The sequence below is a fragment of the Postia placenta genome (assembly GCF_002117355.1).
Source record: "Postia placenta MAD-698-R-SB12 unplaced genomic scaffold POSPLAscaffold_6, whole genome shotgun sequence".
Taxonomy (NCBI): Eukaryota; Fungi; Basidiomycota; class Agaricomycetes; order Polyporales; family Adustoporiaceae; genus Rhodonia; species Rhodonia placenta.
In genome coordinates, this window is record NW_020169837.1 from 889,343 (window position 1) to 1,019,395 (window position 130,053).

The window sequence follows — 130,053 nt, forward strand, 5'->3', positions numbered from 1 at the left end:
GACACACAGAAAGCCCATTGTTCGCAACACTTTGCCTCTTGGAAGCCACATTATCAGTGCAAAAGTCGAGAACCTGGGTCGCAGGTGCATGGAGAGTGCTGAACTTGAAGTGCCAGCCAGGCCGAGGATGGGTTATTCAATGAAGGGGTGTTGCATGAGGCCTTCACCAGTCAGAAGGATAAAAATTAACCTCGGCAGGGATGCACGCATCTGTGTCAAAGCCAGGTATAAAATTTTTATTAGAGGGGTGAAGGCCATGGTCACAAAGTTGCACTGAGGACGACGAGACTCGACACTGGGACACATAAACACTACTGTAATACACGGGACCATAACAATTATGTAATTATGGGCCAGTATCCTGCCTTTCTAACCTAGGTGACATGTGCTGCTCCTCCGCTGTTTGTAGATGTTTTGTGCCAGCTGCTGTAGGGAGTTATGGGGGTTTAAGGTTGGGAATCGGAGTTTGATCTTGCCTCGGATGTAGCCAGATTGTGGCGCAAGTGTGGCGGATGGGTTTGTAGAACTTAGCTTGCATCAAATTTGTCAGATTGAGCCCCTATAACTCCCACAGCGGTGGGAAGGAGCCTGCTATTACCCCTGCTCTCGCCATAGTGCTTTATACATAGCTCGACTACGCGACTCACTGCTCGTTGACAGCTAATGCCGGCATGCATCTGTCAAAGGTGTCATCAGCGTCTGACTCAGGGTGGCTTGGTTAGATTTCTTGCAGGGGTCAAGACTGAGACCAAAGACAGGTAACATTACAGCAAAACCAATATTGATAGACCTTTCTCACAAAAAGTACACATAGGCAGCATGGAACAGAGTGGCGCTCGGCACCTCGGGGTGATGTGCTCTCATCCCCCAGAGATTTTACTATCCTTGGTGGATAGTAATCCATGCTGACGTCTCAATGTTTGTGCATGTGTTCAGAGGTCTACCCCATCGCTATCTGCTCCCGCAAGCAATATTACAACAGTTTCCGAAATTTATGTCCGAAGCCCGCATTGCGGGCTTTAAAATTCAAACAATTCAGAAAATTAAGAAAATTGAGTACAGCAGCTGGTACCTCATGCTGCTGTGTCTAAAAAAATACAGAAGCCTTATAGACCTTCGTAAGATCCCCAGAGACATGAAAAAGGCAGATTCACTTGTACAAACTCGCGCTGAGGGAGATGGCTGAAGTGCTGTGTCTCCTGCATGACGTGTCATGAGGTGGACGCCCTGTGCAGGTATCCTGCAAGTATTAACACCAGTTAATCTTATGGTTAATCTTATGCTCAAGAACTTCTCTCTACTCAGCTCCAGAAGATGGCGTCAATTGTTGACTGTCTTTACGTTGCAGCAGGGCTGTATAGCAGATGTATGTGCAATCATTGTTAAGCACCCAATGAGCTATGTACATGCACTAAAGTATGCGAGCTCCATGCATGAACCAAAGGCCTTGGGCTCCATGCAAATCAGTGTTGTGCGAGTCATCCAATGATCGTGCGACTGGCATTTAGTCGCATGATGCCAGTTGAAACGACTACAAACGATGGCAACTTTTTCCACACTGGCGACTATTCCCATGCTGGAGACTGTTCAGCCACAGGGTGTGCGCAACAAGACATGATGCAGATGTTGAAGGAGATTCAGCGACAAGATAATAGGGAATGTAGTAGAGTGCAGCACTAGTATGTACAGCAGTATGAGAATATATGTTTTATTCTGTGAGCAGTAACTCAGCACTCACATCTAAGTCAGTGTTGTGCGAGTTGTCCTCCTTGAGCGCCTGCATACCAGAATTGTGCACATGAATATCGGGCTGTGTCTGCCCAAGCCGTGGGAAACATCGCTGTGACTTTTCGACTGTTATACAGTCATTGACTAATTGCCTCAGTCACGGGAATGACTGGGGTGACTGGCAGACAACTGGCCCAACACTGATGCAAATGCATGAGATAAGATTCTGATAGCATTGTGACACAGAGTATATACCAAGTTAGGTGTGACAAATGCACAACAGTGCGTGATCAGCCATCTCATGGTGTGGTACTATCGAGGCATATTATTCTCTCTATAATTTGATTGATGACAGCCACTGGTCTTCATGCGGAAGAGTTTAGCAGAACACGGTGCCTGCTGGCTTTTGCCCGACAAAATATGTTTTTATGTCGAATAGATTCTATCTAGACTGCAGTGTATGGCTATGTGAAAGAAGGAAGGGTGCAGACGGTAGGTAGTGCAAAACACTCTGTTCAGTCAGCATGGAAAACGTCATGCGAGCTGCATGTCCCCACTGTTCAACACACAGGCTGAGCAGGTGACATTGCATGTGTTGCGAATGCGTGCGCTCGACGCAGCGGGCAGTGCCTTGCTAGGGCTCGCACTGAAGAGAACTGCATAGAAGGTTTTTAGTCCCAAGTAGAAAATGATCAGCAAAGCTGCATTCAGGAGAAGATGCTGGGCTGAGAATCCCGCAATGTGGTGAACCTAGCAAGAACAAACTCCATGTTGATGGGATTCGCCTAGTTCGTGACACAGCTATATCTTAGCTTTGAATGGCCAACTGAAGACTGAGGAACGACCTCAGCTTCAGCCTGCTTATATATTGAACAAACTGCATGAGTCACTACATATTACATGAGAGGGTGTATCTGTGAAAGGGAAAGCATATCTGTGACATAGGTAAGGTCCGAGGATAGGCATGGGAGAACATAGGATATATATAGTAACTAAATAGAGATAGGGTTCCATGGTCTGAAGTAATGCATCCGAAATGAAAGAACCGTAACATTACCCCCCTTTTTAGAATGACACATCCTCACGACATGGATTCGACAAGGTTCTATTGCTTGGGTTATGGATGTAGATGGGTGGTGGGATCCGTGGTTCGACGTTCTGATTTATGATGATGGATGTGTAGCCGTGTTCAGGGTGGGGGGCAAGTTCGATCTGCTCCATCCCATATTATGGTTGGTACCACTTGGCCAGTATGATGGACGTCCCAGTCATGCATCCGCATGCAATGACTCCAAATAAAATCCATAAGGCAATTGTTGTTGACATCTACCAGAGTGCAATGATGAGCAGTAAGTTATTCGAATGTTCGTATAGCTGCACTTCCGGGTGTGTACATACAATATTTTTGCAGGTTTTGAGGACAGATTGTATAGGGTAGGCAAATTTGTTGCTGTGGAGAGATGGGCTATTTACAACCGCGATATAGCGAACTCAATGAAGAGAGTCGCAGAACCAGATGTGGCTGATATTCAAACACGTTGGTAGGATCATGTGCTCAGCATCTGGTTCAAGGTTTGTGTGTAATAGTAAAGAGTGCAATTTCTTGCGCTCTTGCCATCTTTGGTATATGTTGCCCCATTTTTCCCATTCTTGATCATCTGGTCCCTCCACTACTTCTATCGTTTCCGAGAAGCATACTCATTGTGGTATACAAATAATCAGTGCTTTCAGCACGTTTGGATGGTCCCTGTGAAATCTATCTAAAAGGTCCTTTGAGGTACGTAATAGTCCGCTATGTGGTTCCCAAGTGTTTTCAGAACGGGGCTTGCCCGTCCAATGCACAAGGTACTGTAGTTTGTTTTTTTGTTCTCGAGAGTCCAGAATCTCATCTACAGTGTTTGGTTGGTCTACAAGTGGCGGCACGGTGTAGGAAGTTTCCTGATTAGGGAATGTGGGTTCAACATAGGGGTAAAGGAGTGACACGTTGAATACAGGGTGGATACCCTTCCACAACACCAGTAGTTTTAATTTAAAGGCGCTTGCACCTATACTTTTCTCAATACGGAAAGGACTGTATCGCTTGCCGTCCATCTTTTTGTTCAGCTTTTCTGTTCTGATATTGGTCCCTTCGACCCATACCAGATCTCCTTCTTTATACTCCTACACATCCTTCTTCTTGCAGTCATAGTATTTTTTCATTGACTCCTTGCTAAGCTCTAGCACCTAGCCAGCTTCTTTCTGCAATTGAGCCATTTTCTCAGCCCACTGTGAAGCAGACTCATTTTTCATCTCCTTCCTCATCTCTACACCTGTGAAGGCATCATGTCTGTGTGTTAAATAAAAGGGTGAGAAGCCGGTAGACAAATGTTTGCAGTTTCGATGAGCGAATTCCACCATTGGGAGCCAGTCTAGCCAATCATCTTGTCGGTATGAGACAAAGATCTGAAGATACGTCTCGAGTTCCTGATTGACTCGTTCTGTCTGCCCATCCATCTGCGGGTGATACGCGGTACTAGGATTTCCCGTGATCCCGAGCTTCTTGTAAATGTCCTGTATAAAGTTAGAAACGAATTGTGGGCCGCGATCAGAAAAGATCCGGCATGATAGTCCATGCTTTGAGAAGTCGTGCTTCAGGTAGAGGTTTGCAAAACCTTCTGAAGACAACATGTCGGAAGTGGCTACCAAAATATAGTCCTTCAATTTCAAATTGACGAAGTTAATTATGGTGTTGTGTCCATGGACTTCCAGAAGGTGCATGATCAGGTCAACTGATATGTACTCCCAGTTGTTCTCCGGCACAGGATTAGGGTTTAGTGGAGTGGCACGTGCTTGTCTATGGGCCTTGGCCTTCTGACACACTTTACATCCAATAATGTAATTGTGTATGTCCTTTTTCCTGGTGGGCCACCAGTACGAGTGATCTACCAACTCTATGGTTTTTTCAATGCTGGGATGACCCGCGCTGGGCGTCTCATGATGTGCAGCAATGACGTCACTGATTAGAGATCAGTTCGTGGGTATAACAAGTCTCCCCTGTCTATAGATTAGTCTGTCCTCGGACATCACGTGAATGGGTCCATGTCGGTAGGTATACTGAGAACCAGGGTGTTGGTCATGGTATCTTTGAGCTTCTTGAACACCATCTTAGTGTCAGCCCCCCAGATCCAATCGACATTGCCAGTCAGCCAGTTCAAAGGCGTCGCAATTCGGGCAAAGTCCTTCACAAATCTACAGTAAAAGTTTGCAAATCCTAGGAAACTCTGTAAGTCCTTCTTACAGGTGGGCTCGGGCCAGTCTGCAACCGCAGCCACTTTGCCTGGGTCCATTCGTATCGTGCCATAAGAGATAAGATGTCCGAGATATTCTACTTCCAACTTTTCAAATTCGCATTTTTCTGGCTTACACATGAGTTTATTCTGCCTGAGACTTTCTAAGACATGTCTGGTGTCCTCACGATGTGTTTGCAAATCATCAGAGAATATCAAGATATCGTCTAATTAAATGATGACCTTCCCTTGCATGATCATCTCATAGAATAAGTTGTTCATCATCATTTGGAAGGTGGATGGGGAGTTCATAAGGCCAAAGAACATGACCAGGGGTTCGTAAAGGCCACGGTTCATGATGAATGCACCTTTTTCTTCATCACCCTTTTTCATACAAACATTGTTGTATCTCCAACGTATGTCCAGCTTTGAGAAATAATGACAGTTTTTTAACTTGTTCAATAGTTCTAAGATGAGTGGTAAAGGGTATTTGTTTTTCTTTGTCATCTCGTTTAATTTACAATAGTCCTGCACAGGTCGCAATTTCCCATCCTTTTTCTTCACAAAGAAGAATGGAGCCCCCCATGGTGACTTCGAGGGTCTCATTTGTCCGGTTTTGAGATTTTCTTCTAGAAATTCATCTAGCACCTTTTGCTCATGGAGAGCCATGGGGTAGACCTTTTCACAATAGGGTTTAGCTCCTGGAAGGAGTTTTATTGCATGGTCCCATGGCTTCCTGTCTGGTAAAGCGTTAAACATGTCTTTTGAGAACACATTAGCAAAATCTCAGTAATGTTCCGGGGCTACTTCCTCCATCTTTTTAGCTTTGTATTTTCCCTCTGCTATCGCTATGTCCGTAGTGTTGGCACGAAGGTACTCTTTACGATCATGGATGGTTCTAAGCCATGCATTGCTATCCATCATAAATATACAATCCTTGCATTCGACTAGGTTTTCACTGAAAACAGAGCATGATTCTGGGCATCAATCAAATTTTAACAGTTTTCACTGCCAATCAATGGTTGGATTATGGTGCTGAATCCAATCAAAGCCCAGGAATATATCCACACTCTGTAATTCAGTCACAAGGAATTGATGTTTTTCCTTGTGCTTCCCAGTGCCTACTACGAGTTTGACAAAGTCTGTGATCCTTCCCCCAGAATTTGTTGTCCCATCTGTGTTATAGACTTTGATAGGGTTGGTGATTTTGTGTACTTCAATACCATGTTGTACCACAAAATTCCTATCAATGCATGATCCCATGCTTCCTGAGTCTAATAACGCCTATGTGTCGATCACCTTTTCTGTTTCCAGAATGATGACTGCGATAGGCAACTCCATCTGTCGACCACAACCTACTCCCTTCACTACTACTGTCCCTCGGAGCTTTTTGCTGGTGCTACCAAAACCGGATGATCCTCTAGAAGTGTTCTGGATTGCAGTGGCAATGTCTATTTCCGGAACCTCGGCACACTCCATAATCAACTGCGCGATTCTCATGCTGTATTCGACATGGAATTCCTTGTCCGAATTGTTGATGAGGAGAACCTTAAGTCGTCCAGTGTAATCAGGATCAATTACACCAGCACCTATGTCTAGACCTTTGACTGTGAGTCCAGATCATGGGGCAATTTGACTGTATATGCCTTTCAGCATCTCTATTCGGATTCCAGTGTCTACTAGCATACGAGAATGTGCAGCTATACATAAATCTTCTGCCGCATAAAGATCATATCTGATGGAGCCCTCCATTTGTCGCTTTGGAGCTATGGCCCTTGGGTCATCAAGATAGATCTTTAGTACGGGGTTTGGTTTCGATGCACTCAAATTCTTTTTCGATGTTTTTGTATTTTTATTGGAGGAATTAAGCACAGTTGAAGCACTGCCACACTCATTGTGAGACACCTCTGCTTTGTAGGTAGGTTGTCACGACTTGGGGTCAAGTGACAAGGACAAACAAACATAAAGGCTGGGGGCGTTCGACTGGGTCTCACCAAAGCGATGGTGAGCAATGCTCAAACCTAAGGCTAGGGACAAGTTAAGTTAGCATAAGAAAGTAAGTAGGTACAGGGGCTTACTGACCTAGGGACAAGAGGTCAAAACTGAGGCCCCTAGGGCAGCAGAGGCCGGCTTATATACAGAGGGAGATAAGGGCAGGCTGTGCACGTTGGTCCGTGCGCAGCTGGTCCATGCGCAGCATGCTGATGCGGCCCCGGGGGCCAGTGAGTCAGAGCAGCTGTGTCAGCAGGGCCTGAGCTGTGCCGTGCACTGCCGCCCATCTAATCTAATCGTACAGTAGATAACGAGGTGTCCATATCATGATACAACGGTCTATACTCCTATATCGATGCCTGACTCGTAGACGACGAGCGAGGACTTATGGACAGTGTGTCGTCCTGAAGATCGAGCGAGGAAGTCGAGAATGACCACTACCCCAAGCGAAGAGGAGCAGAGACTTGAATGAATAACCAGGTCGAACTTAGGGTTCGACCGACTAATGGTACAACTACTTATACAAGTACTGACTGCGCACGGACCATCGTGTCTATGTGGTCGTGTTTGTAAAGGAAGAAACGTAGTGGTACGATACCAGGCACGAAGTGCGCACGGACCCCATTATGTAAGCTACATAATGTTCAACCTGCGGGTGAGCACTAAGACAGGCGCCAGTATGGGCGCTAGTAATACAAGAAATAGAACGGAAAGACAAATGTTTCATTACCCCCCTGCCAGAGTCGAAGTCCCATTCGACTACTTACTGCTCACCATCTCCATACAACTCCCAATCTACGCCGTCGCCCTCTTCTTCGTCAAACCACTCCTTGCGCGCGTTCCTTCCTACGTTCGTCCATTCCTCACCAGAGAGGTGCTTCTGATTCGGCCAGGAGCTGTCCCACGTCCATTGAGTGGTGTTGGGTGTCCAGTCGGGGTCGACTTTGCGAAAGACGACAGGTGTATCGGGGCGAGGGCGCGAAGGTCCCGCAACGGGACTGGTCGGGGGTTCGGGGTTAGTGCTGCGCGGTGGAGGGATAGGTACCGCTTTCGTCTGCCTTTCTTTCTCCTTCCTCTCCTTCGCCTCGTTGATGATTCCTTCGAGAAACACGTTGTCGACGACCACCCCCATGCGTCGCGCAGGTTCTTCAGGTGGTGCGGATACGTGTCGCTTCATCGGCCTGGTTCCGCACTCTCGCTCCAGGTGTCCAGGGGCTTCTTTTCCGCATCCTGCGCATTGTACGTCTGGACAGTCCCGTACCCAGTGTCGAGACGATCCGCATCATCTGCAGCTTCCCTTCGGGGCCCAACCAGGGTTGGGTTGCCAGTCAGCCGGAATGGTAGTGCTCCGCTGATAGGCGCCAAGCCCCTCTGGGCCCCAATACACCTCTTTTCGGCAGTCGCATCCCGCCCGGCACTTCGACTCAGTCACCCAACACTTCAATTTCGCCTTCGACGCTCTTCGACATCTTCGACGGTGCGCGACGCTTACTCGAAGCTCAGCACGGTCGTTCCGATGCCTCGCGCGTAGATCTCGGGACATCTCCCGCATTCGGCGGACAATAGGGCCACTTGACGCCGCTCGTCCAAGCGCGCGCATCGCTCCGTGCCACACCGACGTAGCCGGTCTTTCCCGATTAGGTATCAAACCTCGCGGCATGCCTTCAACGACGGATACCAGTCCGAAGTGTCCATATGTTTCTCTTCATCTCCGCGTTCGGCATGACGTCACTCTACCGATGGACTTGATACGTGCCACTCGGTGAGGCAGCTTCGTGCGGGACAATGCAAAGCCCCTTGTACTAGTGTGCCACTCTCGATAGTCGTAGCGTCCTATGCGTAGTATAAAACTTGTCATACTTCTCTCCAAAAATACAAGATCCGGTTCCCCCCTCGAGTTCAGAGCTCATAAGTCGAGTTCGCCCTGCGTCTAAGCCCTCAACTGCGTCACTTCGTTCCTCGCTGCGTAACCTCGAAACCTCGTCTACTGTGTTTACTCGTCGATACCGTCTCGATGAACCTTTCGACTTCGGCTATTGTCGAAGAACTGCGTTGCACCTCGAACCGCGTACTAGCTAAGTCCACCCTATCGAATCGTGTCTCTTCCCTCTACGATACATCGAAGAGCTCTGCCGAGCTTCGATCGTCTCCACTAACCACCCACAGCCTCCGAGTAGCTTCGACGACGTGTCGAGCCACCTCGTACTTTCCCTAGCGTTCGTAGCCTTTTCCGAGGGTGTTTCTCGTGTTCACTCGAACCGCGGGACACCTTGCTGCTAACTCCCCTCTCACTAAGATAATAACCCGCCTCTAGTCCACCTAGGTCGTACCCAGGTTAGGGGTTAGGGTTTCGTAGATCGCATCAACGGCTACTTCCGAGATGCTTCCATCCTTGTTGAGTGTTCCATCGATATTGTAGAGCAGAATTGGTTCCTTTAATTTCCGTGTTCATACTCGATTCTCCTGGATGAATTGCTTGTTGATAAACTTCGTGGTGGCTCTGCTGTCCACCATTGCAACTATGTCCTTGTGCCGTCTTTCTCCTTTGAGGCACACCGGAATGTGAAAATGCTGAGACCCGTGGTCTAATTCGTACACATTCGCAGTTGCCAATACATTGTACAGATTATTGTTACGAGGTTCAACGCATGCAGCACGAAGCGTGGACCGGATCAAAAAGACTCCTCCTTCATCGCCCGATAGTGCTCCAACTCTTCGCGCATTGACTTCACCTGTGCCATTAAGGCCGCCAGCGTCTCAGATTTCTCTGGACTCGCTGAAGCGGCACTTATAGTTGCCGAGGGTGATGTTGTGACGGGGGCGCTTGTCGTGGCCTGGGTAGAGCCCGAGGCAACTGTAGCCCGCGCATCAGCGCGCTTGGTGTAAGGCTTGTCCTTACAATTGGGGCACTCGAAGCGACGGTACCCTTGCTTCTTGCAGCCAAAGCAACTGCCGGGGAAGTCTCCTTTTCCGACGGCTGCGTTGATGCTGGCCGAAGCTCCGTGTGATCGGGGTGCACCACCGCGCGCTCCTCCTCATCCTCCTCCTCGAGCTGAGAAGAAACTGTTCAACTCAGGCTGACGGGCCCGGCTGATGTTGAGTATTTGTTCGACCTCCATGGCGCGCTTGTCAGTGTCTTCCCACATGGTGAATGTTTCAAGCTCGATTTTGCGGTAGACACGGGAGGGGATGCCGCTCAGGTACTTGTCACGGAGTTCCAGGTCTCCATACCCTTGAACAGCGCAGAGAATTCCGCAGCGGTGCATTTTTCGCGGACCGACTTGTCCACACAGAGCTTTGCCAGCTCCACCTGGGCAGCAGCTTCGTCATCGAGGTTACCAAAGTGGGCTTTGAGTGCGGTAGCAAAGGCCGCCTCATTGGCGAAGGGGGTCATGACTCCTTGAGCTTTTAACTGTACTGCTACGAGCTGGGCGAAGAAGGGGGTCACCCAGGTGCAAGTGTCGTCATCAAGGAGGCTCAAAGCGACCTGCACCTTGAGCTCGGTGGTAGTCAACGACATATTGACCAGCCAGTATATGCGGAGTTGGGATAAGAACTGGTCGCACTCAATGACGGTCTTTCCATCGTATCGGAGGGGGAGCAGGAGCCTCAGTGTCTCCTTATTGGGAGGGGATGCTGGGGATGACATTACCAGCGATGAGGGGGACGGAGGACTGCCCGCGGGCGGAGACGGCTGTTGTGACTGTCCGCCAGGCGAACTTCGAGAGGAGCGAGTGCTCGAGCGGCCTCGTGGCAGCGACGGCGGTGGAGGCGACGGAGGAAGTCCAGAGGCAGGGTGACGTACGACAGGGACTGGAGTTGAGGACGAGATTGCTGATGACGAGCTGGCCCAAGTAACCGCTGGACTGTCGCTGGGCTCAGGCTTTGGGTTCCTTTCCAACCGCGGCCCCAAGGAGGGCTGGGGGATCGCTTGAGGGGTCGCTGTAGGCTGTGCGACTGCCTCAGTTCCTCAAGGGAGATTGGGATCTCCTCGTGCTTGACCTATACTGATGACAGGTTGGGGAATGCGGGTGCCTGGGGATGCAGGACAGGACGGGACGGGAGTGACATGGTGAGAAGTAGATCTCGATGTGCCGGCGTACCAGAGTGCGGGGCCGCTGGGGTGCTGGACTCATCTGATTGGTACGTAGCATCCTTCCTCAGTAGTGATGGACCGTGGAGTGCAATTAGGGCATGGCTGTTGATCACAAATGAAGAACAGAGCTTTGGATCTGTCGCTCTCTGGGTCGTCGCGGGAGACGTCGATTTGTTCTTGTGTGTCGAACACGTGCTCAAGTCGAGAGCAGTCGAAGAATTCATCAGCCACGGTGATGGGGGGAAGGAAGGGGAGGTGCGCATGCTATGAAAGGCCGTGCTAGCTAGCTTACACCTATGGCGCCCAAGATAACACTAAGGTTTGCAGTTCACGTGGGACCCAGTACTGCTTTTGGCTAGTATGCAGCAGGAGCCTAAGCCACGCGTCCGTGAGGACAAGCATCGCCCACTGAAGTGCAGATACTGAAGAGTTCATTCCTTAAGTGTTGGTGATGTATCGTAGGCTATCTAAGTATAGTAAGGGTGCGCACCACCCAACCTATAGGAAGTGAAGTGAGTGAAGGAGTTCGGAAGAATGCCGGCAGCGATGAGGAGTTTCGACCTAATGTCGCAACTTGAGGTCAAGTGACAGGGGAAAACCAAACAAGGACGCTGGGGGCATTCGACTGGGTCTCACCGAAGCGATGGTGAGCAATGCTCAAACCTAAGGCTAGGGACAAGATAGTGTATTTAGTTAGTGAAGTAGGGAAAAGATACAAAGGGAGCTTACTGACCTAGGGACAAGAGGTCAAAACTGAGGCCCCTAGGGCAGCAGAGGCCGGCTTATATACAGGGGAAGATAAGGGCAGGCGGTGCGCATTGGTCCGTGCGCAGCTGGTCCGTGCGCAGCATGCTGACGCGGCCCCGGGGGCCGGTGAGTCAGAGCGGCTGTGTCAGTGGAGCCTGAGCTGTGCCGTGCACTGCCGCCCATCTAATCTGATCGTACAGTAGATAAGGAAATGTCCGTTTCAGGCATATAGTACAGAGGTCGCGGGTTCGAGCCTGCAAAAAGGAAAAATTAAAAAACGGCTAGACGCCGTGTCAACTCATGACATATATAGACAGGTGCTTGGGCACTGAGCTAGCACTAGATGACTGTACCCATGTTCTATCCATAACGAGCCATCAAGTCATGCATGTACAAGAGGATACCGGACATCAAGCTTGTCGGGAGTGAAGAGGCAAGCGAGTTGAACAAGAGGTGCCGATACTGGCATTGACTAGTAGGGTACAGAGAGCACAGGCGCCATTTTAAAAGAACAAGCCGGTAAGTAATCTGATATCCATAGAGTGCCTGTATGATGGCATATATTGTTTAAAAATCTTGGCAGGGACGAGCGGGAAATGGATAGCACCTCATGATACAAATGAACTTGTATCTACGAGAGGCCGTTGATACTAAGTAATATTCTGTTAGTATGTACAATGGCCGCCAATTGGTCAAGACTGCTACATCCTTACATTCTTGGTGGGTAAATGCTTAATAAAATACTAGCTTTCTGTTTATTCTTGTCTTGTACCTGCCAGAAATTGAACATAAGGATGTGGAACAGGAGTACACTGCAAAATGAGTGCACTTGTGCTTACCATTTTCTGGCCCATGTGGTTCCACATGGGCGCTATCAACGGATGGTCTTTTGAAAAACAAATGAGTGTTGAGTCGTGACATGTCCACATGGCAGCCCATACTACTCACATCAACCTGACCAATGCAATGAAGCATCACTGAAGTCTTGCAGACGGTTTGAGTGCGCAAAGGGACAAACTGTCATGATAGCCAATGTCTCCGGGCTCAAAGTAAGCACTCTCGGAATCGGCCACGCTGGACTCAGATACCAGATCAAACACATAGTCAGGTACAATGACTGATGCTGTCTCGTGAAAGGGGTTTTCTTCTATGGATGTAATATCCATAGAGGAAGTGTTATCATCTAAAGAACGTAAGTAAACGCAAGTGAGAGGTCGGACAGACAATCCCATACCGTCGACATACTCCGCAGTATCCCTCACTGATCATGAAGATACTGTGAGAAAGCAGGCAAGAAAGCAAAAGAAAGAATTCACAATGGTTGATAGCAGCATCCAGCGACGGTCCATCCAGTGTTCTCTTTCTTGTCCACAGATGCTTACTCCGAGCCTCTTGTGAGGAGGTCTGAACAGGGGTTTGGAGAGTAAGGAAAATATATGTCTAGGAATAGGATCACATGGACATACTATGGTGCTTTCGTTTAGCTCTGCGGCCTCTTTGGCATAGGCACAGAACTTCTTGCGTCACATGAGAGCCTGCATCCGTCCCAATTTGACTAGATCTGTCCTGGAGGACTGGACACTGTCAGATGAGGATTAGCACCATTGATCTGTCTTTGCCAAGTTTGATCATACCAATCATAATACTCCTGCAACATATCGTGAGTGTGCCAATCCATGATTTCAGCTGTTTCTTCCAGGGTTTTAGAGTTGCCGCTTGAGCCTTGTCCCCCTGCTTAAGCTGGTTGCACAGTGCGAGGGTGGTGAAGTACTTAACATCCAGCTTGCTGGCCGGTACAAGGGCTGGTGTAGTAATCGTGACAACATTAGCAGAAGCATCTAAGATCTTCAAAATGGTCTCTGTGGTTGATGGCATGTCGAACCCGAAGATATTTGTAACAGGCAAAGGTAGGGAGGTCGATAGGATGGGTTCTGGTTGATGTGGGGCCAGGTATGGACTATATCATGCAGTGGACAATGGACAGGATTTGACAGATGATCATTTAAAGTAGGAAGGCAGGCAGGGCATAGGAATGTTCAGGTCTGGATGTAATGACACAACATGTGTCCTTGACTTGGAGATCATCACTGCATTGGCCCATCCGTGTGGCGGAAGCATGGGTTGCCAAATAACGCATAGCCAACATGGTGTATCCATCGCCTAGTACATGAACAAGGATGGCTTTCGTGAACTGGTCAATTTGATACGGCCAGGATGCATTCTTGTCATGTAGAGCGCAAAGATGTGTCTTGAAACACTTAGAGATCTGCTTGCGCTGCAGGCATCATTGAAACTGCTCTGTGCTGAGTCAATGACATCAGATCATGCTAGATATGCATGCTTGGAAGGTGTGGCTATGCATGAGGCTGCAATGCGGTAGTGGTTATGTTCATTGTCCGCAAATGATGCAGACATCACTGGGACCCTGGCGCCTGCATGCGGGCATGCGCCCCCCAGCCCTCACCCAACACCTGTATACCACCTCTTCACGATACGCCGAATACTAGCTACATTCAAAATTGCTGCTTAAATCTCGCTGGAAAACAAGCGACTTTTCGCTGCTTTTGAGCGCCCAAATGTGGCTGAAGGTCGCTGAAAGGTCGCTGAAAGTGTCACAGATGACTAAGCGTGATGCAGCCGTGATTTGATCACGTTTTCGGTTCGCGAAGGGCTGACCAGCCTATCAGGTTGGCGAATCATGTGACATGGCTGTAAGCCAGAATCCGCGAGCGCTTGCGCCAAGCAGTCGCTTATTTGTCGCTGTTCAAGGAGGGGAGCTCAGATTCTGCTCGCTGCTTTTGGACGCTTAAATGCCGCTTGTTTTCCAGCGAGATTTAAGCGGCAATTTTGAACGTACCTACTAGCGTATGCCTCTCGATGACGAGCAATATTCAAAGCCTACCGACTGTTGAAACGCGCAGCCCCGCGTGGTCAGGAACGAGTTCAAAAGCTCGGGCGCGCGAGTAGCCGGGGGCCGGAGGCCCCTATCGTAGTATAAAACGACCCCGCGCGATGTACATACCGCACGCGATTGTCCCTTACGGGCATCGCTACGCCCGTGGACAAACGCGCCCCGCGCTGTTCGCACCGTTGTTCCAACACCGACAACCACTCTCCCTCATACAGAAGGCGGCCTTGGAATTGCGGAATTCTACTGGCGTGATCACCAGTTATGGTTGCAGGAATGTGGCTACATGCTTCGACCTCGATATAAACCTGATTGGGTCCCCTCCTGGCTGGGCACCAAGAAACATTTCTCCGATTGCGAGGATGGGTTTATGTCGCAAGTACGTTGATAAATCTTTTATCACGGCAGGTACTAACGCAGAACAGCATCCGTACATTTTAGACGCGACTAGGATATCGGACGGTGCTATGGTATCGCTCAAGAAAGTCTCTACTGCTGTCCACCCCCATGAGGCCGATATTGGGTCATATCTTTGTTCCAACGAGCTGAGATCTGACCCGGACAATCCCTGCGTACCGCTATACGATGTTCTCAAGGACCCTCTTGAAGAGGATATAGTCATTCTGGTCATGCCTTTGCTCAGGAAATGTAACGACCCCGAGTTCGGAACCGTCGGGGGAGTAGTGGGGCTCATACGGCAGCTCGTTAACGTACGTGTGCTACTGACGCACATCCGCCTGAATTGAACATCTTACTTGTCTAGGGCTTGAAATTCATGCACGTACATCACGTCGCCCATCGGTATGCCCTCACTCGGTAATGCATTGTAGGACGTCCCTGACGCGGTTCAAGGGGCATAATGTTGCCGAACGTTATGCTTGATCCCAGAGCGATGTACCCGAAGATGTATCATCCTCGTTGTAGGGATATGAACCGAGATTTCACCGGTACGGCTAGACATTATTCCCGTACAGAGCGTCCGACAAAATACTACTATGTGGACTTCGGTCTATCGCGCAAGTACAGCCCCGACGAGTACCCGCCTCGCAAACTACCTATCCTGGGAGGGGACAAGAGCGTGCCCGAGTTTCAAGGCGAGGGTTACGACGAAGCTGTAGACCCATTCCCAACAGATATATACTACCTCGGGAACCTTATCCGAATGGCGTTCACGATGGTACGTTGAAAGTCCGGTTCTGTCATTCCATCTGCATTGACCGGAGGTGCTATAGCGCTACGAAAATTTCCGTTTCATGGATGCGCTCATTGCAGATATGGTGCAGAACGATCCTCAGAAACGCCCGCCTATCGAGGAAGTTTCCTCTCGATTTATTGAGGCCACGTCTAAGTTGTCCTCTCGAATCCTTCGTGGTCGTCTCGTAGAGAGAGATGAACCACCCGTCATCCGTTTTCTCTTCGGTCTCGGACATTTGTTTAGGACGGCGAAGTACGTTGTGAAACGATGTCCCCCAGTGCCTATCCCTCCCACGTAGGTGTCATTGGTGACACAGCTCGATGCTTTGAATACTACCGATACCCCATCGCTACCGTGTCTGGACATGCTTTTGGTTCTGTCACTCATTCTACGCTCCATTGCTTGCTCCCGCGTGCGATCAAAACATTCACGGAAGCGAACATCTACCAGATATCGTACGTCGACTGCGCCATCCGCGACATGAACAAATTTACAACAGTGAGTTCTACAGCCCACGTCGCCTTGAAATTACATCGACGAATACTGAAGCTGGCTAGAGATTCATGAATGCCTTATGATGAGATATCTTCATTCCAATAGTCAGCATAGAGCCAGGTTACCCAGCCTTGGACGTACCACGACGCTCTTAGGCAGCAACGACTTCAGCAGCCTCGGTGCGACGCCAGTATGCTGTATCGAGCGCGCCAGCAGATACTTCTTCCCCGCGACGCCAGTACGCTGTGTCGAGCGCACCAGCGGAAACTTCCTCATCGCGACGCCAATAAGCCGTGTCGAGAGCGCCGGCCGACACATCTTCGTCGCGGCGCCAGTACGCTGTGTCAAGCGCACCAGCCGAGACGTCCTCGGCACGACGCTCGACTTCCCCGACGTTTGCACGATTCTCTGCCGAGCAGGCTATGGTTCAGCATGAAGCCTAGGTGCAAGTATATTGGTACTGACCGCTTCCGGGAGCAGGGAGAGCTATCGCCTCCAAAGCGATGAGGGGAAGCAGAGCAGCGATCGCGGCCAGGACTTTGAACTGCATGCTGAGTGACAAGGGCTTTCTGTAGAGCAAGCTCGGTCGGCGAGTCACTGTGACCAGCAGTGTGGTTCCTGTGGGCCTTATATATGTTCGAGAAGTAGACCGAAACACTGACAAATATGCTACGTGCATGGGGCATTTGTCCTATCGAGTCGGCGCATGTTTACAGACAAATAACCCCGGTTCGTCGGACGTTGTTCGAGCGTTACGCAACACAAGTCCAACTGGCGAATATTTTGTATTTTCACTTCAAATTAAGGGATGGGCGGACGATCCCCAGGGGCAGCAGACCTGGAACCGTGCCCGATCTCACTACCACTTTCTTTGGTGAGAAGCATTTCCTCAACATGCAGCAATCATCTTCAAGCACACTGAGTATGTTCGCTGTGTAAGGGCAGCATCGTGCGCTGCTATCGTCACCTGTGTTAGGCTCATTTTCACGTTTCCAAGTATCAGCTGGAAAACGAGGGGTTGATTCGACATACCAAATTTCGATATTGAACGGGAAGGATCCCGCGCGGAACACCTGCGATTTCACCATTGAACGCCTCCGTTTCGCGATCCCGTACTGTATATCCATTGGACAAGGCTTTGCACGGGCGCCTTCTGATGTGAGTGGGCTCGATCTCCTTCAGGAGACGGCGGAAGATCTACCGTCAAGTCGCCAGCGGGCGCTGGCAGAATTGATGGTGGTACTCCACACCTGATTCGCTGAAATACGTGCGGAATCTGCGTGGATCGCCGAAGTTGGCCGCATGCGGCCACAAATGCTTTTGTGGTGGCTGACAGTCAGGCGGCATCTGTTCTCTCAACTTGCGGCGCCCGTCTAGAAAGAATCTCGTAGAGCTGCAGTATTGAACAAAAAAATTGAGAACTGAGCCCAATCGTATGATCTTCGGGGAAGAGAACGCTGCGATATCTGAGGCTCCGGCGCGTGGGTTAAAGTTGCGCCAAAGGATCCCGTCTGCCTGCATTTGCATCGTTCCCGGTATCTGCTGCGAGAGGTTCCGTACGTCTGGCCCGCTGCAAGCGCACACTTGTTCTGTAATCCTCGGGCATCAGATGTGAAGTGTGTCATACGCTGATTGTGCTCACCGTGGGCACTCTGGACAAAACGACTGACGCGGAGCGAGCCACGACCGACTCTCTTGCCATGTCAGACCTTCGCTTTGAGTACTCGCCAGCTGGGCATGACGTGGACGGGTCGACCGACGACCTGCTCCTCAAAGACAGGTCTTCCACGTCTACAAGACTCACCCCAGACTGGCAAACTTTCCGTCGAGCGATCCCATGGATAGCCCATGGCGTCCTTATTTTCGTCTCGGTCTCGCTGTTCCTGCTGTCGGTCCGGCTCAACGACACCCGATGTGCGAAGAAGCTGTCAGTGTACTGTAAGCCTTTGCATTGCATGTCATCCAGGGAGATGGTCACAGTACACCACAGCTCCTGCGATAGACGCCGTGGAATACCACAACGTCAGGTTCAACGGTACCCTCACATGGCCCTCCGAGTTTCGCGGCACCCCCAGCCCGGAGCTCGATGCCGCCTGGAAGAGGATCGCAGCAAACAGTGAGGCTTTCCCCCGCGTCAGTGTGCCTTCCGCCCTGAGCGCCCGCAGTGAGGCCGTTCAGGATCACCGGGGACATCTTGCGCAAGATAGGCAAGAAAGAGCGGCCTTCGCTCGTCAAATTCCTCGACGAAGACGGCGGGGGCTACATGGCGACGCTCGAGGTGACCCATCAGCTGCACTGTCTCGTATAAGTCCGGCATGGTCCTGCAACCCCGTTCAGCGCGACTGAGACACGCACTGCAGAACATGCTGCGGAAGCGGACTTACTACGAGCATTACGCGGCGGACGACGTGTCGATCCTGGCCGGCCCCGAGGCTTATCGGACCCACCTAGGTAGCGCACCGTCTTCACGAGCGGGGCGGCGGGATGCTGACGCACACTGACAGATCACTGCATCGAGATGCTGCGGCAGGTCGTCCTTTGCACCGCGGACGTCGGACTCGTGACCTACGACTGGGTCGAGGGCTACCGCCACCCCTATCCCGACTTCAACACCTGGCACAAGTGCAGGAACGTCGACAAGGTCGTCGAATGGAGCAACGAGCACGAGCTGCATGTTCCGTTTGATCGCATGCTGCGCTTCGGGAACGAGGACGATCTCGTAGAGGCGCCGTAGACCACACCATACAAACTTGAACCACGAGTAGATCAGCAGCCGGAACAGTAATGATGCCAAGTGAAGAGACCGACCGACAGAGATGGCACAGCGCTATGTTGTTTGAAATAATGAGCGAGGTGCAATCTCGGACAACATACGACAAGCTCACCGTGCTGCTGTGATCGCCATCAATGCGAGAGAATAGCCCAATGGTGAGACACAAGTATGCATTTACACTGTGCAGTGCGCGAAGTGCTATCACTCGAGCGCCAAGCTCAGTCGTGTTTGTGACATCGACGAAAGGAGCGAATTGCAGCCAATATGGACTATGCTCTGGAAGAAGCGGAGTGAAAACATAAAACTATCTCCTAGATAGACCACACAACCCATAACCCGCGCCGTGGAATCTGCCCCCATCTCTAGACCTCACGTGAGATTGTTTCTCGGTCTCTATCAGAGACATCTACGCGCCGGGGGGACGTATCCGAGGGCGAATGCGACGGCAGGCAGATCCAGCGCCAGAATATCCACCGGGGGTGCCGGCGTCGGCCACGGTCTGCGATCCTGTCCTGTACCGGGGATCAAATAGACTACGTTGTGGCCCCTCCAGACGAGGCATGAGAAGCATTTGAGGATCGACCGCGAAGGCATGCTACCATTTGGAAGTCGCGGTGGCGGCAAATTCGAGAGTTTCATAAAACCATCTGACATTTATTGCAGCGCCGGCAGCGCGTCATGAGCATCTCGCGCCGCCGGCTAAAATATGGGAACAATATTACGGTGGTGTGTAGCATGGTGCTATTAGTTAGAACTAGCTGGAGGAGAACAATATGTGGATAATCGTGCAACAGCGCTAGGGCAATTGCCCTCGCCCAGTATGACACCACCAACACCGCTAGCTACAGGAAGACATTGTGTGCAGCCCATTACGAGCTCTAACCCGGGCGACCCGGAGTTGGCTCAAATCCCAGCGCAGAGGACGTCAGATGCAGCGTATAGCCATCGTTTCGGCGTAACCAAGTATACCACAGACGCGCCCACCGGGCATCAAATATCAATGCATCGCACACTCTTCTCGAGAACTCTCTGCACGCACCGGCGACTCAACTCGTCCAGATCGCAGGATCATCGATCGGTACTCAGTGCGGAGTACGAGTGTCGGCCGAGCGGGAGAACCGTGCGGACTCGGGGTGGCGGGGATTCGCGCAGCCTGCGCGGGACTGGGCAGGCTTCGTGCGCGACCCAGAGCAAGCCTCTGCACGGCACCGGCGCCGCAGCTCGATTCCTCGTGCGGCGATGACGGCGGGCGGCGGACGGCGGATAGCGGGCAGAACGAGAAGTCAGATATACCGTCTCCGGTGAGTCTCCGAGAGCAGATTATGTGGATGGGTGGACGACGTGTTTTCGCACCCGCAGCCAAAGGAAGAGCGGAGCAGCTGAGCGTCTAGGATGTCGTCGCTTGTGCTCCCTCTCAGGCTCGGTGTGCATGACAAGATGTGTCCCTGACAAAGCTCTACAGAAAAAGGACGAATGAGGAAATACACATCCTGCACGCACCATCACGTAGCCTCTTCGCTGGCGCAATTTGCAGAGCAGACACGGGCAAGAACGCGTAGAACCACGAGAAGACGCGTCGGAGGAAGGCTTCTAAACGCACCGCTGTCGCGCCGCCGCAATGAATCTGACAGGCGCTGACCAATGCGCATTGCCGGCCACTCGGAGTGTTTATATTATGCCTCGTGTACGCACCCAAGTGAACAGGAGGCTTGAATTTAAGACATCGCTGCGCGCCCGAAAGTTGCTAGGAGTAGTTACCTAAAAAGGCTAGGTGAATCAACGGAATGATGCGATATCAAAATCTGTGACCATTACATGGGCGCTACGTGGGCGCTAAACGGAAGGGGGGACTGAACTGCCCCAGACCCCCTTTTCGCGGTGGTGGGGTGCGGATACGGGGGGATGGGTACGAGACCACTTTTCGCGGTGGTGCCACGGGTGCGGATACGGGGAGATGGGTTCCGAATGGCCTGGTGTATGTGCCATACGCGGTCATGTGATCTACTACCCTGTATCGAGTCTCGACTGTACTTCTGGCAACAGGATCCCTCTGAGTCTACTTTCGCGGCTGCGAGTGACTGAGAAAAGCAGGAATCGGAATCGTCATCATACTTGAACTCAAGCTTATGGAACATACGTCCTATTACGGCAATGTATGGGAGATGTTTGTCCACGGGTGTAAATTGCGTGCAGTATGTACATCGCGAGTGATCTATTTATACTACGAGGGGCCCGGCGACTATCGCACCCAAGCCTGCGAGCTCGTTCCTGACCGCACGCCTCAACAGGAGAATCACAGTATCCTTCGCTACCAAACGTATTGAAAAGTTAAGTCAACTTCAGTCACTCCCAGCGGCATGATCCTGACGATGAGGAAGCATAGCATTGCGGTGGTAGCCTGCTGCTACAGGAGTCCTGGACGATTGGCCAGACACAAAATCGTGGTTGCTTTCGTTTGAGTTCTGGTAAGTGGACAGTGCCATGGTCGAATACACTCTGCATGCATCATCCGTTACTAAGTCAGCGGGGGACACGAAGATGATCAGCTACCTCCGCGAACAGAGATGCAGTCTAGACTGTTTTGGTCGCAGTTCTTGTTGCAGTGGATACGGTGGATAAGACCAACTGTGAAGAGTATCATGAGGCCAAACGCGACGGCGTCGAAAATAGGTCAGGGACAAATCGCAGCGCGCCTGGCTTGCCATGCTCTTAGGAGATTGGCTCTCGGTTTCGGTACCATGACAAGATGGTAATTCCTGTCGGAATCAGCATCCTGAACGGGATGTCACTCGATTTCAATATGCTTTGCTTCCGGTGTCATGACTTACGTTCAAAATGGGCGAGGTGTTTGCCGCTGGTCATACTTATCAAATATCCATAATTAGCGTATCTGCAAAAATATGCGTCTTGTGCGTACCGCCAGCGTAAACATCTCTGACATCTGACACCAGTCAGTGTTAGTCTTGACCCGTGGCAAGTGTATCACTCAGCTGTCCGCCCAGGTGTGTTTGCTGTTTCCAGTTACACGGTAGGGTGACTGAACCTCACCAGTTCGGGGTCGCGGGTTTGCGTCGTTTTCTAGCTGCGTCGGCAGCAGGCTCAATATATGTTTAACGACAGGATTGTCTCTGCTCGGCTACCCGGGTCTTAATGACCTCGATCCTGTATATTGCATGCCCGCAAGTCTCATCGAGCGCATGGGGCTCAAGAAAGGGTGGCAGGCTCTTCCAAGGCGAACGAACTGACGATGTATCTCATGATGCATATGAATTGCTTGAGGTGCATGTTACTGAGTGGCCTGTACCGTGTACGTAACGCCCTCCCATTACGCAGACCTTTAGGCATTCAATGCCGAGAAGAAGACAGTTGCTCGGAATGCAATGCACTTTTGTATGGTTGTACGACCCAAGGTGCTGTAATATCCAGAACACCATCACGCACCAAGCTTCACGCCCAGATAGGTCATCCCTGCGGTCGATGGCTTCAAATGATTGCACGTCTGTTTGTGCTTTGGCCAGTCGGCCTTCTGGCATGCTCTCGGAGCTGCGCAGTACGACGCCTTCCTGCATCGCGAGCACTGCGGTAGCGACTTGTCGCCCTCAGGGACCCTCCCGCAGAACGCACAAATCTTCATCCCAAGTCGCTTCCTCCGTTCATCCTCCCTGTCAACCACATACCATGTCGGGAGCGCCCTGCGCAGACCCCTGGCGCGCGTAGCATCGACGCAAGTCCGCACGGTCTGCCCGTCGTTGTCCTTGATGTCAATGTTCCCACCGTGTGCAAAGAACCATGCGAGCCCGTCCGCCGCGCGCTGCGCAGGCTCCTTCTTCGTGTAGTCCCAGATGAGCGCCATCTCGTGGGCCGCAGTGCCGCCGTACCGGTTGCGGTGGTTCACGTTCGCCCCCGCGTCGTATAGCAGCTGCCCGTACTCTGGGTCGAATGTCGGCTTTGTTGAGATGGTGTGGTAGATCGCTTGTGACCCAGACAGATCGGTGCCGTCCACGGGCACCTTGGCGTCCGCGATGAGCCAGCGTGCGATAGCCAGGTGCCCGGCCCGCGAGCGGGGCTCAATTAAGGTGCAGAGGAGGATCAGGTTGAATATGGGCACCCGCGTAGGGCCCCAGCGAAGGCTGTATAGCTCCTGCGCTGCATCTGCTCGAGCGGCCTCCGTCGTGTCGGCCTCTGCCATGTGCTGCGACTCTCGGCGGGCAAAGTCGTCTTGAACGCTAGCAAGATCACCCATCATGATTCTGCGACCATACTCGTCGAGGTCACGGTCGGGCTCCATCCAATTTGAGGTAAAATACGACCTCAGTCTCTGTGACTCGGGACCTTGGAGTGGATCATTGCTAGGGACGCGATTGAGCAAACGATTTCGAATGATTAAACTTAGACTCTGGTTCAACCGACCTGTTAAGCAGTTCCGACAAAGACCTGGGAGAAAAGATGACATTCAAAACTGCGCAATGGACTAGACGTCATCAGGACGTACCTGCCCTGCCCAGTGTCTGCCCAGGCTGCCAGAGTGCGTAGGAAATTTGGATCACTAAGATCCATATTGTGAGAGTTCCGCCGCAAGTCTGCTGGAGCCGGTGTATAGGTAAGCGCGTCACGTATGCTAGATATTTAACGAAGCCACCGTGCGCTGGCAATCAACCGCTGTTGATGGACGAATGTAAACTCCTCGTGATCGACCGACGATCAACGTCGAACATTAAATCGATCAGAACTGATGGGATAAATTAAAGGTTCTCACACCCAGGTATTTGCAACTGGATGGACGAAAGACACCGACGTACACTCTAGCTCATCAAGTCATTCTACTCGTTCTCAGGGATACACACATATTCGCAAACAGGGCACATTACCATTTGCTCAGAAATGACATATCCCCAAGTTTAGGGAATGGGCAGAATCAGACGGCACCTACATTGATCATTCCCCCTTCATGATACTCTCAATGCGAGCAGCCTGGGCCTGATGGCGGAGCTCTCCAAGAATGGGAAATCCCAACGTAAGAGCACCCAGTGTGTAAAACAGCTACCCAAAGCATCCGATGAGCATGTCGTACCAGGCGATCAGTCGAGGACCTACCCCGATACCGAATGGCGTGCGATACTTCCTGCAAAGGGTGAAGGTGTACAACGCCTCCAAGGAGTGCGCAGGCAGCATGATCCACCACGACGCGGCGACGGCCCACGGCGGTAGGGCCGTGCGTATCGCATGAGCGGGCCAGAAGAGGTCTGAACGGTAGTGCAGCGAGGACGGGCTAGGTGCCCATGTCACGTAAAACAGCAGGAGCATCAGCCCTCCTGTGAGTAATCCCAGAGACGGTAGACGGATAGTGGTGACCTGGGGTGCGCGTGCCTGCAGCGGGACAGTTAATGCATAGTGAAATACACGACTCGTGCAACGTACCATGCCGAGGGCCTCTTCGGCGTCCACCTTCATGCTCAGGAGGCGTGGCTTTACTTCTTCGTAGCCAGCCAACGGAGGGTCGAACGGGACGCGAACCTGCTTCCCTGCTCCTCCGCCCTTAACTTTGTACGACAGCGTCATTCCCTACAAGACACACATGTCATTCTAGCCCGCATCGACACAGAAAGAACGTACTTTCGTGTCAATGACAGTCATCTGTGCGCTCTCTACGCTCTCCTTGACGTTCCCATGGTGTTTTACATATCCCACCAAGGTGTCCGGATGGTTCGACATGTACATGCAAAGGAAACCGGATTTCGCAGCGACGGGGTCAGCCATGTCGAAGGGCTAGCTCGTCGGTGATATTCGACGGTTCGCGATGGAGGTCGAGAGGAGACCAGATTCCGTGGACAACCGTCGTCAGTATTCAGGTATAAAAGCGCGCAGCGTCATTGCAGGATGATACGCGGAGCCCGTATCGGCGAGAACGGCGAAGACAAGGGCCATCACCATGCTATATGCGCGTAAGCCCGAGCAACTCGGTGATGCATATACTTAGGCGTGATGAACAACAGCCGTGCTAGCAAACACCTTAAGGTAAGGGCAAACGGTGTGCTCGTCAAGTTGATCCACCGAATCGCGAACGGATCTCCGTATGTCTCAAATATTGTACACGGCTATATCGGGAGCATGAGACCAAGGTACACTTCAACATATTGTATTTGAACAGTGTAATGACGAGTCGTACAACCGCCGAGCGCAACAGCAAAATCCGGGATAGAAGAAAATGGAAATAGCAATGACCCTCTAATACCTGTAGCGGGTGGAGTAATCTATACAAGCAGTCAATACGAATGGCGAACACCGATATGGCACTACGGACCTTTGGGCGAAACAACGAGACCGCGGCCCTTCGACGCACCACGGTATACAGTCTCAATGATGTCAATTAACTGGTTCAAGCGTCAGTCGCTGGCCAAGCGTATCAAATGATGTTCGGGCTCACCTCTTGTTTATTATCCATCGCCCAATTTCTAACACCAGTAGGTATTAGGTCAGTCAAAGTTGAAGAATGTAGAACACGGACATACATTTTGTTATTATTACCAGTACCAAGATCAATCATAATATGCTTGTTGCTGGTATACGCAGTGTTAGGAAGAGATGCCAGCAGGGCTAATCATCATAGAACTCACCGATAGAAGAACATGACCGTGCACGGGTCGTACAACTCGTACATCTGGGGTGAGGTTGAAGTCGAAAACTGTAGTACAGCCACAACGCAGAATTACGCACCTTGTTGAAGTCCGGCACCTCCGTGATGTCAACAAGGTAGATCACAGCAAAATTTTGCACTTTCTCTGCAACAGAGTACAGCGTCTCGTCCATCGTCATACACTGGCTGTCCCAGTCATGGCCGAAACGGATCACCACGACGCGATCCTCTTCAGATTTGATCGCCTCGTCAACGTGCCATCCAGAGGGCAGGTGGGGAAGGAAGTAAGACATTGCTTGTGATATTTATAGGTGGCAGAAAGAGCGATTACAGGGCTTGAGGTGAAGTCTGAAGACCAGCCCGCAATGAGGTCCTGAGTTTGTCCCTGTTTGAGCCAATTGCCATTTTTGAACTACTGCCTCGGCGGCTGCATTAGATGCTCTCGTGAAACTCGACAAACACAAGGATCTTGCTTCGAATTTTCTGGCTTGCTCTGAATATTCACAACTCGCAATGTCTTCTCAACGGCCAATCGTGTTTATGGACGTCAACATTGGTGAGACGCCTGCTGGCCGTCTGAAGATGGAGCTTTTCAGCGACATCGTACCCAAGTACGCTCGTTTTCTGTTCTATGGATCCAATTCTGACGTATGTGCAGAACAGCGGAGAACTTTAGGCAGTTGTGTACCGGAGAGTACAGGTGATTTGCCTTCCTTTGCGAGGTTTGTCCGACCTGTCTTAGATCAGTGGTAACTGAACGCAATGGTATTCGCAGAGTAAACTCTCGGCCACAAGGGTACAAGGGAGCGACGTTTCACAGGTGAGTATGCAGACCATGGGGCTCTATAGAGAGCTAATTCATGTTCTCATAGAGTGTAAGTCTACAGTGCTCCTGTTCGATTGTGGTGTTTGATTGGAATACCGTAGTGTTCCAAACTTCATGTGCCAAGGTATACTCTCGTTTGAAATCCCTTTTGCGTGTGTTTTGGTATTGAACCTGAGGATTAGGCGGTGACTTCATGAAGGGAGATGGTACAGGGTCCTTCTCAATCTATGGCGACAAGTTTCCGGTGCGTTGTCGTGTGCTGACGCTTAAGAGGTATTCACTGACGTCTGTCACGAAGGACGAGAACTTTCAAGAGAAGCACACCGGGCCAGGCCTGTTGTCGATGGTGAGTCTGGCCCCTGGGCCATTTTCTCGTCTCTAGTTCGAGTCTGAAGCCTACTTTGCTTGGGACTAGGCCAACTCAGGGCCCAACACGAATGGTTGTCAGGTGGGTTTTGTTGACATCTACCTCCCGTTCCATGCTGACCCTGCACCGAAGTTCTTCGTCACCACAGCAAAGTGCGACTTCCTTGACGGCAAACATGTGGTGTTCGGCAAGGTGATAGATGGTATGCTCACACTACGCAAGATCGAGAACGTCCCTACGGGTCCAAACAACCGGCCCAAGCTTGCTGTAAAGATAGTTGGTGAGGACATTCCATTCCCCTATTGTTATATACTGCTGATATTTTACCTTTTCGAACATGATTTGTTCAGAATGTGGCGAGATGTGAACTTGCTCTAATCTGGACTAATTCAACCTGTATTTTGCCCTCTATTACTCGATGCCATGTTGTTCTGTGATGTCTTGAGACGTGCAATTCCGCCTCCCGTCCACAAGTGCTATTCACGCGTATCTCGGCATTGAGTACATGGTGATCCGGAGCCTGCGTAGGCTGAAGGAAGTGTATTTTGTTCTGCTCACAGGAGACTACATTGAGTGGCTCTAATCGCGAAGGTCTTCTGATACTCTGCTTGTCTTCAACCATGTACAAACCGCTATATCGTCATGGGGCAGGCGACTTTGCTAAAATCTGCGCCACCCACTAATAGTGACTTCATTTTGCAAACTCACCATACGGGCATGCTTCCTTCCGCTCGCCATCGCCTCGCCCAATCATTTTGAAGATCTTCTCTCTATAGTTTGTTGTAGTACGCATCAAATGGCTGCCGACAATAGGGGTGCAACCCGAGCTTTCCAATGAGCATAACTCCAAAATTATCTGGCAAGCGGTGTGGCTTTTGGCAGAAACGAGAGACGAGCCCGTTACGGCCATACTTATTTCGTACTCCCTCGGCACCTCACGGCCGTTCAAGCTCAAGTTCGGGGACGAGGATCTGGGCGGTTGCACGACATTCAAGTTCGTGATTTTCATTTTCATTCGGCCCGAATGGTCGGCGTGCAGACCTCACGTCACCGGCGCAGTATCATTTCGGACTCCTCTGCCTACATACACCTCACTGCGGCGAGCTCGCACGTTGCGCGCAAACCCCCTGCTTGATGGCCAGCCATGAGGACAAACCCCTGCCGGAGCTCCCGCAACGACCCAGTCCCACGAACTTGACCATCGAGAGTCGCGCGCATCTCCAGCGATTCATACTGCGCGCCCTCGACGACCAAGGCAGCTCCACGGACCACGAGCAATGGGCCGACGCACTGCATAACGCGCTGCAGGAGCTGGGCGATAGCATTACCCGCGGCGGGTGGTTGCCCGGACTGAGACGCGCTCGGAGCCTCAGGTCGAGACGAAGACACGAGGAGCGTGTGCAGCGGTTACGCGAGAGGGAGGAAAAGGGGAGAGAGGAAGGCGAAAGGGAAAGGACAAAGGGCAAGTCGAAGGAAGGCGTTGGGGACAGCGAGCAGGCGGCCAAACTATCCTCGTCCGAACGCGGTTCCCCTCGTCTTGACAACTCCGAGGACTCTCGCGACGTGAAGCTTGGCCAGCTGCGTGCACTTGTCGGGGGGCATCTGCGGCCTCTTGTTCCGAAGCCGTCCGCGAAGCACCTTCTCCTAACGGTCGATGCATTTGGGACTGCGGACCTACGTCTTGACGGCAGTATCGACGGCCGTGTCGCGGAATGCACATTCATGACGAACGTATTCTCTATTAATGGCCCTAGCGGGGAAGACGCGTCTGAACAGGTGCTATATGGGTTGGACGAATGGGACGGTAAGCTGCTCCGACTTGTACCATCGGCGGACTCTGGTCGCTCAGGGTCACACAGCACATCTGAACGACTCTTCCAATGACTCTTCCGTGCAGGTCGTTGGAGGCGCCTTTCACTTTGGCGGTGTCACTCATGCAGAACAACACGATGCGCTCTGCAGAGTCCTCCGTCTTGGTCTCTACGTCTACCTCTCGCTCGTGCTCGAGCAGCACCTGCTCTCTAACTCACACATCCAGTTGCACTTTCCCCGGCCGGCGACCAAACCGAAACTCTCGTTGCCGCTTGTGCCGTCGTTCAGTCTGGACCGGGGCCCGACGCAGGACGAGAAGCAGGGACAGAAGCGCGAGGGCGCGGTGGCGGGCGGGCTGTGGAACTTCTTCTCGAAGAAGACGGAGACGCTGCTGCACCGTGCAGCCAGCGTCGGGCCGTCATTGGTGCATCGAGGCTCGGCTGAGCTCCCGTTGACGCGTTCACAAGGCGAGCCGCGCACGTCTGTAGACGAATTGGGCCAGCAAGGGGGTAGAATATCGCTCGACGCACACGGCAGTGACGGGGTGGCCCGCGAGCGCCCCTTCACTGCGACGCTACGCCAACTTGAAGGCTCGAAAGACCTGCTGACGACGAGCCCAGGGATGGCTATGCCATTGCCGGACGTGCTTGTCGGTATTGCAGGGCGCGAGAAACGGGATCCACTGCGCAAGCTGTCGGGCGATGACAAGGCGGCCCTATCGAGCGTCCTCGGATGGGAAGGCAAGGACGTGTTGGGCAGAGGGATGACGGGCACGGCTGGGTTTGTGCGTCATCAGGGCTTGTCCGTGTTGTTCTCGACACATGTGCCTACGCCGCTGGTCGCACCGCAGGCTGCGGCACCATCTGGCTCGGTATTGTCAGTGCCAAGCACCATAGCGCCTATACAGATGACTTCTTGCGGGACCCGGCGCAAGTGCGTTACCTTTCGGTACTACCAACGGGATGGCGAGGCAGACGAGACACTCGGTGAGATGGTCATGAACGCATGTGCGCGCGCCGACGAGTTGTGTGACAAGCCGGGCTGCCCGTTCATGCGCGGCGATCATGACAGCAGGTGGATCCACGCAGGCATCCGCGTCGTCGCGACTGTAGGCTTGCCCTCGTCAGGCGCGGGCGACGACGACGGGATCATTATGTGGGAGCAATGCGCGATCTGCGGACGGCAGACACGTAGGGAGCGCATGCATGACGGAACCTAGTGAGTGCTTGTACACGCATGACGGTGTCTGACTGGTACTCATGCACGTTCGCGTTGAGGCAGCCTGTTCTCGTTTGCAAAGTATCTCGAGTTGCTGATATACTCGCCGGTGATATACACGATCGCGCCGCCGCTGTGCGAGCACACACGGCTGCCCGCGCGCCCCTGGTCCGCGGAAGACACGCCTGTCCCGCGCAGTCGGTTCAATGTACACCGCAAGTTTGCGTATAGGTCACGCGTTGTGACATTTTCGCTGTCCCCTGTCGATGATATCTTCGAGCTGCGAGCCCCACGCTTGCAGATTGTACGGCGGAGAGCACCGGAAAAAGCTGCGGAGAAGGACGCACAACCCGCCGCGGCGGGAGTCCCACTAGTATTCACAGAAGATGACCGACGGTCGTTGCGACTGGAGATCAGGGGCTGGTGGCAAGGGCTCTCTGAACATATCGACGAACTTGTGAGTAGTCTGGTTCCTGCAGGCCAAAGGTAAACTCAAGTTGACGATTGAAAGGAAGCGAATTTCGTCAGTGATAAGGGGAGCACACGGACGAAGACGCTGCCTCGCCTGCCGTCCGAAGACGACGCGTATAACGTTTCCGATGAGGCAGGCCTTGCTACCCCGAAGCCCTCTATGTCGCGCCTTCCGTCGTCAGCATCGTCAGCGTCATCCGCACCTACTGTTACGCCCACTACTCACGACGCGGCTGCGTCCACCAGCAGGCCGACCCTTACTGCTGTCACCACCTCCGAGTCGGTGTTTTCCACCAGGTCATCCAGTTCCTGCGAACTTGATTCGATGTCGCTGCTCTCCAGCCTGCGGCATGCCTTTCAACGAGCAGAACAGACACTGTACACTGAGCTATCACGAACACCGACAGCTTCGTTGAACGATGTCCGCCGTTCGTTCGTGACGGCCGCCCGAGGCGCGTCCAAGCGACTGTCAGCATGGGAGGCCAAGCATTCGTCGCAGTTCCCGAAAGGGTTCAAGGCGTCTGGCATGCCTTCCCTTGTGGAGCCCGAATGGTGGAAGGCCGGCTGCCACGCCGTGCCGGGCGGTAATGTGATAGTCAGGGAGGACGATTGGGGATCCATCATTGCTTTCACATTGAGGTGGGTCGTAATGTTTTTTTTGCGGCGAAGTGTGTGAGTCTAAGGTTATTTTCCAGCTCGGTGGACTATCAGGGCGAGTTGGCGGGGATGTCGAGCCCCAGTCCGCATCCAATGTCTGTCCCTCAGCCCCCTCCTCCCACTCCACTCGAGCCTCGGCCGTCATACTTCACGAGAGGATCCTCGTTCAGGCATCTCTTTCTAGGCAACTCCGCCCAGCTAGATCCTGACCAGGATAACGTGGTGTGGCAGGAGCCAGAAACGTACTCTGCAGTGATTAGTCGGAAGGAACACCCTCGCGAGCTAACCTCGCTGATGCCTTTCAGGGAGGTCCTTCGACATAAACCAAGCTCCGACGCATCCGTCACCCCAACGCCCTCTAAGCTGGCCACCTCTGGGTCTCCCAATCCAAAAGCCACGAAGGAAGTGCCGCCGTCCGCGAGGGCAAAACCCGCGGTTGAGCTATCCATGCAGGCAGCGGACGGCCGGCTCAGTGGGGGACCAGAGACCGCCGACAAGATTCTTCACGATCTGGAGGCAAATTCAAGCATGACGGACTCGTGGCGTCATTCCGGCTCGAACGCTCCTAGCTCTAGTTCCGGATTTGTTGAGACGCATATCCGCCGAGGAAAAACCGCATCTATCATCTCGACTGACAGCGATGTTACCACCGGGGCAGACAGCAGCTGGAGCCAAGATGCTACGCCACCGCCACCGCCCCCGAAGGATGGCAACGACTCCTTGACCAATTCTTTAGAGATACATTCTCAGCCTGCAGTGGATCCTGGCGTTGGCGCGCCTTCTTCGATCACTGTAACGCTGACCAGCACCATAGCCAGTGCTATGCGATACATGTTGAAGCCTGGTGAGATCCCGCGCGCTCTACCATCTGCGCCACATCATGGGCTGCTGTCGGCGGACTCGCCTGCGATTGACGAGCGGCCGCACATCAAATATGACTGGACGATCGGTAAGAGACTGAAGTTCAGCTGTACGGTATACTACGCCAAGCAGTTCGACGCGCTGCGCCGCCGGTGCGGTATCGAGACTGTCTTCCTGCGGAGCTTAGCGAAGAGCGAGAACTGGGCGGCCGACGGTGGCAAGAGTCGGTCGAACTTCTGGAAGACGTCAGACGACCAGTTTATCATCAAGACGCTAGTGAACGCGTGGAATGTGGCAGATCTGTAAGTGCGCGCGATGTCGAAACCGTGAGCCAGACTCATTTATTTGTCTTCTTTCGCAGCCAGGTGCTCATTGAGTTTGGTCCATCTTACTTCCGCTATATGGACGCGACCGCAGCCAAGCCCTCCGTGCTCGCCAAGTTGCTGGGCTTCTACACGGTCGAGATCCGCAATCTCGAGACAGGGGCAACGCAAGCGAAGGCAGATTTGCTAGTCATGGAGAACTTGTTCTACAACCAGAAGATCAATAAGACGTTCGATCTTAAGGGTATTCAGGGCCGGAAAGTGAAGGCATCGAATTCCACATCGAAGACACTTTTTGATGGCGAATGGATTGAAGGTATATCATTAGTCCCTCGAAATATCGAAAATTTTGACGAACCTGTCCGAAAGACCAGAGGAGGGCGTTGACGCTCGTGCGTCCACATTCCAAGGTCGTCTTTCAGGAAGCCATCAAAGCAGATTGTGATTTCCTTGCTCGTAGCAATATCATGGACTACTCGTGCGTCGCACCCGCACGATGAGAGTCAGCTTGATAACAATATTTGTAGTCTGCTTTTGGGTATCAACGACGAGAGCAAACACATCGCTTGTGGTCTGGTAGACACGATCGGTATGACCCGTTCTCCTTTCTTCAGCCAGTGCAGCGAGCTTATGTTTGCCCTCAGGCAGCTATACCTTCGCTAAGACACTTGAGTACAAGGCGAAACAAGGCCTCAATGCTGGCAAAGAGGTAACAGTTGTGCCACCGCACGAGTATCAGGAGAGGTTTGTGGGCGCTATGGATGACTACTTCCTAGCATGTCCAGGTGCGCAGCTTCTCTATGGTGCACTATTGCCCATCCTCATGTTGAATGTGACAATTCGTAGACAAGTGGTCGCGACCTCTTGACGACACCAACGTCCCTCACGATTGCAGGCAATTACCCAGTGTGCTGTGATGTCATACTTCTGTATGCGTAGACGTGCGTGCGATTCCTCATTGTGCTACCAGCTTGCCTGACCTAGGCCACTTCCGTGAATAGTATTCAGATGTACCCGTTCGGTTATGGACATCGGACTTCTCACTCGCATATGTATATCTTTGCCGCAATTGCACCTGTATAGCGATCGCGTTCCGGTAGACATTGTACTGCATTGCACATGTACAGTACATCAACGCATTCTTTATCATTCATACTTGGCTGCCCGTCTTCTTTGGTCAGCGGCTTACATTGCATGATGTCGCAATACGAATCGGCATGTAGGAAGGCGAGTGAGGCCTGCTGACCGAGTCGGAGCGCGGGTAGGATGGCGCACCAGTTGACCGAGCTGACCAATCGCCGAACCAAGCTTCAAAGCAATGACGATGTCTTGCGTCTTCACCCGTTCACAGGCAAATAAATAGACAGAATGCCTCGCCATTCCTTCTGGCAAACTTTCTTCCATCTACACTCACTCCTCCACTATAACATTTGATAACATGTCCGCCCGACCTGTAATTGTCGTCGCAGGCATTGGGAATGGCTCAGGTAAGACCGTCCATGTTCCGTCGAGGATGATTATACTAAAATGTATAATTGCGATTTCGTACTACTACAGGCACTGGTGCCGCTACCGCGTATGTGATTTCCGCTCCGATGACGATCTTCCACAGCTGAACAATATACCCATAACCTAGGCGCGTATTCGCCAAAGCGGGATACCGCGTCGCACTGATCGCCCGGAACGCCGACCATCTGAACAAGCTCGCATCGGAAGTCAACCAATCCGGGGGAGAGGTGAGCACAGCCGAAACACTAGCCAATGCAAACCAAGCTACCCTTATGGTCGTGACAGGCTGCTGCATTCCCCGTTGCTTCATACTCGTACGAAGCCGTTAGCGGCGTCTTCACTACCATCAAGCAGCACAAATGGGCGTCGCCCGAGAAAGCGGAAATCCGTGTCGCTCTGTGGAACGCGGGCGCAGGCGTATGGAAGGGGTTCCTCGACGTCACGGAGCAGGAACTGCAGACGGTCGTGGACACGAACATCACAGCACCATTCGCGTTCTCGCGCCAGGTGCTCCTCGCTTTCAAAGAGAACGAGATCGACCAGCTGGGCAAGCGGGGCACGCTCCTGTTCACGGGCGCGACGGCGAGCTGGAGGGGCAATGTGACAACGAGCGCGTTCGCTGCGGGCAAGTTCGCGCTGCGTGCCTTGAGCCAGAGCCTCAACAAGGAGTTCGGCAAGCAGAACATTCACGTAAGTGGCTAGCGGCCTCATGTGAACTTCAGTTGACACTTTGGGATTGACGATAGGTCGCCCATGTGAGTCTTCCTTCATAGTGTAAGTAGCGAACTGAGTTCTGACGATGCTTCGGTTATCGAGGCCATCATTGACGGAGGTCAGTGTTACTCCGAATACACTGTTTGCGCATCTATTCACATCTCTTTCCAGGAATTTTGACGGACCTGTCCCTCTCGCGCCGTTCGGACCCGAGTGCAAGCAAGGCGTGGAAGGAAGACGCGAACATCCGCCTGGACCCGGAGAGTATTGGCAAGGTAATATACTGTGTTTTCTATGGTTACCATTCTCCTCACATCTTCCTCAGTCCTACCTTTATCTCGCCAACCAGGATAGCTCTGCGTTGACATGGGAGTTGGATTGTAAGTTCTTCGTTGAGGCGTCCAAGACAGAGTGCCTGATGCTTACCCGCTTACTTTGCAGTGCGCCCTGCGCACGAAAAGTGGTGAATGAGAGGCTCGCAAACAATGTCAGCGATCATGGAAGTGTAGGAGTATTGGAGTTCAATCGATGTAATAGCATCGTATTCCCTTGTCGCACCATGCAAGCAATGTTTTGAGTCTTTTGTGAGTGCAATGAACGGATAGTAAATATGCGCGAGCGGTACGGTCTCTGTTTGGCTCTGTTTGGTGCTACCACAGGCTCCCGAAACAGTAATTGCCGACTGCATGAAATACCAGCTCTGCTCATATGGGAGAGACTATCGGAGAGACCCGTCCTGAATGAAACATCCGGATAGCATTTCATTTGACGGCGTTCATGACTTCTTCGAGACGACGTTTGGACGTCTTGGACGGTACGCAGAAATCTGAATCCCCACAACAGTGGTGCACGGTTCTTCATAGCTAGTATTTGCAGGTCCTCCACTATACCGCATGGTACTCTGCCCTAATGCCAAGAGGTTGATTATTATGATTTACAGCCACAAAGAAAGTCCGATTGTGAATTTCCTAGGGTCCCCAGTATTTCCCGCGCTTTGTGTTCCGCAGGAACTCACAGCTCCAGGTATGGCTTGATTTGATCGACAATATATACTTTGTCTTACAGTTGCTTCTCTTCTCGTTGTTCCTGAAGAAGTCCATGTCGGATTTTGACTTCCCCGACCGGGACGCTTGACGTCCGCGGTCGAAATCCACACTCCCTACGTCAATCCGATAGTTTAGCTTTTTCTCTGTCTCGCTACACGTGATACCTACACTCCCTACTTATACCTCGCTCACTCGCTCCCCACTTCTCTCCTCAGTCGCTGTACCACTATGGCTGAGGTATGTCTGTCTCGTACTGATCCCCCGTACCAGTACTGATTCGATGTATAGCTGTAGACTTGCGAGAATCGGTACAGGTATATATAGTCGTCGTACCACTACGGCTGAGTTGCAGACTTACGAAAATCGGTACAGTTACTAAGGTCCAGTATCAATGGCCAACGACCAAGAGTTTTCATTGAGTATGACATCCCTCGAGGAGTTTTTGTGGCGACCGCGAACATTGGCCTGTTTGTCGATCGCGCGCCGTCAATGCAGATCATGCACGTCCCCACCTTGGGCACTCAAAGTGAGCCGTCTGGCGCTGCGGTCTTGAATCTGTTCGAGGTATGTCTGTAGAGGCTCGCGACGCCACACATTGACGTGCTTCTAGTGCATACCCACAGTATGGTGACCCCGTTCGAAACGACGAGAGCGATGTGCGGAGATCGACAGCGCGATTCATCTTCGCACGAATCCGGTACTCACCTTCGTCCCGCCTAGAAGTTCGCGTGACTCGCACTCAAAGATGGCTTCATAATATCGAGAGGAACCAGGTTGCGCCATCATGCGTCTATGTATGTGAGCTCGGTGCGTGTCATTATTGTTACACGGTCACTATCCTAGCTGGCTCAACTGTGAAGAGATTGAGATGCCAACCAACAAGAATACGGCTTGTTGAGAAGCAATGTATATATTGACTATCCCCGCTCGGTTACAGGTACGTTCTGATATCTCTCGCCAATATGTCCATTCATTCACGTACCAAGTTTAGATTAGAAGCAAGGTAATTACCAGCGTCCATGATTCCCTCATTCATGCCACTGTGTGGACTTCGAGTTCGCTGTCCTCCGTGCGCAGACGATCTTCCGATTAAGACGCCAACTGTTACCACTTGTGAGATCAACACATCTCTTGACCACGGTATTGCAGCCCGCTCGAATCAGCCCTATGGCATTCGCACTGCCAACCCTGGTACCATGGAGCTCCACTACGCGAATGCAGCTTGTCCCATCAGACTTCGGCCACCTTGCGCGCGGTAGAAGGATTCTCGACGTGTGGAAATGAGCTCGTGGCTATGCCAGGCTATTTGCGGCCGCAGTGCTATAAATGAAGCATCGTCATCAAGCATCCTCACCGTTATAGTGTCATCACCGTTCGCCGGGCCTTCATACACAGCAAATTTCAGTCAGCCTTCAGTTTATGTGGGATGCCGTTGTCATCGGACGGATCGCTGTCAAAATAATGCGGTCACGTCCCGCTCTTGCCCCGGCCGAACTCTCAGACACTTGGCCGTCTATCGAAACCCCAAGCTCCTCCTTTATCTTACCTTCCGCAGGGTCAAAGAGCAAGGCGGGAGGCGACGGTCTTGAGTGTGTGGTAGTTTGCCGCCATCGGGAGTTCGAAGAGCTGCTCCGATATAATGCCTGGCCTTGACCCGGAACATGCAAGGACGCGTCTATATTGCCGGGAGAAGCTATACCTTTGGTAATTACGAGCGTCTTCGGTTGCGCTTCTCAGCCGCACGCTGCGTTGTTCTGGTCTCGATTGTGGAGATGAGGCCGCATAAGGCTGATCGATGCCACAATACGTCCGGACCTGCGCCCGGATATCCATTTGCTGCACATTCGCAGAAAGACAAGCGGCTTTCTGCTCGCGGTACCGGTGACGGGCTTTTCGCCACAACCTGGCTCGCGGGTGTCCCGATCTTTCGGCCAGTCATGGAAGAACAAGGTTCTCTAGACACTGTGCCTTGCAGCTTCATGTTATTGGAATTCTGATCAAGTGTAGCATCCTCCGAGGCTAATGTACCTCTGCGTTCGTCAGGTCGTTGGCTACAGCTCTGCGTCAGCGTCATCGCTGTGTAAACAAGCGATCACTTCGCCGCACTCTACATTTTGCTTTTCGGATGGGTATTTGACAGCGACCTACTCTTCGGTTGCGGCTAAACGTGCGTGAGTTATTATCTTATGCTACGGTCGTGCCTTCTGCCGTCTTGTTGCCCGACGGGCGTCCCCTGGCGGGAGGAGCAGTTCGTTTTGATGCTCCACGTCCGGAGTTCTATCGGGTGCGCCCTGTCGCCGCCCGCTCGTTTAGAGTGCCATCATGCATCGCGGGCAGAAACGTGCGCCGTGTCACGCGGGGTCAGCGACTGGAATTGTGGACACAACTCACCTCGCATGGCGAGACAGCCTGTCTCGGGGATGGCAAGACAACCAGGAACGGCGCAGGCCTCTTGCATGGGAAGTGGCATGGAACGCAGTCGCTGGCAATGTCTGCACAGCTGGTCTGTGAGCATTAGACGTTGGATTAGACATTGGTTGTCCGCATACGCGGCAGTGGGCGCGCCTTGTGCGCATTCTTTCCATCTCACCTGCCGTTGGTCTTCCCTAGGCAGCCTACAATAGAGCGCCCGTTTTGATGGTTGGAAAAAATACTGCATCAGCATGCGCAGGATTTCAGCCACGCGACGGTCCTGCCAGTGCAGAACGGTACCTTGAACTGCGGGATTCTCGCATGCATCATTTGTGCAAGTCGCGCATCTCGCATCAATTCCTAATGCGATGACTGTTTCGCATTAGCCTAGGCATACCTCATAGACTAACTTATGCCTAATTCTGAGTCCCAAACGTAGTGGCGTGGTATTTCAATCCTTGCGAGGTGGAGGTTTCGGTGAGTCACGGTCACGTGACCGTGACTTACCGCGCACCCCCTCAGGTTTCAGAACACGATGTTGGTGACAGTACTCTCCGGTAAGTTCAGTGGTGAGGCCCGCGACTGTCGGCGTAGCGCATGATCTAGGCCACTTATTTGATGGACATGGTCCACACGGGCGACAATATGCAACGTTGCGCTGGCGTCGCTTGGAAGGCGGCGACATGGGCGCTGTGGCGTGCCTCCTGGCGGTGAAGTAGAACGTAAGTGCGCCCCTGGACGTGAGCTTGATCAGCGGTGCGGCTCACACAGCGCCGCGCGATGATCGACATGGACTCCAATCGCCAAGTGCATTCCTGCTTCAAACGTGAGGTCTCGGGCAGCGTTCAGTGTACCCCCCCCACAACGCTGCGCGATGATCGACAGGGACAATTGCCAAGTACATTCTTGCTTCAAATGTGGGGCCTCGGGGATCGTTCAGCTCGCGTCGCGTCGCGTGTCTACGCCATATAATGCAGCGCTTCAGCCGCCACGGCTGAAGCGCTGCATTCTTTATATATTATTAGTGCCACCGAAATACGAAAAACGAATACGCAGGCCCCCTATCGAGATCGCATCCGGGTACGGCCAGTCGTGGGTGAATCAGCGCTGCCGTCGTGCTGGCACATCCATGCGCGTAGAGCGCAGTTGGTCAGTGGGGTTGTCGAAAGCAGCAGCATTCGAAACACCGAGTCATTGTCGGTGGCGGGTCTGCGCTTTCCTGGGCCTTGTGACAGGCTTTGTGGGACAAAAATACACTGGGATCTAGACGCGATTGTTAAAGAGATTGCATTGAATGGAAGCGCCCCCTGTGTGGATATCGATGCAGGTTTAGCTGCATCTCTTTATAGCACTTTGCATGACATCTACCAGTCGTTTGTTACAACGTCTTGGCCGGTCAGAATCGGAGTTGGAGTGTAAGAGACGAGCGCGCTTCAGCAAATGCTGCCGGCGGTTATAAGGGCGGAACCAGAACGACGGGTCGAGTTCTCAACAGTTCCGGGTAAAAGGAGGAAGCGCCGTCTATGATTAGCAGCAGCGTCGTGCCACTTCATCGAGGCATCGTCGACGGCGACCGTGGAAGGCCATCATCTTTCACATAGAATAGATTCATGTGTTCCCACTGACCCCGTCCGCAGCTTCGACGCGGCGTGCTTGCCGATATTATTAACAGAGAAAACGCAGGACGAGGTTCCGTCCCCTCCTCGTTCCCTGGCGAGATACTGGCGCATTCAAGCGAGCGCTTTCAGCACACTGGCCGCTACGTCCATCAAACCCGTCATCAGGCATCGCCCCCGCCCTGATATGCCTGCACCAGGCAACCGGCACAGCCGACCGCGCGGAGAGCAGGGCGCTGATGCACATCCGACCATTTCGACCGCTTTCTCTGCTGCCCCCAACTCCTACTCTCATTCCCTTCTAATGGCCCTAGCATCCCTTCTCAGCACTAGAAAAGGCGACGACGACGGAGACGCAATTGAGTTGCTGCCTTCGCCCGGCCACGTTCCTGCTGAGCCTTCCAGTCACCGTCGACCTGCGCGACAAAGCGGGGAGATGTCGTGCTCTGCAACCACCGAGTCCACCATTGCTCCGGGAGATGCGGACTACGACTTTGCCGTCTCATTACAAGATGTCGTGGACAAGTGCGTCATCCATCGTCGCCCCCCTGCCGCTCCTTTACCTCATCTCAGCTGCCATGCTAGGATTGATTGGTCGGACGTCAAGCGCAGGGAGCTTGGTGTCGTGTTCGACAACTTGCGAGTCGTTGGCCTTGGTACATCGGCAGCTCAACAGCCCACCATGGGTTCGATCCTGAATCCTGTCAACTGGCTCTCTGGGATACAGCACATCCGACATCCAGCCACCCGGGACATCGTCAATGGTTTCGAGGGGGTCGTCAAGCCGGGAGAGATGCTGCGTAAGGCTATTGCACGTGCTGCTCAGCACTCAGCCGGGTCATGCTGACCGTCTCGTAGTGGTTCTAGGGCGCCCGGGCGCTGGGTGCAGCACGCTGCTGCGTACTCTCGCCAATCAACGCGCAGACTTCCATGCCGTCCTGGGAGACGTGCACTACGACTCGTTGACGCCACTTGACATTTGGAGCCACTGCCGCGGAGATGTGCAATACTGTCCTGAGGACGACGTGCACTTCCCGACGCTCACGGTCGAGCAGACCCTGGCGTTCGCGGCACTCACACGCACGCCGAATGCGCCAAGAGAGTCGATGTCCAGGGAGAAGAACGTGCAGGTGATGACCGATGTGCTCAAGTCTGTCTTTGGCCTGCGGCACGTGAAGGACACCCTGGTGGGCGACGCCTCCATCCGAGGAGTCTCCGGCGGCGAGAAAAAGCGTGTCTCGATCAGCGAGACCCTTGCAACTCGGGGTCTCTTGACGTGCTGGGACAAGTGCGTTGCGCTATCCTGTCTGGTATCTAATTTAGTCTTCCAATGCTGATCGTCGCTCATCTCTATAGCTCCACGCGTGGGCTCGAGTACGTCGCGTTCCCATCCCCTGTCTTGCTCGGAATCTGATCGTCCCCGCAGTTCCTCGACCGCGCTCGAGTTCGTCCGCGCGCTGCGGCGGATCACCGACCAGACGCGGCTGACGACCGTCGTGTCGATCTACCAGGCCGGCGAGCCGCTGTACGAGCTGTTCGACAAGGTCTGCGTCATATACGAGGGCCGGATGGCCTACTTCGGCCCGGCGAATCGCGCACGGCAGTATTTCGTCGACATGAGATACACGCCGGCGCACCGCCAAACCACCGCGGACTTCCTCGTTGCGGGTGAGTGGCTCCTCCGGCCCTGGCCTGCTGACACTGACATATACGTTGCGTATACGCAGTCACGGACCCCAACGGGCGCACGCCACGCCCCGACTCTATGCTCTCTGTGCCACGATCGGCGGCCGAGTTCGCGGAGTATTTCCGCCACTCGGAGTTTGCGGCCCTGAACCGTGCGGACATGGCTGCGTACCGCACGGCGTGCGTCGGCAAGCCCGAGCGCGCGCGTGCGTACCTGGACAGCGTGCGTGCGGAGCACGTCGGCACCACGAGCTCGGGCAGTCCCTATCTGCTCTCGATCCCTGCGCAGGTGAAGACGCTCATGGTCCGTCGAGTGCAGATCATGCGCGGCAACATGACTGCGGTGTTCATTGAGCTTGCGTGCGTCCCGATGCCTGAGACAGAGAATCAGGCCACATACTGACAACGTGCCCTGCAGGTCGTTCATCATCCTCGCGCTGATTGTCGGGACGATCTACCTGCGCATGCGGATGAACACCAGCACGTTCTTCTCGCGCGCGAGTGTGATCTTCTTGTATGTCCAGACATTTGGATCTTGCGTTCGAGTCGCTGACTGGATCTCGCAGCGCGTACGTCTGGTCTGGGCTGTCCACCATGGCTGAGATCCCCACCCTGTTTGCACAACGGGCCATTATCCTGCGGCAATACAAGGCGTCGATGTACCACCCCTTTGTCGAGGCGCTCTCCCTTACGCTGGTAGATATACCCATAACACTCGCTACGATGATGCTCTTCTCGGTAATATTGTACTTCCTTTCCGGCCTCCAAGAATCAGCGGGACAGTTTTTGTGAGCCGTTATTGCATAAAGTCTATGCGCCACTGCCCACTGACATCTCGCCACAGCATTTTCATGCTTTTTGTTTGCCTTATGACTATCACGTTGAAAGCGTTCTTCCGGACTATCACGGCTGCATTCACGGACCCTGCGCCAGCGACTGCGGCCGCTGGTATATTCATGCTTTTCTTGGTACTGTACACAGGCTACCCTATTCCTCTGCCCTCGATGATCCGCGCGCTGCGGTGGATCACGTACATCAACGTGGGTGGCCCATCTCGCCGCTGACCATGCTATATCCTGCTGACGTTCCCTGTGCAGCCGCTGAAGTACGGGTTTGAAGCGCTCATGGTAAACGAGTTCTCGACGATTGAGGCGGAGTGCGAGGAGCTCGTGCCCTCAGGTCTGGGCTACGAGAACATCGCCCTGGCGCATCAGGGCTGTGCTGTGGTGGGCTCGACCCCGGGCTCTGCCACTGTCTCGGGCACAGCGTATGTGGAGCTGGCCTACGGTTTCGCGTACCGCCACCTGTGGCCGGTAAGTGTCGGCTACCTACTGTGAGATGCAGCACATGATGCATCATCTGTTGCAGAACTTCGGTATCCTGTGCATGTTCTGTATCATCTTCATCGTGAGCCTTGTCTTCCTGACGGAAATCAACACCGGCACGAGCGAAGAGTCGTCGGTCGTCCTCTACAAGCAGGGGACGGCGCCGGAGGACATCCGGCGCGCTTCTTCGGGCGACGATGTTGAGAAGGCGGGGACGTACGAGGCCAAGTCTCCGTCTCCGACGGTCAGCGAGATGAAGAAGCCGCGCGAGCCATACGTGGACGGCGTTGTCAAGGGGAATGTGTTCTCCTGGCACAGCCTGTGCTACTCGGTCCCCGTCGCGACTGGATATCGACAGCTCCTGGACAACGTCTCTGGGTACGTCGCGCCTGGCAAGCTGACCGCGCTGATGGGCGAGTCCGGTGCTGGCAAGGTGCGATCGACATAGATGGTGGTTAGCTGTGGGATGACTGATGTCCCCTCCCCTCGTAGACAACGTTGCTGAACGTGCTGTCAAGTCGTGTCGCCCAGGGTGCTGTGAGCGGGGACCGTTTTATGAACGGCCAGAACCTGCCATTGGACTTCCAGGCGCAAACGTAAGCACGGGTAACCAATCGTCTGGATAGAGTCCAACTGAGTTTATCTCGTCAGTGGCTACTGTCAGCAGATGGACACACATGTGGCATCCGCGACCGTCCGCGAAGCCCTTCTCTTCTCTGCCAAGCTGCGCCAGCCTCAGTCGGTTCCTCTGGCCGAGAAGGAAGCCTAGTGAGTGCCCGCGCTATTTGACTGATCGGGTTGTTAAGTCGGACTCATTCCCCGCAGTGTTGAGAAGTGCTTACAGATGTGTGGTCTCGAGGCGTATGCCGATGCTATCGTGGGCACACTCGGCGTAGAACAGCGTAAACGCACCACAGTGGGCGTGGAGCTTGTCGCGAAGGTACGTTAATGCTAACGTATGGCCTGGTCTTCGTATTGACTTTGGTCTCCAAGCCATCCCTCATCTTCCTCGATGAGCCAACGTCTGGGCTTGACTCGCAGAGCGCCTGGGCGATTGTGAGCTTCCTCCGAAAGCTTGCCGACAGCGGACAGTCCATCGTGTGCACGTGAGTAGATGTGAATTCTCTTCAATCTATGAGTCGAATAACATGCATTCATTTTTTTTCAGCATCCACCAGCCTTCTGCTGAACTGTTCCAGGTCTTTGACAAGCTCCTTCTCCTCCGCAAGGGCGGCCAGACTGTATATTTCGGCGATCTCGGCCCGCAGTCTTCCACCGTCATCAACTACTTCGAGAGGAACGGCGCACGACCATGCGAAAACACTGAGAACCCGTGAGCTCGGGTCGTGTGGCTTCTACCGCGTAGCGTGCTGACAGTACATGACAGTGCGGAGTTCATGCTCGATGTCGTCGGTGCAGGCGCGACGGCGACGTCGGAGATTGACTGGAGTGATGCTTGGAAGCAGTCGCGCGAGGCAATGGAGCTGCAGAATGAGCTCGACATGATCTACGCACAGGGGCGTTCGCTACCACCCGTCAAAGAAGCGTTTCAGACCGAGTTCGCGACGTCGTGGTGGTACCAGCTGACTACACTGTTCCAGCGGGATGCACGCAGTCTCTGGCGCGATCCGACATACCTCATCGCAAAAATGGCGGTCAACATTCTGTGCGCGCTGATCATCGGCTTCACGTACTTCAAGTCGAAGAACACCGTGCAGGGGACCCAAAACCAGCTCTTCGTAAGTCGCGTCCTCATCGCTGCATCCACGTTGCTGTGTGCTGACCGATCGCCTAGTCCATCTACATCTCGACGTTCCTCGCTGCACCGCTTGTCGAGCAACTGCAAGTGCCCTTCCTCGACATGCGCAGCATTTATGAGATCCGTGAACGGCACAGTCGTATGTACCGTTGGTCTGCGCTCATCACGTCGCAGCTACTGGTTGAGATTCCATGGAACATCCTTGGCTCTACACTGTTTTTTGTCTGTTGGTACTGGACGGCTGGATTCCCTACACATCGCGCGGGATACACGTACTTGCTATTCGGCATCATCTATCCTCTCTACTACACGTCATTCGGCCAGGTATGATTGACCTACAGTGCGGCAAGTCTCTGTTTGCTAATTGTGAGTTCGTTCCAGGCAACCGCGGCAATGGCATCCAACGCAGAAATCGCAGCGCTGATTTTCAACGCGCTATTCGCCATCATGATTGTCTTGTACGTGTGTTCACGTTTCCTTATTGAACGCGCTTTAATACTATTTGTTGTAGCGACGGTGTCCTGCAACCATTCCGCGAGCTAGGCAAGTGGACATGGATGAACCGTGTATCACCATCCACGTACTTCGTTGAGGGATTCCTAGGTCAAGGTGCGTCTCGCTGCTCACGATCAGAGCCGCAATCTCCAAATCTGACACATCTTTATCACTAGCTGTTGGCAGGTCGGAGATTAAATGCTCGTCTGTGGAGTTCGTCAAGATCAACCCGCCTTCGGGGGAAACATGCATGCAGTACTTGTCACAATACATCACGCTCAACGGTGGGTATCTGTCAAATCCCAACGCCACCAACATGTGCGAGTACTGCCAATATCGCACCACCGACGAGTTCCTCAAGGGCCGGAATATCTACTACTCGAATCATTGGAAGAACCTGATCATCTTCCTCGGGTTCACCGTTTTCAACGTGAGTGTGACTAACCGAATGTGGTTCCCTGGCATTGTTGACTAAGCACGAATTATCAGGTCGTTGCGATCTATGTTTTGACTTATTTCTGTCGGGTACGGTCAGGCTCCCTGACAGAGGGACTGCGGCGGCTTGTCTTGGCGCGTTGGCGAAAGCTGCCCAATCGCCTATGACTTATTTATTGTTCTCATAAATTGTGTGGACGGCCAGGAATTACCCAATACAGTGGTATCGAGCAATTGTACAACACTAGCATTGCACTGTTTCAGTATAATCTCTTTTAAATGTATCATCCCGTAATGCTTCGCGTTTGGTCATGTTCGCATGCGCGAACAATTGGCCAGTCGCGATGATCATGAAAGATCGGAAGGTTGCCGCTGACAGCTCTCAATCAATACATATGCGGGTATTCGTAGAGTACTAAGTACCATACAGGTCCAGGTTATATAGACACATCATTCCAGGCATCCTCATCCTCATTCGCGTGAGCTGCCTTCCCAGTGTCCTTGATATCCCGCTGCTTCGGTTGTGCTCCTGCCGCTCCCTTGAAACCTTGGGTCAGCAGACCCGCGCCACTGGTCGTCAAAGCCACATCACCCACCGCCGTGCCCACATTACCCGCGCTGGAACCCGTGTTGTCAAGGACTTTCCGCGCCTGGGTTCCGTATGTATTCTCCACGCGCTTCCCTGCGGCATCGGCGAGCGCGCCGCCCACTTCCGCGGAGCCAGCGTCGTAGCCGTCTGCCATGCTGTCGTGAGCATTCGAGAGCGAGTTCAGCGTTTGCGATGCAGGCGTTGTAGTGGTGACGAGGTGCTCTGTAACCCAGGTACCTGCCTGCCCGGCAACGGTGCCAACGGCGATCGACATGCGGCGGGCGGCGGAGGCAAGCGACTTGGAGCCATTTGCGTCACTGTCTGAGGCCGTGTGAATTGCCGTGGGGACCTCGACGGGAGACTCCGTCAGCGCATTCTCTGATAAGTGGCTGGTAGCAGGTAAGTTCTTTGTGGGGCCCTGAAGATGAGTTGACTACCACTGCTTACCTCTCCGTCGAACCCCTGACCCGTTGTGCGAGTTTGGCGGACTCTTCCCGCATGCTCATGCCGATCTCGTCAGCGGCAGCCTCGATACCCTCCTTCAGCAATCCGTGGTGGATGAGGGCCTGCTCAAACTTGGTCTGAAGCTTCTCAAAGGGAGAGTCGACTACGGTTACGCCCTCTGGTAGGAGAATTTTGACATATCTACATGACGCTCAGCCATTAGCAGGCAACAGCAGAATCAGTACAAGCACAACTCGCCCTCCCACTTCGCCACCGATTTCAGGTACAAACACATAAGCCCTCATGTCGTCCGCCAGAGTGCCAAACATGGTCGTCTTGAATAGTGGGAATGCTGCTTTGCCGATAGTCAGAGTCAGTACCGGCGCATGATAGCTTGAACTGCGCGTAGGAGACGAGGGTGCGACAACATGTGCCGACTCAGTTAGAATCAGCGTGAGATCTCCCCGTCCAAGCTCCGCATTGGAGTCGCCGAGGACGTGGGTTGCCACGACATCCGGTATGGAGACCAAGAAGTTGGGCAGTGCTCCATTCACCGAAGACATAGTAATGAGATGAGAAGGTCGCAGGTTGGTGGGTGTTAACAGCAAGGAATGGTTGAGTTGAACGGAGGAATGCAAGTCTGGGATTGGATCCACTACTGCCTGGCGGTGGCGTCATTAGAACCTAACCCCAGAATATGGTTACACGGGCACACAAGCAATATAAATACCGTCATTAGCACGGTTGTATCTCCTGGCAATTAATGTACAAATGATGTCTACTCAAACAGATCGTGTCGGCTCGAGCATGTAGCAGATGTCAGATGGATCACTTACATCTCATCACCTCGTGCTATGGCCAGACAATGGCTCGTCCGCCTCATAAAGTGTATACGTCGACATCACTCATATCGCCTTCAGCAAACGCCATTGACTGGGTATAAGTGACGATTCAATGTTGGTAAACATACGCCTCGTGAGCCAACGCGCTCACCTTCATACCCACAATCCTTTCGTCATCGATCATGAAACCCGAGTATTCAAAGTCTCCCGTACGGACCAACAGAGCGTAAGGCAGATATGTCACAACGTCATTCTGGAATATGAGACCCGAGGAGATCTTCGACGGCTCTGTCACGAGCTGGTATGAACCCGTCGTCCCTCCCGCAGGACAGATGTTCCCTCCGACAGGGCGAATCGGAACAGGGTCGTCTACACGTTGAGGGTGAACATTGAAGTCGAGTACTTGTAACGTGCAGTGGGGGATGACTGAGGCTGTCGACAAGGACGGTGGTAGCGCAACCCGCTGGCCATGTACATATCTACTCGGAAGAACATCAGTCTTGTCCTTCACCAGCTTCTATTACACGCGGAACGCACCGGAGCCACTGGAATTGATGAATATGCTGTATGAACCTGGTATTTGCTGGGCCCCATGCGTCCCACGGGATTTGAGATGCAAACATGGTGTCGAGATCGGAAGCGCGCTCAACAGGAGCAGCATTGGATTGTCCTTTAGCAGGAATGAAGGACAGCAAGAACCGGTGGTGTACGAAAAGGTGATAGCGCGGGCCATGATCGTCATACACGAGGGCCATGAGATGCACGCGCGCGGTGCGGTCAGCCTCAAACGGCTTCCCTGGCATGGGTTTGTGTATGTACGGCCCCGAATGGGTAGCAAAGCTATGAGGTCCTTTGCCATCCTTCACTGGGGGAAGGCACAGTGTTTTAACATGACGCGCTCGGCAGCCATGATCGGACTGCCGTCCGTCAAAAGCATATAGGTGTATTGAACCTGGTCCATGCATGGACGTGATCATGAATGCGCGGTTAGAGAGGAACCCGAAGTCCCACACATTAAGCGGAAGCTGGAGCCCTGCGAGGTTCTGGCGAATATAAGCACGTGTATATGGTTCTGAACACCGGGAGGAAACTTACAATTAGCAGCTCAGCATGGTGCCAGTTCCAGATGAAGAGCGCCGGGCCATGTACCCAGCAGAACATGCCCACGACGTCGTCCACTATCTGGATGAAGCAATTCGAGTGGATCCATGAAATAGGCACGGAAAACCCAGCCTGCTTGGCCAAGGGGTGGGGTGCGTTAGTACTAATTGTCCGCAGATGGAGTTTGATCGCGAAGTCTGCCGGGTTACTGCTGAGTGTCATGTCAGAACTGCTCACCCTGCGAGATGTAACGGGAGCACTCCAAGCTTAAATGCTTACCTGTCGTCTCTGGATACGATGACGATCAGATCTTGAGACGGATCAATAGCGAAGTCTCGAGTAGGCACGCCTAAATCTTCTCGGATGAGACTTCGAGCAGGCTGCGTGCGAGAAGGAAGCCATGTCGCATTGAGGTGATACGAGCCTCCCATGTGCAGACCGCCCATGGTCTTGGCAAACACGCCCCCGACAAGCTCATAAGCCTGGCATGCCCCTGGCATGGTCACTGGGATCTTCTCAATCCAGTCAAGCTCGCGCCATCGCCGGCGGCGATCAAGCAGAAGGGCGAGGCGGTCGGCGGTGTTCATAGGGACTGAAGGAACGTCTACCATGCCGTCTGCTGCGAGCTCGATGATATATCGCAGCTCGAGCGATTCTTTGACGACAGCACGGAGCGATTTGCATACCTGGGAAGCCGATAACTTGTTCAATGTGCTGTGGCAGACCAAGACTTGTGTGGCTTACTGCAGAGCACGACAACAGATCCTGACACCCAAGGTACGAGAGAATCTCCACCGCAACCTCAACCGGGAGACCAAGTAGCTGAGGAGGGGTCATGGTGGAGGGAAACATGGCAGGACGGTCGTCCGATGTCGGCTCGGAACATGAAGGCTGGCGAGTGAGAGGCAAATACTTTGTGCGGGAAAACAACAGTGATATAAAGTAATGTAAGCAGCGCGTAAGTAACGATTCTACTTATTCTATCACGCGCCAGTAAGGAAGTCCCGAATGTGATATAGACTCGATAAGAGAGGAGCGTAATCGGGGACTGAATTATAACAATGCACCGTTTCATTTGAATAGACCCTCGTGTATACTGCCTACCGTCATTTCAACCGAAGCTCTTCTTACTACCACCAACATAAGTACTCCAAGCCTAACGATTCAGGTAATGCTATACTTCTGCTGAATTACTAGGTCATAATCGTGTTCCTCTCTGGTCTGCGCGTGGTCATGTTGTCAAAAGGTCTGGCGCTGCTGGCATGGGTTTTCTTCGTACATCTCGCTGGAATCTACTTGTACACACGGGGCTTCCTCCTTACTCGTCTTTCGCTCTCGGACACTACATCGTGCGACGACGGCTCATGCACACTGAAAGCTACTCACAGAAGAGCCGTCCTACTCGTTATTGACGCGCTGCGCTTCGACTTCGTCACTCCCGACTCGCCTTCGCCGCCTTCGCCGCACCACCATGGTGTCCTGACCTTGCCGCAAGAGCTCACTGCGATGCAGCCAGCGCAGTCCTTCCTGTTTGACTCGTTTGCGGATCCGCCAACCACCACTTTGCAGCGAATCAAAGGAATTACGACCGGCTCGCTACCCACATTTATTGACATGGGTTCCAACTTTGGTGGCGCGTCCGTAGTCGAGGACTCCCTTATTAGCCAGCTTCGCAGCGCGGGCAAGAGTGTACGTGTGCATCCTCTTACTGTCGTGTGCACGTCTTACAACAGTGCAGCGATAGATAGCGTTCATGGGCGACGACACGTGGACGACCGTGTTTTCCGACGCGTTTGCATCCGACATGTGCTTTCCTTATGACTCATTTAACGTCGAAGACCTGCACACCGTCGACGAAGGTGTGATACGGCATCTTTTCCCGCTCATGAACAATGCCTCTGCTCCATGGGACGTCATAATCGGGCATTTCCTCGGTGTTGACCATGTCGGACACCGCGTGGGTCCTGACCACCTAAAAATGCGCGCAAAGCTCGCACAGATGGATGAGGTACTGCGACGCACGATCGAAGCGTTGGAGGAAGATACGCTGCTTGTGGTGCTCGGCGATCATGGAATGGACCGACGGGGGGACCACGGAGGAGACGGTGCGCTCGAGACGTCAGCGGCGTTGTGGGTGTACAGCAAGATTCCGCTTTCTTCTCGGCCGACCACATCCCCTGCGTCTCTCCTCCCCGCTCGCACGTTCCCTGGCGCTACAGTACCTCACCGGTATGTACAGCAGATCGACCTTGTTCCCTCTCTTGCCCTCCTTTTGGGACTACCCATCCCGTATAACAACCTAGGGACGGTGATTCCTGAGCTCTTCTCACATGAGACTTTCGATCGAGCATTGGAATTGAACGCAGAGCAAGTGAAACGCTATCTCGACACGTACCGCGCGACTGCACACGGAGGAGAGCTCGATAATGCCTGGACCAAATTGCACTGGCATTGGACCTCCATCAAGACGGCGGAAGATCTTGAAGGACGCTGGGAGGCAATGGGGGCGTTTACGCGGACTGCACTTGATGCGTGCCGCATTCTGTGGGCGCAGTTTAACGTGACCCACATCGGTCTTGGACTCATACTGCAGGTCATGGGCATCATCGCGGGTTTCGCACTCTACCTGAAGTTCGGCGAGTTAAAAGACGACTGGGTTGATTGGGCAGGAAACGTCAAGCAGGGGTGTGTGCGCGGCATGGCAATCGGCGCCGTCTCTGGCCTCGTGTGCTCCGTACCGCTCAAGCACTTCGTCAAAGGCATTGATACGCTCGACTATGTCCTCTTTGCCGCCCCTTTGGTGTCTTCACTCTCGGTCATCAGATCATGCTGGCCAACGCGAGTTGAGTTCAAGTTGACATCCCTTCCCCTTCCTCTCATCCTGCACGCCCTCGCATTCGCCTCAAATTCGTTCACTATCTGGGAGGATCGCGTGATCACGTACCTCATTCTCTCGTCCATCGTGCCCGCCGCGCTCACCGGCTTCACAGCGCCCACAGCGCGCCTGCGTGCACGCATCCTGGGTTTCTCCGCGCTATTCGCGCTTTGCGTACGCCTGATGGCCGTAAGCACAGTCTGCCGCGAGGAGCAACACCCGTGCTGTCATGTCACATTCTTCGCGTCATCTTCGCTTCCTGTCCCGCCGCGCGCCGTCCTCGCGCTTGCACTGCCCACATCCCTTCTGTTGCCCTTCGTGATTCGGTGGTTCCTTCGCATCTCGAAATCCGACAATGGCATCGCCGCAATCGTTTTGACACTGCTCCTGCCTGTGGTGTTACTCCAGGGCTCCGCGCACTGGTTGCTCGAGTGGCTTGACACGGCGGAGGTCGTCGGATCCGAGTGGCGCTGGATTCTGCGCCCAGGGCGTACGCTGCTCGCGCAGTGTGCCATGGGTGCTATTGTCTTCTTCGGCATGGCGCTCTGGTGGCTCATACCGCTGTGCTTAGAAATCAGCACGAGTCAGGCAGGCAAGGACAATGTAGAGGAGACCGGCGCGGAGAAGGCTGTGCCGGAGAAGCCGAAGACGCAAGTAACAGTATTGGGCTTTGCGAACGCATTCGGCGCGTCCTACCTAGTGATGTGGTGCACCGTGCTGGGTCTTCTGTACACAGTCACCCAGTTGACGGGACAGCTGGTACTGGCGCTCGCGGCCATTGCGGTGCTCGCGTACATCGAAGTTGTGGACAGCGTCCGGGACGTCAAGGAGCTTGAAGCGGCTTTCGCGTCGTCTTCTCCGTCAGCGATCCTTGACGGCAGCGCACGCCGGACGCCGCAAGTCACTTTTGCGGAGGTGGTCCCGCTTGCTCTGCTCGCGCTGCACACCTTCCACGGAACAGGTCACCAGTCCACGATCCCGTCCATCCAATGGAAGGCCGCGTTCGTCCTCACGCCCACACTGAGCTATCCCTTCTCGCCGGCGCTGGTGATCCTGAACACGTTCGGTCCGCAGTTCCTCATTGCGCTCGCTGTGCCTCTCTTGGCCCTCTGGAACGTCGAGCCGCTCCCGCAGCCCGATGCGAGCGTAGGCGCCAGTGGCAGCGCCGTGCGTGCCGCGCTAGGCGCCATGTTATATTTCGCGGGGCTTCTGCTCGGGAGCGCAATCAGCTCGGCGTGGCTCCGGCGGCATCTGATGGTATGGAAGGTGTTCGCGCCGCGCTTCATGAGTGCCGCGGCTAGTTTGGTGGCGGTCGATGTGGCAGTGCTGCTCGGAGTGGGTGTCGGGGTGTGGAGGATTACCGGGCAGGTGACTAAGGTGTTTGGTGGTATGGGTCCACAACGGGAGACTTCCGAGCCCTCTAAAAGTGCATAGAATTGAATGTGTCCATGTAGAGTGTATTTACCGTTGGCGCTGTTTCAGGCGAATTGACCCTGAACGAGCAGACCAATTCGCGAGCCCGAGCGGCGCCTCCGGAGACCGGCGGCGCCTTCAGGAACTCCGGCCATTCCTCTTCCCTGTCTGCAATGCGAGAACAAAAGCGTCGGATCAGCCCTGGACAGGCAGTGACGGCGAGCCTCACCCTCGCCGCATTTCTGCCGCCAGGATAAGTTCGGCCCAGTGGTCTTCTTGATCCATCTGTCACCTGGCAGCACCACTCAACAATAGACCGCATTCAGGCATAATTATTTCACTCCAACTTCACGTCGTTCTTTCCATGCCTACAACAAACCTCCAACTCCCGCATCTCCTCTCGTTTTGCAAGGCCTTCGAGCTGCGAACCAGCCGCTATTGTCGCGACGTCAACGTAGCTTCCAAAAAATGGGCGCTACAGAGCGGCTTCATTGACGAAGACGAGCGTCGCAGAATCCCAGGCCTCCAACTAGCCCTTCTAGCGTCGCTGAGCAACCCTACGTGCGACATGGCACAGCTCTTGCTGGTCACCCAATTTCTAATTCTACACGTGCATTGGATCGACAAGACGCCGGAGTCGGGCGACGCAGCCTTCAACGAGTTCGTACGATCCATCGTATTGGTCCCGCATATGTTCTCACGCATCCACCCAGGATCTGGTCGAAGCTGGTACGGACAACAACAACCAGCTGGCACGCGAGGTTTCAGCATCACCTATCCGCGTTTCGTTCTGCTCGGGCCCTCGTCGTAGTGGACAACGAACATGCGGTCGTGCCAGACTTGGAGTCTTATGTTGCGCTCCGCCAAGATTCGGCTGGCGTAAAGATGCTCTTTGACCTGATCGAGTACGCTGAAGGCCTGCGTATACCTGACAAAGAATACTCGTTGCCAGTCCTCCGGCAGCTGAGGCACGGTGCATGCAACATCGTGGCGTGGCTAACCGTGAGTGCAACCTATGTTCGACGCTGTGAATGCATGAAGGCCACACTAATCGCGCGCGAAGGATATTGCCTCGTTCGCATATAAACACGCGCGAGGCGACAGCCATAACCTCGTTGTCGTGCTCATGGCGGAGCGACGCCTACCCATGCAGAGTGCGATGCACGCTGCCGGCACGCTTGTTAAGGAAACCGTGGATACCTTCCTCGCAAACGAGCGCCTACTGTCCGCGGAGCCTGTGAGCGCGGATGTACGACGCTACGTGCAGGGCCTACGCGATTGGATCGTCGGCACGACACACTGGCTCTACGAGACAAACCGGTTCTTCGGGGACAATGGCGACGACGTGCGCGATTTGGGCTGGGTCTTCTTGTCGAGCTGAGTCTGGTGGGATCGGATGCTGAGCGCAGGGAGGAAGTAATGGGACAATTGCCCTGTACAAAGTGCTTCGGGATTCGGAAGGAGGTGTCGTTGCTTTTGGACATTCGTTCGCTATTACCTATACTAGTATATTTGGAGTGGTCGACTACATATTATTACATTTGGACTCATACTGTGTTCTACTTTTTGAGGAATGCCCACAGAACTCTTTACAACCAGGGCAACCACATGTTCGATGATTGGTGCAGGAGAGCTAAGAGTTTCGGACCCCGTGTATTTGTGAATGTAATCATGGGTAAAGACGCCACATAACAGGAATAGAAAGATTATTAAGGCGCATGCTTGTTTCGCCGCCCGCCACAGCCAGCGGCGGTGGCGGTCGGGTACTCGTCCCGGGGACCACGTAGAGGTCTGCGCCAGGACGGACGAGGAGCGTCCGCCCTCCCCCGGGTTACGCACCTGATTTGGGAAGCGAGCCTTCAGCTCACTTGAACGTCTGGTGCGCGCTCTTGGTCTGAAACAACTGACAGTGGCACCGAGAGAAACCTTAAATAGGCTATAAGTTAGTGAGATAGATAGATATAAGTTAGTACGAATGAGACAAGGGATAAGTTAGGGATAAGTTAGTGACAGCTGAGAGAGACTCTAGGTAATATTAGATATAAGTTAGTAGAGCCAGGCAAAGAGAGAGAGAGAGAGAGAGAGAGAGAGAGAGAGAGAGATCGAATCTGCTGTATGTTAGTAAAGCTACAAAGGAGAGCATAGGTGAGAGCATAGACATAGTAGGAACAGGCATAGAAATGGAGAAACATATGAGCGCACGAGACGTATCAACTTCCCAAATCAGAAAACCAAGAGCTTGAAGAGGATTCGTGAAGAAAGGGAAGGGTATTTGAGATGGCTGGGTATACCGCTATGCGGGGCAGAGTATGTCGGCTGGAGGTCGTGGTCGTGGTCGTGGTCGTGGTTGAGGAAGGATGAACCAAAGCGCACATTATATACGCACGAGGTTAGGCGCCCGAAAACCAGTTGATGCCGCGCACGCCTCCAACTTGTGGCCAGTTACCATTGTTCTTCTAAAACGGTCAATACAAGACCGTTATGTAAGAAAGGACGATATACTATACACGTCTCACACGGAGCCCTTACTACTATTCTGCTTCTCTATTTCTGCTGGGTTCATCACATCTATTCCCATTTCCTCCGCTGTACGCATTACCGTCAGTGGCGTTACACAAAAGCTCTGTACTCCGTGGCTCACCTGCAATCTGCTTGACAGGGCCGGTAAACCATTTCCGTGCGCTGATCACCCAGAAGCCGAGGCTGTAAGTCACCACAATCCCCACAGCAACGATCGCGTAGTTCAATGTCTGCGAGTTCACTGGGTTCTCCTCCGGCAGGATAAATGCGATAAAGATAAAACATATCCACAGGACTGCGCCCGTGGCAATGGGGCTGGAGAACGCTCCTAGATGAAAGGGCCCGCGGACGAACCGCGACCGGTAGATGACTCGTAGAGCGATGGGGATACCTGGAGGATGTAAGTGACTGAATGTCAGAGATCGGGAAGTGCTGACCATATGACACGTAAAGCCCGATTGTGGCTATACTCGTCGCGGCAGAAAATGCTACTGAGCTCCCTAGACTGGGCAGACCCAGGATAAAGCTGAGCGTGCATGCCAACCATACTAGGAGAGGCGTCAATGAACGTCCCTAGCTTATGTGTGGTGCTAGCGTACCTGTTCTGATGGGCGACTTTCGCTTCACGTCGACCTTTTGGAAGAATTTGTGGCCAGGTATGCCACCATCCCGCGCAAAGGCGTACATCATTCTACTATTTGAGGTGACGGAGAACGTTCCACACCAGAACATTGAGCCAATAACAATTACCTAAATATTGTGTGAGTGATTATTGGAAAAGTGTGCGTGAGGCTATTCATACCATGAGCACAATGGCGCCTTTCTCCCCTACAGTATCTAGGAAGATTTGCGCCACAGGCTCGCCCGTTGGGGAGGAAATGGTGTTGTCCAGATCCTGAATGGAGAACAGCAAGCCCAGTAGCAGGAACCATCCGAGAACGGCAGAGACTCCAATGGCCATCACAATACCGACAGGGCCTGACATCGCAGCGTTGCGTGTTTCCTCTGTCATCTGTCAGGCTAGTGTCAGCTGGGCTCCACCAGCGGTTGCAGCTGCGCTCACATGTGCGCTAGCGTCAAAGCCTGCGACTGTCAGCGTCGTCCTGTGTGCAGTTCAAGCAACCTAAAAACTCACCAGTCAGCGTGTATTGCGCCATAAGAATACCAACAATCACGACGTATGCAGGACTAGCTCGCTCGCTCCATCCTACACCGTTAACACCAGTGCCGTCGATGAACGTCTGGAACACAAAGTGCCCCGTCTGATGCGTTGGCGCCTTCGCTAGGACGGCGATAACGAGCGCTGTCGTCCCGAGCGCGTGCCACCACACGGATATGTTATTCAGATAACGGAGTAAGTGAACGCCAAACGTATTGATTAGGCCCTGCATGATGAGCACGGCAGCATAGATTCCAATCGTCGTTTTGGCAGTGGGGACGAAGTCGGTGTTGAAGGTCGCCAACGTCGAGATGAAGGTCGCACAAGCGAAGCTATGACAGATGAGACTCACTTTGCCGTAACATTACAGGCTTCATACCTGATACCAGTCGTCACAGCTACCTGTCCCAGGAGATTGAACCAGCCGGTTATCCAGGATGCAAATGCAGCGTGTTCGGGTTTACACATCATCGCCGCCCAGAAATAGGGCCCACCGCTAGTTGGATGAGCACTGCAAACCTCTTGAATAATAGTTCAGCCGAGTTATATTCCGGCGATCATCCCCTGCACTGACCGGCCATAGCTAGTCCTACAAGCATTGTGAAGCAAGCTGTGAATAGAGAATACATTTCAGTCCATATCCCTTATGAGTAGAAAGCCCGCACTGCGACTTGCCCACGACTATCCATCCCCAAACCATGACCGCAGGTCCCCCCGTTGTCTATAAAGTAGAATCAACGTGTATACAGTGATGTCAAACCAAGGCCTCTTACCAGACCATACAGAAAGAGGGAGCTAACCCCGGTTATGACGCTGATGATCGAGAACGACACACCAAAATTCTAAACCAGATATTCAGAGTTAGTTTGATATGAACAACTCTCAGCTTACTTGCAGTAGACCGAGCTCCCGCCTGGGAAAACTTCAACATACGCCGACATTACGTATCACGCTTCTCACCTCAATTCCTGCTTATAACCCATCCTGGCGAGCTCGACCTCATCCACGTTCTCTTTCACGATTGTGCTGACAACTGGTTCGTCTTTCGAGCCCATCGTGCTGGCCATGGTAGAAGGAAAGGCAGGCGGGGTGAAATATCGTTGCGCCGTGCGATACCTATATCAGCTCTGGGAAGCGGTTCTCCATGATTTGATACATAGGGCGCCTCGAGATCTCATCTACGAATGAGATAACGCTCGCTGAGTTCTGAAGCTTCCGCTAACTTTGCACGATCGTCGCCTGCAGGTCCGGGCGTTCTGGGTCCGAAATGCCTCGATAGTCGCCCGTAAACTGCCTATATAAGGTTGTCAGTAACACGGCCTAACTCATGAAACTCTGAATACCTTGCCCTGCCGTCGAGACGGCGTTTCCACTATCAGCTATAGCAATATTATGCCTTATCGTAGTACGCCAAGCATGTGATACGGATCTGCCACGATCATTTAAGAGGTAATTCGAGATATCATCGACTACGCAGTGGCTACGGAACAAAACTGATTTGACCAGCTAAATCAAGACACTCAGCCGCCGTCAACATTGTCCCGCTATGTATGTGGAGACACGCAACGTACCGTATATGGGCATTGGACGTCAATATCACAGCCTCGAACATCTGCTCAGATTCTCCTGTCATCGTCATGGATAACGGCAGAACATGAACGTGCACTTCGGGATCCAGGAACGCGAGCATAAAGTGCTGCTATTTCTGTTCGTCTCTCGTTGTTCACCCCCGCACTGTCGCCGCATTCTCACACCGATGTCGTGAATGGTGCCCATATAAATATCTAGGGTAGGTGGGTCTTCATGTTTTCTTGGAGGATGGAGGCATCATTGATGGGTTGTGAGACTACGTCCCTGCGATATTTTATCACCAGTCTTTGTTTTGTGTTTTGCATGGTTTGAGGGTATATAGGGTCGACTGACGTCGAAGCAGGCTCATACAATCTTGTACGGAATCCAGTTCCCATAGAAGAACAGAGGTCCTGTCAAACAAACAGCAGGACATATCAGCCACACTACACCGGCAGTATCGTGGAAGATAAGTGGTACAGCATCCCATAAATTTCGTAGCGCAAGTAAGCGAAGGGTGGTCAAAAGGCAAAGTCCTTGACGAACAACACTTGAGTCTTGACAAAAAGTACGCGTGTTGACTGAAATACGACGTCGACCGGATAGAAGAGCAATGCGACCAAGTCTTCTGTAATCGCTGATCAGCACACGTTCGCCAAAGTGAAGCGCAGACATACATGGACAAGGTCTTTGTTTTTAGCTTTTTTGAATTGTAGCAGCATGGCACACAGTCAGTCATGAAAAGGATGTCGTACAAAAAGCTAAATATCATGGGATCTAACTATACATACAACAATGCAGTACATGAAACGGTTTAGCCAGAAGAGGGGAAAGCACGCAGGTCCGTGAAATCGATGCAGCAACCACGACGAGTCCATGAGGTGTGTTATACTCACCTTCACGCATCATCACCATCTTCCAGCCCTCGAGCATCTCGCCGGAGTTCCTCATCCTCAACGGTAATGGGATCCCCTGGTTGTTCGTCTCCCTCCCCTTCGTCTTCTTCGTCCTCTTCTTCCACGTCCTCTTCTGCTCCATCCTCTGGCTCTAACATTTCCTCGTCCTCCTCAAGTGCATGTTCTTCGTCGCCTTCTTCATCGTCTGGCTCCGCTTCTGGCTCTGACTGGGGCGCCGACTCGGGACGCGTTGCTGATTGCGCACGACTAATCGTGATGCTGGGCACTTGGGCTCTTTCCTTGTTCTTGCCACTCGACCGTGCTGAGATAGAGGTCGAGACAGACGCAGATTCTGCTTGTGACTCGCGTGCCTTTCCTTTCGAGGCACTGCTGCTCTTGCGGTTCTTGTCCGCTTTTTGTATGTCGCGGTAGACTGAGACAGACGCGATACGTTCAGTCAGAGGTTCTGCGCTCAACATTAGACGACGCACCATCAAGCTCCTGCTGGATCATCTGCACCATGTCGCCCATCTCGACCATCTCCAGAGCTTTCAACACATCAGACGCAGATATGCTCTTGTGCTGTTTCGATGCAGCAACCTCGTGTGCGGTGGCAGCTAAGCATCGCGTCAACTAAGATGATGGGTGCATAGTAAGTGGTCGGTAGCGCACCTAGGTAGTTTATAAACACAGTGGCTGACTTCTGGTAAGACAACACCACATCTTTTTGCATTTTGGCGTCCTCGGACATCTGTTTAACCACCCACAGCATCAGATGAGTTCTTACACATTTCTGCCACACAGAAACGCGAAAAATATACCCCAGACCGCGCGAGCTTGGTGATAAGGCTCCGTGGTAGTTGAAAGTTCTCAATGCCTTCTGAAACTGCATCCTGCTGCGCCTGGGCAGATACAGCGGATGTAGAAATAGTCGGAGTGCGTCCCATTTCGTCGCAAAGACACAAGTATGTCAACTTGGTCGACAATTGGTTAATTCGAGGACTCAGGGGTGATGGCAATTAGGCGCTTATGATGGTGGCTCGCACGTGATACGTATCTGAAGTTCATTTGAATTGCTTTCGAATCTTGATTGATTCTCTTACACAACCTGCGACGTTTGAAACACCAACTAGAACTTATGTGGAAAGGGCTGCTCTGCTTATGAATAAGGTCGGTGATGCGTCACGGGCACCTTCTGAAAATCACAGAACTCTAGCCCTCGGTTTCGATTTCGGCTCACGGCGGATATGCAAAATTAAGGAAACGAGATCGCGAGTTATTGATCGCTTCGGGGTGAGCATTCACCCGCATGCGTCGTCGTCATGCTTAGATGTCTCCTGCATAGAGGGATCGTCTGTAATAAATAATGCGCATATATGCTCTCTGTACTGCCGCATACACGGCGCAACGCGGTGTTCGTGACCGCGAAACACCTGACTTTGACGCGCGGTCAGGCGCGCAACGCTGACAAAACAGATCATGCGGATCTTGTCGTGCGCGCAGCTTCGGGCACATTCCGGGCATGAGTCGGGGTTTCCAGCCGCGGGCAATCTCACTATCTGCCTCCCCCCACCGACCGCCCCCCAAGTCATCCGGCGATCCCTCGCATGCCGAAGGCACCTTCAAGCACGTTCTCGCATGTCCATGGCGCGGGCTCGCCTCATAATGCTCATGTATTGAGGCGGAACCAGGTATGGTAAACGCATTCCATACAGGACTGCGTTTGACGTGGTCTCTATTTCAGGCCTGTCACCAGTGTCGCAAACGGAAATTGGTGAGCGATCATCCTGTTGTTGACTCATGTAGGTCTCATCGGGCGTCGTCACTTCACAGAAATGGTTGGTTTGGTCGGCTAAATGTTACAATGTATCGCTGATGGGGTATACTGTGACCCTCCCGTAGCGACGCAAGACGGCCATGCTCGACCTGCATCCGTTCGCATGCGTATGCTGTTGCGCATGCGCCCGCAGGAGCGAAGATGCCGCCCCATCCGGATTGCACGTACGATGTCGGTGAGTAGGGAGCGGATGACTACAGAAGAAGGGTGCGCTGAAGTACCTCAGTACCTGAGATACCTGCGCTTGAGCAACGGGACCCACCAAGGAGCCGCCTGGAGAAGCTAGAGAACCGTATCAGTAAAGCACATCTTTCATCGAGTGCGCGCACATGCCAACACATCTACAGACGAGCTTGAGGCCTTGCTATCAGAGCAAAACAAGGGCGATGGTCAGTCCGTGTTGTCGCCAGACACCGCTACCCCCAGCCGCACAGGCTCGAGCCTGTCGAATGGACGCACCTTCGTCGACTCGCCGCCATCCTCGATTGGCCCTTCGAGCATCGAGCAGTCCATCCCCGAGCCTGTTATTGATCCTATTCTCTCTTTGCCTTTCCCACCGTCGCACTACAACGGGTCACTGGATAGCCTTGCAGATGCTGCGATTCTCATTGAGAACCCCGCCGCGTCCGCTCCCTCGATGAACCAACATCATGCGTCCAACACGCCTGCTACCGGGGAAGCTGTCAACGCGGTATTCAATACACTAGTTAGTGACCCCATAATGGATGCGGTTTCCACTACTTGGCGGCGGAATTTGCCCAGCCCGGATCTAGTCCGACATCTGTATGTTACCTGCCACAGTTGGTCTGTTAACACTATGAAGCTTATGACACGTCTGCAGGGTCGACGCATTTTTCTCGTGGGACGCTGATGCGAACCGACTTTTACACCGGGCGACGTTCATGGCCTCGCTTTTGTTCCCGCCGACGCATCCAAGGTTCCCGCTCAGCGGGCTCTTGCATGCCATCTGCGCAGTTGGGAGCTTGTATACAGCTGCGGTGGATCCTACGCCAAACCCCACGGTATCTGCCTTCCCAATGGGTACGTATCACGATGATATTGTTTTAGACGAATAGAAGAATGGCTGATATCTTGTAGACAATATCTTCGATGGAAGGCATAGACAGAGTGAGCAGCGGCCGTTCTCCTTTGCCGAAGTGCAGGCAGAACACGCTCGCCGGGAGATCGAGATGTCCGTCGAGATGGGCGAAGGGCTTTTCCAGGGCTTACAAGGTTTGCATGTTATGCTCATGGCTCATGAATTTTCGTTTCATATTATCTCCCTGCAGCGGAAGTTCTGCTCAGTTCGTGGTATTGGGCTTCAGCCAAGTGAGTATTGCCGCTCGATACTATTGTTGCCGCGATTGACGGTCCTTCGTTTCTTTGTAGATGGTCTGAGGTGTGTCTGATGCAGATGGCCGTTTGTGTATGCGTCCTAAAAATCCGGATAGGCCTTTATGTCTGCCTCCCGGTCATTACGGTGTTCGATCCCTCTTGGGCTGAACATTGGGACCCCTTTCCACGCTCAGGATGGTATGCGTCCTCCCTCCATCATCATTCAAGCCAAGACAATCATGGAAGAGGAAATGCGTCGTAATACGTTTTGGCTAGGTCGGTCTAGAGTCTTGTTACTCAGATTCTCGACTCATTGGCTCACGGCTCGCTCTTCAAAATCAGCGTATGCCCTCGAGCGAACAATGGGCTGCGGGCACGGCTGGGCTCTCATGCTCGATGACAAAGACATCACCCAAATGCTGCCTCTGACAGCGGCACAGTTTGAGAATGGGGTGAGAGGTCTCATGGAGCTGCTGACAGCGGTGCTCATGTCCCCTCATGTTTAGGAATATGTTCCTCCCGAAAGACGACAATGGTCAAATCACCCCGATGTGCTGCTTGTCCATCCCCCTGATCAGACCGACGCCTTCGTGCTCTACATCAAGTCGACCATGCTCATTTCTCGCGTCAAGGTCTTTAACTCGCGGTTCCGCGCCAAATTCTATTCAGGGGATCCAGAGATCGTCAACATGAGATACACCTCTCTTGGAGAGGTCGATGGACTAGACCCGAAGGACATCCGCTGCGCAACTGAATTTGCGGAGCTGAGCCGCCTGGTCGGCAGGTTCCAGGACTCAATACCGTCACATATGCGGCATCCGGTCAAAGATGGCGTTGTCAATGCGCATCTCTTCGCTGCGTGCACGGCACCGTTACTGTGAGTAGCTGAGCTTTGTCATCTCTTGATCGCGGCTAAGCGAAGACTAGCGCGCACATACTCCTTCATGAGACGCATGCGCACGTTGGTTCGGAGACGTGCCAGTCATCTCTCAAGATCCTGAACGGCTCAAGAGGTATCTTGAATCTCGTATACGACATTTATTCGACCAGCCATGATCTGGCGCTGCTTGGCCCGTTTGCCATGGTACGTCTGCATGACTCAACAGTGATAGACTATAATGCCAACATCTATATAAGGTCTCTTGGTTCATGGCTGGCCGCGTGCTGGTGCGCTTCCTCCGCGAGGCTTTGAGCTCTGGCTCAAATGAACAAATACAAGTCCTGCAGATGGAGATAAGCTTCATCCGGTGTGTCCTTATTTGCTTTGTACATCTTCATGCCACCTGATCCAACTCCACCGACAGCACGGTTCTGTCACAGGTTGGAGAACGTGTTGCGCTCGCTCGTACGTCATCTACGAATTGATGATCACATAAACTTAATCCTCACTGTCCACAATAGATCGTTACAGCAAGATGCTGTACGACTTCATTTGTGCGAACTGTGGGTCACAGCATGCTACTCCAACTCAGATGCTCGCTCTGCCGCCTCGGGGAGGTATGGGGTCGCAACCCGTTCCTGGAGGCGAACCGAACACATCGGATCTGGCGTTGAACCTGATGATCAACAACGACCATATCTCGAGATGGTGACCATGAGGGATGTGCAGCCCCCTATATGCATATATACCAGGTATCTTTTTTATTGGATAAGGACAGTTGTATCATTGATGCGTGGATGTGCCATATAGGCACATTGTTGCATTATGTGTGTATATATGTTATTTAAAGTGCCTTCTATACTACTCTTCGTTCCTGCTGTAGGCCCCCTCAAGACCGAGAGGTGAGGCTGTAGATTATTAGTGTCAAAAGCATTGTATTACCAATGTTCTCCGGATGGTCCATCCCCTGAATGCAATCAGTCTGTACAGGGGCGGTGCGTGGGCGTGCATCCTAATTTCGTAATTTGAAGCTTCCAGTGGTCGCTTTCATCACTCTGAGTGACACATCTGCCACGGGTCAAGACTAATGCTGGCTGGTGTCAGATATCAGAGATGTTTACGCTGGCGGTACGCACAAGACGCATATTCTGGCAGGTTCGCTAATTGTGGATATTTGATATGACCAGCCGCAAGCAGTCGCCAGAAGCCACCTCGTCCGTTTTGAACGTAAGTCATGACATCGGTACGGAAGCAAAGCGTATTGAAATCGAGTGACATCCCGTTCAGGATACTGACTCCGACAGGAATCACCATTTTATCATGGTACCGAAACCGAGAGCCAATCTCCTAAGAGCATGGCAAGCCAGGCCCACTGCGATCCGTCCCCTGACCTTTCTCAACGCCGTCACGTTTCGCCTCATGGGGCTCTTCACAGTTGGTCTTATTCACCGTATCCACTGCGGCAAGAACCGCGAGCAAAACAATCTAGACTGGATCTCAATAATTTCAGCATCGGACATCTGCAGCTCTGTCGAGGTACAGAATGCCGTGGCGTGTGGTACGACGCAATATCTCTCCTGTCCTCGCTGTCTTCATTACTAGCTTTCTCCAATCGGCTTCCTCGTTGTCTGTTCGCGGAGGTAACTGATCATCTTCGTGTCCCCCGCTGACCCTAGTAACGACTGCCTCCAAACCAGTACTCAAAATATCCTGCTCGAGGCCAAGAGCATTCCTTGGTTACCCACTGTCTATTGCGATCATATCGAGGATGATGTCACCTCTACATCTTCTACTGCCATTGCAAATGATGCACTCGCATTTATTATCATATTATCCACTCAACGTTAATGCATGCAGAGTTTGTTCAACCATGCCATTGTCCACTTACCAAAACTCAAATGAAAGCAGCGACGATGGTGCCTGGCTTATATATACAGAGGAACCTGGTATTTATTTAACCACGCTTTATGATCAGCGATTTAGGGACTTCCCACCAATCAAGATTTATCAGGCTACCACCGCAATGCTATGCTTCCTCATCGTCAGGATCATGCCACTGGGCTTAGCTCTTACGTTCGGTAGCGAGGGATGCTGTGATTCTTCTATTGTAGCATGCAGTCAGGAACGAGCTCGCAAGCTTGGTAATAGATCGCTCGCGATGTAGTACGTACCGTACGCGGTGTAGTACACCCGTAGACAAACGCGCTCGCCGACCGAATCCCAGCTGCACCAACTTCTCCCATCCACTGACGTAATAGGACGTATACTGTATGGTGATGATTCCTGCTGTTCTCAGGAGCTCGCAGCCGCAAAAGTAGACTCAGAGGCGTCCTGTTAGTCTCCTGAGAGCAGAGTAGACAATTTCATCAACCTACGCCGGCTCCGGATATCCATGTCCATCCTGTTGCCAGAAATACAGACAGTCGAGACTAGGTACGTTCAAAATTGCCGCTTAAATACGGTAGATCACATGACCGCGTATGGTACTTACACCGTTCGTTTCGTGCTTGATTCCTAACATGTTTACTGGCTACCAGCTGGATCAAATACCGTTTAATTTCTGTTGTCTTCAGTCTTGATCCCTGCAAGGAATCTAACAGATCCCTCCCGAGTCAGACGGCTGATGACTCCTCCCTTCTTTGACAGATGCGCGCCGGCATCAGCTGCCAGGGCCCAGTGTCAACGGGCGGTGTGTCGCGCAGTCGAGCTGTGATAAAAGCCCTATGGCAAGAGCAGGCGTAACAGTAGCTCCAGAAATTGAAGCCCAAGCTACCCCCTGGCCCCAACCATCGTCTATCTACCGTGATGCGCCAAGAGACATCCGCAATTCTGAAAGCTTGGAGAGCGGGGCCATTCGCGATCCTCCCGCTTTTCTTTCTTCACGCGTTCTCCTCTGGTCTGACGGAACATTACAACTTTGTTCTATATCAGAACGTACATTGCGACGCATATCGCACGGGGAATGTTTTGAACCAGACATACAATCAGACTCAAGACAACATGCTCTACTGCTACTCTCCCGACGTGACTAATGCCGTTTCCACCAGTATAGATCAGCAGTACCTTGCTCTGACTATCTTGGGCGCCGTCATGTCTGGAGTATATGGCGTCTTGTGCGATTCACGAAGCAGAAAGTACGTCATGGCCGCAGGAACGGTAGTCAGAGCCATCGGTGACTTTCTGTTATTTCTTTGTCGTGAGTCGGGTGCTACTTCAAGGCTTGGTTGCTCACCCCGCTTGCTAACCTGTGCAGTCAGATCGTCAGTTCTTACCACTGCCAATGCCGTCCTTCTTACTGCTCTATTCACGGGCCTGGCGGGCGGGAGCTATGTGGTCCCTACAGCCCAATTAGCATTCCTTACCGATACATCATCCCCTACCAAGCGGACTCTCGTACTCGGCCTCGCCTTGGCGATGATGCCAATAGGTACAATCGTCGCAGTCATCCTTTCTACGGCCGTGACCGCTTTCAAGCTATATGGCGTAGTCTTCAGTGTTTCAATGATTACCCATTCGACATACCTCGCTTATCTCACTTTCTTCCTGCGCGAACTCCGCAAGCCACCCCAGCTCGAAGCGGTTGCTCTGGAAGAAAAGCAGTCCTCCATGAAAAAACGGGTATCAAACGGAGCATTGTTCCCACCAATGTTCATGTTATTCTCTGATTCAACACTTCGCTGGCTCGCTACGGTGGCATTGTGCCTTTCACTTGTATCGCAGATCCCGAGCACAGTTCAGTCAGAGGTCGGCGAACATCTAGGTGTGATGCCTCTAAGAGTGAGTCGTCAGTCTACTTTTTCGATGGATAAACCTCAAGCATAGTGCTCACAGCTCCTGGTGACTACGTTAACCGCCATCACACTAAGGGTATTGGTCGCATTCTGCCTCATTCCTGCCTTCGTATTGCTATATCGAAAGTATGCCACACGACATCAGAGAACGCCAATCCAGGGCTGGACAACGCAAGACGGGCTATCTATCGTGGATATTGAACTCGACAATGCTCCCAAGGGCACAAATCTTCACGGGGACAGCATCGTAGACGTTGGATCTGGGAAATCCAGGTTCGATTGCAAAGTGGCAGTTCGACAGGAGCTATTGCTTTGTCTAATATGCTTCGTCGTGAAAGCGATGTCGCTCACTCTGATACCGCTAAGCAGGAATGCATCTCACTTCAGCGTGGGTGAGTTTCCAGTAATTCTCTTGGACAACGTACATGCCCTAAAGTTTTGCTCAGCATATATCGTCGACGCGTTCAGCTCTCCTGTAGATGCCTCTCTCTTCACGCTCACCACGCTGGCAACAGAGCCAGGCCAGATTGGACGTGTCCTCATGGGTGTTAGCGTGATAGAAGATTTCGCGCATGCATCGCGCAAGCCTCTGCTATCCGCCATCTCCAAAGCGACTTTGGAAAAAACACCATTCACAGCGTGCTGGTTCGCTGCGGTGAGTCTGCACTGCTATCCTGGATCTATTATGTCTCATCCAGGTGCTCAGGGCATTTGCGTCCTATGTGCAGTCATGATCGCGAGATTACGTCCTGAGATGTTTCGCGAGGACGATAGGCACTGAAGACTTCAGCGGAGCCGCTGGAGCGGCGACAGCGATGAAGCATCGGGGAAGGGACACTTACGCTGTAGTCTCGTTTGCATCCCACCAAAATGCGATAAAAGGCAATCATATCTCTCTTGAGGAGGCTCGAAATGCCAGGTTTGTTGACATCTTGAATGACCTTACGCTGATTGCTATATTCGGGGGGAGGGTCATTAAAAGTAAGGTATACTAGGTGTGCATATAAAATCCGGGGTTTTTTTTGCACGCAGACTCTTCGTCTCATTATTGTACCACTGCACCTTGCCATGATGCTTCGCTGAGAGGAAAGACGTCGTTGCAAGTAGAACGACCCGAATGGTCTCCTTTGTAATTTTCTGACCGTTTCAGGTGACCGTTTATCCCTAGAGACGGGTCAGAACTGTCTACTATCTGATTTGCAGAAGTCGCGGTTAACCCATCTGGCCTAGGTTTATGACAGTCTATGCGAGATGAGATCCCACATGCCCTGTGCCTCCATATGGTATGTATATTGAATCCTCTATTCGAAACGCCTACTGCCAGATGCCTCGTATTCCAGAATTAATGAAATGTGTGAATATCTCCATACGTGTGACACGCGACAACTCCGAGTCAACATACGTGAACGCACACTCCTCGAAAACTCCACGCATCGAGCACTCAAAGACAAAACTCCTTCAACGAAGCATTGATCATCAGTAAATCTCCCATGGATGTGCGAGCGCTCACACGCTCGGAAGCGAGTCATGCGCCACAGTGGCGCTCACCTGGGAGAACCGCGCGTATCGAAAAGGTAACGCAGCCTCATTCGCAAGTATGCATTGCCCCCTGACCAACGTGTCAGCGTTCTCGATGACGGTCGAAATGAGCGTCAGTCCTGACAGAATCTAAGGCGGTTCGAAAATTGCTTCATAGAAGCACCGGTCGTCGGCGCCTGAAGCACGCAGACTTCTTGAGCGTGTATGATCTTCGTCCGTGAACGAGTTGACGCGCTCTCACAATGCATAGCACTGACTCCGGTCGGGTCACGTCGCGCTACGCACAAATTCCGACGCCTGAGAGAAAAAACTGTTGTTTGCATATCCCGCCCCATGTATTTGATTTCATAGGTGGCCATATCTTCCTCCCCCCACAGCCTCTCAGCGACCTGCTGTGTCGCCCTCCGGCCACATACTGACTTCAGTGAATATTCTTGAGCTGCTTGCTGAGATTATTGTTCCAACTGTTAGGTGAGTATTTGTCCAGGATGTGATCGCAGGAGCTGAACTTCGACAAGCAGACGTAACTCTCAAGACGGCATTTCATAAACAGGGTGACCACCTTACATCCAACGTTGATTCGCGTATGGACTTGCTCACGACTGTTGCAGTTGCGTTGAGGTCATCCAATGGAGGTTCTACTTGAACATTCCATCACGCCCGACTTACGGGTTGCACGGGTTTTTGACGCATGCAGCGGCATACCAGCAGAAGCGCATCCTGGACGTGCTTCTGCAAAGTTGGCGGCGGATCCACAGCATGCCTCCCGACTCCTGTCTCATAATGCGAAGGTCCCAATCAATCGTCTTCCTGGCGAGCTATTGTTAGAAATTTTCTACGTCCACAAGCTATCTTCAGCCCTCCGTATCGGGTTGACGCACGTCTGTCATCATTGGCGCGAGCTTGCGCTTACAAGCCCGCTCCTCTGGACCGCAATATGCTTGGAGGATAGAGTCGAATTTGTCGATGCTTGCCTCCGACGCTCTGCGGTCGCCCCTCTGACGATCGTGTCTCGTTGCTACATAGAGGACGAGCTCGCCCTCATGAAGTTCATCGCGCCGCACATCGGTCGAATACGCGCTTTGGACTTGCGGTCACTATCCACCTCTGCTGCTGAGGCGCTCATGCGTCAGTCACGCGGCTCTAAGGGTTTAGTGGAGAGCGTCACCTTGCACGTTCATCCTGGATGCCGCTCGTTAACCACTCCCACATTCGTCCTTGCGAGAAACTCTACACGCCAACTTCGCTCTCTCTCTTTGGGTGGCATCGCGATCGCTGCGCCATCTTCGCCGCTGACGGCGCTGACGCGACTGGATCTTACAGACACATTCCTCGCATCTACCGCAACGATTGACGACATCCTCGATCTACTGGAGAATTGCCCACGTCTGGAGACTCTGTCCATCAATGAGAGGTGTCGACGCTTCCCAGTGAAGTCCAAAAGCGCCGATCGAAGAGTCTCGATATCCAATTTGCGTCATATGCGGCTAGCAGCTCACACGGCCTTGATCTCCGGCCTCCTTAGCTGCATCATACTGCCTTCAGACACCACCCTAGAAATAAAATGTCTAATCAGCACTCACGGAGTATCTCCCGCCTCCATCAGGACCGTCCTCCCGGACGGACTTGGTGGCCTGGGCAACCTCGCGGCCATTCGCTCTCTACACGTCTTCGTCTCATCCAATATCTTCCGCATCAGAGCGTACGACATGGTTGGGTCGGCTGCAATCAAGAAGCTCGATATGGATTTCGACAACGATCCGCCGGCCGACATGTCCAGCATGCTCCCCCAAGCCCTTGTCGAGCTCGCACGGAGCTTTACCTCGCGTGGAGTGCGGGATCTACAAATCGTCGGTGATTATGGTCTGCTGATAGAAGGCGTCTGGCGAGAGGTGTTCGCCCACCTCCCATACATCCAGCACATCGAGATCGGATCGCGTGGTACGGTCAACAAGCTCTTTGCAGCCCTTCTTGCACCCTCGTCCGCCGATGCTACAGATCCGTCTTTCTGTAGGGATCTGAGAAGGATATACATTCGAGGAGCTCAGCTCGATGTCGATTCCGCGGCTCGCATGTCCACCCTGGTTGCAAATCGCTCACTGCAGAACCGTCGGCTGGACACGCTCGCCCTCTCCTGTACGTCTGGCAAGGATCACCTCTATAGAGATCACATGCAGGTTATCAGAGAGTCCGTTGGTTCCTTCATTTTCAAATGATGGTGAAAAGGTATGGCCTTTGTACATTTGAATTCCGTGGACTTATATTCGTATCGACTTTGCAGAAGTCGTCTTTGGGTTTCTAGATTCCAGTTCAGGGAAGACTGGATTTTTATGGTACGTTGTACAAATCGCTGCCCGATTTCGTCAGTTTGGTCATATCGGTGAAGGGTTAATATGATCCGTACATAGCGTACATTGCGATAGACGCGATTTACAACATTTGGTATTTATCTGTTTGTCAAATAGAAGAGATTATGGCAAGCTGCGATCAAGGACAAAGGAGACTAGATGTGCTGGGTGTAAGAGTTGGCATGGGTACAGAAGACTTGTGACAAAACCCGGATATGTTGAATCGAGTTTGCGCAACAGTGAGATAACTTCTCCCAGACGGTGAGGGCATTGCGATTTCAAGTATTACCTAATACTCGTCGCTCGGCGAGACAGACGACCGTGAAGGGGGCACCGGCACAACATCAGCGGGGAGACCTGCTTCTTTCCATGCGCTGAACCCGCCAATTATATCCGTCGCATTGAGCATGCCTAGATCATGCAAGGACGCTGCGGCAAGCGAAGACGTGTAGCCTTCCTGGCAAAACACGATGATACGTAGGTCATAGCGATTCGCGACGGCCAAGCGATGCGCACAGCGTGGGTCGAACCGCCATTCGAGCACATTGCGTTCGATGAAGAGCGAGCCCGCGATGCTGCCGGAAGCGCGGCGCTGGGCGTCTGGGCGGATATCAACGAGCACCACTGGCCATGGGTTTGTGCTATCATGGGCTTCATCGTATGCCTGCCGGGGGGTGATACGTTCAAGGCGCGCGCGAGCATCAGACAGCAGCTGGGATATGCTACGGGAGCCCGGAGGAGGGGTGAGAGGATCCATGAGAGCGCGCGATGCTTTGCGGACGACGTCCCAAAGTGCGGCGTCGTCAAACGATGTGACGCCGAGGCCACGCGCTGTGCCAATCCATATGCCGCTCTCAACGGAATGCGTCGTCGTCACTCGGCCAAGAAACTTGGAGGCGATGAGTAAGCCTGCGCGTTGTACAGCCACGTCGTCGGAGCCGCAGAATAGCAGTGGTCTGACCTCCTCCGGCACCGTGCTCGGTGCGGCGACTGCAAAGAGGTGGCTGCTCGTGAGGACAGTTCGCTTCACGGCAGAAGCGACGAGTTTGAGGAAGCGCTCATCAGAGTGGTGGGAAAGGGTTGTGACGACGCCGACTTTCGTGCCATCGACAGTCTCCGCCTTGCGAAAAGCGCGGAAGGCGAGGCTTTCTGCTACCTGTAAGCGAACGTCGTCCAACGTCCGGGTTGGAGATTGGTTGATGCTTGCGTGTGTACTCCTTGATGGTGAAGTCGGTTGCGATGCCGGCTCCTCAGCGCTAGCGTCCTCGATGACCTGGAGGGGCGCGGGCATCAAATCTTGGGTGACGACTTGGCCGTAGCTCAGCGTTGATCTGCTTGTCGACGAGCTAATCTCGTGTACGGACGACATCGTTCGCGATCACTGTCTACATTATGTCACCGAAATCAGTCTCCATCGATCGGGTTAAGAGGCTTAATCTACAGACCGGTGCATAAGACTCACTTAACGAATTAAAAGGCAATCGCTGCGTGAGTCCATGCAAAGATCTGGCGACGCTGAACGTGGTCAATGGTAGAGAGCCGTGTGAATGTACCCACATTGGGATCCTGATGATTGAGGTTTCTTATAATACGCTGCTCGGGCGCAATGAAAATGACATCGGGGAGAAGACGAGGGATGCATTGACCTCAATGTGGCGTCAGGACTCAGAAGTTACGGGTGCATAATCACATCTATGCCTCGTGAGCTTGTTGGAACAGGGGTTTCAACGTATTTTCGCTACGCAAACTACCAGGTCAGGTGGGTGTGAGCATATAGTGGCGGAACTCCAATGGATAGATACAAGATAGATATGAGATTAATGTGAGTGAGATTATTTCGATATTCCTAGCCGCTGTTCAATCCCTCCTCCAAAACTAGAATCGGGGCCGAGCTTGTCGTTACGCGTATGATCCGCAGGAAGAGCCCCGAACAGAGTCGGGCTTGCGATGAACACGTCGATGCTCATGTCTCTTTGACTCCAGCTCTGAGACACAATCGCCTCCACTTTATCGAGGGCAGAGTGCCGCGCGTTGTACCGCTCTGCAGGCGTTTGGCGACCAGATAAGGATATTCCACTGGGAGATGGTGATGCTGCGCGTGAAGGTGGCATATTGCTATGCGATTTGGGAGAAGTCGTGACGGCGGGTGATACTCTAATTGACTTTTTTAACCGGTTCCGATAGGGAGACGCCTCCGAGGACGAAGGGAAAGGTAGCGGGGGCGGCTCACGCTTCGTGTGGAGCTTGTTAGTCTGCTTAATCGCAGGCGCAGCAAGCTGAACACGCGTCTGAGCCTCACGCGAGGGCAAACGCAGATCGAGACTTGGAGTGGACCCGAAATCCGGGTGAACGGAGCCGAAAAACAGCTTTGATTCTAACGGCGGTGACATGATGCGCGGCGGGCTGGACGGCAGAATGGAGGAATCGATGCGCGCCATCGCCGGGAGCGGAGCAGTCGATGTCGACACACGCGATGCTACTGGTGTCTGGAAGGGGCTGCTCCTCTTTTCCACTATGTTCCTGCGCGCAGGCATCGGTGTATAAGAGTCAGCCGCAGGTGTCTGACTATAAGATGGCAACCAGGGAGAGAGCCAAGTCCACGAGGAAGCATCCTTGATCAGATTAGGCCTATTCCGAGCTGACCCCAGACATTGTTCCTTAGCGAGAGCGTCCGCCTCAGTGTCTTCCTCGATTATTCTGAAGCCAGGCCCGGAGAGTTGGGGAGACACAACGCTTTCACTAGTCTCGGTGTTATTCCTTCTCGGAGTGGGCATCGGATGAGAGAGCAGTGACTCGTCAACGTCATCGACATTCAAGTCCGAGTCCTTCCTCCTGTGACCCTGTCTTCGACTGACCCTCCGAGTGGGCGACTCACGAACCGGGAGCGGATGGTGACCTTCCACGTCAGGTTCCCTCTGGACACTCTCCAACGGTCTGCGAAGGGTACCAAACTTGAGTCGTTCGAGGATACCACGACGAATCGACGTGTGCCGGAGCGTGTCGTAGGGGACATCATCAGCTTCATCAGATAAGCCAGGGGACCTCACTGCAGCAGCAGAACGTATAGCAGAGCGTTGCCTTTCCACTGATCTACTTGACGCAGCCACAGATGAAGAACGATCTAGGAAGGGATCGTCTTCTCCGGGGATATGTCGTTCAGTGGCATAGCGTGCGGATGACGGCGCAAGATGAACTTGGGGCGGCTGATCGGCAAATGTAGATCTTGTATGCGATTTGGATCGATGAGCGGAGGCTGATCCCGCGCGTCCTAACCATCCACCGTTAAGAAGGCTTCGCGAATGAGCTGTATGCGAACTAGTATCGCCAAGTGAAGCAGAGTCCTGCGTTGACGCTCGCATGCCTTCTTGACCGCTCTCTGAAGGAGGCGCGTAGCAGGGTCCAGGCTCCAGGGAGGCCTCACATACATCCTGACGCTTGGGCCTTAGAACACATAGACGGATTATCAGCCACGCAGACAGTGCACCAGCTATTATACCTAGCACAGCAAAGAGAGGAGCCAGGTAGGCCACATCAAACGAGGAGCTATGAGATGAGCCGGTGCTTGAACCACTAAGGGTGGTGGTACTGGCAGGGGGCAGAGCAGTGATGTGGATAAGCGACGCTGTAGATGTACCAGAGAGGAATGTAGTAGTCACTGCAGGACGAACTGCCGTCTGCACAGAGCTTGCCAGGAGACTTGTGAGACTGTTGGAACCAGTAGTCGCAGAGGTAGAAGATGTTGTCGTAGCAGGGGCTCCCCAGGATGGATATGGCCACCAGTCAAAGCTGGACGTAGAGGTTGTCATAGCCGCTGTTGGTATGGCCGTGGCTTGTCTTGCGAAGTGGGGTTTCTCAATGCCAGATAGCGTAGACGTTCTCGGCTAATGACAGGCTCGTCGATTGCCACACGCGAGCCAGAGTGACTGGCAAGTAGTAACAGTGCGGAGAGTGGAAACAAGATACTGCAAATTGCTTTTTCAGAGCATTGCGATAATCCAGAGTCAGAGCCCGAGTCTTGCAACTGCACCTCTCTCCAGAGGCTGACAGAGACCGGATGCATTGCAATCTCGGCTGTCAGGCCTGTAACAAATCCTAGAGGACGCATCCGCGGAAATCTTCCAGCCAGGAAACTCCTGTTCGGTGTAGCCTTTAGAAAATGCTCACAGGCCCCAGCAAAGGAACAGAAACGAGGTAGTGTAGTCATTTAGTTAGGCATGGCATCGTGGTCAACGTGTGGTCAACGTTGCACGAGTTGTGAACAGTTACATGTAATTTGACTAATGGCTAATTACCGTATCTTGAAATGCAAGTGTAGTAATCTAAGCTATATAAGTAAGCATAACTCAAGTCAGTCTTGAAATCAAATCTAATACGCGTCTTCATATTCAAATTGACGTTCAAAACTACTGTTCTGTCTCGTATTTATCCGACTCGCTACTAGAAACCACCGTCAGTCAGAAAACTCATCCAATTTGCCATCAACATCAGCAGTTGTAACTGCCGTTCTCCTCGTCAAGCGCAAACTTGTCTTGCCACACAATACCTCTGCCATATTGTGATACTTCTCAGTAGGGATGGAAGGGTGTTCGGAAGATCATACAAAGCCTGGAAGGCCGCTTACGGTCCAGGTTTCTAACATCATCGCATGTTATCAGCACCCGAAAAATGCTTCGTGTTTTCGACGCAGTTGATAACATATTTACATGATAACGTGTCGAAAAAAACTCTCGGTTAAAAATCTAGGGGTTTTCCCGGAACAGTATTCAGAACTCACTCGAATGACCTTCGAGTTGTTCGCACTGTACAATATAACTCAAGATGGAAGCAGATTATCTGCTGTGCGTCGTTACCCTATCTGCAATCGTTGCTCGTCTTCACCAGGAACGCTAGAATATCTTCTCTCGAGACGCTGAAGTCGCATCTCCGCTTTCTCCTCACGCTGCGCTCGAGAGAGGGACATTACCGCTCTCTGATACTTTTTCGCTTGTCGCTGGTTCAGAATGGCGCCAGCAAGCCCAACGAAACGGAGTACGGCCAGCTCTATGCAATGGAGGCCAATTGTCCTCACTTAGGTGCCGATATGTCGCATGCCGAAATTGAGGAATGCGATGCAGGCCTCGTGGCTGTCTGCCCTTGGCACCGGTAAATGCCATATATTATGCAATTGCAATTGTAATATTGATGACTCCCTCAGTTACGATTTTGACCTGCGTACAGGAGAGAGCGAGACTGGCCTCAAAGCCTGCACGTACGCTGTGCAGGTGCGCGTAGATGAAGATGGCATACGCCGTGTTTGGGTAGAGACACCCGAGGACGGCACTGACTGGCGGCTCGTTGAGCTCAGACCCGTTTCAGAAGGTGCAGACACATTGTGGTTTGACGGGCCGCACAGTGCATAATCTCCGACAACGTGCAGACTTTGCCGACCCCCCTCCTCCCCCAGATTTGTCGCGTCTCACGATCACATCATCTTCCGACGATAGGTCGATATCTTCTCCGACAGAGCCTGTTGTACCTGTTGAGGGCGCTCCGACGACGCTGATACAGTGGGCTGTCCTTATCCTTAATACCTCCAACCCAACCCTTAAGGTGGATGACAACCACAATGTTCCTTCTCACGTTAAAAAAATTTCGCATATAGGTTGAACGCACTCGGCATGCAGTGCAATTATTCCGCACTGGACAGCTCAAGACGATCGGTCATCGGTCGGCAACTGCACCTCGCCCTCCGGACGTTCCCCCTCGAGAAGACAGCTTTGCGCGCAATATGGTCGATCCCGCCAAGGTGACTCATCGCAAGAACAGGGCCGCCATGCTTCATGCCCTGGCAAACATTGAGCAATGGGCGTCAGTATCCTCGTAGTTGTTCACTGTTTCTTTGCTCATATGGTTCGTTTAGGATTGATTTAGCGTGAGGAAATAGTTCTACACGGTGCAGCCCTGGTTCTCAAGTTCTCTTTCTGATAGGTGGGACATTATAGCTAGATACGGTCCCGCTCACCCCGACCTTCCGCCCGCGTTCTTCTCTGACTTCACCAAGATGGCGTTGGATGAGTCTAAGCACTTCTCGTTGCTTGTCGCACGGCTCGCGGCGCTCTCCCCCGGCACGCCATATGGGTCGCTTCCCGTACATGCGGGTCTCTGGGACTCCGCGAGCGCGACTTTCAACTCACTGCGTGCAAGACTCGTGATTATCCACCTTGTGCACGAGGCGCGTGGGCTAGACGTGAACCCGGGCACGATTGCGCGCTTCCGACGAGCGGGCGACGACGAGAGCGTGCGCGCGCTCGAGGTGATCCATCACGACGAGGTGACGCACGTCACGACCGGACACCGTTGGTTTACGTGGCTCTGCACGAAGCAGGGCGTTGATCCGGTGCAGACATTCAGGGACGAGGTACGGAGGTGTTGGAGGGGCGATGTCAAAGGGCCCTTCAACGTGGAGGCTCGAGAGATGGCGGGGCTCACGCCGCAATTCTATGAGGATCTCAAGGGTGAAATGCCGCTAGTGGATCAGGCCAGTAAGTAAGGTTGTTGTGTGTGTCTCGTAGGCGAATTACTGCTGGGTAGCCACACAACCAGTAAGTGTCGGTGTCGTAGAAACGCTCGCTGAAATTTCAGGGAACATCTCGTGTTCTACCCGTCAACTAAACATCCTACCTGGATCAGTGTTTTATGTTACTGACACCTTTGTTACCTGTCAAGCACGCCTGTGTGTTGCACTGTATTTCGGCGATTGCAAGTAGTCGGCCCGGAATTTTCAATTTCGATAGCACTCGTGTATACCGAAGGTGCCATGACTTGCGGTCATTTACTGGACTGCCTGTCCGCTTCTGCCGCCAATGTCTCGACCTTTGAAAGCGAGGAAAAGAGGCTCCGCAGTGGTGCGTTCCGAGAACAATTCCGATAAAATCCAACCCAGCTTCCCGCTCCGGATCAGTATATTGTGCCTTGCGTTTATCTCCACAGCACCGAGGACTTCAGTTCAACGCCCGCATGGTACAAGCTATCGCCGTTTACTGCATTGGATTGTATTGTCTCAGTGTGGACAGCGGTACGTGGTCGCATCGTGCCCATCAAGTGCTCATGAGGACTCAGGGACCTCCCTGTTCGGCAGCCACGCCACTAGCAACTCACATGTTTGCTTATCCCGCTCTCACCTGCGAAATGTCTGTATGAAGCACACGGGTCTCCAAGAAGGCATTGTCACCTGTGACGGGCCGCTGCATTCTTACGTATGTATCTAACTATTTGTCTTCTGCGTCAAGGTTCCCAATATGCTCCGGTCGCGGCTGCGATTCGGGTGCGTCCTCTTAACAATCTTGGTCTCTAAGTTTGTTTCTGTCACATACTGTTCGAAGATGTGTATGAATCTGTTCCGTTGCTCTACGTACGTAACCCTGGCATACTGCTGGTCGGGCCCCATGCCCACTATCGGTCAGTTGACAAGCCTGCTATCCAACTATGCCCTACGCTACGACGTGCTCTCCCTTCGTCGAACACGCTCCTTCGAACCCTCCTCAGCAGCCCCGACGCTCTCCCGATTCTATTCGACTACGTCAAGGCAACCGGCCGCTTCGTGGCCGGGACGGGACGACCGAACCAGAACGCACTCCGAGCAGCACAAACACAAGGATAGCCTTACGATCGCACTACGATACCCAATTCCTACACACCTGCCTCACACCCCCCCTTTTTCCGTATTCCCTTTCCCATTCTACTCCCTTCTTCCGCCTAACCCTTACTGTACAAATTGTAATACCTACCTACTGCACCCTAGTTACTCTCCCTCGCGCCCACGCTTCCTTTCCTCACTCTCACACGGTTCCCCACATCGACAGCAACGCACTGCCCCGATCGCGCTCCCAATGACCTCATCCCCTGTGAGACAGACAGCTCGCGCACCCCCTATCGATGCTCCAGGACAGCCCATGATAGATTACTCCCTAGCCCACTTATGTACATGCACGTAGTATCCGGCATAGGGCAGCGCCCTCAAGCGGATATAAAACTGGATTTTTAAAAAATAATAAAATAAAAAAACTATGCCCTAGACACACTTCGGCAGTACCTTTCTCGGTCATCGCTATCGTGAACCAGAATAGTTCCAATCTGTCAACGAGGAAGACTTCTGAATCCGACAACAATCCGGCCTTGTTGGTGGCATATGCTTGTGTTCGTGAAGTCCCAATCACTGCGTCCTCCCTTTCTAATGACAATGGCAACGATACGGACAGAATATGACATCGTTACGTACAGACCGCATCAGACTGCTTGCCAATGGCATTCCTATCTTCTTACTGGACGGAGGTAAGTTATCCATGGTCGCGGTCGTTCAGCAGATGACCATTCTCGCTGCGGGTCCAGATAATTTCTCTCTTGCACATGGATGCCTCATGTTGAACGGTGTCGACCTCTCGCCTTCAGCCTCGACAACTCTAGGTCTTGATATTGCGACACACTGATTGGACAAACATCGTAAAAATAGCTTTCAAGAAGTCCGTACAATGCACCTATCCACTGCTCTCCAAGCGCCCGCTTTCAAAAAGTCCGTACAATGCGCACATCCACTGTGGGCTCTCCGAGCGCCCTAGCCGCTCTGAGCGCTGAAACTCACTTCTCGCAGACCATATCAGACGCCCCGTCTCGCCTCGCACCGTACATCGCCTTGACCGTACAACAACGAGCGGCATCGCCATGCAGCTAGAAGCTTTGCTCTGCTTACGGAATGCTAGAAGCTTTATGTCATCATCCGCTCAAGAGGACGTCAAGGCTTCACGAGACATTCGGCAACTCCAGTCGCTGATTGCCTGGACGTGGCTAGAGCTTCTTAGCTTCTGCGGCAGGTAACGTTACGACACTGAACGCCGACGCGCAGGAGCAACACCACGTAGGCGTTTAATTGGGTATCGGGCCATTGTGCGGAATGACTGCATCTCGTGTTTCTTGCTCGGCCTCAATAGGGCTCTTGCGGAGACATCGCATCGCCATCAGACAAATAGGGCTCTATTCTCTTCCTTCTTGTGCGTCTACGCGCATTCACGGGAGAATTTGGTGGCTGGTGCACATCATAACCTCGGATGCTAGTTTTGACGCTGATTCTGCGTCTATTGTCTCATCGTCGCTGCAGTGTGCGCTGTAGCGCCCTCTTATCACTTGGCAGCCTCCGATGAGCTCGTAGCTTCGCTATTACTGGTTTGCCTCGTTTCTGCCTGTGCACTAGGGTGGGCAGAAACTTGCTGCGGCCACAAACCTGTGCTTACGATCATGTTAGTCCGCTGATAGCTGGGTGGTTTCCGGTGCGCGATGTTTTACCGAGCCATCCGTTTTGACATCTCCAATGAACTGGCGAACAGAGACTGCCATCCTTGTGCAGGCTGTACGCCCGGTGGCACGAGAAATAGAAATGAGTTTACGCAAGTCCTTTGACGTTCGCCAACAGCCGCATAGCGAACTTGCAATGGCGAAACAATATTGATCCCGTGGTTGATGCGCAACGGAAGCAAATGACAAAGTTCAGCGCGGCTGGTCATTCTTCCGGGTTTAATCGCGATCGTACGGGGCGGGGCATAGCCGCTCTCCATATTGTACTACTTTAGCCTCGGTATGCGTCTGCAATGCAGCGTAAGAGCTTCCCCGGATCTGAAGCTTTGAATGACATACACACCGGCATTGTGCACTTTATTCTGAATATTCCCGGGCTTGCACACTGAGAAAAGGGGCTGTGGCGCCGGCGATTCGCGGGCGGCAAATGTGGTACGTGGGTTCTCTCAACAAACGCTGTGAAAACGCATAGCAGTGTTCTGGCTTCTTTTCGAGATGATCTGCTGCTCGCATCAGACGTGCTGAATCAATTGGTGTCGTGGGAGGTCGAGCACTCAACAGAGATCTACCGTGACAATGGATGTTTATGTAACGCCGGCCCGGAATGAATAAGTAGCTGCATGCAGTGGCTTTCCAAACTCCGCTGGCTACCGAGCGGTAGTGTGTCCATGTAGCTCTATGTTAGAGCCCCTTAGGGACTAATTCCCCCTGTTTCCCCTCGTAAACATTCTATTCAGCACGCAGTCACTTAATATAAAACTTTCCGCAAAACTACAATCGTGGTAATACCTACTAGAGTATGACTGCAGCGCGTCAGCCACAGCGGAGTTTCGGAAGCTATTCCTTAACTTCAAATCACACACGCGCTGGTGCTTCAATTCCACTTCATCCATCTCCATCTGTTTCCATGTAAATGTAGTACGCATAAGCTTGTCATGAAGCTCAAGCTCAGCAGCAATTGCAATTGTTCAGTTTGTTCTTCAATCTCTCTGGATTAAGTCGGAACACCACGACCTTCTACATTTCAAGGAATTGCCAGCGTCAGGTTCTGGCGTCTCTCGACGGTTTCCGTTCAGGTTTCATCATTCCCACCCCCTGCTGATATCAGCATTATCGGGTAGTGCTATCGGTCATTTGGAGGACGTTCGGTCAGGATCACAAGGAGCAGTGCAGGGAAGGTTGGTTGTCAGCATCTCGGAATGTCGCCACCAATTGCTTCCCTCGTCTCTCCCAGCACAGAGCCTGCTTCTGCGACATTTCTGGGTCGTATCGACAGCCGTGGGTACTGCGAACCGATTAGAACACGCCAGGTGGTCCCAGACAGCCTCTCAAGACTTGACCGTCGGACACGATCCCGATTCAAACGATTCGGCGGATTACCGACCATCCACCCGCCCCTCCTGTGGCGTACGTCGTGTTAACCATGTCGGCCAGCCAGTCGCAACTCCCGGTGCGAGTCAATGTCAGTCCCAACCCTACACTCCAACGCGTGACACCCAGCGCGGCGTTTGATTCAATCAATCATCCACCGTCCATAGTAGGATCCGGAGGTGAAAACCCCCGGAATTCCTCAGGACGAGGTGCGTGTCGCCCCCAGCCTTTGCCCATGCCATATACCCGCACCGCCAGCGCTGACCAGTCCTCCTAGACAACCGCTCCCCCTGGTCTTTACCGCTCTCGAGCTCAAACACTCATCTGCCCGGCTCTCAGCCGTCCAATACGATTACCACGCCGCAGCCGGCTATGTTCGGCCCACCGCCTATGTTCTACGATCCCGAGCAGGCCGTCCCCCCGCAGGATTCGGCGAGCTATCAGCAGTGGGTCGACAGTTACGCCCAAGGTGGCCATCAGCAGCTCAACTACAGCGCCTTCGCTGGCGGTAACATCGCGCACATCCAGTTCCCTGATCAGGCGCAGTCGCAGCAGCACCACCAGCATGCAGCCATGCAAGATATGTCCGCGGGCATGATGCAGCAGCCACCACAAAACCAGTACAATTTTGTGGAGACCCAGTATGTGCCGCAGAGCACCTTCGATGGCCAGTACGCAGACGTGCAAGGGGCGGCAGCTGACCGGCCCCAGCGAGCGCTCCCGAAATCAAACCGTCGGCCCCAGCTTCATTCACAGCCTAACCTGTCGGATCGCGGCTTCCAGCACCCCCAGCAGCCGCAGCCCGGCCAGCAGCTTACGTTCCAGCACTCCGAGACGCTCAACGAAGGCTACGTCTACGCACCGGCCGCCCAGGCTGACCCGCTCCCCCAGCAACAGTACCAGTTCGCCGCGTACCAGCATCCGGACCAGCTCAGCGTCCCCGGACCGTCATACACGCCCTCGTCCGAGTCGGCATCATGGACTAGCACGGACGATGGGACGATGCAGATGCAGGCCTCGCTTCGTGCGTCGCCTAGCTATACGCAGACGGGCAAGCGTGCACAGGACCGGACGGGTACGGGGAAGAAGGCGCAAGGAAAGAAGCGGCGCACGGATGAGGGGCCGCGCGGGCGCGACAGTGATTCGCAGAGCGACGAGGATGACGGGTTTAGCATGATCAATGTGGGCATGCCGCCGATGATGGGTCACGAAATGCCAACGCGACTGTGAGTGGTCTTCCGTCTCGCGCGGCGTTACACCGAGCGACTCACTGCTTATCGTCCTGCCCATTCAATCTACACCTGCCGTTCCCGCGACCGTTCCATGTCATGTCGCGTCATGCGCCACCGTTTCGCTCCCGGCGATTGCTTTCGCCGTGTAACTCTGCTCTTCGGACCTGCGTTGTCCCCGGTGCTGGACTCCCTCCTGGTCATGTTCGTCGCGGCGATTGCCTCGTACGCTCGACACCACCAGGCCCGGGGCGTGCAAACACTGCAAGAAACTCAAGGCACGCACATATTTCTCTTCTCCCGCCTCATGCTCCTGACACCGTTCTGATTCCTCACCATGCTTGCTGTCGTCTGCTTCGGATCGGACTTTCCTGACACGGCGTATACAGATGAAGTGCGACTTCCCCAAAGGCGAGAACACGTGTAAGCGCTGCAAATCGAGTGGGAACACATGCATCGTCGAGGGCCGCAAGCCGCGTAATGCGCCAAAGTGAGTGTCTACATTCTGTTAGCTCTGCAACATTCCGGCGCTCGAGGGAACCACGATTGAAGATCAGCCCCTCGAGACACCACGCACCCGGGGATGTGTTGTTTAAGTATCTCCGACGATGGCTGTCCGAGTTACTCCACTGCATCCTGCCACTGTGATAGACGTTTAGTCCCGCCGTCCAGCCTTTTGTTATTATGCGTTTCGTGCCTTCGTCACCTGATGGGGATGCGATATCTGACCGTCTCTATCGCACCAGCAAGCGCGAATATCTGCTTGCACAGATCCGCCAGAAGGATATCATCATCGAGAAGCTCTTGCGCGAGGTGTGTCCCCTGCCATGCGCGCTTACCGGGCTTTTATCGCTGAACTTGGTCTTGCAGCTGCACAACCCGTATACTGCGACACCGCTGTCCATAGCATCCTATCGTATGGCGACTTCGCCCTCGGACAAGAACAACCGTGACGTCATCGCGTGGCTTGATCGTCTCGAGGAGAGCGTTGCGGCGGCGGGCGGGTCTGGCGGCGCGGACGCGTTCAAAATGGACTCGCGCGGTCAGAACGACGACGACGACGACTCTGATGGCGAGCATGAAGGCGCAGACGCCACGGAGCGCGGGAGCGCGAATGGCCAAGAGGGCGCGGACGCGCCGTCGAAAGACGGAGACGACACGCTGACCCCGCTCCCTGACACAAGCGTGCCACTCGGCCTGCTGGCTAGCCTGTCACTGTCGGCGCCGAAGAACGGGCAGACGAAGAAGAAGAAGAGCCCGCGCCGCGCCGGCCGCGGGGACAGCTCCGACGACGACGATGTGGTCAGTTTGCTCGTGAAGTGTGCATCAACTGCCGTTAACATTGCTTGAATGTATTCGCAGGGCGTCGCAAATGAGACGTACTTTATGCCAGGTGAGCCACACCCCCTCCCTCATTCCCCAACAGGCGCTGATATTGCTTTGTTAGGACCCGCGTTTGATCTGTCCATTCGTGCGAGCCTGATCGAGAACCATAGTCCCCCGGAGATCCTCGTGCACGGACTCGTCACTCCCGATGATGTCGATCATCTCTTCGAAATGTCAGCCACGTTCTATCACGCTATTGATGTCTTTGCTAACGCGCAGTTGACAGCTTCTACACCAAGCTCAATGTGAGCATTCGTCCTTTTGCTATGGGGTGTTCATTTCCTGATGAATTTCAGGTCCAAGTAACATTGCTGGACAGGGAAATTCATACCGTGCAATCCACTTTCGCGCGTTGTCCATTCCTATTCACAGTCGGTAAGTGGATATACATTAACGACAAAAGCGACGTACTCATACATGCGCTATAGTCTGCGCCATCTCATCTAGATACTACAAGCAGAAGTCGGAGATCTATCCCATCGCCATGCATTTTGCGCGGCGTGCAGCTGCAGATGGCCTGCTCAACGGATGGAAATCGGTTGAGCTCTCCCAGGCTTATATACTCCTGAGCACGTACGCGGTTCCCGCAAGGCGCTGGGAAGAAGATCGGAGCTGGTTGTACATTGGCCTGGCAATTCGGTGCGTCGTGATGGAGTTCCTTTCACACGTCTACTCATGCGAAATCCAGCATCGCGACGGATCTCAACCTGCACCAGATCTCCACGATCAAACCCAAGTCCGACAGGCAGAGGCGCGAATTGTTGAACCAGGAGCGCCTGTGGCTGATATGTCACAACCTCGATCGCTCGATGGCCACGCAGTTCGGCAAGCCGTCGACAATCAAGGAGGATTAGTGAGACCCGAGACTCGATTCATTCCAGTCCTTGAAGCTCATCGTATACCCGTAGTATGATACGCAACGCCGAGAACTGGTACAAGAAAAGCCCCTTGAACAACCCGGTGAGCGATAAGCTAAACGACATCCGTCGGTGTGCTCATCGATCTCGTCAGTGGGACACCGGGCTTTGTGCCTATACGCAGATGCTGCGTATCATGACACATTTCCATGATGAGATCTACTCGAACCCCAATTCGCCGACGGGCTTGAATCGGGTGGGTCAAACTTTATGAGCTGAATGAGTTTCATATCGTGCTGAAGATTGAACCTAGTCGCTCGACTTCCGTGCCGTGACACTGGTGCACGACGAGCAGCTGACGATATATTTCGACGAATGGACTCGTAGATTCAGGGAGGATACAGATCTGAAGGGTAAGGAAGATCGACAAATGTGTCGCCGAGTGAGGTCTGACCCGTTCTTTAAGACCCAGCTTGCGCCTTCCGGGCCTCGCTTCTGCCATTGTACGTTTAAATTTTCCATTGCATCCGATTTGTCTCACAGGGCCCTGGTAGCCTCACGAGTTATTCGAGGCTTGTCATGTATTCATTTGGGTTCCAACAAGCGTACCGTCGTGGATTCCAAGCGGAAGACAGGCTATTCTTGGATAAAGTATGCTACAACTGCACCGATGAAATTCGGCATCTATTCATGAGAAAATATCCAGTGTTTCGAATCCGCGAAGAAGGTCATTTTGTGCATGGTAGATACGTTGTGCCCTAGTGACTACATGCGCTTCTCCCCTGACGGTGCGCTTTTGGCCTGAATCTCCGAGTGCCGGATTCGTCTGACCCGCTTCTAGGCCACTTCGTCTTCTCGTCATTTGCATCCGCCTTCCTCCTGAAGGTACGTACGGTTCTCGTAACCGCCTACGGAGTCGGCACTAACACCTATTTGTGCATCTAGTTGATGCGACCGGAGTTCAAGAGCCTGATCACGCAGGAACAGGAGGCGGAGATTTTCGACTTAATCGGGAGGCTCATCACGACGCTGAGCTCGCCCGAAATCGCAATCGACGATCGCCACACGCCCAAGTTGCACGCCCGTTTCCTCGCCGGGCTGCTGACGAAGCATCGCCGAGACATAGCGACGAGCGGCCACATCCGCCCGCAGAACCCCGACCCTCCGCAGAACCTGGCACAGACGCCGCAGAGCTCGACGAGTGCAACCACGTACACAACTCCTGGTAGCTCGACGGCGGCCTCGAGCCCGGCGCAGCACATGTTCCCCGCAACAGCGCCGCAGGGGGGCTTCCAAGACGCTCAGAGTATGGCGAATGGACACATGTTCCAGGAGACGATATTGTCGACGGAGCCTGTGTACCAAGAGGAGACGGTGTACGCTGCGGGCACGGCAATGGATATGTCGCCGGCCAACGGACAAGGCTACGAGGAGACGCTGGGGGCCCTGATGGCTCTCCAGAATCCCGCGTATTGGCGCGACATGATGATGCCTGGGTGAGTCGCCCATCGTCTTTCTCAAAGTAGTCGTGAACTGAATTGTGCCTTGCAGGTACTCGTGGCCGGAGTCGCCTGACTTGCAAGAGCAGGGCCTCCACGCGGGCTTCGACACCGGTCATTTCAACCACTTCCAGACGGCGGAAGTGGGCCTGTTTGGATAAAGTTACCGATGTGTGTAGATAGATGTGGCTCTCTTCCCGTTCTTGTCTTCTTGCTCTCGTGCCCTGATGTATGGTGAGCGTCGGTGCCGTGCCTGCCGCAATGTTGTTCAATGTAGTGTATCAGAATCGTCAATCAACATATTTCGTCTGTAATTGTAGTGTCCACTGTCCTCATTCTTCTAATGCAAGGTCGTTTTGTCTTGTGGATTATTTATGTGGTCAACGTTCTGCCGTGTTGCGACGGAGATCTAACTGGTGGGCTTGGTTTTAGATGAACAGCGGAGGCGCCGCGGGCATCTTATTCACGTGTTTGTATGACTATGAACGTGACGAGCCTCAGCCACGACTAAGACAAATGACTTCTTCCAATCAACCCAAGAGAACGACAGTAAAAATAGCAGCATATCCTATTTTTCCACGCACGCTACATGAACTGAACTTGTGTTGCAGTGCTCGGTTATATTGAAGCGCCATTTATTATCTTGGGATCTCGACGCGAACAATGTCAGGATTGCGCATCATGTCTTCAAAAACGTCAATCAATCAAATGTATTTCTGAAGAGGTGAAGCTGGCCGCGGTTATATACATGGTTCTGTCAGCGTAAAAGCCGCTTCGGCCGCGGGGCATCCACTCACCCCAGCGATCGCGCGGACCAAATACGGCAGCTTGATGCCCGCCGAGACATGTTCCATCCTTTGGTTGAACACCGATGTGCTCTGAAACTGGGGCGAGCGGCACCACCTTCGACCATAATCCACTAGCGAAGGTTCCGTTTGACTGACTTGCACGCGATGCTCCATAAGGCGTTGAAGTCCCTGGAGTAATACTCCATGTCAGTCGACGTCTCTGTCATTTCAAGCAGGGGGTAGATACCTAGATAGAACGTCCTCAGTTATCATTCAGCAGCTGGCATACAGTGATCTGCTAAAAGCGCAAGAGACAACACCGTCAGTGCTCGGCTAGAATTTTGTTTCTAGCGTCAACAGTCATGGGAGCGGACTCTGAGGCGGTAAAAGTTTGATTGTGGTGAGGATGTGTGTTCCTAGTCGAAAGAAATTGCTTGGCCCAACAGCGATAGAGCAATGGTACCGACAGTTGAAGGAGAATCAGCGGTATCAACACAAGAACGCCCGCGGAAAGTCGAGACAGAACAGAGGAAACGCATTGAGGTAAAATATAAGGTGGTCCAGATCGACCTCGTAAATCAACTTGATGCGGAGAACACGATTCGTGAGTCGACGACCGCGAACCCGACATATCATTATTCCAGTGGTTCCGCCGGCGTTGCTCTCCTGAATGTCGGCCTCGAGCCGCAATAGCACCGTGCCAGACTTCAGAAATAATCTCCAATTCGATCTCTGGCAGGTCGGGGAGTCTAGAATGGCAGCGAATGACATATTGCTCATTGTATCTGTAGATTGAGTATCCGTCCCCAGGCATTGCCTTCGAGGTAACACGTAGATGAGGAAAATGTGCTCGTGTCCGCGCAAGCGCGTTCCCATTAAAAATATCAAGATCACGTACGCTAGAGATTATCTCCTGCTGGAAATTTTTGAAGCTCCATTCGTGATGTTCATACGTTACGCAAAGAGACAACCTCTCTGCAAAGAATTTGATCCGCAGGGTCTTGAGGGAGGAGAATGCCCAAGACAAGAGAAAACTAGAGTCAGGCACTCAAGTACTTGGCAAGGACAGTTACATCCTCTTCCCTGTAATTTACTAGACCCCATTAGTGACATGACTGAGTATTTTGAGAAACAGTATACGCATCAGCTTTTGTTCCTCTCGAGCGTGATGGAGCCGCGTGCGACCACGTGTCTTGTAACCTCCGCTGTGGCTGTGCTCAGTGTTGTCCTTCCACTTCCGCCACCGACGCTAGATTGCCGCAAGAATGCTTGAGTACATTCAAAAAGTGTTTGAAGGCAAAATAGTGAGTGGCGAGAACATAATCAAGAGTTAAGGTATAGCGTCTCACTCGAAAAAGGACTTTGAAGGACAGAACTTGGTTGAGCAGATCGTGCGTATCACGTTGTTCGCGGCGACGGTGAGTTGCAGTCAGTTTGCCTCCGCTTGCAGTAATTTGACATCTCACACTCACAGGTTGTGTCGTTCCTACTTGGATTTGCCTTGCAATCTCTGCAAGTTACCTTCGGAGCGTTTAGTGTAGTTACTGTCGCCTTGTTCTTGGTGAGTCGCTTTCAAGTTGTACGGAGCTGTGTTTGCCTCATGGGGCGTAGGTTGTACTTCCGCCATGGCCCATGTACAACCGTTACCCTGTTCAGTGGCTTCCTGCTCAGGATACCAAGGCCAAATGAGGTGCCCCTTCCTCCACCCGTGTATTTCTATCGGAATCACAAGCTTTTCATATGTGTATGGACATTGGGATCATGCGTGGTGAGCGGCCTAGCAGTGTCAGTTTGGCATGACTACTGGCGTAATATGATTTTTCGAGATGCGTATTTAGACAGCTACCTCGAGAGATTCGTGCATTAGAGCCTTGATACGACCAACTAGTCGTTATGAGTCTCAGCAACGGTCTCGACTTCTTTGTTGTCTCCATGGTCTTTTGAGGAGTTCTCAACATCCTGCATACTGTCAGCACGGTGTTCTTGTGGGAAAGCATGTTGAGAAGACGCAATCAGACACCCCCGAAATTCCATGCACTGTCTCCGTGTGTACTCCTGAAGGTATGGACGTGCCACACAAACTTCTATCCTGGATAAATCACACTGGAACTTTTAAGTAGAATCATTATCGCTACAATAGTTTGAATAATTGTTAAGCTCAGGCCTGAGTTGGTGCACCGATGGGCGTCTGCGGGTCCAGTCTCCGCATTTTGAGCACTCGCCCTTTTGTCAGGACATACTCGAAGTGATCTCCATCTTGAAGGATGATGAAGAGAGTCGAAGAAGTCGAATTATATGTATTTCCGTGTTGTAAAACAACTCACTTCAATATGACACCGGGCGGAAGCCCGCGGAAAGCCCTCAAATCCATTTCATCCATCCGTGACTGCTGATCAGACTACACTTTCATCAATTCGTGCTCTCCGCCAGAAAATTGTGAACAATAATGTAACAATAATATAGATATATTTGCGTGCGTTGGCAGTGAATGCGAGTGTTGAGTTCGGTGGCCAAGTACAATCCAGTTGACTCTGCTTCTTGGACTGTAACCACCACGACAACGAACACGCTCTCATACTCCTTACGCTTTTACTTCTTACGCTTTTACTCTTCTCACCTCCATGCAGCCATAGCGTTCGGCTTTCTGTTCACAAAACTACTTTACTTGATAGTCTGAGGTAATCGCAGTTGGCGCTCCCCGCCCGTCTGGGAACTTTGTACACACCACCATCATCTTCCCCGCCCCCGCTGTGCATGGCCACGTTTCCAGTATTAGCCGGCCCACCCCTGCCCCAGGTCGCCGAGGAGGGCCAGATCACGCCCTCACACGGTGGAATGGCCACGGGCCACGAGTTCGACGTCCCGATCTCGCAAAAGCCATACCCCTCCCCTGCACCCGTAACTCAACCCCAAGCCGTTCGCGAGCAGAGCTATCTACCGAACATCCCGCCTTTATCACAGTCTCCAGCTCCTCGGAAGACGTCCTCGCAACACAAACCCCGGCCGCTCTCGATGCCGCCGCAGAATAACCATGCGACCCCAGAGCGCGGCGATCGCCAGCACGCTGAAGATGGCGGCCGACGCGAGCGAGAGCAGGGCTCATCGAGCAAGCCGCGGAGCACGAACAGATTGCTCGGTGATTACACGCTGAGCAAGACGTTGGGCGCAGGGAGCATGGGCAAGGTCAAGCTGGCGCACCACAACATGACCGGCGAGAAGGTGCGTACGCATTACGCGATAGCTATTGCTACCCTCACACGGCGCTGCAGCTCGCTGTGAAAATCCTTCCACGAGCGTCGCCACCGAGCGGAAGCACAACAAATCCTGATGCAGCGGCGAAGCAGGCGTCGAAGGACGCCTCGAAGGAGATCCGGACGTTGCGTGAGGCGGCGTTGTCGATGCTGCTCCACCATCCGTATATCTGCGGAATGCGGGAGATGATCGTTCATGCGCACCATTACTACATGGTGTTCGAGTACGTGAACGGGGGCCAGATGCTGGACTACATCATCAGCCATGGGCGGCTGCGGGAGCGGGTTGCGCGCAAGTTCGCGCGGCAGATCGGGAGCGCGTTGGACTACTGTCACAAGAACAGCGTCGTGCACCGGGACCTCAAGATCGAGAATATCCTCATATCGCAGACAGGGAACATCAAGATTATCGATTTCGGTCTATCTAACCTGTTCGACCCCGTGAATCATCTATCGACATTCTGTGGTTCTCTCTATTTCGCTGCGCCCGAGCTATTGAACGCCAAGGTGTACACGGGCCCTGAGGTCGATGTATGGAGCTTCGGGGTTGTGTTATACGTACTGGTATGCGGGAAGGTGCCCTTCGACGACCAGAGCATGCCTGCACTGCATGCGAAGATCAAGCGCGGGATGGTGGAGTACCCTGTGTGGTTAAGCGCAGGTGCGTATTCTCGGCGTGCTACGGGCGTTGAGCATTAACCGCGGTGTAGAATGCAAACACCTACTTACGCGCATGCTCGTCACGAGTCCGGGGTCGCGGGCGCCGCTGTCGGAGGTGCTCAGCCATCCGTGGATGTTGCGCGGCTTCCGAGGGCCACCAGATTCGCATCTAGTGCATCGTGACCCCCTGCGTGCCGACGAGCTGGACCGCCAGGTGATCCGCGGTATGAAGGGCTTTGAGTTCGGCACGGAGGAAGAGATCGAGCACAAGCTGGTCGACATCCTCGAGTCTGACGCGTACTATCGTGCTGTACAGCACTGGGAACGCAAGCGGATGATTCCTAACGGGCGCAACGGAAACGGGCGTCACTGGGGCGAGTCACTCTCTAATACGTCGCTCGCTATCTCGAACGACGGCGCGCATAGCTTGAATGGCAAGGGTGATTCGCCGTCGAAGGCCAAGCGGCGGTTCTCAGGCTTTGACTTCTACCGTCGCAAATTCTTCTCCCCAAGCTCGTCCCCACCAGGTACGCCTTTCGCCGGGTCACCGCCAACGTCGCAGTCGCACTTGTCAAACACGTCGCTCGTGGACGCTGGCCAGCGAGAGCCGCCAGATCCAACGTATGGTTTCCATCCCCTTATCTCTATCTACTTCCTTGCTCGAGAGAAGATGGAGCGCGAGAAGGTATACGGCCCAGGACACTTCGCGAGCTCACAGCTGTCCCTCGAGTCCTCGCCTCAGCCCGATGCACCAGCTCCCGATGAGCATGTTGCGACCAATGCGAAGCAGCTCTCTCAGCCCACCGTACGAAAGAAGGACGTGGTCACCGCTAAGCCAGACTACAGCATGGCCCTTCCACGATTACCAGCACCTAAGAGTTCTCACTTTTCGGACATGTCTTATGATGCTTCGGCCGCGAGCCCGTCGCCGATGTCCACGACCTTTGCCGCGCAGCCCCGGCCCCGCGACGCTGCCCTTGCCGTGCCTAGGACAAATGCACCACCAGGTTCGGTACCAAGCAGCCCAGCTACGGCATCCATGCCGCGCGCACCACCTGCGTCCACTCACCGGCGTAGTCACAGCGTGTCAAACCGCCCAAATGGCGCGCGTGCTTGGGGTGCAGTGTTCGGCGGCGGCGGGCCAGAAACTATGGGCGAGGAGGCGACGCTACGGGTGCATCCGGACCCACTGAGTCCGCCAAGGTCCGCCGGTCCGGAGCGGACATCGTATGCCGAGCAGAAGGAGAGCGAGGAGGAGCAACGCGCACCACTTATATCCGCTGGCGCGACGCTGGTGCGGAAGTTCGGCAGCCTTTTAGTTGGCGCCAAGGGGGATGAGACAAGAAGACCTTCGGGCGGTGGCACAATGAGGAAGCCCAGCATCCTCACGTCTTTCACACCACGTCCATCAGCCGACGTTGGAGAGAAGGTCGTGGATGAACATGGTGCGTTAGTGAACGAGAAGAAGGGTCAAGACGCGGCACCCGCCAGCCCACAGGACACGGTAACTCACAGTCAGAGCCAGCCTATCGCGTCCCCTCATCGTCGCGCTGCCACCGTCTTGGATGCGCAAGGCCGAGCAGCAAGGCATGAGCGCAGGAATAGCGCAGGTCCTGCTCTTTTTGCTAACGCCGGTGGTGGTACTATCGGCCGTCATCGCCGACCCTCTACCGGTTACTCTACAGACTTTCGACGACCTCTGGCAGATAGGGTATTTGGCCGGACAGACGAGGAGGACGAGGGTGCAGAGGACCAGTCCGAGGCTACGGCCACCGGGGCTAATGGGAACGGTGGAGACCAATCAGCCCACCAGGAGGATGACCATGGTGAGGAGAAGGAGTTCAAGCCTGTTTATATGAAGGGGCTGTTCAGGTATGTGCTGGGTCGACGTACCCCATCGTAGCGTATGCATGGTAATGATTGTGAATTAGTGTCGCGACGACGTCAACGAAGCAGCCGGTGGTGCTGAAACAAGACATCAAACGTGTATTGGACCGCATGCAAGTGCAATACCGCGAGACGAAGACAGGCTTCGAATGCATCCACATGCCTTCAATTGATGTGGCCTCTGTCCAACCACCGCCACCGCCTGAGCGTCAACATCGGAAACGAGGCTCGGCCGGATCCAATGAGACGGATACTACCAGACGCTCGATCGTCCGGAAAGCGTCCAAAATTTCATTCATAGCAAAGGGTGCGAAGGATAAGGACCGCGACGGCAAGGAGAAGGAGCTTCCCAGTCGACCATCCGGCGGCACTACCCTCAGCGCTACAGCGAGCAGTGCCTCCTCGTCGTTCTTCCATGTTTCCTCAAATGCGCATACGGATACTGCGCGCTCTGACACGGTCGAGGCAGTCCCTGCACCCGAGGATATTGTTCGGTCTCAGACACCCAGTAAGGGGAAGATCCTCCCTCCGATTCCTCGCGACCTCGCAGGAAGTCCCCAGCCGTCCAACCCACTGCCTACCGGAGAAGTCGACCCTGATGTCTTTGAGAGCATCGGTGCTAACTCGTTGGCTGTCCGTTTTGAGATTAATATTGTCAAGGTGGGGATAGATCACCTTATGCAACTAATAAATACTGAACTAAGTCATACTTAGGTTCCCTGGCTACCACTACATGGCATCCAATTCCGCAGAGCTGGCGGTGATGGATGGCAGTACGGTATGCTGGCACGACGTGTTCTAACCGAGTTGAAGCTATGACCATGGTGACACATTTCTCCCTTTCTCTCTGGGCACTCCTGCAACGCTCTCATGACCAACCGACTCGTATCAGATTACACTCCACTATTTTCCGCTTCGTGTGGCTACTTCGCTCTCCCTTCTGTCTCGCTCTCTGAGTCCACTAGTAGACCATCGCCCCTTGAATTGTCTTTCCGATGATCGCTCTGCATATGCTGCTACTTATTCATACTCTTTACTTGTACCAACGTTATACCATCGGGATCCTTTGGTCAATCATAACTATCGTTCAACAGCGCATTCTTATTTGAGGCTCCAATATCATTGCTCGGAAGTATCGCATTTCTTTGAATAGTGACGGCGCAACGTGACAAGACTTAGGCTTAGATCGCGCGATTGAGTAAAGAATTTGATACACATGTCAGCGGCCACTTTATACCTGAATTTCGCGAATTCAAGTATAAAGACGGAGTTCACTGAATACCATATGTGGGGAAGAAGCATGTCATAGCAACGCAGGATGAGGAGTTCGCAACACACAAGATTTCCTACAGGAGTACAACAGCCCAGACCGGACGTATTGATCTTCCTTCCCTTGTTCTTGGACGGCGTCGTCATTTGTCAGCCCTTGTGCTATAAAAGCGAAGGCCATGACTCCTCAGTATCAGTCGTCAATCCCCATTGAAACTCTAGTCGGCTATGGCTACGCGCATTATTACGGACCTGCCCGTCGAGCTCCTTGTGATGATACTTTTCTTTCTCGATGCGCACGGTCTGATCAACTGTAAACAAGTCAGTCGTATCAAAACAGTGTATTGGTCTTAATCTGATCGTGTCCATGTTCGTAAGGTATGCCAAATGTTCCGACAACTTATACGCGAATCCACTTTGTTACAATATTTCTATGAACTCGAGCTCGCAGGCATGGCGGACGAGCCCTTGTGCCCCCTTCCCTACATGGAGAGACTGCGAAAATTACGCTCCTTGCAGCACATGCGCCGCACCGCTGAGCTTGTGCCAGGGACGTCCTTTCCACAGTGGACGACGCTTGTGTGGACGACCGCATCCGGTGGTCTTTTCGCCCAGGCGAACATGCGAGGCGGGATTGAGTTCATCCAGTTTCCATCCGCAGTTCTTGGAGTTTCAGAGCGTCGATGGTCTGTCTGCAGCGACCGGCTCGAGATGGAGATGGAGACAATGTGTATGGATCCATCACAGGACGTTGTTGTCGTGACAGGATGGGCCCGGGATCAAGTGCCCAACGGACCAGAGTAGGCAATGTTTTGATCACCCTTGTGCGTGTCTTTGATTAAGAAACAGGGGCCGGTACCCGGCACTTCGTATCCTGTCTATTACAAACGGGCAGTCTCATCCTCTTGCTGCTCGCAGTGAGATCAACCTGTCAGATACGGGCAGATATGATGAATTAGGCGAAGTCGAACTAACCCGCAGGGAAGGACGCCAATCCCGTCTAGAAGGCGACTACGTAGCGCATCTTGGCTCTTGGAACCATGAATATGCGGTTCTGGTGTGGGATTGGAAGACCGGTGATTTGCTTTGGGAAAGTACCTATGTCGTGCATGTATGTGGCCCAAACCTGACACCGTCATCATACAGCATCTACAATTTGAAGAAACATCCCCAGAAAATAAATATGATTCCTTTGACTTCGTCGACAGTCGGCATTTACTTGCGACGGACGACAGTATCATTGATATCTTCGTACTAGACAGACCAAGCAAATATACTGGTGTTCCAACCTTCATTCGAGGTTCTCACTGCATATGGGAGCATCCTAGGCGTAAAGGACAATCGTTCACTGCACCCCGGCTTATGTCAACGCACAAAGGCGGATGCTCGCAGAGGAATCCAGCTCATCCGTTCTACTCGTCCTCACAGCGTGGTCTCGTTGCCGTCGCCTGTTACGGAGCGCCGCCTAATGGGGACATCTGGACGGAGGTGATTTTGGTGCCTGCGTCCATGATCCGGGAGTGGGCTCTGCGCGCACAGACCGGCGAGGCCACCATGCGTGTTGGAGATGCTGGGATCGTCGACTGGGCAGATTGGGCACCACACTATCCGAGACTGCTGCGCGCCGGCAGGCCGTTCTCTGCAGAGGTACAGGGCATGCATGCGACATTCGCCAACATCGAAGAGGAAGATCTTGTGCTGGATCATATTGACTACACCGCCGTCGGAGGTAAAGAAGTGGAATTTGATTTCAAGACCTCCCATGACATTGGAGATGAGTGGGACGAAAGGGGGCTGTGTGTCGTCCCTGAGGACAGTGACGGCGTCCATTCAGCATACACCGAGGCTCAGCCGATAGATCAGAGCATCCCACAGTATCTAGTCATCCTTCCAGATTATGCAATTCTACAGGAGGTATGTGATGTCGCTCATGCACTTTGAACGGTGCTCACATATAACATTTAGTATGAGGATGATAATGGGGACAATCAGTGGCAGATTTATCATATCGTCGCCTCTGACTCGGATGATTCGTGAGCCGGAGAGAGAGAGAGAGAGTATGGACATGTACTTGGCTCGTTCATATAGGTGGCATCTTCGTATATCCCAAGAGAATGTGTCAATGGCGAAGAGAAAGCCGGAGCGGTGATCGAGACCACGGCATGAGTGAAAAAACAGAGCGTATTGTAATACCACTATACAGTTTATATCGCGCCTTCTAAGACGTCAAGTGGTCTCTGCAAAATGGCAATGCTGCGGCTTAGTCTTTGGCAGCGCCGCGTTTTATTAGTTGCATCGGAGACTGCTGATACGGCAAAAAGAACATAAAGATCCGTCAACTCGGCCAACACTGCACAACGGCCTCGCCATCAACACGGTCTGATGCAAAATTACGTCCTTTCGATGATCCTCAGCCACTTCTACTCAAGTTCCATACTGAGAAATATCAGCGTTGCGCAATTCATAGACTCTGTATTCATACTACCTCTTGCATAACTCCACAATCTGGACGAATGGCTAGATCTCCCCGCATTGGCTGTACATTGATGATCGGTCGAGCCTGTACGCATACTGTGTGTACCCTGGCGCTTTCAGGAGGGATGATACAAAGTATTCCCTTCTCCCACTCCCATGCGTACTTGACATCGAAAGGGGGTTTATATAGGTTTTCTGTAACGGCTGTGTATTGATAGTCACCCTTCCTAGCCTCTTCAGCGTTCGCGAACAGGCCTCCGGGGCTCATTGCCCACAAGCTAATGGCATTAGGAATTGACCTGCCACGGAGAAGCTTGGCATTGCGGCGCATACGTTGGAAAGATCATAGCCGCCTCAGTTTCTCCACGCAAGTCAGTCGGCAGGCGGGCTCGTCGGTCACGCCCATACTAAGATTACCAGGGGGTAAGCGTCGAGATGAGAGCTAGGAAAAGTAGACAGACCTCATTCACGATGGTAAACTCGCGTATAAGGTGAAGAGGGCGATGGAATCCACCTACTTTTTTTATTGTATATACTCAGGTCTGAAGTTCGAATGGCATGTCCGTAAGGCTGTTGATACTGGACATAGTTATAATCGGATTAGAGGCTACGCGATGGCTAGTAGAAAGACGTAACATGACATCAGCACAGAGCGCCTCAGGCTTAAGAATCTCATGAAATCGATGGAAGGTTGAATAAAAACAGATTTTCGTGTTTGGTACGATGTCTCAATGGTAAGCAACATCCTTTTGACAGCGTATAGGTGTCGACAGATTCTTGAATGCGGCAAACAACGATGGGAAGCAACAAAGAGTGGGTCGGTTCAAAGTTGCCGCTCAAATGTCGTTGGGAAGAAAACGATAAGCAGCCAAAATAAGCGACCATTTCTGCCACCTTCAGCCACATCTGATCGCTTCAAAGCAAAAGGTCGCTTTCTCTCAGTCAGCGACATTCCAGCGGCAACTTTGAATCGACCTAGTAATACGGTTGCACCAGCTAGATCGTCGACGTCTCTAATGTTGGCGCGTCAATACTAGTACTAATCTCCTGTGAGCAAGATGGGATACACTTCCCTCAGCCTACGCAGGCTCCGGGTGCCCATGTGTAACGACTATATCCTGCTAGCTTAACCCAGTTGGAAGGTGCACTACAGTGGGGTGTTTGTCATCAACCACGACTATTTGGGACGTCTTCGGGCTGCCCTAACCCCAGGAGATTTCTGGTGATCGGTACCACCACCGCGGTTATTAATTTGTTCTTGAAGCAGCTCTTCAAGTTTCCAGCAGGGATCGGAAAAAAGATCTCTCGACAGGACCCCCGCGTCAAATAGTAACTAGTCAACATCAAAGGCGCAGCCGACGGGCCAAGCTGGGGTACTTCCCTCCTGTCGGTCGTTAGGTGTTGCGCCTTATCCTTTCGCTTGTTGTACAAGTGCGCTGTTATATGGCTGTACACGAATGGTCATACATGCTGTTCATAAGTTACACTCTATCCCCCTCTGCGCCGGACATTCATCAGCTGTATCAATGCGTTTGTGATCCGCGCGGGCTCCGTGTCACTGTCGTGACCGTAGTAATGGTAGTCGTGGTGGTCGTCCGTGTTGTGGTTATGTGATCTTTGCTCTCCGACACGATGACGGTCTCAGCGATCATAGGTTTGGAAGTGGTTTGAGCGACCTTCTCTTGTTGTTCTTCCGCAGGCTCACAGCGGGTGTGCCTCCATAACTGACAGCGTTCTCCGGGCTTTCTCTTCATCAGTTGGACCTATAGAGTGGAATGCCATTAGGTAGGTCGTCATCTCTATTGATGAACAAAAATCACGCTGACCTTTGTACCTGGAGTCGCGCTTCCCCAATCTGCCAGATCCAGGACGAAGTCCGTGTTTGGCCAATGAATACTAGGAAGCAGGAAGTATAAGAACGAGAAGCGTATAGTCTCATTTGCATGTATACTGACCGCAGGGCACTACCATGCTTCTCGTCAAATTGGACGTCCCAGCAGCTCGGGAATGGGCTGGCTATGATCGGCGCGTTATCGCGGACTGATTCAACCGACAGATACAATTCACAAGACGATGCGCATGCGCTTCTGATGGTGTAACCGCTTCCACTCGGAATGAACTCCCACTGATTGATAATCGTCAGCGTGTGGTCGAGGAAGGCGGATCAATGGTCTACCTGCTGGTTCTGTCCCATGTGTGCGGGGAAGCCGATCAATGACCTCTGGTCCGCGCCGGAAAGATCGAGGGCTGTTCCGCTCCTGGCGTTCAGCAATACATATGTTCCTGGAATCCATGCTTGACTCTCGGTTGGCTGCTCGTGCACTGGCGTGGGGACAGTTTCGACTGGTTGGGTGCGCTCAACGGTCGAGACCGCTGGGTTTTCCTCGATCCTATCCTCTACGGACATGACGACCGTCTGAGGGGTCTTCAGGGGATCATGGGACTCGGGGTTGTCGTCTGGGCTTGAAACTGCTGTCTTTGCTGCCTGAGAGTGCTCCTCCCGCTCCTTGCCTGCTGAGCCGTCGACGTCCAGTCTGAAGCCAACGACTAGCTCGCTCTCTGCCTGTTGATTCACGGCCGCCTGCGGTGCCTCGGCACCAGGCATCTGAGGGGAGGGTGCTGTCGTCGAGGACCTGCTGACCTGCGCAGGCTGGCGACGGGGGGAGTTCGGTGCGCTCGGTGCGTTACCCATGGATTCGGAAGACGAGGATGATCGGGATGGAGAGCTGCGGGCAACGGAGGAATCTGTGGGCTGCTTCTGACGGTGGCCGCGCTTTCTTATGCTCGAGAGGAAGCGGCTGGCGAGCATGTTGATTTCTGCAGCAACGCGCTTCCTGCCCGCTGCCGCAGCGTTATATGCTGCACGCGTAGCTCCTGCGCAATGTACGGGCACCACGAGGCAACGCCAAATTAATGCTGGCGGGATTGCGCGCGCGCAATTCTGATGCACATTGCAAACACAGGTTGATCGCGAGCATCAGGATCGTGACATCACAGGCAAAGATCCGCATCGTGATAGGAGTGATGGGCGAAGGGAAGCCTGCAGGCAGGCAACGCGGCTCTCGCTTGAACGTGTTAGGTCTTCATATCACGAGGAAATGACTTATCCTTATGTCGGCTGGTGCTTAAGGTACAGACCAGCGCTTGTCGGAACACAGCCTGGTCGGAGCTTGCTTGGTAGTCTTAAATGAGGAGACGAACATGCCCATTTCTTCGTGGATATGGTCCTCTGATCCCCGAAAGACGAGTACGGCTAGGCCCGAAGCACGACTTACACGCGCTGGTTGGGTCTAATGCAAGTCAGCGCCCCTGGAGTGATCTCGAGCAGTCGATTGTACTAGAGTGGGACGCAATCACACACGCCGCAAGGTCACTGTCGGCCTTTCCGACTTCCAAAAATCAGTGATTATTCCGTCTAGAAGTGAGCCTGTGTTCACAATTGCACCCTTTTGAGCCTCTCCCATGATTGGACGAGTCTTGAGGTGGGTTCTCGGAAGATATTGCGTCCGCAGATGCATACCACTCGTCAGAAGATTCTGAGCAAGCGAACAGATTCCTGTAAGGCGCAAAGCACCCTACGAGACCAGAATGACTACCTACATGAAGACATACATAACCAGGAGAAATCCTGCGAGAGCATAAAGAAACGTATACGAGGAGACTTCGCAATCGACGCGATGGCCAGACTGCGTGCTGGTAGTCCAACGATTCAAAGAAGATTATCAGGCGGTAATTATGAGGAGTTGTAGCTTAGGAGAACTTCCATCTGCAAAAACTTGAGTCAGACGCGAAACAGCAATGCGAGCGTACCAGGGACGTACCTGTTGTTACATACAGTACAGCTTGATGGCCGAGACACATGAGTATGATGCAAATCGAATACAAAAAGATGTAACATACGTTACGAATGTCTGAAAAAAAAACTCTTATAAACATGAGGCCGTGGAAATGTAAACTGAGCTACTTACTGTCATCGGTTCATCGGCACTTCGTGTCTGAGCTTGGCGGTAACGGCACTTTCTCTGAAAGCGGATATCAGCGCTGATGCTTGACGTTGGCAGCCCAAGCACGACGAACCTGCTTGCAGCGTCCACACTGGAACGCGTCTGTTTCCGCCTGGACTTCTCCCGCACCAAGCGCCTTGAAGAGATTGTCTTCCATAATTTTGCTGTTCGCTGCCTTTCGCTCTTCCGATGCCATTTCCTGTAACGATGAACAGCGGTCAGAGCTGGTCATTACTTCTGAACGAGCTATAGTCAGTTACCTGGCTGGTCATCTTGCAGAATCGGTGTATGGGCAGATCGCCGCTCACAACGCCCTCGCGGAGGCCCGGGTTGTTCTTGTCCTTCAAGTTAACGAAGAACGATCGAATCTTTGCCTTGTACGGCCCTGTTGTGCCGCCGAACTCAGAGATAACGGTACTCTCGATAGCCTTCGCGCGCGACATTATCAACTCGCTCGCTGAGGCACCAAATTAACGAAAAGGAGGGGAACCGGAAAAGAAATACAACGTACGTGCACCCGAGTCGGAAGCAAGAGCGTCGTAAAGAAGCTCGACGCACTTGTCTCGTGTCTTGTCACCAGTGACATCAGTGCTGATGCCGTCGGTCTTCGAAGTCCGCAGCTCTCCCTTCGAGCCAACGGAGGACATTGTGGGTGTCAGAGGTGTTGATGGTGTACGTGAAGGTGTCGCTGACGCAGCGACGGAAGGAGTGCTTGATGCTGTGGAAGATTTCCTCATTGCTGTATCACGACATTAATACAGCTTCGAGGAGAATGAGAGAAGGTAATTACCAAGTGGCTTCTCTTTCGCATTGGCCGCTTTCGCATTGCCGCCGCCATTGCTTTGTTTTTGTCGCTCAACCTCGGTCTTCCAGACCTTGACAAGGTCTTTTGCAAAGTCCGAGACATCTTTGGAGGCGTGTGAGCGCAGCTTTCCCACCGCCAACCCCACCTTGCTTTCCTAAACGAACGCATGGTTCACGATCAGTCCATTATGTTTGCCATAAAAATGGAATCGACCTACTCTGAGGATCGCCTCGGTGATCTTTGCTTCCTGCTTGAGCGTCTTCAAGATACCGAGAATTTCCTGTCGGACGGCACAGATGCGCCCAAATTGGAACAAATCAATTGTTAGTAAAGCGAAAAATGAACGGGAGTGACAGGGAGGCCATAGGGAAATTCATTGGTACACATACCTCGCCGGATGAGGCGCCATTGAGGCCCTTGACGAGCGACTTCAACTCAACGACACTGCTCATGCTTGTGTGTCTGCCTTCCGCTATGCTACGCTGGTACAAGTACACGACACTATCGACCGCTCCTCAGTCGTCTCTGTGGTTTCAGCGTCGGTCCTCGACGTCGACGCTGAGAGCAAGGGAACCTTCGCACGATACCTGGCGGAAGGGATTAGTCAGCAAAGCGGAACAAATACATGCAAACCGCTTCACTAATGTCTATTAGGCCACCAGTGGCGGCCCCTTGTTGCCTGTTGCCCATTGTTCTTACATCCTCATGACCTACCTACACCCGTGCATCACTACATCGCTCTACTGCTTTACCCCGTAGACACCACGCACGACATCCTTTGTCTGAGCGCGCGTTTGTATATCATTGAATGAACAATCGCAGTGGTCCAGTGGCATGATCTTACTTCTCAGGTCCTTGAGTTTGAGTACAATTTAGTGTTTGAGTGAGAAGTATGCGGAAAATCGATTACCACCCCATGGCGTGTGCAAGTGTGAAGGAGTAGGCTTGGCGAATTTACGGAGTTCATGAAAAAAGTAACTTTGATGGTACATTCGGCGAAACTGCTGCAAGAGCCACAGAGCCGATGCTGAAGGAATAGGTGGTGGTTAAGAATTGATGTTTAACAAGGAAACTCTCTGCCTTTACACAAGTCTGTTGTTGTTCAACTATGAGCCACTGCCTCGCGCACCCGGTTGCAGCGCGCGTCGTTTCTCCGCCCATTCCTTCGCTCTCGCTCTCCTAGCACTCTTGACGATTTCATCATCGTCCTTGGTGGGCTCAGAGGAACACGCGTTCCCACTTTCATCTCGGCTACATCGCTCATCCTCGTGCGTGCCCTCGACGCCCTTTCCGGAACTGGTTGACGTGCCTTCATCATCGCTGTCGCCATATCCTGTCAGACCCCCCAGGCCACCACCAGTCTCGGAGGATACATCGGCCTTGTGCGCCTTCTCTTTCTCCAAGTCTAACCTGACATGCCCCTTCGCAATCTTCCATGCACGCGACCACCGCCCTTTCAGGAAAGCAAACCGACGGTCTGCCCCGTGGTTGGCCAGGATGCGCATCTCGAGCTGGCCCGCGTTTGGTGAGTTCAGAATGTGCAAGGCGGTGCGACGCATTAGCTCTCGCTGTGTCTCGTCGGGCTGGACATCGTCTGAGTTTGCGCGATCCGGATAATCCCAATAGTAACAGAGGAGAACACACCTCCTCGTCGCTTCCGCCCCATACGTCCTCAGGCTTGGACTCATCGTCTTCTGTGTCCCCACCCAGTGCTCGTAGGCGCTCCTCACGCCTTCGGTCGATCAATCGTCTCCGCTTCTCGCGGCGGTAATCTTCCACTTCGTCCGCCGTGAAGAAAAACGTATCTTCAGCGTCGGACGGCAGGTCAGACCAGCCACCGGGTGATTCCGATCGTGCAGGATGTGAACTGTGCGGTATATCCGGCAGCGCATCGAGCAGTAAGCGTGCATCGTACCTATTGAAGTGAAGGAAGTCAGGAAACGAGTCATGCGAGGAGAAGGGGAGCGAGAAGATTCCTGACGCCCTGATTGCTATTTCCTAGAGTCGGTCGCGGTAAGATCGTCGGTCCAGCATTGATGATGGAAGCACGCAGTCTTTCGAGAGAGGCCTACCTATCCACCCACAAGCCTTCTATATCACGATCCTCCGTAGGCTTATTGGTGCTCCCACGGCCAAGCTGCACGCGCTCCTCCGCGAAGACATCGGAATCTCCGCGGCTCTGCCCAGCTGAATTCAATTGAATTAGACCATCTCCAATATAAACGGGTCGTCTCCCGCCTCCGCTATCGTATTCCACCTCGAGAGAGCGAGCGGCCGATGCTGCCTGTGGTTCTCGTACAAGGTCCGCTTCATGAGCCTGGATGAATAATGCTGGATCAGGTCGTTCCGCCGGTCCACCGTGGACCTGTGCACTTTGTTGAGGCCGATATTTTCGCTTCCTCGGCTTCGGCGTCATCGATGTGAGTCGAGAGCTGTGATCAGGTAACGAATGAAATTGGTAAAAGTGTCGCCTTCACTTCGCTCTGGCTTGTATGAACTCAGACCACAGTTGAGTCGTAAAGATAATGGTAAATGGCCCGAGACAAAGCCGCGAGTGTGAAATGGCTTTTCGCGCTCAAGATCGACGCGTTTCATTGACTTGACAGCACGTGACCATGCAGGTGGCGCACACTGCAGTAAACCATGAGTTTCGGATCTCTACCTTGTCTCTTCCATCTTGCAATCCTACAATCCCGCTGAACCTCACTATGGGCGAAGAATCGGCAGATGTCAAGCCGAAGCTGAACATCGTTATAGATTTTGAGGGACAAAGTAAGTGAATACATCGGTGAACTTCTGAAGAGCCACTGCCCACCGACCGTAAATGCCTGCTTTATAGCATGCACGGTCAAGGTAAAAGCTGCAACTCCGTTTCAGAAGATATTTGAGGCTGCCGAAGTGCGTATGATAACCTGATTAAACCGAATACCGCTGAATTCATTGTGTTACGCTGTAATTGCTTATAGAAGCGGTTTCAGAAAGAACCAGGCTAGTATCCGCCGCATATGCAGTTGAAGTTATACTTACCGTGAGCTTAGGAACTTTCAAGTTCACGTTTGATGGACAGCGCATACGACCGGAAATGACACCGGCTGAAGTACGTTCTGACATGCTTACAGATTCTTTGTTCTCATGGGGTCCGCACTCTAGCTCGGTATGGAGGACGGTGATCAGATCGATGCACATCTTACGCAGGTACGCCCTATCTTGGGTCTCTGTCATGGGTTCTCGAGCATTCTCATTGTCATCACTCTGTGCCAACTAGGTAGGAGGGCGCAGCTGCGATCGACGGTCATGACAAACCGCGATTCCCATATTCTCGCTCGCTCTCTGTGTGTATGTATACAGGGTTACCTTTATTTGTCTAACTTAGTAATTATATGACCTGTAATGTCCATTTCGGAAGCGGTCACGCTGCGGTGTATTCTGTGCGGCTGAGACGCGACGCGTTGTTTGTTCCATACAAATACAGCACACCAAGAGACGGAACAGTCTACGACATATTAGGACAGCCACCACGTTGTACGGCTCTACTCAATACTCTCGAAGTACTCAACACCTCTGACTCAGAACACAAGAGCGTGCTTTCAGTCAGTGCCTTGGAATACGAGCAGTACTATGCTCAGGCAATAAGGAAATAGCACATAGCACATACTCACCGACATGGCCGGGATTGGTCCCTCTTCGAGCTACAATGAGGCCCGCCACAAGAGGCAGTTGCGTGGATGGCTGACCTACGCATTTGCAAGGTGAAGCATAACGCTGGTGGCTAGTGTCCCGCAGAGAATCACCTTGCTAACTGGGTCGTACGTCTGTGACGCGCTTGTTGAACTAGTGAGGTCTTCGTCATCGTGTCCTTGACACTATTCCTACCCATTTGTCTCGAGCAATTCGCACGGTGAGCATCCCCTTTGCTAGACTCACGCACTATCACAGAGAATTTGCCCAAGCTGTTAGGCGGCACTCGCAAAGGGCCCGCTTATCTGGTTGAGGCAGCCATATGAGTTGAGACTACGAGTGCGTGCTTCAGGCGTCAGAGTATATCTGCAGACTTGGGTCAGGCCTCGGTCTGTGGAGATGGAGCCTCGAGCAACAAAGGCATCCGCTTGAGCAACTGGATTGTGTTTCGGCTCTTTACGCCGAACAGTGAGCTTGAAGAAGCTCGAAACTCAAAACATGCATTAAGTCGACACGCTTCGAACTCGAGGCTAAAGGCCGGCTATGTCTCTGCAGATACACTCTGCTCTAGTTTGGGTGCCCCAAAATGGCTCAGAAACCTACTGATATGGCCGTAGAGACAACGGATACTTGTTGCCAGAAAAGACGCAGCCCTGCTCGTTAGCAAGTGCAAACTCTACAAGGATAGCAAGTCCGCAGGAAGAGAATCGCTGCGTAGTCAAGATTGCCTGGTTATGGATCGACAGTGCTAGCTTCAGGTTTGTACAAGTCAATAAATACCGTTCGGACGTTACTGAAATGCATCTCTCAGCTTATATGTGTATTCGGCCTCAGTGGCTCTTCAAGCCCTCACGGTGATCTCCATGGGCAACATTGCTGATCATCGTATGTTCAGCCAACTCTGATTAGCTGCTAGTCCTGATTCGTTCGAACGTCACAGCACCGCATCGCAAACGCCTGCTGTTGGGATTCGCAGCTCTTGGCTCTTTTGCGGCAATGCTCTTCTTCGTAATCCCTTCCTCTTCCCCAGTCTGGTTTCTTGCTGCACCCCTGGCGATTTGTGCGAACGTCGGCTTCGGGGCGTCCATTGTCGCTCTCAACGCATACCTCCCTTTTCTCGCACGCGGCACACACGAGGTCGTCGCCGCTCGCGAGGCACTTGAGCAGCACAATTACACTCACGCTGCGTCTACTGCGCTTGGCGGCTACGACGAAGAGCTGGTAGCCGGGGCTTTGGGGGACGACACCCAGCTTGCCGCGGAGCCACTACTCCCGCATGACACGCCGTCGGCTACGGATTCTAACGTGCTTGCGGCCAAGCTTGCGCACGACAACGCGCTGTCCAGCGCGACAGCACGCATTTCAGGACATGGCATCGCCCTCGGCTATGCAGCGGGGATCTTCATGCTGCTGCTGGCCCTGATCCCTGTCCGCGCGCTGGGCGGCTCTACATTTGCCTTGCGGTTGGCAATAGGTCTGAGTGGTGTCTGGTGGGCGGTATTCTCTATCCCAGCTGCTTTGTGGCTGCCTGGGGCCTCTGCTATTGAAGCGCGGAGTCAAGATACTGACGAGATCGGGCAAGAGCGCGAAACGAAGTGGAGTGCCCGTAGGGAGATCGCTGCTGCGTGGAAGCGACTCGGCGGTATGCTAAGGTGGCGAGAAGTCAAGAAGCTGAGCAACACGTTCAAGTATCTTGCCGCATGGTTCCTTCTCTCAGACGGTGAGTAGCAGCTGGGAGGTCGTATATTATAAGATCGAGATTCTCCGCACCTTCCGATCCCGATTAATTGTTCTGGCAGGCTTCTCTAGCATCTCCTCGACCGCTATGCTCTTCGGCAAAACAAGCCTGAATATGCCGCCGTCCTCGCTTATCGTTGTCGGCGCTCTAGCTCCCAGCGCGGGCATCTTTGGGTCGCTCGTCTGGCCCATCATCCAACGCCGCATGGGATGGACCAACAAGCGCGTGCTTGTAATCTTGCTGGTCCTCGCATCTCTGGTCCCGGCGTACGGTTGTCTAGGCTTCCTGCCGATCTTCCAGCACAGCGTCAAATTCGGCGGACTGACGACTCCTGGGGAGATGTTCGTGCTGGCAGTGTACTTCGTGAGTGCAATCCTCGGAGCCTGAATGCAATGTGAACGTGACCATTAACTTAACGGATATGTAGGGGTTCATCCTCGGTGCTTTCCAGGGATACGCACGGGCATTCTACGCAGAACTCATCCCGCCGGGCGAGGAAGCTCGTTGGTACGGCTTGTTCTCTATAACGGACAAGGTGAATATCTGCCCTGTTCTTTGTTCAGTACTTCCTGAGTCATTTCTTGCTACTCTTCTAGTCGAGTTCCTTCATAGGACCTCTCATCGTCGGCCTTATTGCCGACACGACAGGCAATATTCGTTACGCGTTCTTCTTCCTGGTTTTCATGGTCTGGTCTGCTGTGCCCTTTTTGGCGGGTGTGGACGTCGAACGGGGCCGAGAAGACGCTAGAGCGTATCGCTATGGCTCTAGATCAGCATGAAGATGTCTTCGATGTACTGTAAAGTTTGAGGATACATTTGCATGATACAATCATCATATTTTAGGAAACAGGAGTATCTTTTGAGTGTGTACAGAGGATCTATTCCGGTCTCTTTGACACTTCACAAGTATAGCTGGTGGTTGCGATTCTCGCCTTAATTTGTAGACCTGTTTGCCTGCTTCACCTTGTTCCTCACTCGCCAGCCCCCCACGAACCAGATCACTTTGACATGACGGTAATAGTAGCTCAAAGATTTCACTTGTAGTTTTGTAGTACACTGTTAAGATGACGTCCTATAGTTCGTGCTTCCGTGATGTGACCTTGAAGGGGCCAGTGGGGTGAGGCTCTTGCATCCTGAAGCGGAGTAGGTGATTATCAAATATCTAGTCAACCTTGTTGAGACATTGCTACAGGAAAAGACATAGAATCTGCAGGCAGCTACTTCGTCTTGTCATCCCACCTGCAGCGTACGCGCTCAGCAATGCGCTTGCTGCATGCATGTCACAAGCGAAGGGAGTACTCACAAGTCCATGAACAACTTCCACAGTATCGAGAACATCAGGCCTTGCAGGCCGTTCGCCAGAATACGGGTCTTAAGCCCGCGCCCGAACAGCCCGCGCAGGCCGTCGGTCGCGATGACAGCCTGTGCAGCCTCCACGTAGCCCACGCGGCGCTCGTGCACCTGGCGGTACGTCTTCACCACGCGGAGCGAGTTCGATACCGTGTCGGAAACGACCGAGGCGCAGAACCCAATGAACGCCTGCCGGAGGAGCTTCTCGAAGAGCGTGGTCGGCTGCGGGAGCGCCTCTCCCAGCCAGTTGTACGTGGAAAACCACTGCGCGGAGGCTCGGGCTCAGCGTCGGGTCGTGGATGGACGGTGAAGGACACTCACTGGGAAGTGCCCGACAAACGTGGCTGCGGCAGTCGCGATCGCGCCCCACCACAGGCTGGTAATACCGTACTTCTTGATCTATAGGGGTACGCTGCCATGAGCGAGCCTCTTGGTTACACGGCAGGGCGCGCTTACCCTGGCTTTCAGAATAACAATGCCCGCCTTGCCGTCGGTCTGCATCGTCGTCTTTACCGTGTCCACGGGCGTAAGGAGCATCCGGAAGCACGCCGCAGCGACGGACGCGAAAACCGTCTTAACGGGCGAGGGCAGCCGCTTCATGAACGAGTTGCTCTGGAGCAGCGCAAGGATCCCTGCGTTTGCTGCTGTGTCACCAAAGCGTGAGACAGGACCCTGCACAAGGGCCGCAGTGAGGCCCTGGTAGTATCGTGTCCAACCGCCGTCGGCGTAGAGCGTCTTGATGGCTTGTGTGGTCGTCGTACCGTAGCGGTATTGGTAGTTCATCACCGTCCGCAGAGGCATAAGTGTCAGCACTTGCAGCACCATGGCTGAACAAGGGGGAATCAAGTCGGCCTCATAGATGCGCTGAGGGGTTAGTTGAGGACGTACCCGCAGCACCGCTCAAGCCGCCGCCCAGTGCGCTCTTCATTGCCTTCCCAAGATCGAACTAGGTGCAGATGCTCAGCCTCAGTGCCTCCGTCGTGTACGCTCTGTAGACATACCTCCACATCGTCAGCATCTATGAAACCCTTGATAAACAGGCCAAGAGCGAAGCCGCCGAGCAGCGTGAGGACGGTGTACCAGCCGATAGCCCACCAGCTCCGCTTCTTTATGGGCTCATCAGCGACAGGGTTCTCTGCGTCGTAGTCTGGGTCGGCGGTCAGCAGCGGCTGCCGCTCATCGATGGCTGGAGAGGGGACACGACCCTCAGACATGGCAGTCGTCTAGAGAAACAGAGCCCGAGCGGGACGCCGTGTAAGGTGGGGGCAAGCATGCTGGGAAGTTGTATTGGTAATGAATAGAAAGCACGCAACACATAATCTTATCTACCCCTCACGGCATAAGCGCCTCAGAAATACAAACTCCAACACATAAGTAAGATGTGCGAGCCAGCCAGCCATCAAAAAAGTGCCAAGTGCCCACGCAGCGCAGCGGAGTCTGGCTGTTGGATTCCTATGGAGTCTGAGGTTGAGATGTAATACAGCAGGAGAATTACAGCATCCATATGATACAGCAACAACAAGAGTGAATCTACTGTGACTGCTCGGCGTAGATCTATTCACGGCAACATGAGCATGTCAGATAGACTAAGAAGAAAATCACCGTTCATACCTTGATGGTTTTGTCGGCACCTCCTGTGATAAGTCGCGTGCCGGTGGCATCGAACGTCGAGCAGAATACGCCCGCTTCGGCTTCAAGCGAGCCAGGCTGCGGGATGTCGTCCATATTTTGGAACGCCGTGCCCGTGTCGTAGTCCCATAATGTTAGCGTGCCGTTGTCGCCTGTACTGCGTAGTCAGCTCGTCGTGTCCCTCACGCCACAAACACCAAAACACACCCCCAGAGAAGAACACGCCCTCTGAGTTCACAGATAGTGTGTTTATGATCGCATTGTGTCCACTGAAGTTGAAGACGAACGCTCCCTCGGGGCACTTCCACTTCTTGATATTGTTCCCGCCCGCCGACGCCGATGCAAACGAGTACTCCGTCGGGTGAATGGCCAGTGCACGCACCGACTTCTTATGGTGTGTGAGCGTGACCATCGTCTTACCCGCCGCGAGGTCCCACAGGCTGTATGCTGCTCAGTGACAGTTAGTTAGATGAGAGATCAGGACACGCACCGAACTGTCGAGTCCATGCTGCCTGTGATGACCTGCGGGTCTGACTCCTGGCACTTGACGTCTGCAACTGTCGCTGTGTGGCCCGACAAGACGTGAATCTGTGCCTTTGTCCGCATATCCCATACTCGTGCTGAGGCGTCGCGCCCCGACGTCACGAGAACGTCCAATGTCGGATGCAGCGATAGCGCATAGACACCAGACAGATGTCCGTGGTAATGCCGGATGACCTTGTTGGCTTCCAAGTCCCAGCATTTCACCATCTGCCACGGGGTTAGCGCTCTTGTCCGAGATACAGCAAGCAGCGCTCTCCTCACCTTGTCCTCCCCACACGAGAAAAGATACGGATGTCGATTCGACACCGCAAGTCCACGTACAGTCGAGATGTGTCCAGTCAACGAGAGCTTGAGCTCGCCCGACGCGAGATCCCATATCTTGATCACACGGTCACCCGCACCTGTCGCAAACCACTTGTTCCCCGGCTCAACTGCGACACTGCGTACCCAGCCGAGGTGTCCCGAGATGACGCGCATGAGTTTCCATGGTGCATGGTACGTCGGCTTTATCGTGCGCGTGGTCTTGTGAAGCTGAAGTGCTTTTGTGAGGTTTGTTTGTGAGGTGAAGGTGGACGGTTGTGGAGCGGGCGTGTTGTCGATACTCGCAATCATGAGGCTAGTGTCCGTGCTTGTTGACGCTGATGCTAGATCAGTCTCGAATGCTGCACACACAAGTATGCGAATACTTACGTCCGGCCGTTATAGCTTTACGCTGCTCCTTTGGTCGTGCAGGCCCGACTGCGCCTTGTTGCGCAAGTAGCTGTGCAGGGAGCTCTCGTACATCTTTGTATTCGTCGTTCATTTTCACGGAGAGCCGCATGCGAGCACTAGTGGAACCCATTGGGACTCATAACTTCAAGGATGAGGTAGGCTCACCTTTTCGGCTCCTCCTGCATGCTGTCGTCTGGACATGCCACGAAGATATCTCGTGTGCGCTTGCCGCACACCTTCAGCAAGGGGTTTATTGGGGGTAGTGACGAAGTTGCCATCCTTTTGTACGCACAATGAAGAGACGCAGCCGAGAGAGACTCTGGAAATGGAGAACCGACACCAGCGACCAATGCCGTGGTCACGTGGCAATACCACGTGCGCAAAGGACAGCTTGTGGCACACTCAGTACTAACGAGTTTTGTGGCGTCTCGCTACCATGCGTCGGACGTTGTTCAGGTAGTGAAACAAGCCGTATACATTCGTATGATCTGAAAGACTTGAAATATTTTACCCTGTGCTGGTATTTTGCCTCGAGTCTCCTCTCCTTGAGACCGACTTTTGTTATTCTATGCCTCATGTTGAGTTCAGAGACCGGATGCATACCGGCGGCGGGGTGAGTTAAGTCTTACAATATCATACTCTATTGCGGTACGCAGAGGTTTCTTGTACTAGGCTGTTTCCTAGGCATCAGCCTTTTATGACATGTTGATATATACATGAGATTCCACAACGTGCATCCTGAATTTCAAGTATACAGTATTTCAATCCCTTGACTCACGCAATCTACGCCTCGAACAAGGGTTTTGCTTCGTCACATCGCGGAATCATGTGGCATCTGAAATGCCTGCCATTGCAGAGCGACGCTGCCCTTAGGCAGACCACTGCACAGGTGGGTAAGTACTATTGAGCCGATGTGTCCACCTAAAGTCCCACGTCGTCCTGACGAGATCGCAGGCGATTGCTGTGTACGACTTGCCCGTTTATGTCATGATCTTCCGTTTCTCATTGTAGATTTTCGCGAACGGTGCCATGCAGATCTAAGGCGGGACATCTGCCGGCGGGACGCCAATGAGGGTGCATCATGTAGGACAAACGCTGGCAAGCATTCATCTATAATGGCACAAGGGCACGATGCGCCGCTGTAGGCTAGGTGCACCGCCCTTTTTCCTATTCGCAAGGCACTCGCTAATGTCATGTGCAACTATCTGGGCGCGAGTCAATAAATAGCAATCAGAGTATTTACAGCTTGGGTGTCGGGGGCGCCTCTTATGTACAGCCAGCCTACAGCTCCTTTTTCGTTATAGCGATACTGCGCGCCTTGAAGCCCTCCAGAGCTTTCAAACGCTCCGTCAGGGTCGGGTGCGAATGATGGTATGCAGAGTATCTGAACGCTTTGTCAACATCTACTGCTCTCGAATAAGACCTCAGACTTACAGCCAGTCCACCCAGACAGTCGAGAGGTTCTTGACGTGCAGCGCCACCAGCGCACGGCCGAGACGGTCGCCCATGTCAGCCATGTCCTCCGCTTTTAGCATGTGCTGTAGTTCGCACGCGAACTGGTCTGCCTGATACTCGAAACGCCGGCTGACGGCATTCATGGCGATGCCTACGACGGACTCGAGGGGAGAGATGATCATCTGTTCACCGCACAGGAGTTAGTGAGATGGACAGCGGCATGCGATGGGCGCCATATATATCTACCTGGAAGAGGAGGAACGCGACGATGGTGGGCGGGCGCGCGGCGACGTCAGCAGGGAAGTCGAAGACGCGGAGCACCGGTGGCGCGTGCAGGAACGCCGGGAAGAGCGCGAGGATGGAGAAGAGATGCAGCTGCGACACAAGTAGCATCTTTGTCGGGTGGAGGTAGTACCAGTGACCGAGTTCATGCGCTTCGAGAGGTCAGTGAATGGCTAAATGTGTGCTTATGATGAACGTACCGAGCACGGCCTCCACCTCATCGGGCTTGCTCTGTTTGATCAGCGTGTCAAAAATGACGATGTGTTTGCTCTGTTTGTGAGCAGTTCAATACGTCTTCCGCGTCACTCAACAGGCAAACACGCACCCATGGGAGGCCATAGAAGTAGGCGTTGCTGTGAGAAGAGCGTTTGGAGCCGTCAATCTCGTACAGATGCTTGAGCGGAAATTTGAGCTTCGACGCCAGCGCTTCAATGCGCGAGCGGAGTTCCCCGTCAACAAGCGGAGAGAGCTTGTTGAAAAGCGGCTGGATTATGGTTGGGTAGATGACGACCATGATGAGCTGAAACGCGAGCCTGATGGTGTTTCAGCCGCGCACACCATGCTAACCAGGATCGAGTTGACGTACAAGAATGCCATGAGCCAAGGCACGAATCGGTCACCAGCCCACTTGAAGACATAGAGGAACGCGGATAAGAAGGGAGGGGCAATGACGATGCCGATTGCCCAGCCTTTAAACAGGTCAACGACGAATAGCCCCGGTGTTGTCTTATTGAAACCGTGCTTCTCCTCGAGAACAAATGTCTGGTACACAGAAAGTGGAAGTGTGGGGATCGAAGAGACAAAGAAGAGTATGAAAGTAAAAGCAATTGATTGGAGGATCTAATAGTAGATGGTCAGTTAGTATGCGAAGATATGCTTGAGCACCGTCCAAGGGGAGCTCAATAGTACAGCGATGCATGAAGTTCTTTCCAGGATCATGTCTCCGGGAAATACATCCACGCTTGCATGTTTGACGATTAGCTCACCTCATATTCCGATCCATAGCCAAAGAACCGTAATACCCGCCCGCCAGCACTCCATGCCCACGCATACACGCCGATGTGAAGCAATAGCGAATCAACAGCTTGCTTGTACAGTCCAGCAAAGAGCGAGAACTTCGCCTTGTCCTTGCCATAGGTTTGAGACTTCGCGAAGACCTCGTCTGTGAAATGCGCCGCTAGAGCGGGAGGGGGTGCCTTTTTGTTGTATAACGGGTACTGGCGCAAGCTGAAGGTAACACAGTTAATTTCAACGGGCCAAAGTCTCACGCAGACGGATCGGTGAACAAGACATGGCAATCTGGTACGTACATGAGGTATGACTCAAATAGGCACACCGCCCAGGAAAATGCCTGCACATAAGTCTTCCAGTCGATAGGGTCGACAGAGACAAAAGCTAGATGACTCTGTATAGCGGCAAGTTGCGCGTGAACGAAGTCCATAGCTTCTTCACTGGAGTCAACTGTCTGGGACTACAGCAAGCCGTGAGCCGAGAGCAAGGCGCGTCCCGGGCGCGACGCGTGTCGTGGCCTACGTGTCGGTCACGGGACTCGATGGGCGTCTAGTCGCTGGCGTCTCAATGTTCGCAATCCCATTGTTCTGGCCCAGATGTAGAGTCTTGCTCTATTTCACCGCGACAATATGATAAGCATGCATTTGATCATCATCGCAAGAATCGTAGATGCATTTAAGGTTATATGCAGATGCGTAGTTGGCTATTTCAAACGATCTTTGCACATTCTCAAGCTGGCCCAACACAATATCATACCAAACATGGTTGTATGATGCCTCTCATTGGACGTGCACTCGTCAATCAACAGTATTTTCATGGGAATTGTCCAGGCTGTGGATCTACGATCACGTCTTTTGACACCATCGTGGCGTTGGGTGATCAAATCGTTATCGAGATTTGCGATCTCGATGATTTTGAATAGTACCCGGCGACCCGGTCCCTGAGAAATTGACTGGCCAGTGCCTTTTCGCCCCTGTCTGTCGGAAGTCCGTGCCTCGTGCCCTCAGAAGCACGTTATCATGCTGTGCTAAAGCATTTGTTACTACCTCCTGCTCCGTTTAAATCTCTCGTCTTTCCTATCATCTGCCCTCGTCAAGCCGAACATGGTTCAGATTGGTCAAGAAGATGTGGACAGCCCACACGTTGTTATCATCGGTGCTGGGTACGTAACGTGTGGGAATTTCCATAACCATATGATTAAGAGAAGAATGTGCATCTTGCAGTCTTGGAGGGCTTGCGTGCGCAATTGCATTAAAGAGGCAGCTGGGATTCAACAATTTCACTGTAAGCTCGCAAGAGGTTCGCTGCACAAGTGACTCACGACTCCAACCCTCCATCAGATCTATGAGAAGGCTGGAGACGTTGGTGGAACGTGGTGGGTGCGTAGTCTGCAGTGTGTGCGTGTCGCGGCTCAATCAATGCTTCTATCTAGAATAACACATACCCTGTGAGGGTCGACGTGGCTACTTCCTGAACGTTTTTCTTACAGCTTCTCTGTCTTAGGGCTGCGGATGTGACACACCAACACACTGGTACAGCCTCTCGAGCGACCTGAACCCAAACTGGAGCACGGTGACCGCACCTCAGCCAGAGGTTCTCGCCTACTGGCAGGACCTCGCTGTCAAGTACGGGCTGTACGGGCGGACCGTCTTTCACACGAGGGTGCTCTCAGCGGTCTGGAGCGCAGAGCGACAGGAGTACGATGTAGACACTGAAGACGTCCGCACGGGAGAGCGTGCTCGGACGCGCGCACGGGCCGTCGTGTCAGCCGTCGGATACCTCGTCGAACCGAAGATCCCGCAGGAATTCATCGAGAAGGGCCTCGGCAGGTTCAAAGGGCCGGCCCTCCACTCTGCGGAATGGGACCACAGTATTGACTGGAGCGGGAAGAAGGTAGCCGTCATTGGGAACAGTGCTTCTGCGTGCGTCTTGCGTTTTCCTTTGTTATCCTTATTACCGATGCGCTCGGCCTACCCTGCATATGCATTCGTGTAGCGCGCAATTCATACCCCGTCTGATCGCCGACCCCACCACGCATGTCGTCAATTTCTGTCGCACACCCAACTGGTTCCTACCTGGCGTACGTCTTCTCGCCCCTCCTACCATAATTAGAGTGCACCGACCTCCGTTTCCACAGATCCAGAATGGGGAATACTCGACGTGGCAGAAATGGATGTTTGCAAACGTTCCATTCACTTTGCGCCTATACCGTAACTGGCTTGTCACTGTGGGTTTGCTATACGCTCTTTCCTCGGGTAATACTTATGCGACACGTCAGCTTCAAGCGATCGTGCCTATCTTACGAACGTATTGGAGGAGGCTGAATGGCACAACAAGACCTGAGGAGGTGCGCTACACTCAGATCTTGCTGCTAATATCTTATGCTAAGTAATTACAGACCTTGGCAAGATACATCAAAGAAACTGCGCCGCAACGGTACCACGACAAGCTGGTCCCTGATTACCGTGCGTACAAAGATACACATGCGTCACTTTGGCACTAATGTGGCCAGCACCTTTAATCCAGCCGTGGCCTGCCGTCGTCCTATCCTTGACCCAGGTTATCTAGCTTGTCTGCACAAGCCCAATGTTGAGCTGGTGTGGGACAGCATTCGTGACATCTCTGACACAGAGATCACAACGGAGAAGGGTATATCATGATTCTCTCCACTTACCTAGCTCGAGGATTAACGAGCATATCATGCAGGGGATACATTTTCTGCGGATGCCATCATACTCAGCACAGGGTTCGTCACGGTGAGACTTCTCCTCCCTTGCAGACATGACAGGAGGGGAATACCAACTATGGCAACACGTCCACTTACACATTCGTTCCTCTGCGTCAGGACCGATGCCCAGTCAACGTAATAGGCCGCACAGGCGAGACGCTGGAGGGCTACTTCTCCCACCAGGGCGGACCGTCTGCATATCATGGCGTGACCGTACCTGGCTTTCCCAATTTCTTCCTTGTCGGAGGTACGAGCACACTCGGAGTTTCCGAAACCGATCAGCAGTTGAGCACTTTCGTTGTGCACAGGCCCGAACACGGTGACCAGCCTTGGCTCCGCCGTCTTCACGCACGAGATCGCGGTATGTTCCTCAGCCGTCAACACGTCCCCTCTATATCTGACGCCAATTTGTGCAGATCGATTACATGATGCAGCTTCTCCGGCCACTTGTCGATCCCTCGCCCACGAGATTGACTGCGCTCTCCGTCCAGCCTCCTGCGCACGATGCGTACAACTCGCACCTGCAAGAGCGCATGGGTGCAACGACGTATGTAAGCTGCGCCTCGTGGTATCGCGCAGGGGCAGACGGGCGCGGAAAGAACTTTGGCATCTTCCCGGGGTCGTTGCTCTCGTTTTGGTGGTTGATGCGCAAGGTTCGATGGGAGGATTATTTTCTGGAACGTTCTTGCTCATGACGAGTTGGAATCGGTGCGCACTAAGCTTGTGCAACTTGTAAAGGCCTAAGCTTTGATGGTAAAAGTGGATAGGAAAAACATCTTCGAGCGACGAGAGCACTACAACAGGAAGTTTCCATATGCTATAAAATTAAGTTCCTCCATAAAAAGTACGTCCATCTACAGCATCTGCAATCTCTGAGAGGCCAGTATCGGGGTCTCTCTGTCGGCGAATTCTTCGCGAGGACCACGAAAGCTACGCCTCTCCCAGCGCCTTCCCAGCGATATGGGTCTGTCAGAAATCACAAAATGTTGAGCGATAAAGGTAGGCATCGGAAAAAACCAAGCGTGCTTCAGGGTGTGGGCTGCGCCACACATCATCACCGCTGTACGCCGATGTTAGCACTCCCAACAAGCGCCACAGCACAGTACCTCTATAACTTATTTAACATTGTACACACCCGTCAGCTGTCAAATCACCCACTGGTCTGAGTAGCACAGTCGAAGTCTGGGCGCCTTGAACTAGGACCGATCTCTCTAGCCGATCACTTCTCGACGGCCAATCAATCTGCATTGTCCTGAGCGCCAGGTTTTGATGATACAACAAGTAGCTGAAATATCATTATATGTATGTAGTACAGAATACGATCGCGAACATGCGAGATTAAATATAGAACATGCTCTCTTTCAGGTCAGCATGGACGCCGTTGCCCCAAAGTTGCATCGCACTCCGGAACACCTGCTCCTTCTCTTCCTCCTCTGTTCTCCTTCCTCCGCTGCTCCCAGCAGTCGACTGCTCGGCAGCCAAATTGAGGAGCGCATTCAGATAGAATCTAGCTCTCTCGCAGGCCAAGTCTGCATAGTAAGCCGGAGGGACGAGGCTGACGGCTTTCGTCGCGCGTGCATACAAGTAGCTCGTGACGTGAGTCCCTTGCTGCAGCGTGTCCGCGTCATAGTGGAAATCGTCGTACACGACGAAGTAGTGCGTTGGGCGTGCGTGTCCCTGCAGTCCTTGATGTGCCTAAAGCAAGCTTCGTTATTGGTGCCAAGCACGACTAATGGACTACGACGTACCTGGAGATAGTAGTCAAATCCGTATACGTCCGTGATACCCTTGTCGACCACAGTCCCGGGAAGCGTATTTCCGTTCCTCGATGTGTCCTTCGGGTCGGCAGGATAGAAACGCGCGTGGTGACGCTTCCCGCATACCGTGATTGTCAGCTTGGGTTTGTACGGTGTTTGCGGCGAGATCTTTCTGAACGCTTCACGGATTCTGGGCAACTCTTCTTGTACGACCAAATGGTATTGTCCCTGAAGTGCAAGTCAGCGCTCCATGCAAGTTCGGTCAACAAAGACACCGACCTCAGACACCCCGTCACGGTATATTAAGATACGGTCCGGAAGTTTGCCGCCGTTCTTCTTCTGGTACAGTTGCAAACGCTCGATCATCATCTGAGTCAGAGACTCGACCATCTGGCACCAACGTTTTCAGATGTGGAGTCAAACGACGCCAAACTCTAAAGGCTGCGCACCTCTTTGGCTTCCTTGTTCCAATCCGGCTTCTGCGGCGACAAGCTCGCGGGGAACTGGACAAATCTATCGTCTATGCTCGCCACCACGGCAGCGATTGACGGCGTCCCCCTCATGCTGTTGGGCCCCGGGTGCGTGACGTCGATACCTACCACCATCGTCTTCGTCTTCGTCAACCAGCTCATCGACCGTGGATCCAGCATATGATTGACACCGCCGAGCTTCGTGTTGACTTTCAGAGCGACGTTCGAGAAATATTGGTCTTGTTTCCTCGGCTCGCCGCGCGCCTTGTTGAGCAGCATGTGCACCGTGTGTATGCCGAGGTCGACGTCGCACATCCGCTTGATGCCGGGGTAGATGTAGCTGTCGACGCCAGACAGGAGCACCAGCACGAACGAGGGCTTGCTATTGGAATTGAGCTTCTCAATCAACGTTCTGCGAATCTGCTCGAGGGCGGTTCTCCTCATCGGATCCTGATTCAGGCGAGGCAACCTGGGCGTCTGCATGATCACGGGTGCATCAGGGACATTCATGCCGCTCGAGCTGCACTTCTGTGAGAACATCTTCAAGAACGAAATTAGATCGGGGTCTCCCGGGTTGCGGAACTCGCTCCGGCCACCATCCTGGACGAGCATGACGGCCCAGCGCGCCATGCTTGCTCCCGAGTGGAACTGTACCTGCAGAATATTCCAGCTGCCGTCCTTCACGGTCGGCGTGCCCCGGCTATATGTGATGCTGGGAGGGGGGAGGATGCGGGAGGGAACACCCTCCATCTCGTCGCTCACAGAGATGCCGAAAGGGGTCAGAGGGCCCGCCGCGGTGAGCCCCAAATTGGGGAACCCTTCATCGTGAATGGCTGCTGCGTTCACCGCCGGCGGGTTGCAGGCGAAGCGGATCATGTTGGAGGTCTCGTTAGGGCTGAGCTTGCCGTAGTAGGGCTGGCCCTCGTAGATCTCGCAAAGCTCTGCTGGTACGAAATTGGACTTCGCCCGACTCCCCAGATCGACCACAGGCAAGTCATTCGCGTGCCGGAGGGTAATCTTGTACTCTGTGAACACCAACCGTGCGGTCAGTCACCATTCACTCGCAAGCGCAACGGACCTACTTCGCTGGAAGTACTGCTCTACTGTCACTATGCCACCGAGCTCTTGACAATCAAACTTGATCTGGCGTGCTGTCTGGTCAGAAACACGGAAAATGGCCTTCTTCCGGGTGTAGCCCAGGTGGGTCGTCGCTACCTTCAGCTTGTCAGTGAAGGTCCTCGGCATACCACCGCCCGTCTGCTGTTGGAAAGCCATCATGGCCTGCGCCAAATTGCCTGGAGTGTAGAAGGCCGTCATACAAACATTCACGTTCACCATGAGCTGTTTGTACGTCGGCCTGATGGACATGAAAAACCCTCTTCGCGCCTCGATGCCGAGACTGAGACCAAGAGGTGCCTGCGTCGCGGCGCTAAAGAAGTAACGGTTACGGCCTACACGTACGCCGGTATTGGAAGCGTGTTGCTGTAGAATGAGGTTCAAAGCTGATATAAGGGGCTGAGAGTCGTAGTCTTGATCGTTGCCATCCATGTACCTAAGTAGTATATCAGATATGCACCACGCAGGTATGAATGGAATATGACGCACTTATTCATGCCGTTGTTATCCAACTCACGAATGAACTTGATGTCAACAGTAAACACCAGGGCATTGTTCTGAGGCACTGTCTCGCCTTCCTCGATGTATTGGACCTGGATTGACAGAGGCTGTGGTAACTTCACTACGGAGACGAGTCTCTGACTGCGGTCGTGAGCAACCTGGTTCGCATACGGCGCGAATTGCGGATGGTTCTCCAGGATCTGAAGAATGCGAGCTTTGCGTTCTCGCTTTGCTTGCGCCGCAGGCGTGAAGGCCACCTCGTAGTCATAGATAATGCGCTTGGTGACACGCACGGCGAAGAAATTTGCCCTGAGCACCTGTGGCTTCCCCAGGGTGCCGTATCCCGGACGAAGCGGCATCTCGTCACGAATGGCCATGCGCTTGAACGCGCTCACAAGCTGATCCGCGGCCGATACGCGAGCGTCCACACGTACAGGGCCTGGGGCGAAGATTTGCGCGGGGCCGCCCCCGCGCCCTCCTCCGCCTCCTCCGCGACCTCCGCCGCGAAAGTCACCGCCACCTCCACGGGGGGCACCAGCACCGCGCCCGCCTCCGGGACCTCCTCGTCCTTGGCCTTGCGCAAAACCTGGGGGACCGCCGCGGCCACGACCTCTATCGCCAAATCCGGTGCCGGACGAGGCGGTAGAGGGCGCGGGACTCATGCGCGAGGAGACCGGGCTTCCTCGTCCACCCGCAGGGCTGCCTCGCGCACCCGCGGGACTGCCTCTCCCACCCGCGGGACTGCCTCTACCACCTGCAGGACTGCCTGCACGACCACGGCCGCGACCACGAGTATCTCCTCTGTTGCTCATAATGTCGAGATAGGAACGGAGAGTAGAATGAAATACGAGAGTGGGACAGTAGAATGTTATATGAGAAAAGTTGACGATTTCAGGGATCGGATTCTGTCCACTAGAGGGTGGGCCGAAAACAAGCTGGGAGTGTCGCAGCTGGCAGCAGCGGATCCTTATATACACCGCCATGGCGGTGACTCACCGTGGACATGTGGTGTTCGCTTAGAGCGCCTCATGTCACAGACCCTGGGCCGGCCACCGCAGCGCCAATCTATTAAAGATTTAGACGGTGCTAGGCTGTGTTGTTTTTCTGACGCTTGAAAAGGAAGCATAGTGACGCAGGACCGGGAGGCTGTGCCGCAGCTCGTCGTGCGCATTGCTCAATGGGTTCTGTTGGTGAAAAGACCCGGTCTGACCGCAGCCGCAGCCCCAGTCGCAGTTACGTACGCCGCCTCCCGACAATTCTCCAGGCTGCCTTATCTCGGCGGCACGCTCAGACGATCGTAAACCAATGCCGATTCTAGACATTCTTCGTAGTTGCACCGATAGCATGGTCAACAAGATCTGCGCGCGATACAATAAGTTGGAAGCGATCTCCACCGAGACGGAGTTGAGGAAACGCAACAAAAATGGTCATGCTTTACACCGCGCCGCCTCCTCATGTTTGCACTTAATTGTCCCACGCCTTTGACTCCAAAAAGGGAAATCAACGCCCGGGCGTGCCTCGACACGGATCACCGGGTAGCGGGCAGTCCGGCTGCGGAGTGCGAAATTCACGCAAGCCTGACTTTGAGGCCATCAAAGAATTGTGTAATGATACACTGTTTTCAGGACGTGTTTGTAGGACACGAACCATCGAGCCGAGTCCGACTGTGACAGCAGACAGCTCAAATGACAGCTATTCGTTCGAGCCAAGAACTGAGGTTATCGACACCTGATGCCATTGCCAGAAATGTTCGCTCACTGTCTTGTCGAAGGTAGGGAAGGTCAGGTTTGAAATGTACGCACGCGCTGATACCGAGTCCATCTTAATCAATATGTAGTCACCGTTCGCTAACTACTCAGTCCTTCCTGAAAAGCTGGCCCTACGTCTTACTCGACACGTATGAGTTCATGTCCCTCAATCCCCTCTAACCCATCCGTTCACGTTGCCACCGGGCGTAATGGGCGATGCCTTCTTGCCGCTGTCCCCCTCGACTTCGTTCCGCTCTCTCGCACCCAGAGGCTTATTATCCGCTTCGGCGTCCGCATCCCCAACAACCTTCGGCCGAACGCCCCATCCTTGCATGATGAAGAACAGCCTGTTTATCGCGAAACACGGGTCTCCATCAGCATTCCATCCGGAAACGCGTCGAAGGAGCCTCCCACGCACCACTTCAATCTATCCAGCCGGAAGACGTGGAACAACAGCAGCCAGATGGCTAGCGCACGGAAACAGGTCAACGCTCGCAGCACACACTCGGTGGCGCTCAAAGCGACGCACTCAGCTCCATGTATGTGAAGAACCCGAGCGCGCCTCCCCGCGCCCCCCGCTTTACGAAGCGCAGCACGTCTACCCACAGCTTCATGTCCTTCGGGATGGGCCGCGCATTCTTGTCCATCAGGAATGTGAGCAGCATGCGCGTATCTAATTTAAATAAGCCAGTGATCCTAGCGATATCTCGCATCTTCACGGTCAAATAACGTACAAATTCCTATATGACTGTCGCAGATAATTGGCGACTGTGGCTTTTGTAAGACATATTGAGAACTCACAAATGCCCGCTACATAATTTAGACCCAGAGGCGGACGTTGGGAATCACATGGCGAGTTAGACGGTTGTGTTTCCAATCGTGAGCGACTTACACAGTTCCTATGTCCCAGGCTTAGTGCTGCCTCATGAACAGTATCCTAGACGTGTCGCTCACCGATCGCGTTCGTATATGATGAATTGGTCATCAGCACCGACCAGTCCTCCGTTGAAAAGTTTTGCAGGTACAGATTCGGCCGCTGTGCGATCATCAGCATCGCCACCCTGACCGACGTCACGCTCAGAAAACATACTTCGTATCCCTCAGGGAACAGGTCGTCAGGAAGGAAGCCTATTTCTGGCTTTTGGAACCCGGTCGCAAGCACAATCACGTCCGCGGAGAACTGTGCATTACAACATGCGCCATCAGCAATAAGAATGGTAGTGCGAGGCTGCGCAATACGCTGACCTCCTTCTCCTCGCCCTCATCGCCGGGCTTGCTCGCTCGTCTGCGCACATTCACCCGCACACCGCCGCTGGTCAGCTGCTGTGGGTCCCCGCGGACATAACTGCACCGTCCCCTGCGTACGTGGCCCAAGAACTCGTCGTTGACGACCTGCCCGTCCTAGCCATAAGCGCAAGCCGTCTCACTGACACGGTGCACACTCACCGGTGTACCTTCAAAAAGGCCCAAGCGTGCCGGTGTCAGGTCCTCGACACCATGGTAGTTCCAAGCCGTGATAATCTTCTCCCACACGATGCTGCACGATCGATCCACTATGAGTAAACATTCTCCTCGCATGGAACTGGAAAAGAGAACTGACACCCACCTCAAGGGCATCTCGCGCCCGAATGGCTGCGCCGAGATGAGCGTGTCCATCACGATGTTCCTCGGTATAATCCACTATACCACTGTCAGCAAGGAGATTACGCCTCCACCCAGACAATGTACCTTGTCATTGCGGGCAATCATCACCACGCCGCCGTCCGTCGTCTTTGCACCGCGCTTGATCGCCGCCTCGACCGCCTCCACACCACTCGCGCCGCTGCCGATCACGATCACGCGCTTGCCCTCCAGTGGCGCGTCGTCCATCTCGGACGAGTGCAGCACCAGCCCCGCAAACGTCTCTTCTTGGCTCGTCCCGGAGCTGTTGCTGTCCTCGCGCTTGTGCGTTGAGCCTTTCTGTGTGTGTTTCTTGTATACCGGCGGGTATGGCTCCGGAGTGTTGCCTTCACTCGTGTCTTTCTCGTCCTTGGTGCCGTTCGCCCCTGTCTCATCGACGTCATTAGAGCTGGCGTCGGCATTCTGTGCCGCTTCCCTCCGGTGCTTGATCTCTTCTTTGCTGGGCATGCCTGGGAACCCGATCCACCGCGGCTTCCCGCATGTCCCGACTGTGACCACGACCGTATCGAACACACCGCCACCTTCCACATCGTCGTTGATCACCCAGAGCCCATGGCCTTGATTGTGCGTATCGAGATCATCTGCTGCAGCATTGCATGTCATACCCGGTTTGAGCTCAGTCAGCGTGCGTGTCCATGAGTTGTCCGCATACCTTCGCCGACATCGTCAAGCTCCTGAGGCTTTGCTCGGCGTACCGATGTGACAGGTGTTGAGAGGCGCGTGTGCCGCTCAAGGTCATACTCCCGCCAAACCCGGGTGATCTCTGACGCCATCATGAGCAGATGCATGGACGTACCCTTGCTAAACCAGAACAACAGGCCTTACCGCTCAAAATCTCGTCTCTCTTCGGAAACGCGCGCGACCACAAAACAGCTGGATGGAAGCGGTACAGCAGCGAGTTGAGCTGCAGGCCCGAGGATGCATTTACATGCGCCCAGATGCCTCCTGTGATGTCGCCATTAGAACCCTTCAAAGTTGGAGCAGTCTAATGGAGATCCCGAAAACTACAGTCATTCGTTGCTGTATTATCAAGAACACCACAGTAGCACCAACAAGAGCGGATGGGACGCATGGCCAGGCATGAAGCTCACCAATCCGATCCCCTTGCTCATACAAGACGACGTCGAAGCCATGCGCGACCGCGTGCGCTGCTGTGGACACGCCTGTGAGGCCGGCGCCAATGACCGCAATGCGACCGCGATACGCGATCTTCTTGTGCCTCGGCGGAGGCGGCTGTCAACTGAGGTGAGCTCAAGTCTAACTGGCACGAGCAGTGGAGACATACCGGCTTGAAGAGCCAAATGATGACGAGCTGTGACAAAATGTATACCGTGTTGAAGAAGAGGCGAAACATGCGTGTTGGCGACAGGAGGGTGAGCATGTCGCCGTGCCGCAGGGCGTCGACGGTATCGCGGAAGAAGGCGGCGTAATTCTCGCGTTCAGCGGCGAGGGACGACATGCTATTGTTTGACTGCACGGTGAGTGTCCTGTCACTGCCGCATGCAAGGGTGGACGAACCTGGTTGTATGCGCTACGACCGGGATAGAGGGGTGTGTCGCTTTAAGTTTTAGGTTACGCGTCGAGCTGGGCTTCGCGTCGACTTTGGCCATTAACTGAGAGCGCCTATATAGTGCGGGGTACTGACGTCACCCGTGACCGCGTTTGCCTCGCGAGCGGAATACGCGTGACATCATACGGGCAACGCGGGGCAGATCTCGATCGCTTAGATGGCAGAATACCGCTCTCGTCTTTGTCCCTACCTAGCCGCGAGTATATACAGAAGTAGTAGAAGTAGAAGTGAAGACTTACAGCAAAACCAATATTGATAGACCTCCCTCGCAAAAAGTACAGATAGGCGGCATGGAGCATAGCGGCGCTCGGCACCTCGGGGGTGACGTACCCTCATCCCCCAGAGATCTCAGTGTTGTTCACGGCAGCCATAAATAGTCGTAACCCACGCTGATGTCTCGATATTCGTCTATGGGTCGAGGTCTACATCGTCGCTCTCTACTTCTGCAAACAAAGGTAGACAGCGACAAACCCTGCGATACCAGTAGCTTCCTTAATCTGGCCCAGTAAAACGTGTTCCTGATGCACTTTACTTTGATTCTCGGTATGTAGGCGAGCGTCATACAGGCACGCATCGCCAATGCCTTCGGTGAGCTGCCACTACCTGCATGTGTGCATACATTGGCATGGATATGCTATGCGTAGGCATTTTGCCTCCGCGTACTTTAGAGTGCGGTGGGAGTGTGGCGCGCTAGCCTGTGGGGAGTATTACACAAGGAAAGTCCTCATTGACATATGTCACAGAAAACGGCGTCAGGAGGTTCTACGATCGCAGAGGATAAATGAAGCATATGTTCAAACGTTCAAGGCCTGGCTGCGTGCAGCTCGATATAGACTGTACATGGAACTCAGTGATAAGTATGAAGTTAGAGCTCGAGAACACGTCCATGAAGGTCACGAGTGCATAGACGCCCGCAAGTTGAGTCGCCATCTTGCCGTTATCGCTTCCCATTCCCCTTGCGCTTCACCTGTGTCTACCCTCCCTCAACGTCTAACCACAATGAGCCGAAGCGTGCGATAAGTATGTTGGCTTGAACGCATCGTGCGATTAGTTCAATTTTGCGCGAAATTGTTCGGCGGGCCCGTCCATCGGGGCACGCAAGACCGGTGCGTCTAGCAGCTGCTTCCACCGGTCTTTGGAGACATAGCACTTTTTCGCCCGACAGGCGCACCCTCTCAATAAATCCATGATCTTGTATGCGGCCCCGCTAGATCGCTCGATCTGGTCCCGATCATGTTGTTTGCTGCGGAAGAGGGCTTTGGCCTCGTCAGACCTAGCATCGCTGGCGTGGGTCGCTGGCAGGATCCCTGACCTCACAATGATAGGGGATACCGCTCCACGCGCCGCCAATGCACCACCGCTGGCGACTTCCGGCTCCAGCGCAACGGCAGGAGGCGCAGTTGACCGCAACCGGGCGTTTCAACGAGGATCCCGACACTGAAACTTCCCATACGGGGATCGATGAAGCCAGTAGGAGACCTAGCCGTTTTCCAAACTCTTAGCGGGGTTCGTCCCGCGGTAGTTTGGTCGAGTGCCTCAGTGCTGAAGATGCATTGCGGAGCTCTACCAGACTCTCGCATCGTACGACTAGGCTGGATGGTCCCTGGGTGCTGGAGATAGACGGTACCTTGGGAGGATGGGAGGCAGGTGATTAGTATACGTAGAAGCTAAACAGACCTTCATAGTGTTCAAATTAGCCCAGACGGTACCATCAAAGTAAGCCGTCATTCAATATGCAGTACTGCTCGTGGGCCTGACAGTATCTTCCCCAGGACATTGAGAGCAGTATGGCCAATCTTGGAGTCAGACAGGCACGACGGGATATTCTGAGTAGCGACCCTGTCACGTAGCTAGCAGAGGACTCTCGTCAGCGAGAAGCGCATTTTGATATCCCTTCTTCAACCTGCAGCTGTTCCACATGGGCTTCACGATTTGAGCCTTACGGCTCAGTCTGGCGTATGAGAATTGCCGGACCGTCTTGATGGAGATTTCTGAGATATATTCATATCGAGTCTTGAGCATAGGCAACTATTTACTGGTAGGCCCCGCGACAAATGTGCAAGACACGCGGTATACTTCAAACAGGCGAGATACTAACTCAGCGATCAATGACGCGTGACGTCATCTTTGCGGGGTGGATCTCGATCTGCTTTTGGTGACTACTCCAACACGAAACCCATGCCTCGAATGCGCCGCACACCTTCAGTGTGCTTCACAACAATTTCTAGCATCGCCCAAGTCGCCTCGAGTCTGGTCCGCTTCACGACAGCCTGTATAATATCATAAAACGGCCTCGAGTGGACAAATCAGCGATGGAGAACCCCGTCGAAGAAATAGAGGGTGTCGTGCTGTCCATAACGTCTGCCACCAACCCGGAGACGCAGAAAGCAGCTATTCTCAGGTGCGCATGCACGCGCACCCGATACCGAGTACGCGCGGTGCCTGGTTCTGACCATGCACAGGTACTTCACGCCGGACGCAACCTTTCGCCATCCCCTCTGCACCATCCCGTCGTCCTTCGCTGCACCACCCGCCGGCGCCGTCGGCTCCCCTACCCTCCCGCACACGCCGTCGCTTCTCCCGCTCTCCTCGCGCGACACGATCCTGCGCATCTACCAATGGTACCGCGTCCTCTCCCCGCGCCTCACCGTGCGCGTCCGCAAGGTTGTGTACGATCCCGCGCGCCACGAGATGTGGCTCGACATCGTCCAGACCTTCCACCTGTTCTTCAGCCCCCTCCGCCCCGCGCAGGCGCGCCTCGCGACACACATCGCCCTGCGCGAGTCGCCGCACCCGTCGGGCGACCCCGGCAGGCACATGTACCACATCGCCGGGCAGGAGGACTGGTACCACCCGGAGGACCTGATGGCGCTTCTCGTCCCGCCACTGGTGCCTATCGTGCACTTCCTCCTGATACTCGGAACGTGGGCGAGCGTCTTGGGCGCGTGGTTCGGGAGTGTGCTCGGTAGGTGTACATCGTAACTTTATCGGTCGAGCAGTGGGAATGACGTCACGCCGACCTCACGCAGGACTCTGGGCGGCGCACGCGGGAGAAGGTGGGCAGGGCGTAGAGCTGCAACCAGCGGGTGAGCCGCTGCCTACTCCGGCGAAGGACGAGGGCAAGGTTCTAGGCGGATAATTCACAAGCTATTAAGCTTGCGGAGGTAATAGGCAGCTGCTAAATGCGGTTGAGCGAGGAAGCGGAGAACCCTTGTACCGGAGTGTTGACTTGTGTGACGCGACCCTGTAATAGTACACAGCCTGCAGCATGTCTTCTGCACTGCGAGGGAACGGATCTTGTTGGATGCCTTGCATCGGCCGACGATTCGGACTCTGACAGCAGTAAGCTTCGGGGACCAATTTAGTAATTGAGACTGTACCATGTACTTAATCCTACGCACTACAGCAAAGTCTGATATGCAATGATTCTGTCGTGGCTTTAATACACGCTTTATCTTGGTACTCTTCGGAAGCTGCCTATGGTGACTACTGTTCTTTGAAGCCTAGATACCGGTGGACCGTTCGCAGTGTGCGTTACACCCGAATCTTGACTTGACAAGTATTTCGTCCTGTTGGAACCTGAGATGGTGGCGAGCGCATGCCACCGTATTTGGCATTGTTTGTAGTACCTCGCAGACTTTGCGCGAGCCGTTCTGTACACTGCATGCGGTATTCAATTTTCTAGTACAAGAAATCAAATAAAAATCGAAAAAAAGTTAATTTACCTAATCGGTACTCTGGCGCCTAATATGGAAGTGAAATCGAAGGAAAATCGATTATGTAATCCATTTTCCATTGTCTCTTTCAATTTTCCTTCAATTTCTCTTCAATTTCCATTCAATTTCTACATCAGTAAGATTCAATAGGTGCTATTTGCTTTTAATTCAATTATGATTTGATATTTTGTGCAGGAAAACTGATTCCTGCATGCAGTGGTATGTTGACTTTTGGGTATGTCGGGCAAGCGTCGCTGCCGGCCCGGGTCACGTGGTCATGCGCCGGTGTGGGAATAGGACTTATGTAGGCGTCGCGCGCCGTAGGTAGCCCCATCGGTTTGTAACCTTATCCACCATTGATCCCTGTCCATCGAGGACGTTGGCTGCCGGCGGTCTTTACGGCGTCGTTCTCACATGGTACATTCCTTATGCGTTTGATAAATGAAACATTTGTCTTTCCGTTCTATTCCTTGTATTACTAGCGCCCATACTGGCGCCTGTCTTAGCGCTCACCCGCAGGTTGAACATTATGTAGCTTACATATTGGGGTCCGTGCGCACTTCGTACCCGGTATTGTGCCACTACGTTTCTTTCTTTACTAAACACGACCACACAGACACGATGGTCTGTGTGTAGCCGGTACTTGTATAAATAGTTGTACCATTAGTCGGTCGAACCCTAAGTTTGACCTGGTTATTCATTCAAGTCTCTGCTCCTCTTCGCTTGGGGTAGTGGTCATTCTCGACTTCCTTGCTCGATCTTCAGGACGACGCACTGTCCATAAGCCCTTGCTCGTTGCCTACGAGTCAGGCATCGATATAGGAGTATAGACCATTGTAACAAAAGGTCGAACTTTCTAAGCTACGTTCCTAGTTTTACCTAGTCGAACATCTCATCCACCATCACGTCGAACAACGCAGTCAACCCGGTTCCTTTGGGACTACCAGCCCTCGCAGGATCACCACTCCTCCAATACGACCGAGCAGATCGCTGCTTCGTCACCTCCACAAAAAGGGCTCCCATCTACCCTCGAGGCGGCACCTCGGTGTCGTGCAACTGGT

At 53.2% G+C, this 130,053-nt stretch overlaps 39 protein-coding genes across 39 annotated transcripts; 23 read left to right on the forward strand and 16 right to left on the reverse strand.

The window, feature by feature from the left end:
* Window positions 1-9,658: 9,658 nt before the first annotated feature.
* POSPLADRAFT_1056102 (hypothetical protein) lies at window positions 9,659-11,057 on the reverse strand (the record flags this gene model as incomplete). The annotated part of the gene is made up of 5 exons (XM_024480734.1): window positions 9,659-9,840; window positions 9,897-10,038; window positions 10,100-10,218; window positions 10,278-10,935; window positions 10,995-11,057. 5 exons carry the CDS (start codon window positions 11,055-11,057, stop codon window positions 9,659-9,661), a joined length of 1,164 nt encoding a protein of 387 aa, XP_024339531.1.
* A 1,746-nt stretch (window positions 11,058-12,803) lies between these two features.
* POSPLADRAFT_1046143 (hypothetical protein) lies at window positions 12,804-13,704 on the reverse strand (the record flags this gene model as incomplete). Its single annotated transcript, XM_024478957.1, has 7 exons — window positions 12,804-12,813; window positions 12,844-13,012; window positions 13,146-13,233; window positions 13,296-13,346; window positions 13,386-13,410; window positions 13,464-13,544; window positions 13,601-13,704. The coding sequence occupies 7 exons, from the start codon at window positions 13,702-13,704 to the stop codon at window positions 12,804-12,806; spliced, it is 528 nt and encodes a 175-aa protein (XP_024339532.1).
* A 1,137-nt stretch (window positions 13,705-14,841) lies between these two features.
* POSPLADRAFT_1046144 (hypothetical protein) lies at window positions 14,842-16,863 on the forward strand (the record flags this gene model as incomplete). Its single annotated transcript, XM_024478958.1, has 6 exons — window positions 14,842-15,116; window positions 15,189-15,447; window positions 15,501-15,538; window positions 15,662-15,914; window positions 15,970-16,184; window positions 16,533-16,863. 6 exons carry the CDS (start codon window positions 14,842-14,844, stop codon window positions 16,861-16,863), a joined length of 1,371 nt encoding a protein of 456 aa, XP_024339533.1.
* A 1,412-nt stretch (window positions 16,864-18,275) lies between these two features.
* On the forward strand, window positions 18,276-19,161 carry POSPLADRAFT_1141460 (hypothetical protein; the record flags this gene model as incomplete). Its single annotated transcript, XM_024485304.1, has 4 exons — window positions 18,276-18,543; window positions 18,593-18,729; window positions 18,788-18,878; window positions 18,932-19,161. The coding sequence occupies 4 exons, from the start codon at window positions 18,276-18,278 to the stop codon at window positions 19,159-19,161; spliced, it is 726 nt and encodes a 241-aa protein (XP_024339534.1).
* A 3,376-nt stretch (window positions 19,162-22,537) lies between these two features.
* Window positions 22,538-24,957, reverse strand: POSPLADRAFT_1046147 (hypothetical protein; the record flags this gene model as incomplete). Its single annotated transcript, XM_024478959.1, has 10 exons — window positions 22,538-22,613; window positions 22,642-22,777; window positions 22,825-22,862; window positions 22,989-23,549; window positions 23,611-23,634; window positions 23,693-23,780; window positions 23,957-23,972; window positions 24,295-24,567; window positions 24,619-24,762; window positions 24,814-24,957. 10 exons carry the CDS (start codon window positions 24,955-24,957, stop codon window positions 22,538-22,540), a joined length of 1,500 nt encoding a protein of 499 aa, XP_024339535.1.
* Window positions 24,958-25,425: 468 nt separating this feature from the next.
* Window positions 25,426-26,127, reverse strand: POSPLADRAFT_1046148 (hypothetical protein; the record flags this gene model as incomplete). Its single annotated transcript, XM_024478960.1, has 6 exons — window positions 25,426-25,451; window positions 25,502-25,571; window positions 25,625-25,652; window positions 25,710-25,757; window positions 25,815-25,858; window positions 25,915-26,127. The coding sequence occupies 6 exons, from the start codon at window positions 26,125-26,127 to the stop codon at window positions 25,426-25,428; spliced, it is 429 nt and encodes a 142-aa protein (XP_024339536.1).
* Window positions 26,128-26,347: 220 nt separating this feature from the next.
* Window positions 26,348-27,394, forward strand: POSPLADRAFT_1046149 (hypothetical protein; the record flags this gene model as incomplete). The annotated part of the gene is made up of 8 exons (XM_024478961.1): window positions 26,348-26,445; window positions 26,493-26,534; window positions 26,610-26,654; window positions 26,762-26,784; window positions 26,843-26,904; window positions 26,959-27,006; window positions 27,076-27,307; window positions 27,378-27,394. The coding sequence occupies 8 exons, from the start codon at window positions 26,348-26,350 to the stop codon at window positions 27,392-27,394; spliced, it is 567 nt and encodes a 188-aa protein (XP_024339537.1).
* A 767-nt stretch (window positions 27,395-28,161) lies between these two features.
* Window positions 28,162-33,286, forward strand: POSPLADRAFT_1056110 (hypothetical protein; the record flags this gene model as incomplete). Its single annotated transcript, XM_024480735.1, has 10 exons — window positions 28,162-28,831; window positions 28,887-30,057; window positions 30,121-30,514; window positions 30,569-31,167; window positions 31,224-32,348; window positions 32,408-32,685; window positions 32,739-32,847; window positions 32,897-32,958; window positions 33,014-33,154; window positions 33,216-33,286. 10 exons carry the CDS (start codon window positions 28,162-28,164, stop codon window positions 33,284-33,286), a joined length of 4,620 nt encoding a protein of 1,539 aa, XP_024339538.1.
* A 521-nt stretch (window positions 33,287-33,807) lies between these two features.
* POSPLADRAFT_1056111 (hypothetical protein) lies at window positions 33,808-35,059 on the forward strand (the record flags this gene model as incomplete). Its single annotated transcript, XM_024480736.1, has 9 exons — window positions 33,808-33,856; window positions 33,927-33,945; window positions 34,006-34,105; window positions 34,164-34,568; window positions 34,625-34,633; window positions 34,695-34,710; window positions 34,764-34,867; window positions 34,918-34,972; window positions 35,034-35,059. 9 exons carry the CDS (start codon window positions 33,808-33,810, stop codon window positions 35,057-35,059), a joined length of 783 nt encoding a protein of 260 aa, XP_024339539.1.
* Window positions 35,060-35,866: 807 nt separating this feature from the next.
* POSPLADRAFT_1056112 (hypothetical protein) lies at window positions 35,867-36,370 on the forward strand (the record flags this gene model as incomplete). The annotated part of the gene is made up of 5 exons (XM_024480737.1): window positions 35,867-35,875; window positions 35,933-35,952; window positions 36,025-36,202; window positions 36,262-36,294; window positions 36,359-36,370. 5 exons carry the CDS (start codon window positions 35,867-35,869, stop codon window positions 36,368-36,370), a joined length of 252 nt encoding a protein of 83 aa, XP_024339540.1.
* Window positions 36,371-40,102: 3,732 nt separating this feature from the next.
* Window positions 40,103-45,534, forward strand: POSPLADRAFT_1141192 (hypothetical protein; the record flags this gene model as incomplete). The annotated part of the gene is made up of 21 exons (XM_024485268.1): window positions 40,103-40,466; window positions 40,525-40,954; window positions 41,023-41,040; window positions 41,093-41,334; window positions 41,394-41,712; window positions 41,771-41,866; window positions 41,919-42,140; window positions 42,197-42,392; window positions 42,450-42,665; window positions 42,721-43,110; window positions 43,170-43,273; window positions 43,329-43,445; window positions 43,503-43,617; window positions 43,671-43,783; window positions 43,846-44,010; window positions 44,065-44,416; window positions 44,473-44,760; window positions 44,818-44,894; window positions 44,948-45,045; window positions 45,108-45,361; window positions 45,421-45,534. 21 exons carry the CDS (start codon window positions 40,103-40,105, stop codon window positions 45,532-45,534), a joined length of 4,290 nt encoding a protein of 1,429 aa, XP_024339541.1.
* Window positions 45,535-45,803: 269 nt separating this feature from the next.
* POSPLADRAFT_1074218 (hypothetical protein) lies at window positions 45,804-49,179 on the reverse strand (the record flags this gene model as incomplete). Its single annotated transcript, XM_024482678.1, has 8 exons — window positions 45,804-46,344; window positions 46,403-46,600; window positions 46,691-47,061; window positions 47,393-47,720; window positions 47,779-48,284; window positions 48,337-48,550; window positions 48,622-49,028; window positions 49,087-49,179. The coding sequence occupies 8 exons, from the start codon at window positions 49,177-49,179 to the stop codon at window positions 45,804-45,806; spliced, it is 2,658 nt and encodes an 885-aa protein (XP_024339542.1).
* A 396-nt stretch (window positions 49,180-49,575) lies between these two features.
* POSPLADRAFT_1142010 (hypothetical protein) lies at window positions 49,576-52,651 on the forward strand (the record flags this gene model as incomplete). Its single annotated transcript, XM_024485371.1, has 3 exons — window positions 49,576-50,031; window positions 50,087-51,820; window positions 51,860-52,651. 3 exons carry the CDS (start codon window positions 49,576-49,578, stop codon window positions 52,649-52,651), a joined length of 2,982 nt encoding a protein of 993 aa, XP_024339543.1.
* Window positions 52,652-52,994: 343 nt separating this feature from the next.
* On the forward strand, window positions 52,995-54,011 carry POSPLADRAFT_1056116 (hypothetical protein; the record flags this gene model as incomplete). Its single annotated transcript, XM_024480738.1, has 3 exons — window positions 52,995-53,290; window positions 53,344-53,632; window positions 53,694-54,011. The coding sequence occupies 3 exons, from the start codon at window positions 52,995-52,997 to the stop codon at window positions 54,009-54,011; spliced, it is 903 nt and encodes a 300-aa protein (XP_024339544.1).
* Window positions 54,012-55,142: 1,131 nt separating this feature from the next.
* On the reverse strand, window positions 55,143-57,376 carry POSPLADRAFT_1141172 (hypothetical protein; the record flags this gene model as incomplete). The annotated part of the gene is made up of 13 exons (XM_024485266.1): window positions 55,143-55,216; window positions 55,272-55,541; window positions 55,588-55,698; window positions 55,750-55,900; window positions 55,953-56,162; window positions 56,214-56,239; window positions 56,286-56,641; window positions 56,689-56,820; window positions 56,884-56,898; window positions 56,975-57,030; window positions 57,083-57,151; window positions 57,201-57,222; window positions 57,270-57,376. 13 exons carry the CDS (start codon window positions 57,374-57,376, stop codon window positions 55,143-55,145), a joined length of 1,599 nt encoding a protein of 532 aa, XP_024339545.1.
* Window positions 57,377-58,632: 1,256 nt separating this feature from the next.
* Window positions 58,633-59,721, reverse strand: POSPLADRAFT_1074220 (hypothetical protein; the record flags this gene model as incomplete). The annotated part of the gene is made up of 4 exons (XM_024482679.1): window positions 58,633-59,207; window positions 59,266-59,391; window positions 59,447-59,525; window positions 59,596-59,721. 4 exons carry the CDS (start codon window positions 59,719-59,721, stop codon window positions 58,777-58,779), a joined length of 762 nt encoding a protein of 253 aa, XP_024339546.1. The 3' UTR covers window positions 58,633-58,776.
* A 1,792-nt stretch (window positions 59,722-61,513) lies between these two features.
* On the forward strand, window positions 61,514-67,351 carry POSPLADRAFT_1046158 (hypothetical protein; the record flags this gene model as incomplete). The annotated part of the gene is made up of 16 exons (XM_024478962.1): window positions 61,514-61,652; window positions 61,710-61,844; window positions 61,901-61,940; window positions 62,248-62,398; window positions 62,453-62,823; window positions 62,997-63,030; window positions 63,084-63,193; window positions 63,267-63,291; window positions 63,358-63,549; window positions 63,910-63,981; window positions 64,938-65,018; window positions 65,581-66,022; window positions 66,080-66,603; window positions 66,658-67,009; window positions 67,064-67,272; window positions 67,316-67,351. 16 exons carry the CDS (start codon window positions 61,514-61,516, stop codon window positions 67,349-67,351), a joined length of 2,913 nt encoding a protein of 970 aa, XP_024339547.1.
* A 537-nt stretch (window positions 67,352-67,888) lies between these two features.
* POSPLADRAFT_1039723 (hypothetical protein) lies at window positions 67,889-68,479 on the forward strand. Its single transcript, XM_024477587.1, has 3 exons — window positions 67,889-68,073; window positions 68,166-68,226; window positions 68,281-68,479. Exons 1-3 carry the CDS (start codon window positions 67,968-67,970, stop codon window positions 68,375-68,377), a joined length of 264 nt encoding a protein of 87 aa, XP_024339548.1. The 5' UTR covers window positions 67,889-67,967; the 3' UTR covers window positions 68,378-68,479.
* Window positions 68,480-68,785: 306 nt separating this feature from the next.
* Window positions 68,786-70,540, forward strand: POSPLADRAFT_1141651 (hypothetical protein; the record flags this gene model as incomplete). The annotated part of the gene is made up of 3 exons (XM_024485322.1): window positions 68,786-70,292; window positions 70,334-70,382; window positions 70,438-70,540. The coding sequence occupies 3 exons, from the start codon at window positions 68,786-68,788 to the stop codon at window positions 70,538-70,540; spliced, it is 1,659 nt and encodes a 552-aa protein (XP_024339549.1).
* A 253-nt stretch (window positions 70,541-70,793) lies between these two features.
* On the reverse strand, window positions 70,794-71,795 carry POSPLADRAFT_1142020 (hypothetical protein; the record flags this gene model as incomplete). The annotated part of the gene is made up of 1 exon (XM_024485375.1): window positions 70,794-71,795. One exon carries the CDS (start codon window positions 71,793-71,795, stop codon window positions 70,794-70,796), a length of 1,002 nt encoding a protein of 333 aa, XP_024339550.1.
* Window positions 71,796-72,253: 458 nt separating this feature from the next.
* POSPLADRAFT_1065879 (hypothetical protein) lies at window positions 72,254-73,517 on the reverse strand (the record flags this gene model as incomplete). Its single annotated transcript, XM_024482008.1, has 2 exons — window positions 72,254-73,336; window positions 73,384-73,517. 2 exons carry the CDS (start codon window positions 73,515-73,517, stop codon window positions 72,337-72,339), a joined length of 1,134 nt encoding a protein of 377 aa, XP_024339551.1. The 3' UTR covers window positions 72,254-72,336.
* Window positions 73,518-75,322: 1,805 nt separating this feature from the next.
* On the forward strand, window positions 75,323-77,288 carry POSPLADRAFT_1074224 (hypothetical protein; the record flags this gene model as incomplete). Its single annotated transcript, XM_024482680.1, has 7 exons — window positions 75,323-75,342; window positions 75,395-75,646; window positions 75,699-75,862; window positions 75,921-76,093; window positions 76,146-76,351; window positions 76,404-76,415; window positions 76,472-77,288. 7 exons carry the CDS (start codon window positions 75,323-75,325, stop codon window positions 77,031-77,033), a joined length of 1,389 nt encoding a protein of 462 aa, XP_024339552.1. The 3' UTR covers window positions 77,034-77,288.
* A 549-nt stretch (window positions 77,289-77,837) lies between these two features.
* On the forward strand, window positions 77,838-78,525 carry POSPLADRAFT_1039726 (hypothetical protein). The gene has a single exon (XM_024477588.1). It carries the CDS (start codon window positions 77,929-77,931, stop codon window positions 78,475-78,477), a length of 549 nt encoding a protein of 182 aa, XP_024339553.1. The 5' UTR covers window positions 77,838-77,928; the 3' UTR covers window positions 78,478-78,525.
* Window positions 78,526-83,112: 4,587 nt separating this feature from the next.
* POSPLADRAFT_1141216 (hypothetical protein) lies at window positions 83,113-86,171 on the forward strand (the record flags this gene model as incomplete). The annotated part of the gene is made up of 15 exons (XM_024485274.1): window positions 83,113-83,241; window positions 83,299-83,730; window positions 83,791-83,821; window positions 83,876-84,015; window positions 84,111-84,189; window positions 84,243-84,453; window positions 84,503-84,667; window positions 84,723-84,774; window positions 84,826-84,927; window positions 84,985-85,084; window positions 85,138-85,174; window positions 85,226-85,322; window positions 85,378-85,459; window positions 85,513-85,556; window positions 85,617-86,171. The coding sequence occupies 15 exons, from the start codon at window positions 83,113-83,115 to the stop codon at window positions 86,169-86,171; spliced, it is 2,256 nt and encodes a 751-aa protein (XP_024339554.1).
* A 2,034-nt stretch (window positions 86,172-88,205) lies between these two features.
* On the forward strand, window positions 88,206-88,790 carry POSPLADRAFT_1065884 (hypothetical protein). The gene is made up of 4 exons (XM_024482009.1): window positions 88,206-88,262; window positions 88,317-88,376; window positions 88,433-88,519; window positions 88,570-88,790. Exons 1-4 carry the CDS (start codon window positions 88,224-88,226, stop codon window positions 88,645-88,647), a joined length of 264 nt encoding a protein of 87 aa, XP_024339555.1. The 5' UTR covers window positions 88,206-88,223; the 3' UTR covers window positions 88,648-88,790.
* A 1,180-nt stretch (window positions 88,791-89,970) lies between these two features.
* Window positions 89,971-93,852, forward strand: POSPLADRAFT_1169390 (hypothetical protein; the record flags this gene model as incomplete). Its single annotated transcript, XM_024488057.1, has 5 exons — window positions 89,971-90,177; window positions 90,228-90,870; window positions 90,920-92,741; window positions 92,801-93,416; window positions 93,471-93,852. 5 exons carry the CDS (start codon window positions 89,971-89,973, stop codon window positions 93,573-93,575), a joined length of 3,393 nt encoding a protein of 1,130 aa, XP_024339556.1. The 3' UTR covers window positions 93,576-93,852.
* Window positions 93,853-94,253: 401 nt separating this feature from the next.
* POSPLADRAFT_1140708 (hypothetical protein) lies at window positions 94,254-96,191 on the forward strand (the record flags this gene model as incomplete). The annotated part of the gene is made up of 6 exons (XM_024485210.1): window positions 94,254-94,346; window positions 94,545-94,825; window positions 94,875-95,136; window positions 95,172-95,939; window positions 95,991-96,058; window positions 96,137-96,191. 6 exons carry the CDS (start codon window positions 94,254-94,256, stop codon window positions 96,189-96,191), a joined length of 1,527 nt encoding a protein of 508 aa, XP_024339557.1.
* Window positions 96,192-98,316: 2,125 nt separating this feature from the next.
* POSPLADRAFT_1141659 (carbohydrate-binding module family 13 protein) lies at window positions 98,317-98,907 on the reverse strand (the record flags this gene model as incomplete). The annotated part of the gene is made up of 2 exons (XM_024485325.1): window positions 98,317-98,625; window positions 98,677-98,907. The coding sequence occupies 2 exons, from the start codon at window positions 98,905-98,907 to the stop codon at window positions 98,317-98,319; spliced, it is 540 nt and encodes a 179-aa protein (XP_024339558.1).
* A 1,096-nt stretch (window positions 98,908-100,003) lies between these two features.
* Window positions 100,004-101,761, reverse strand: POSPLADRAFT_1169395 (hypothetical protein; the record flags this gene model as incomplete). The annotated part of the gene is made up of 10 exons (XM_024488058.1): window positions 100,004-100,266; window positions 100,322-100,342; window positions 100,401-100,411; window positions 100,469-100,522; window positions 100,578-100,703; window positions 100,765-100,961; window positions 101,016-101,192; window positions 101,295-101,463; window positions 101,527-101,589; window positions 101,699-101,761. 10 exons carry the CDS (start codon window positions 101,759-101,761, stop codon window positions 100,251-100,253), a joined length of 897 nt encoding a protein of 298 aa, XP_024339559.1. The 3' UTR covers window positions 100,004-100,250.
* A 654-nt stretch (window positions 101,762-102,415) lies between these two features.
* On the reverse strand, window positions 102,416-103,725 carry POSPLADRAFT_1056129 (hypothetical protein; the record flags this gene model as incomplete). The annotated part of the gene is made up of 3 exons (XM_024480739.1): window positions 102,416-102,892; window positions 102,954-103,224; window positions 103,382-103,725. 3 exons carry the CDS (start codon window positions 103,723-103,725, stop codon window positions 102,416-102,418), a joined length of 1,092 nt encoding a protein of 363 aa, XP_024339560.1.
* Window positions 103,726-104,035: 310 nt separating this feature from the next.
* On the forward strand, window positions 104,036-104,507 carry POSPLADRAFT_1076883 (hypothetical protein; the record flags this gene model as incomplete). The annotated part of the gene is made up of 5 exons (XM_024482945.1): window positions 104,036-104,081; window positions 104,149-104,207; window positions 104,276-104,301; window positions 104,343-104,406; window positions 104,460-104,507. Coding segments are annotated over 5 exons (243 nt in total), but the record flags the coding sequence as incomplete, so codon positions are not given.
* Window positions 104,508-104,972: 465 nt separating this feature from the next.
* On the forward strand, window positions 104,973-107,572 carry POSPLADRAFT_1180853 (hypothetical protein; the record flags this gene model as incomplete). The annotated part of the gene is made up of 9 exons (XM_024488788.1): window positions 104,973-105,058; window positions 105,145-105,207; window positions 105,605-105,745; window positions 105,799-105,872; window positions 105,928-106,127; window positions 106,206-106,707; window positions 106,787-107,088; window positions 107,153-107,260; window positions 107,322-107,572. 9 exons carry the CDS (start codon window positions 104,973-104,975, stop codon window positions 107,502-107,504), a joined length of 1,659 nt encoding a protein of 552 aa, XP_024339562.1. The 3' UTR covers window positions 107,505-107,572.
* A 370-nt stretch (window positions 107,573-107,942) lies between these two features.
* Window positions 107,943-109,289, reverse strand: POSPLADRAFT_1046171 (hypothetical protein; the record flags this gene model as incomplete). Its single annotated transcript, XM_024478963.1, has 6 exons — window positions 107,943-107,964; window positions 108,029-108,339; window positions 108,397-108,474; window positions 108,532-108,902; window positions 108,964-109,021; window positions 109,077-109,289. The coding sequence occupies 6 exons, from the start codon at window positions 109,287-109,289 to the stop codon at window positions 107,943-107,945; spliced, it is 1,053 nt and encodes a 350-aa protein (XP_024339563.1).
* Window positions 109,290-109,605: 316 nt separating this feature from the next.
* POSPLADRAFT_1065890 (hypothetical protein) lies at window positions 109,606-111,236 on the reverse strand (the record flags this gene model as incomplete). Its single annotated transcript, XM_024482010.1, has 7 exons — window positions 109,606-109,629; window positions 109,687-109,856; window positions 109,912-110,144; window positions 110,195-110,454; window positions 110,509-110,875; window positions 110,934-111,074; window positions 111,124-111,236. The coding sequence occupies 7 exons, from the start codon at window positions 111,234-111,236 to the stop codon at window positions 109,606-109,608; spliced, it is 1,308 nt and encodes a 435-aa protein (XP_024339564.1).
* Window positions 111,237-112,239: 1,003 nt separating this feature from the next.
* On the reverse strand, window positions 112,240-114,177 carry POSPLADRAFT_1180860 (hypothetical protein; the record flags this gene model as incomplete). The annotated part of the gene is made up of 8 exons (XM_024488789.1): window positions 114,006-114,177; window positions 113,682-113,934; window positions 113,282-113,535; window positions 113,021-113,228; window positions 112,896-112,965; window positions 112,660-112,847; window positions 112,393-112,595; window positions 112,240-112,342 (listed from the first exon to the last, which is right to left on the reverse strand). Exons 1-8 carry the CDS (start codon window positions 114,134-114,136, stop codon window positions 112,240-112,242), a joined length of 1,410 nt encoding a protein of 469 aa, XP_024339565.1. The 5' UTR covers window positions 114,137-114,177.
* Window positions 114,178-115,742: 1,565 nt separating this feature from the next.
* POSPLADRAFT_1046176 (hypothetical protein) lies at window positions 115,743-117,129 on the forward strand (the record flags this gene model as incomplete). The annotated part of the gene is made up of 8 exons (XM_024478964.1): window positions 115,743-115,786; window positions 115,819-115,933; window positions 115,985-116,053; window positions 116,105-116,171; window positions 116,275-116,355; window positions 116,577-116,681; window positions 116,743-116,795; window positions 116,851-117,129. The coding sequence occupies 8 exons, from the start codon at window positions 115,743-115,745 to the stop codon at window positions 117,127-117,129; spliced, it is 813 nt and encodes a 270-aa protein (XP_024339566.1).
* Window positions 117,130-122,192: 5,063 nt separating this feature from the next.
* Window positions 122,193-125,165, reverse strand: POSPLADRAFT_1141735 (hypothetical protein; the record flags this gene model as incomplete). Its single annotated transcript, XM_024485339.1, has 14 exons — window positions 122,193-122,373; window positions 122,445-122,493; window positions 122,556-122,732; window positions 122,981-123,062; window positions 123,117-123,206; window positions 123,272-123,418; window positions 123,473-123,563; window positions 123,627-123,706; window positions 123,755-123,956; window positions 124,164-124,263; window positions 124,359-124,469; window positions 124,532-124,651; window positions 124,798-124,939; window positions 124,992-125,165. 14 exons carry the CDS (start codon window positions 125,163-125,165, stop codon window positions 122,193-122,195), a joined length of 1,746 nt encoding a protein of 581 aa, XP_024339567.1.
* A 1,105-nt stretch (window positions 125,166-126,270) lies between these two features.
* On the forward strand, window positions 126,271-126,800 carry POSPLADRAFT_1039732 (hypothetical protein). The gene has a single exon (XM_024477589.1). The coding sequence runs from the start codon at window positions 126,463-126,465 to the stop codon at window positions 126,715-126,717; it is 255 nt and encodes an 84-aa protein (XP_024339568.1). The 5' UTR covers window positions 126,271-126,462; the 3' UTR covers window positions 126,718-126,800.
* A 788-nt stretch (window positions 126,801-127,588) lies between these two features.
* POSPLADRAFT_1033455 (hypothetical protein) lies at window positions 127,589-128,415 on the forward strand (the record flags this gene model as incomplete). Its single annotated transcript, XM_024476934.1, has 3 exons — window positions 127,589-127,677; window positions 127,739-128,241; window positions 128,306-128,415. The coding sequence occupies 3 exons, from the start codon at window positions 127,589-127,591 to the stop codon at window positions 128,413-128,415; spliced, it is 702 nt and encodes a 233-aa protein (XP_024339569.1).
* Between the last annotated feature and the right edge of the window lie 1,638 nt (window positions 128,416-130,053).

What these genes read in the sequence shown, in the direction of transcription:
- POSPLADRAFT_1039723 (XM_024477587.1), top strand. Translation starts at nt 67,968, where the DNA reads ATGTGTGAATATCTCCATACGTGTGACACGCGACAACTCCGAGTCAAC. An exon ending in AGCACTCAAAGACAAAACTC is followed by an intron (nt 68,074 to 68,165) that starts CTTCAACGAAGC and finishes AGTGGCGCTCAC; the next exon opens with CTGGGAGAACCGCGCGTATC. An exon ending in TCGCAAGTATGCATTGCCCC is followed by an intron (nt 68,227 to 68,280) that starts CTGACCAACGTG and finishes GTCAGTCCTGAC; the next exon opens with AGAATCTAAGGCGGTTCGAA.
- POSPLADRAFT_1039726 (XM_024477588.1), top strand. Translation starts at nt 77,929, where the DNA reads ATGCCCACTATCGGTCAGTTGACAAGCCTGCTATCCAACTATGCCCTA.
- POSPLADRAFT_1065884 (XM_024482009.1), top strand. Translation starts at nt 88,224, where the DNA reads ATGCTTGAGTACATTCAAAAAGTGTTTGAAGGCAAAATA. An exon ending in AAGTGTTTGAAGGCAAAATA is followed by an intron (nt 88,263 to 88,316) that starts GTGAGTGGCGAG and finishes CACTCGAAAAAG; the next exon opens with GACTTTGAAGGACAGAACTT. An exon ending in TTACTGTCGCCTTGTTCTTG is followed by an intron (nt 88,520 to 88,569) that starts GTGAGTCGCTTT and finishes CATGGGGCGTAG; the next exon opens with GTTGTACTTCCGCCATGGCC.
- POSPLADRAFT_1039732 (XM_024477589.1), top strand. Translation starts at nt 126,463, where the DNA reads ATGATCTTGTATGCGGCCCCGCTAGATCGCTCGATCTGGTCCCGATCA.